At 41.2% G+C, this 107,148-nt stretch overlaps 16 protein-coding genes across 20 annotated transcripts; 6 read left to right on the top strand and 10 right to left on the bottom strand.

Moving 5' to 3' along the window:
- Nucleotides 1-1,779: 1,779 nt before the first annotated feature.
- LOC113155594 (methionine-R-sulfoxide reductase B1-A-like) lies at nt 1,780-3,334 on the bottom strand. The gene is made up of 4 exons (XM_026350326.1): nt 3,107-3,334; nt 2,872-3,014; nt 2,615-2,729; nt 1,780-2,520 (listed from the first exon to the last, which is right to left on the bottom strand). The coding sequence occupies exons 1-4, from the start codon at nt 3,159-3,161 to the stop codon at nt 2,489-2,491; spliced, it is 345 nt and encodes a 114-aa protein (XP_026206111.1). The 5' UTR covers nt 3,162-3,334; the 3' UTR covers nt 1,780-2,488.
- Nucleotides 3,335-3,464: 130 nt separating this feature from the next.
- Nucleotides 3,465-5,373, bottom strand: LOC113155606 (methionine-R-sulfoxide reductase B1-A-like). The gene is made up of 4 exons (XM_026350337.1): nt 5,219-5,373; nt 4,478-4,620; nt 4,209-4,323; nt 3,465-4,106 (listed from the first exon to the last, which is right to left on the bottom strand). The coding sequence occupies exons 1-4, from the start codon at nt 5,271-5,273 to the stop codon at nt 4,087-4,089; spliced, it is 333 nt and encodes a 110-aa protein (XP_026206122.1). The 5' UTR covers nt 5,274-5,373; the 3' UTR covers nt 3,465-4,086.
- Nucleotides 5,374-6,254: 881 nt separating this feature from the next.
- Nucleotides 6,255-8,910, bottom strand: LOC113155530 (zinc finger protein OZF-like). 2 transcript variants are annotated; one of them, XM_026350312.1, is made up of 2 exons: nt 8,703-8,910; nt 6,255-8,140 (listed from the first exon to the last, which is right to left on the bottom strand). In XM_026350312.1, exons 1-2 carry the CDS (start codon nt 8,884-8,886, stop codon nt 6,948-6,950), a joined length of 1,377 nt encoding a protein of 458 aa, XP_026206097.1. In that variant the 5' UTR covers nt 8,887-8,910; the 3' UTR covers nt 6,255-6,947. The 2 variants fall into 2 exon arrangements, with proteins under 2 accessions (XP_026206097.1, XP_026206096.1); XM_026350311.1 differs by having other exon boundaries at nt 6,255-8,142; nt 8,696-8,910.
- Nucleotides 8,911-9,568: 658 nt separating this feature from the next.
- On the top strand, nt 9,569-11,716 carry LOC113155556 (zinc finger protein 260-like). Of its 2 annotated transcripts, none has more exons than XM_026350313.1 (2): nt 9,569-9,957; nt 10,292-11,716. In XM_026350313.1, exons 1-2 carry the CDS (start codon nt 9,765-9,767, stop codon nt 11,470-11,472), a joined length of 1,374 nt encoding a protein of 457 aa, XP_026206098.1. In that variant the 5' UTR covers nt 9,569-9,764; the 3' UTR covers nt 11,473-11,716. The 2 variants fall into 2 exon arrangements, with proteins under 2 accessions (XP_026206098.1, XP_026206099.1); XM_026350314.1 differs by having other exon boundaries at nt 9,569-9,948.
- Nucleotides 11,717-13,062: 1,346 nt separating this feature from the next.
- On the top strand, nt 13,063-23,297 carry LOC113155520 (testis-expressed protein 2-like). Its single transcript, XM_026350305.1, has 12 exons — nt 13,063-13,533; nt 16,467-17,761; nt 18,633-18,833; nt 19,241-19,520; nt 19,598-19,785; nt 20,284-20,484; nt 21,091-21,190; nt 21,651-21,783; nt 21,902-22,039; nt 22,162-22,371; nt 22,469-22,589; nt 22,695-23,297. The coding sequence occupies exons 2-12, from the start codon at nt 16,571-16,573 to the stop codon at nt 22,839-22,841; spliced, it is 2,910 nt and encodes a 969-aa protein (XP_026206090.1). The 5' UTR covers nt 13,063-13,533; nt 16,467-16,570; the 3' UTR covers nt 22,842-23,297.
- A 42-nt stretch (nt 23,298-23,339) lies between these two features.
- Nucleotides 23,340-27,599, bottom strand: LOC113155582 (60S ribosomal protein L3-like). The gene is made up of 10 exons (XM_026350317.1): nt 27,534-27,599; nt 26,713-26,905; nt 25,428-25,596; nt 25,200-25,335; nt 24,524-24,710; nt 24,287-24,447; nt 24,089-24,190; nt 23,812-23,907; nt 23,597-23,716; nt 23,340-23,449 (listed from the first exon to the last, which is right to left on the bottom strand). The coding sequence occupies exons 1-10, from the start codon at nt 27,597-27,599 to the stop codon at nt 23,390-23,392; spliced, it is 1,290 nt and encodes a 429-aa protein (XP_026206102.1). The 3' UTR covers nt 23,340-23,389.
- Nucleotides 27,600-28,759: 1,160 nt separating this feature from the next.
- Nucleotides 28,760-30,416, top strand: ndufb10 (NADH:ubiquinone oxidoreductase subunit B10). Its single transcript, XM_026375382.1, has 4 exons — nt 28,760-28,979; nt 29,301-29,439; nt 29,979-30,118; nt 30,275-30,416. The coding sequence occupies exons 1-4, from the start codon at nt 28,832-28,834 to the stop codon at nt 30,364-30,366; spliced, it is 519 nt and encodes a 172-aa protein (XP_026231167.1). The 5' UTR covers nt 28,760-28,831; the 3' UTR covers nt 30,367-30,416.
- Nucleotides 30,417-30,787: 371 nt separating this feature from the next.
- rps2 (ribosomal protein S2) lies at nt 30,788-32,643 on the bottom strand. Its single transcript, XM_026358980.1, has 7 exons — nt 32,616-32,643; nt 32,184-32,321; nt 31,996-32,085; nt 31,778-31,885; nt 31,345-31,678; nt 30,996-31,087; nt 30,788-30,912 (listed from the first exon to the last, which is right to left on the bottom strand). Exons 2-7 carry the CDS (start codon nt 32,316-32,318, stop codon nt 30,832-30,834), a joined length of 840 nt encoding a protein of 279 aa, XP_026214765.1. The 5' UTR covers nt 32,319-32,321; nt 32,616-32,643; the 3' UTR covers nt 30,788-30,831.
- A 305-nt stretch (nt 32,644-32,948) lies between these two features.
- Nucleotides 32,949-35,657, bottom strand: rnf151 (ring finger protein 151). Its single transcript, XM_026359705.1, has 4 exons — nt 35,562-35,657; nt 34,753-34,922; nt 34,543-34,639; nt 32,949-33,588 (listed from the first exon to the last, which is right to left on the bottom strand). Exons 1-4 carry the CDS (start codon nt 35,562-35,564, stop codon nt 33,118-33,120), a joined length of 741 nt encoding a protein of 246 aa, XP_026215490.1. The 5' UTR covers nt 35,565-35,657; the 3' UTR covers nt 32,949-33,117.
- Nucleotides 35,658-36,099: 442 nt separating this feature from the next.
- Nucleotides 36,100-45,565, top strand: tbl3 (transducin beta like 3). Its single transcript, XM_026359715.1, has 23 exons — nt 36,100-36,282; nt 36,408-36,459; nt 36,743-36,838; nt 37,104-37,151; nt 37,290-37,431; nt 37,523-37,607; nt 37,961-38,131; nt 38,244-38,319; nt 38,440-38,536; nt 38,636-38,856; nt 39,004-39,145; nt 39,559-39,617; nt 39,749-39,855; nt 39,994-40,129; nt 41,064-41,303; nt 41,617-41,687; nt 41,796-41,952; nt 42,256-42,314; nt 42,594-42,697; nt 43,261-43,332; nt 43,648-43,806; nt 43,953-44,046; nt 44,537-45,565. The coding sequence occupies exons 1-23, from the start codon at nt 36,251-36,253 to the stop codon at nt 44,895-44,897; spliced, it is 2,781 nt and encodes a 926-aa protein (XP_026215500.1). The 5' UTR covers nt 36,100-36,250; the 3' UTR covers nt 44,898-45,565.
- A 300-nt stretch (nt 45,566-45,865) lies between these two features.
- noxo1a (NADPH oxidase organizer 1a) lies at nt 45,866-49,041 on the bottom strand. The gene is made up of 8 exons (XM_026369233.2): nt 48,842-49,041; nt 48,669-48,749; nt 48,503-48,575; nt 48,222-48,405; nt 47,761-47,951; nt 47,535-47,654; nt 47,307-47,424; nt 45,866-47,045 (listed from the first exon to the last, which is right to left on the bottom strand). Exons 1-8 carry the CDS (start codon nt 48,905-48,907, stop codon nt 46,295-46,297), a joined length of 1,584 nt encoding a protein of 527 aa, XP_026225018.1. The 5' UTR covers nt 48,908-49,041; the 3' UTR covers nt 45,866-46,294.
- Nucleotides 49,042-50,608: 1,567 nt separating this feature from the next.
- On the bottom strand, nt 50,609-55,048 carry gid4 (GID complex subunit 4 homolog). The gene is made up of 6 exons (XM_026362810.2): nt 54,584-55,048; nt 53,988-54,047; nt 53,303-53,410; nt 52,918-53,019; nt 52,691-52,821; nt 50,609-52,596 (listed from the first exon to the last, which is right to left on the bottom strand). The coding sequence occupies exons 1-6, from the start codon at nt 54,806-54,808 to the stop codon at nt 52,533-52,535; spliced, it is 690 nt and encodes a 229-aa protein (XP_026218595.1). The 5' UTR covers nt 54,809-55,048; the 3' UTR covers nt 50,609-52,532.
- A 324-nt stretch (nt 55,049-55,372) lies between these two features.
- Nucleotides 55,373-58,973, bottom strand: drc3 (dynein regulatory complex subunit 3). Its single transcript, XM_026357950.1, has 13 exons — nt 58,904-58,973; nt 58,421-58,666; nt 58,222-58,338; nt 57,968-58,134; nt 57,684-57,830; nt 57,372-57,491; nt 57,185-57,297; nt 56,903-57,077; nt 56,673-56,804; nt 56,475-56,545; nt 56,108-56,228; nt 55,828-55,959; nt 55,373-55,737 (listed from the first exon to the last, which is right to left on the bottom strand). The coding sequence occupies exons 2-13, from the start codon at nt 58,596-58,598 to the stop codon at nt 55,642-55,644; spliced, it is 1,569 nt and encodes a 522-aa protein (XP_026213735.1). The 5' UTR covers nt 58,599-58,666; nt 58,904-58,973; the 3' UTR covers nt 55,373-55,641.
- Nucleotides 58,974-59,385: 412 nt separating this feature from the next.
- On the top strand, nt 59,386-78,329 carry LOC113162401 (TOM1-like protein 2). 2 transcript variants are annotated; one of them, XM_026360498.1, is made up of 15 exons: nt 59,386-59,478; nt 63,865-63,949; nt 65,197-65,275; nt 65,533-65,682; nt 67,415-67,549; nt 67,633-67,782; nt 67,955-68,071; nt 68,919-69,052; nt 69,451-69,493; nt 70,340-70,511; nt 70,931-71,045; nt 71,785-71,860; nt 74,994-75,053; nt 75,610-75,646; nt 75,769-78,329. In XM_026360498.1, the coding sequence occupies exons 1-15, from the start codon at nt 59,427-59,429 to the stop codon at nt 75,912-75,914; spliced, it is 1,551 nt and encodes a 516-aa protein (XP_026216283.1). In that variant the 5' UTR covers nt 59,386-59,426; the 3' UTR covers nt 75,915-78,329. The 2 variants fall into 2 exon arrangements, with proteins under 2 accessions (XP_026216283.1, XP_026216290.1); XM_026360505.1 differs by lacking the exon at nt 74,994-75,053.
- A 1,313-nt stretch (nt 78,330-79,642) lies between these two features.
- Nucleotides 79,643-93,554, top strand: srebf1 (sterol regulatory element binding transcription factor 1). The gene is made up of 19 exons (XM_026360488.1): nt 79,643-79,973; nt 82,049-82,630; nt 83,971-84,146; nt 84,255-84,392; nt 84,539-84,757; nt 84,941-85,055; nt 85,277-85,434; nt 85,797-86,010; nt 86,196-86,380; nt 86,490-86,751; nt 86,933-87,099; nt 87,360-87,528; nt 87,650-87,758; nt 87,986-88,095; nt 89,133-89,265; nt 89,389-89,554; nt 90,228-90,443; nt 91,033-91,144; nt 91,798-93,554. The coding sequence occupies exons 1-19, from the start codon at nt 79,868-79,870 to the stop codon at nt 92,016-92,018; spliced, it is 3,558 nt and encodes a 1,185-aa protein (XP_026216273.1). The 5' UTR covers nt 79,643-79,867; the 3' UTR covers nt 92,019-93,554.
- A 1,924-nt stretch (nt 93,555-95,478) lies between these two features.
- Nucleotides 95,479-106,060, bottom strand: LOC113170666 (retinoic acid-induced protein 1). 2 transcript variants are annotated; one of them, XM_026372973.1, is made up of 4 exons: nt 99,563-106,060; nt 99,233-99,326; nt 98,139-98,188; nt 95,479-95,601 (listed from the first exon to the last, which is right to left on the bottom strand). In XM_026372973.1, the coding sequence occupies exons 1-4, from the start codon at nt 106,058-106,060 to the stop codon at nt 95,593-95,595; spliced, it is 6,651 nt and encodes a 2,216-aa protein (XP_026228758.1). In that variant the 3' UTR covers nt 95,479-95,592. The 2 variants fall into 2 exon arrangements, with proteins under 2 accessions (XP_026228758.1, XP_026228675.1); XM_026372890.1 differs by lacking the exon at nt 95,479-95,601 and having other exon boundaries at nt 98,127-98,188.
- Between the last annotated feature and the right edge of the window lie 1,088 nt (nt 106,061-107,148).

Raw genomic sequence — 107,148 nt, forward strand, 5'->3', positions numbered from 1 at the left:
GTCAGTGAACTACACATTATTTCATGGCGTGCTTCACTGCGGTGGACAAGCAAGGATATTCTCGTTTTGGTTTTCATTCGTTTTATCTTTTTCAAACAAGTTGTCCTGACAGAATTCCGGCAACGTCCAACCTGTCCGGCCTTGAGTTTGCAGAACCTTCCTTTGATCCAAAGCGGAAATCACATTCCAGCATAAGAGAAGTGTTGTTTATCCTTTCTGTCAATACACAGAGGGAGAACAATGTTTGGCCAACACATGTACTGTGTCTGAAACACATGGATGGCAGCCCCGCTATGTATGGATAAAGACATAATCTATAGTGGTTTAGCTCACAGGCTCCCTGATCAAAGGCGTTTTCTCCATTTCTGCTGCAGTCACGGTCTCAGGAGCAGCACTCCTCACACAAAGTGATCACAGCTTTTGCGGTGTGTAAAGAAGAGTTACTGGATGACAGATGTTTTTAAAGTAATGCTACCTTTGACAATTTTGGATATAATGTCAATGGCGTGTGGACACAGAATGAGACACTTTGTCTTTTTTCTGTGGCTCAAAAACAGAAGCAGGTGCAGTGTCTGTAAACCTCCACATCCAAGCAACAGACTCACATACGTTACAATGAAAACAACGTGTGCTGTGAATGAGTCACTAGCACACATACTGTATGTGTAGCTCGGCCTCGAGGCTCGGCCTCTGGGACTGGGAAATGCTTTGGACTAGTAGTGGTTTAATATAATTAAGGGTGATGTTTGCTTACGAGCAGGATGAGCCCCAGAGGTCAGCGGAAGAAAAGTGTGGTTGCAATCTGAGTCTCTCTCTGTCGTGATTTTATCACAGGATTACCACTTCCTCCTTCCTGTTTGCTTCCTCTTGGCCATACAGCTGTGTTCCGATGCCAGCCAGAAAGAGTGCTCTTCTAGATAGCAAACAGTAATTACAGTCTTGTGTTTTGAGCAATTTCGTTTTCGTCTTTCTCTCTCACATCTGGTTTATCTCTGTATTTTAATCTGTCTGTTTGTTGTTGAGTTTGTCGCTCATCGTTTCACAGACTCCTCTTTTCCTCCTCCAGAGTTCATCCCAGAGGAGCGTTTAGTCTGAGTGATGTTATGACAGAAACTGCATGAGAAAGACATCTAATTAGTCGCAAGGAAGGTACGTCAAGGTCATGAGGTGAGGTCAGGGGCAACATTTACAATTATAGTCAGAGAGCTTTGTCCTGATGAAATAACAGTTTGAAGATTTACAGACTAAACATCACCATAGGACAAACACTGAAAGTTTATAATAAAAAAAACTCTCCCCGTGATTGTTTCTCGCTCTGTAATAATCACTGCACAAAGGCACATTTGCAACAGCTGCTCCCTCTGAAGTGAAGAGTTTTGATTAAAGACAAAACCATCATCACATCAAATGCACTAAATAGTCTGCACTTTGAATTCTTTAGCATTACAATCTGTGAATGTTTGCACTTCCTTTCTAAATCCTATGGCTGACACTGACGCTTTCATCTCACCCTCTCATCTTCTAGCCTTTGAAAGGATCGGCTCCACACCTGCTCATCCCAGACACTTTACCAGCACTAGAGCTATTGAACATACCCCCACATCCTCGCTTTGTTTGGAATTCCAACACTCTACTGGCCGAGAAACAGGTAATTGAGTTATGTAGATGCACAGAACACAGAAAATCCTCGTATCTTTAGCGTGTACTGGTGTAAATATGAGCAGATCTGAGTTCAAAAGTGAAATTTACACAACACAGCTGAAATAAGTCACTTAAGAGTAATGTAGAAATCTCTTTATTGTTGTTTGTTAGTTGTCTTTTATACAGTAAGATGTCTCCTCGTGTGTTCCATTGATGTACAGTACTTTAGATTCAGATCATCATCTAGGACATGATAATGGCCTCAAACATATTACCAGAGTCATAAAGAAATATTCTCAGTAACTCAACAACATAGAGGGAATTACATAAATGGCAATGGGACTGGTTAAATCCATATAACTGTAAAGTTGATTGATGAGTGAATTTTTTTTTTTTTTAAGCATCCTCACTTTACTTTTAACTTTTGCACATCACTGTACCATAACACAAAGAACAAACCACTGTATGTCTAATGTTTTATGGAAGTTAACAGGTTCATCGAAATCCCTTCAGGACCGATAGCCCCATCAACTGATGCAAACATGCAACTGCACTTTTGAAGAAAGATCTGTGTTCAGCAAAGATTCAGAGAAGATTATATTCTTTACTATTAAACATGTTAACTCTACCAGGGAACAACATCTACATTGTATAGTACAAATTATTGTGGCTGAACTTGGTTGAATCTTGTAAATGCATTTCATTGTTCAGGAAGGTTTTTCTGACCAGTTCATTCTTCTTGCTGTCTAGTGAGCCCACTTCTCTATCAGTGCCCATGGATCCATTAGGCTTTGTCCCAGAGCACGTCATCCACTGTGCACACCTTCAACAGCAGAACATTTATTTTTCACAGCTCATGTTTCTGTTCATCAAACTTTCCTGTGGAGAGTGAAGAGGTTGATGGTAACAGGTTTACGCTCCAGTGTCAGCACTGTACTATATGTTTGCAGGACAGAAGGCGCTGATGACCCACCTGTAGGGATGAACATTAGTGAGCTGCTGAATACTCAGAAGCGCGACAGGCCTTGTCTTGGTCCATCATACAAGAACTCATGGCCTAATCCATTGCCACACTTCCCACAACAAACCTAAAATATTAAAATCACACACACATTACATTAAAATCTCTACAAATAGCTAAGATTAACAGGTTCAGTTCTGTACTGCAGCTTGATATATTGTTGTTTACACCAAACATTCAGCAGTGTTATTTTTGTAGAGGATTTCTACCTTTATAGGTCCCCATGCTTCAGGGTGTTTGCAGACACTGTCCTCATGAATCGTCTCTGAGAAAGCTGGCCAAGGAGAAGAGTGCTCAAACTTTGATGCACTGGAAAATAATTCGTGCCCACATTCAGAACAGACATATATACCTAAGAGTGGAATAAAAAGCACCATAGAGTTTTATTTTTACCACAGTCGAACTTGTTGTTTACATGTAGCTTCATGCTCCTTTGCAACTCACCAGGCTCGAAGTGATTTTTGAATTCTTCACCACCAGAAAAGGAGCAATATGACATGATCTCCACGTCGTCTAGTGACGTCTAGTCAAGTTTATTTTACTCAAGTTTAGAAATAGATGTTTAGTTTAGGCTGGAAAAAAACCTGTCTGTCGAGATTGTGTGTCAACAGCTCTGCCCGTCCAGTGTGAGGCAAGATCTTATTCTCATTACTTCCACATGATGGCACCAATTAAACCACTAAACATCAGAGTCAGCGTAGAAGTATAGTACAGAAATTCACATTATTAGATAATAAGAAATACAAAACCAGGGGAGTAGAAGCAGTTTCACCCCTAATTCTAGAGAAATCCTCATTTTTAATTCTTATTTAAGTTGTTTAATATTTCAATTGAAAATATATTTATTACAGTTCTTTGCATAGTATTTAGAATTTTACATGAAACATTTTCAGAGTGGTGTAGCTAGCATGTAAATGTGAAAATATAATCTATATTTAATAATTTCCTTCATCTAGAATATCTTCACATCAAATAAAACTTTGTCAATTACTGAGTTTAAAAAACAGAATCTGTTCTGTAAGCTATTGTTCCCTTATGTATTTGTTTTTTTACTTTGATATTTTGGGAAGCAGTAGGAACTACAGGCAAAACTGTGACAGTAAATAAACAAGTACTAAGAAATAGCTTGCAGAATCATGAAAAGTCCCCATGAGAAACTACAAGTCTCAGTTCATGTAAAACTAACAAAGGAGAGACTGTGTAACCAGTGAGGTGATCCAGGTTGCTGAGTCTGTGATGATTGCATAATCAGGGTGCGATGATCATTCCTTTGTTCTTCCTCTCCGGTGAGGCCACTATTCATCAGAGTCCTGGTGGTCCCAGATTGGGCTTTGTCCCAGAACACTTCATTCACGAACCACACCTTCAGCAGCACAGAGAAAACTTCTACAACGCCAGCAACACTTCATTGTAACAGCTCACGTTTACTGTCCATCAACCTTGTCTGTGGAAAGCAAAGAGAGACAGCGACATGTGAGGGGTGTGCAAGAGATGTTTTCCACCAGTAACGACAGCCAGTCTTGTGTTACAATCTCACAGTTTGTACCTTTAGGGATGAACTTCAGTGAGCTGCTGAATATTCAGAAGCGAGAAAGCCCTTTGGATGGTCCATCATTCACAAACTCGTGGCCCAGTCCATTTCCACATTTTCCACACAACACCTGAAACAACACATCCCTCATCTCACATACTCTACATTCACAAATTCATTTATAAAGAGGAGTAGACAGCTGTCAGCAATCATTATAATTTATATATATGTCCATCATATATATTGTAATGGCTTCAATTAATAAACAGAGCAAGTAACCGTGCCTTATATGCTCCAGGTGTCTCTTTATACTTGGACACGCTGTCGTCACGGAGGGTCTCAGTGAAAGCTGGCCAGGGGGATGAGTGCTCGTACTTGGTGCGGCTGGAGAACAACTGGTGATCACACTTGGAACAAACATAAATCCCTGAGGAATAAAGGTTGGGAGTTCATGATTGGTATGCAACTTGATAAGTAAATTATTTTATAACAGATTTTAAATGACCTTATCTTCAGGTTTTCCACCATGTTAATACTAACTCACTAGTTGTGTTGACGTAGACCAGTGATCATATTTATTCTATTAATTTTATAAGTAAATTTATCATATTTACATTATTAGAATGCACTGTAGACATACAGTTTCTTCATCTGACGTTGCATTTGTACTTGTTTTTTCTGCTTTTTATGACAGGAAGTCTAAATAGTTAGGTAACCTGAACCTCAGCACAGGTTGCAAAACTTGACAACGTTATTAGTTAACAAGATTTTGTCATTAACATTATTCCAGTGCTTGTCATTTTATTTTATAGTGAAGATGTGTACAATAACAACTCATCGGCTTTTATTAGTAGCTACAGGAACATGATTATATAATGAAGTGCGACCTGATGCGACCAAAGTTATTTGGGTCCCATTGAATGGTTAGCTAACACCGACTAGCTAGCTGACATTAACTCCACTTCTGCTAAAAGTGCTAAAGCTAAGTTCACATAAAGTTCAAGAAGTCAAAATCATGTCAGTACCTGGATTAAAATGGTCTTTAAAGACCTCTCCTCTGGAGAATGAACAAAAAGACATTCCTCCGCTTTCACAGCAGCTAATGTGTTTAAGCAGCCTCTTCGCTCGGTGTCACAAACCTGGCAACAGCTAACGTTAGCAACTTGACTTCCGGTTTGGGTTTGACCTTCAAAATAAAACCAGAAGATTACATAGATTAAATAAAAAAAATTTAAATTAACAAATATATTAATGTTATAAATAACTAAAATAATTAAAACACACACTGTTGGAGGTGTTAAACCAATTGTTTACAAAATCTGGTCTCTCCTACAACCAGGTATTTCCCTATAAAAAAAATTACTTTTATAAAGTAGTCAATACAGTTTGATGGCTTGTATGTATTTAAAGCACATTTTGCTCATGCTGTAATGTTTGTCCTCTTGCACTTGAAGACCCAATGCTACAAAAAAAATCAGATCTATTGTAATAAATCACAAGACCACAGATGGATTTATGCAAGAAACAAAATAGCTAAATAAAATGTGAAACATGAAAGTAAATTAATTTGAAATCTTAAAAGCGAAGCTAATGTTAAGTTAGACCTTTTCTGTCTCAGTTTTAAATAAATCTTATTAACAGTCTAAATTAAAACTGGATAGCAAAGTTAGAAATAGTGTTGACAAGCTAAAAATGTATCATGACACTGTAAAATGTCATGCTTTTGTGTGTGTCGTTCTTTTAAGACCCTGATCACCAATATGAGTGTCAGCCTCTCTAAAATGCAGGGTTTAATTAGACTGCAGAAAACTAAAGCAGTGGATATACTGTATGCTGCCAAGAGCTGTTCGAGACACCAAATCCCATAATTCCTATAAAACAACTCAACAGCCTGCTGGTTTTTGATGAAGATGCTGCCAATTTTGTGCATGTTTAGAGCCACAGAAGACATTATATGACTGTATGCACAGTAATCATTCTCTCAAGTTAAGTGTATGAACATGTGGAGAGCAACTTAAAGCCCAAGACACCACCAGTAAAAGTATTGTTTTTTTTAACAGGGTATTCAACTTTATAATCCTCAGTGTGTACATTTGTTTACACCATAAGAAGACATTACACAGAACAATGTACAGAAATATATGAACTGTAAAAACAGAACAGCTTAAGCAACAACATAAGCAGAGATGCTGCTCTACACAAGGATACATTTGTTAGCATACAAAAAAGAATCAAACATGAGCCTAAAAGGATTCATGAGCATATTTAGACTATGGGGATTGTCTGATAACATGTATTTGGACTCTTGCAAGTGTTGAACTGCAGATACATAGGTAGAATACTGGGGCTGCTGGTTCCCCAGTTCCTCTTGTCCACATGCGGAAGTGTCCATGAGAAAGACGCTTCACCACAAACTCAATTACATGGTTACACAGTTTAAATAGCCCCTGTATGATTCTTCTTTGTACAACTATGATACTCCTAAACAGGTGTTTTCACTTACTTTGTCTGGTTGAACTCAGAACTAAGAAAGGAAATGTCTTATCCCAACCATCTAAAATATACGTAGGCTTTCATATTATCACAATGTCAACTGAAGCCAGTTACCACGACATTTACACAACAACATATACTTTCAGACATGACTGAAAGTAATGCAAGTATGTTTATTTAATACAAAGCTCAATGCACGCCGTGCATAAACCTTTCTGAACAAACTCACACAAACAAACCAATAGATTCATTTCAGTGTTTTCACTCAGCAGCTGCCTTTTCGTGACTTTGCAGGTGCACCTTAAGATTAGGTGCAAACCTATATTTCATGCTACAAATATGACAGGCGTAGAACCCCTTTCTTGTATGCGTCCTCCTGTGTCTCGTCATGTGTCCTCTTCTGCGAAAACACTTGCCACAAATATCACACGGGTATGGTTTTTCTCCTGTATGACACCTCATGTGTCTTTTAAGGTCACCGCCTGTATTAAAACGTTTGCCACACAGGTCACAATGATACGGTCTGTCATCCAAATGACTTCTTTTATGGCTTATAAGGTTCTGGCTCTGACTGAAGGCATCTCCACAAATATCACAGTGATACGGTTTCTCACCAGAATGAGTTCTCATGTGCACAACGAGATGCTCTTTGCGGTGAAACGTTTTGCCACATTCTTGACACCCGAACTCTGTAATGTCTGTGTGTGTTTTCTCATGCAACCGGAGACAACGGTTGCTGGCAAAAATCTTGCCACATGTGTCACAAAAATTTGTTTTTTTGTGACAGTTCTGCAAATGAGCTATCAGCCATTTCCTCGACTGGTATGTCATCCCACAAATGGTACAATCAGTTGTACTTTCATGTGTTTTGATGTGCTTCATCAAAGAGCCAATGTACTGAAATCCTTTGCCACACAAATGGCAAAAACTGCGGTCCTTCTGGCTTTTAGCAGAACGATTCTTGTAGGGCAATACTGATTGGTCCTTCTTATTGCCACGGCAACTTTGTCCTTGCAGGATCTTTCCTTTCATTTCCATTTTCATTATGTTTGTCTGTTCTCCTTTACTGTTCACCAACTCCCCATCACTGTAATTATCTTCACTCTGAGCTGCAGAGGAATCGGAAGAAACTGGCTGCATTTCATATAAGACGTGTGTCTCTGGATCATCTTGTTCACTTTTCATCAGTTCAGAAGAAGGAAAAACGATCTCTTGGGTTTGTCTGTCGTCCACATGTTCCTCCTGCTCCTCTTTTATGTTGGACATGTCTAAGTCTGTCTCAGCCAGAGAGTAGTTCAAGATATTATTGTCCATATCTGCCCTGGGTTGAGATGGTCCTTGGACCTCTATGCTCAGACTGATGCTCGGCTCTTCTGGTGTTGAGGGTTTCTGCAGCAGTGTGTGGTTGTGTTTGTCTCCATGGTCCACAGTGCTGTTAGCCTGTGGAAGATCAGCTACAAAGAGGACAGATACAAAAGTTACTCAACAGCGGGGAATTTATAAATAACAAAAACCCAACTGTTGCACTGTATATAAGTATGACACAAACACTTCCACTATTACTCATACAATACTGCTGAGTGGACTGTGTGTATGCCTGTGCATGCATAAAGGAAGAACAACATCCCAAGTTATTTTTTGTTAGTTTCTAATACCTGAGAGTAGTAACATCATGCCATATGACCAGCCAGAGAGTTGTTTCAAGTGACTGATTGTAATACTCCGTTAACAAGTACTAAGTATGATGTCTACAGTCGTTATCTTTACATTATTTAAGTTACACACAGAGTTCGGCCGCTTTAGGTACAATCTATTGCAATTGACCCGTGAAATTTAATTTTAAAGGATCGTAACTGAAAAGCATTATCCAGAGAGGTGTTTCTACTTTCTTAACCAGCCCGTCAAAACAGTAAAACTAAAATACTACTATTTTCATGAACGTTACCCTTTCGTTACAACACTACTGATGTGACCACAACACTTCTCCACAACACAAATCTGAAGCAGCCGTCAAACCTGATTTCTTTCTCAGCAGGCCCAGCTGATGTCGCAGGCTTTCCACCTCTTCTTTAGATCGACTAACTTCAGCCTCGTACAGAGCTAACGTCATGGTTTTCTCCACCTCTCCGAGGATCTCCTCTGCTGCTGCGTACAGCCTCTGATGGACAAACGACCTGAGCTGAAGCATCGTGGTGTCCATGTCTCAGGCACGACGCGAAAACAAGTGTCGAGGCGCGTGTTGATGACGTATGTGGTGACGTTGAAGCCTCGACAGTCGGCCGTACCACGTGATTGGGTCATTAATCATCATTATTATTTATTATTATTATTATTTTTGTTGTTGTTGTTGTTGTTGTTATGATACGTCAAATATATGAGGCGTTTGAACTTTAATATAACCTTTTGTTTTCATTTTTAAAAAATAAAATGAAACCGCATGAGGCCCAGCACTGTCAAAAGGTTTATATTTAATAAAAATTAGTAAAACATCAAAATGACAGAAGCACAGTCCCTTCAAAACCCTCACCCCAATTTCCTAGAAATGGTACCATAAAGACAGACACCTCATTAATAAGTTCTTAAGTTATTTGGCATGATAAACATTCATTTTATTATTTCAAAGCTTCACACACCAAAGCCATGCGGTTATTATTATCACTCTGTCTGTTTTATAGTTATTGTCTACTGTATGGTCCAGCAGAGCAAATTAAACCTTCAGTGCTTCATGAAGCTTCATCTCACCCTCACTACTTAATAGATATTATCACAGCACTGCTAATACTATGTACAATATTTTGCATTATACCGATTTTTATTTCAGTTTCATGTTTCGAGTTATGTTTTGCTGTTTTGTTTCTTGTATAAATCCATCTGTGTCCTTGTGAGTTATTGAGACAGTTGTGACAGGGTTGCTAGTGGGAGCTTTTATTCTGAACGACTCAAACCGGAAGTAGGGTTGTGTCAGCTAGCGGTCCACAAAGTGCAGCATTGACAGGTTTCAGCTTGGTTAGCTGAGTTTATCTTGTTGATAACCACCAGCTGCTGCTGCTGTTGATGTTTTCGCGTCGTGCCTGAGACATGGACACCACGATGCTTCAGCTGAGGTCGTTTGTCCATCAGAGGCTGTACGCAGCAGCAGAGGAGATCCTCGGAGAGGTGGAGAAAACCATGACGTTAGCTCTGTACGAGGCTGAAGTTAGTCGATCTAAAGAAGAGGTGGAAAGCCTGCGACATCAGCTGGGCCTGCTGAGAAAGAAATCAGGTTTGACAGGTGCTTCAGATTTGTGTTGTGGTCACGGTGAGTAGTGTAGTCGTAGCTGAAGAAGAAGAGCGACGTTAGTTCCTAAGACCCGGGAGTAGTGACGCCAAGTCACGTGACCGACCTGCGACTTCTGTGCACAGCGAGTAAAGTCATAAAATAGTAGTATTTTAGTTTTTAGGTGAAATACTAGACTTATACTCACTTCCTCTTTTAGTACGTACAACTGCACAATGAATGCATTCAAATACTGCAGCTCTGCCATGAATTTGTGTTACAGGTGTTATACAGTAGTAGTAGAAGCATTTGTATCATAGTAATATCTTCCTATCTGTCCTCTCTGTAGCTGATATTCCACAGACTAACAGCACTGTGGACCATGGAGACAAACACAACCACACACTGCTGCAGAAACCCTCAGGAGAGTCGAGCTTCAGTCTGAGCACAGAGGTCCCAGGACCATCTCAATCCAGGGCAGATATGGACAATGATATCTGGAACTACTGTCTGGTTGAGACAGACTTCAAGATGTCCAACATAAAAGAGGAGCACGAGGAAATTGTGGATGAGAGACAAACGCAAGAGATCGTTTTTCCTTCTCCTGAACTGATGAAAAGTGAACAAGATGATCCAGAGACACATGTCTTATATGAAATGCAGCCAGTTTCTTCCGATTCCTCTGCAGCTCAGAGTGAAGATAATTACAGTGATGGGGAGTTGGTGAACAGTAAAGGAGAACAGACAAACATGATGAAAATGAAAGGAAAGATCCTGCAAGGAGAAAGTTGCAGTGGCAATAAGAAGGACCAATCAGTATTGCCCTACAAGAATCGTTCTGCTAAAAGCCAGAAGGACCGCAGTTTCTGCCATTTGTGTGGCAAAGGATTTCAATACATTGGCTCTTTGATGAAGCACATCAAAACACACGAAAGTACAACTGATTGTACCATTTGTGGGATGACGTACCAGTCTACAAAACAGCTCATAACTCACTTACAGAATTGTCACAACAAAACACATTTTTGTGACATTTGTGGCAAGATTTTTGCCAGCCACCGTTGTCTCCGGCTGCATGAGAAAACACACACAAGCATACAAGAGTTTGGGTGTCAAGAATGTGGCAAAATGTTTCACCGCAAAGAGCATCTCGTTGTGCACGTGAGAACTCATTCTGGCGAGAAACCGTATCACTGTGATATTTGTGGAAAAGCGTTCAGTCAGAGCCAGAACCTTACAATTCATAAAAGAAGTCATTCGGGGGAGAGACCATATCATTGTGACCTGTGTGGCAAACTTTTTAACACAAGCAGTCACCTCAAAACACACATGCGGTATCATTCAGGGGAAAAACCATACCCGTGTGACATTTGTGGAAAGCGTTTTCGCCAGAGTGGACAGATGACGAGACACAGGACGACGCACACAGGAGAGAGGCCGTACGCCTGTCATATTTGTGGCATGAGATATAGGTTTGCACCTAATCTTAAGGTGCACCTGCAAAGTCACGAAAAGGCAGCTGCTGAGTGAAAACACTGAAATGAATCAGTTTGTTTGTGTGAGTTTGTCAAGAAAGGTTTATGCACGGCGCGTGTTGAGCTTTGTATTAAATAAACATACTTAAATTACTTCCAATCATTTCTGAAAGTATACGTTGTTGGGTTTATGTCATGTGGTTACTGGCCTGAGTTGACACTGTGATAATATGAAAGCCTACGTATATTTTAGATGGTTGGGAAAAGACATTTCCTTTCTTAGTTCTGAGTTCAACCAGACAAAGTAAGTGAAAACACCTGTTTAGGAGTATCATAGTTGTACAAAGAAGAATCATACAGAAGCTATTTAAACTGTGTTATCATAATTCAGTTTGTGGTGAAGCGTCTTTCTCGTGGACACTTCCGCATATGGACGAGGAGTTGTGGAACCAGCAGCCCCAATACTGTTACCTATGTATCTGCAGTTTAACACTTGCAAGAGTCCATTTACATGTTATCAAACAATCCCCACAGTCTAAATATGCTCATGAATCCTTTTTTACCTGTTTTACATTTCATATATTTTTGTATATTGTTCTGTGTTATGTCTTCTTATGGTGTAAACAAATGTACACACTGAGGACAATAAAGTTTGATACCCTGTTTTAAAAAAACTATTTCTGTGGCATTTCTGGTGGTGGTTCATTTACTTTTTCAGATTCTGCAATACAGACTGGAGCATCTAGACCAGCAGGCTATTGAGTCGTATTATGGGAATTGTGGGAACCTAAGACTTGAGAGCAGCAACGTCATTGTCGAACATCTCTTGGCAGCAGACAGTACATCCGCCACTTGAGTTTTCTGCAGTCTCATTAAAGCCTGACTAGTACTGCATTTTAAAGAGGCTTTAAAAAGAATCCATTTTAGCACAGATGTCTCATTAAAGACATTAAAGTAAGAATCATTTTATATTTTACATTTTATCAACAAAAAGCTCCATGCTCTGTATGTCCTAGGCTATAATAATAAGTGTGATTTCTTCTTCCGGGTTCTGACCAACAGATGGTAGATGTCACAGTGTGGTTTTTAAGTTATGAGTTGGACTGATGCTGAGATGAGAACATCACGTGTGTGATCCCACACACACCTTCACACAATCCTGAATCCTCAGTTATGAACATCTCCATAAAAAGGTTCATGTTTGACTAAAGTGCAGTTAAAAGTCAGATTATGCAGAGTCAGTTAGTCCCTCACAGACAGTGTTTAGGCTCCTTTTCTTTTAGTTTCACTGAAATGTGCAGAAGGCCACAATAATATATGGACTTTATTAAAGCAGAAACAGTTTTTGTCCACTCTTTCCTTCTGTTATCTGGTTCGCCACGCAGTCATAGCGTATTTTACCATGTTTAATGAAACCCTAAACCCCGTTTTGTTTGGGTAAAATACTGCGTAAAGATTCATGAAGAATTTAAAACTAATTTATAATCCGTATATTTAATGAAAATGTTCCATTGGGGTTTTAAAATAAGCGGATTTTCATCACTAACTCTCCTATGACTTTTCCAGGTCGTGCAATTACATAAGTCTGCGTCCAGGACTGCGGTGTCGGGGGCGCACGGCGGTGCTCGGTCTGTGTTTTGACGCTGAGCGCAGAGCAGAGAGGAGGAGTCGCTTTGTCAACTGTTGGCCTCTCAAATCTAATCTGGATTAGAGTTCAGTCCAGTCTACAGCCAGGACTCCAGTAATCACATTACTGTGTGTTTGGTTGACGCCTCTTCAGGCGGAAGGAAGCGGCGATGTCAGTCGGTGGCAATATTACTGATGGATTCACCTTACAGATAAACTATTTCTGTGACTGAGATCTGGGGAGGGGTTTGGTAATTCCGTGATGAAGACAGACTACAACTCAAACTGGAAGTTGACTGATGATTTGCTTGCTGTTGGTGGATGATGCGCATTTCTGTGTGCTGCGCACCGAACAATGCAGCATCCACGCCGAGCTCTGCAGCCCACTTGGAGCACATTTCTCAACAAACCGATGCCTTTTTACTACTGACGCTTCCTAATCTATGTCACTGATATCACAGGAGCTGCTGGTCAAACGTGCCAGATTCAAGTGAGTGCTTTTGTTTTTCCTTAATGCAGCAAAATCCTGCGTTTGTAAAGTGCACCAGTTCTTTATATTTAAATACAAACGCGCGTAAAAATAATTTGCAGCCAAGGTCAGAAAGAGCACGATTTATTTATGAATCTGGAATGTCTTGAAATTACACTGCCTCTTAGGGGAAAAAGTTTCAGGTCAGTTCTTCATTAAGAAGTGAGTCAACCTACAGCTTCAATACCGTTTCACATGTGATACCCAGACAAACACACAGCTCAGTGCCAAATGTGACAGTCAATCAGGGTCAAATGGTTGCTTAAGGACATGATTAAGTACAGGAGCTGCCTTGGAAATAAACGTCCTGTGGATAAATTGCGATGCCAGCCAGTGGCATGGACATGGTTTATACATGGTTTCCAACTGGGTTATCATGAGGGAAAAGAAAAACAGTCTCTTTTTTCTATCCAATTGTCAGTGTTAAGCCCAGATAGAGAGGCCAAGAGAAGGACAGAGTGAGAAAGAAAAGATTTTTTGGCAGGATTAAATCCCATGCCGCTCACATAATTTATCCATTTCTATTTAATGCATTTTAGACTCTTGAAGCTTCCTCTCCCAGCATAAGCACACACATTTGTATATGTGTACATATAACATTCCCATATCACCTGCAATTTTAATGACCACCTAAAAGGAAATGAATTGTTTGAAATGAATAATTTTGAGGTATTTAAAAAACAAATACTGTAAGAACACTTTTCTGAATGGCCTTTTATCTGATGTTATCAAAATCTCCATTCACAAGTGGAGGATATGAACTACAAATCAATTCATACAACCATTAAATGAAATCCTGATGTAACCATTCATGACTTTAATACGCCACAATCTGTGGAAAACATCAATACTAAATCTATTTAACTGCATCTGATTGCTCCTCTTTCTTTTTCTTTCACCCAGGTACATTGTCCACAAGGTGTTTATTACAGATCCCAGCACTGGGCATCTCTGGTTTATGTGTATAACAACATTTAACAATCCTTCTTTTGCCAACTATAAAACAGAAACATCTGCTTTACTTTCCAAGATACATATCCCCTGAACTCGTGCATCAGGCCACTGGAGGTTAGACTTTTTTTTCTTCTTACTTCTGCAGAATTACGTACACACTCCTGACTGGAAAGCTGCCAATCCATGCTGCGTCCATATTCCATTAAGCAGGAACGGTTTTCCTCTCTCTGTCAGCATGAACTGATCCAAATCTACTCACAAGCAGAAATCGATTAGGGGACGTAATGCGAGGCTGTCTGGAGCAGGTTAAGCACTGCTGGAGCAGCAATTTTGGTTAAATAGATTTGACAAACAGCCCAGCAGGTTGATGCTAAACTATATATTTTTTCTATGAACAGTGTGCAGAAAAGTGGCAGCATAAGGTGGGGGCTGATGGTAATGTCAAATTGTGCACTACATGGTAACAAATGTGTGATCTTGAAAATTGGTTTCATCCAGGACAGGGCTGCAACAGCAGGTCGATGACCACTCATCATTCAAATATTCTGCTATTGTTACATTTTCTGTGGCTGCTTTTTATGTTAATCTGTGCACCAGGTGCCATTTGAAACACAAATTAGTACAACTAATGACAAAAATACTCACCTTTAATTAGATTCTTCTGTGGCTTTAAACTGCATCTCAAAGTTGAGAATGAACATTCACATTCAACAACATGCTTCTTGAAGATATTTATCAGTTTTTCTATGCAGCATCTTCTCCACAATTACAATTTGTGTTGCTCATAAAACCAGTTTTGGCTAGTGTATCTGAAAAGGTGCTTAAAATTCAATAACACTGATTGCCCATTCATCAGATTTAATTCATGTCCTGAGTGTCTTAAATTCCCGTTGTAAAAGCCTCTTTAAAATGGAGGATTACAGTTAATCCACTCTCTGAATCGTATTGTAGTTGTTGACTATCACTGAATTGGGCTGTGCAGCAAGCCTGCCATGATACGTGTCAGTGGCTGTCACATGTAAACAAGCTGTGAATAGCTTGTTATAGATCCATATGCTCTCAAAGCCCTTATTTCCCCAGGGAGTGTCTAATTGTTGTGCTGTAGAAGGTATAATGGACAGTGCTTAGGATCTGCTTGGAAAAACAAACAGTAGTAGCTCGTTTTTCCAGTTGTATCCCTGAGCTTCAGAGTTCTTTTCCTGAATAGCAGATTATTTGTTATGTACGATGTTGTGTACTTTGTGTACAATAAATTAAGTTTAAATGAAGGTGTGCTCACATAAATACTAATAGTTAAATGCAGTACTTTGAATTTTGTGTTTATTTAAATCTGATTTTCTATATGTGATTAGTATGTTTTCACTTTCATCATCCAGACACAGACATTCTTCTGTATTTCACTTCCATCAAATATCAGGTAGCTGCAACAAGTACTGCTGTGATGTAGACATCATCATCCTCAAAAATGTACTTACAAGAACCAGACAAGCTGCGCTGGACAAGATCCTAAACTGCTGAGATTAGGACCAGTGTGTCAAATTAGCATGAGCAGCCTTATGGTTCATGGCTAATGGATTGGTTCATCTAATATAGGATTAGTTGCGGCTCGCCACAGTATCCTTAGATGATTCCAGAAACAAAGCACTCATCCACTCCTACCTTTTCTTAAACTGTATGTGATTTGACAGCACACGGAGAGTGAAAAGGTTTTCTTGTATGCCTGCAGACAAACAGCAAAAATGACAAAAGAGAGAGCACAGAAGAGAGCAGAAAGAAATATCAAAAGGTGAAGAGGTAGGAGGAAATTACAAAAGTGAGGCAGAGGAGGGAACATGAAGGAAGGAAACAGGGTTAGAGCAAATGTTACACTGTCATTAAAATCAGGTTGCTTTGTTGGATGTGTTTAAATAACCACATTTCTTCTTGTTTTTCATTATCAGCATCCAAAATGATAAGCTACCTACTGAGGATGTTATCAGACTACATGCAGTTACAGACTACAATTAGTCAACCACATTTTCAAAGCTCCTAGTTCAAGGACAACATGGAGGAGAGCAAGCTCATCTTCAGCCTGGACCACCACGATGAGGGTCCCACCGTGGTTTTCTCCAAAGACAAACCACAAGATCTCAATCTGGGGATGGATTTAAGCGTGAGCCAAAGCCACCGCTCTCAGCCAACCCTGCTGCCTCACTCCCCTTCCTCACCAGGTTCTTTATCTGATCTGTCAGGATCATCAGCAGACCTGTTTGTTAAAATCAACCTCGTGAAATCCTCTTCTACAGAACTGGAGTCGAGGGAGAACAGCTCTTTAAGAGGCAAGCCTCTCCTCAGCTTGGTCAAGTCACTGAGCACGGATATCTCCCGCCGTGTTGAGCCAGAGGACAACCTCTCCAAGTCTGACTCCAGGCTCCATTTGCATCCCTGGAAGCACCTTACCCAGCCAAAGATCCCAGAAGCCAGACCTGAAGCAGTAGGACTGAATGAGAGCGACGACTGGGCATCACCTCCCTCCACAGGCAGCATGTCTCCCACTGAACCTCGGGGCAGTTCACTGATAGCAGAGCTGGAAGACACGCGGAGGAAGTTCTCTGAGGCCATGCAGGATCCTCTGAGCATGCTGAGTAAGATCATCGGAGATGAAAGCTCCGGGAGCCCTAAGCAGGGGAGGGCTTCTGGTGCAGGAGACTCACCAGCCTCCCAAGGCAGCTGTGACAGAGAAGGGAGCAGTGATGATATAGAACTTAAGTGCCGGAGGAGGACTGAGGTTGAGCACAGAGGCGTGTGTGACACTCCTCTGAGAAGACAAAACAGTCCTGTAATAAAAACCTCTGGATCCCAAGAACATCATCCCCATGGCAGAGACAGCCAGTTTGAGATCTGCACATATGGAGACATGATTCAGGTGGTGGAGCTCCAGAATGGATCCAGAGGGGCACAACACAAAACGTACACCCAGTATAGACACACAGTCCCGGGCTCATCACTGCCTCTTTATTGGCTCTTCCTTGTGGGCCTTTTAGCGTATGGTTTCTTCGTGCTGCCATTGCCCCCGTATGTGACGAGTTTGTCTGTGGGGGTCGCATGTGGCTTTATATTGGGATTAGTGGTAGTGTTCATGTTCGCCCCACGACGCTCAAATGCCAGAAGCAACAAGGGCTCTCGTTTCAGCAAGTCCAGAATCCAGGGCATGGATGAGCTGGATGGAGAGTTCACAGATGGAGAAATCCTGGAGGTAATAAATGAGTAAAAGAAGTGACAAGTACAGTGTGTCATCTGTACCTAAGCTGTCTTTAATTTAAAAATAATATTTTAATTGGCACTCATTGCAGATAACACTTTAACACTTTGGCACCACTTGATAGTAATAACGTTAAATGTTATACCTGCTAAATCTTTGTACCTAACTATTGAATTCAATTTTATTTGTATAGCGCCAAATCACAACAGAACACACTCACACATCACACAGACAACTACAGCCTCAGAAAGCCACTAGCGTGGGTAAAGCTTTCAGTTGCAACTGATTTGGCTACATGTAAATTATCTTCCAGATCTAATGTCTATTGTGTGGTATGTGGATTCAGAACAACCAACATTTGAGGATAGATAGCACTAAAGATGAATAGTGCCGTCAATGCTGCTTAATGAAAAGAGGTAATTACTATATAAGAAACTGCTCTCTGGCATAGCACAGTCAGCGCTTAAAGAGAGGGTTAATTTGATAATAGCCTTCTTAAAACACTTCTTGACAGCTGTGCTGAGAGAGTGGCTGACTCAATATATGCAAAGTTAGCAGGTTAAAGTAAGATTACGTTTATTAGGACAGAGGAATTGGTAACAGCAGGCTGGGGGCTGTTTGAAAGACATGTCTACACTGTTAAATGAGACAGATGTAGTCTGCAATGGCTCATGTTTCCCCTCCTGCTGAGCTGTATTGTCACAGTTTACACCACTCACTGTGAATTTCATTAGACTGAGTAGATAGATAGATAGATAGATAGATAGATAGATAGATAGATAGATAGATAGATAGATAGATAGATAGATAGATAGATAGATACATAGATGTGAAGTGATTTGTAACTTGCATAATTTTTTTCCAGGGCTGGATGAATGAAACACACAGCTACGACCCTGAGACCTTCCATCCTTCTGTCACACACACTGTCCATGCAACACTGAAGGGCAGCTGGCTGCGTCTGGCATATCCACGTGCCAATATTCCCCGCTGGGCAGCATTTGATGAGGCACAACATGAGGCTGTGTTTTTGCATTCACGCACTTATGAGCTGGCTAACTGTAAGGTCAGTGTGTCTGCAAAAAAAAATAAAAAATCTAATTTCTGGGTCCCAGGAGAGCAGACCTCTCAGACGGGGCTAAAAGAGAAAGGCAAGATGACCTCTCTTGTGAACTCTTCACTTTCATCTCTCTCCACCCACTTTGTCATCTAACACGGAGGTGAAAGACCAGAAGCGTTAGGAATGAAGTGATGATGCTCTGGATAAATTTGACCCCACTACTATACCAGTGGCTTATTGAGGCAGGTCACAGTAGCTTTGAAGAATAACACTATCACACAGTCTAATTAGTGTGGCTAGTGCTTTGGTAATAGTGACCAGCCAACACAATGTCTGCCTGCCAGCTTCTGTTAAAAAATGTAGTTAAAAATTAAACTGTTTGTCTCAGTCTTTACTATTAATTTTCATCCCAGGTGTCTCTGTTACCTCCTGGTTTGGCCCGTAAAAGGATGTGGAACAAGAAGTACCCCATCTGCATTATTCTGGCTGAGGGGGAGGTAGGGGAGGAGAGTCTGATAGAAGGGCAGGAGAAGGAAGAGAGGGTAGAGAGGCACACTGTACTGGACCACCAGCTTCCTGTCACCCTCTACCTGTTTGGGCGCACAGGAAGAGAGAAAGAGGAGTGGTTTCAGCATTTCCTGTTTGCTTCCCGGGCGGGAACCAAAACCAGTGTGAGGGGTGAGGAGGACACAGGTAAGAAGATGTCATGGTTCAGGGCGATTCGGGTCAAATAAGCTGTACGACGTACCTGTCTTTCCTCTGTCACTCAGAAACCCCGTCTGGTGGAGATGCTGTTAAAGAAAACACAGAGGACCTGCAGGACTTGCCAGGAGCTGTGAAAACAAGAACGCTATCGGACTACACTACTTACATGACTCAACTGATTGCGACAGAGAGTTGCAATCCCACCCCCAGCCCCTGCCACAGTGACAAAGGAAGCCCAACAACCCACAGGAAGGTGTTTGAACAGCACACTTTTTTAGTTTTTAGATGTAGCATCCTTTCTAGAAAGTAGTAGCACAGAATTTAAAACGTCCCTATGCGTGTTGTGCTAACTCAGTTAATTTTACCTCCACTGATCAGTGTCAGGCAACATCTGTTCCATTGTTTTGCTATGTGTTCAGATCAGTCTAGGATGTAGGATGCTGACTCAGCCAAACACACCCTTGCTGACTAGACCAAACATCAACGTACAGAAATATCAGATTTCACCTAGCTGGAAGGATATTAATAGGAAAAGAGTGTGGTGCATCTGCAGCATACATGACTTACCTGCCAATTCTATTTTGAGGATTTTGGGGTTTGGTATCATACCAAAGAGACAGAAAGAGAAAGATGCAGAATCTGCACGAGAGTAAAAAATGTACCTTGCATCGCGGTTCTTTTATGTGATTTAATGTTTAAAGATGCTTGTGCTAACATAATATAACATATATTCCTCCAAAATAATCTGCAGAGTCAAAATGAAGAGCAAAGACCTGGAAGTCGGTTAGGAGCTGAGTCCAGTGCAGATTCTGGGCCAGCAGGGTGCACTGTCGAGAGTCACCCCACCTGGGTGAACTCCTTAGTGGGGAGGATCTTCTGGGACTTTCTGCGGGAGAAGTACTGGACTGATCAGGTGGCGCACAAGATCCAGAAGAAACTCGGCAAGATCAAGGTGAGCGTGGATGCAATGAATTTTTCTGAGGACAAAGTGCTGATGGTTGTTGTTCTTTTTATATTCACCATTCATATTTACACCATTATCACAGCATCATCATGACTAAGGACATGGAACCTACGATCATAGTAACTGTGTACTGTGGGTCACGTGATGTGACCTGAACTGTAGTGCTGGTTTGTGCACAAGGTCAAAAGAGGTGACACTGGGCACAGCAGCTCTCCTTTCTCTCTTCTCTGTGTGTGTGTGTGTGTGTGTGTGTGTCTCAGAGTCTGCTGAAATCGCTCTTATTGTCAGGTGGTGGGTGTGAGTGCAGGAGAACTGATGCACTGCAGCATAGCATTATTCATTTTGTGTTCTTCTCTTTAACACACCATCCTTTTTACTCCTTTACTCCTTCACACACACACACACACACACACACACACACACACACACACACATGCTCGCTGGAGGGTAGAATTATTTGGTCATTTGTTTGAGGCAATTTGCTGCCTGTGTGGGTCTCTCTAATTTTCAAAGCCAGAATTAATTCAAAGGTTTCTGTGCATGACAAGAGCACATCATGTTTAGAAATTTAAAGTGCTGTTTGTGTCATTACAGTTGCCATATTTCATGAATGAGCTGACGCTCACTGATCTGGACATGGGTACCTGCTTACCTCAGGTCCTCAGCACCTCCAAACCTACACTGGACCGCAGAGGTACAGTATGTGTATGTATGTCATTATTACCTGTACTCTCTTTGTTCTTATTTATTTTTTCTCTATTGTCTGTATCACTATTCACATGGAGGAGTCACCTAATCAGGTTTACTGAACAATCCCTATTCAGATCATTCTCTCAGTCACATTCCTGCATTCACTTCAGGCCATGATCTCCTTTATTTAATTACAGAGTTTGTGCCCGCTGCCCGTGCTCGCTCTCAAAGCTTTAATTTGTGTCCTGCTGAAGTGATTAACAATCCTCTTAGCCTTGACTAAGTTCAACCAGCAATAACACCCGTGAGCTATCCTCTATTGGTCTAATGTGCCCTCTGCAGTGACACTGTGCCAGGCCAGCTCAAGAAGAGATGTTGGTTCAGAGGCTGAACCAAACTTTAGGTCAAAGTATATCTAAAATTAACACTTTGTGTTTGCTGAAGTACCTCCTTCTGTCTCCAAGGTTTGTGGCTGGAGCTGGAGTTGATGTACACAGGCTGCCTTCAGATGACGCTGGAGACTAAGATGAACCTGTGTAAGCTGGGTAAAGAGGGAGAGGATGAGTCTCACAATGTTCCAGAGACCCAAAAAGTAGGGTGAGGCCCATTTTAGTTTCATATAGAAAAAAACAGCCTGGACGTGGGCATTCTCACGTGTTTGTGGAGAAATGTGTTTTGTACTTGGCATTAAGAGATACCTCTGCTGTGTTTTTAGCTCCAAACCTAGGCTGTGTGTATTGGCTGATAGTGACGAAGAGTCATCCAGTGCAGGCTCATCTGATGAGGAGGAAGTCCCTCCATCTGAGCCACAGGGATCTGTGGGAGACAAGACCACAGTGGTACCTGCTGATGGGTAAATAAAATTTTAAAAAAGTTTACTGGCATTTTCCACCACAGAGATCAAATATAACTCAATAACAACCCACTCCTGGACTTGATGGACTGAATTCCACATTTGTTTTCATTTTTCACCAGACATGCAGGTGGCAGCACAAGTAGGAAAATCCTGAGATTTGTAGACAAGATTGCAAAGTCTAAGTACTTCCAGAAAGCCACAGAGAATGAGTACATCAGAAAGAAGATAGCCGAGGTGTCCAATATGCCTCTAATGCTCAGCGTAGAGGTCCTGGAGCTCTCTGGTACACTGGCCATCAACATCCCACCTCCTCCAACTGACAGGATATGGTACTGATGTTCCTTGTTCTTCTTGACATAGCTTCAAAGTGTAGTGTACTCCTGTCAGATCAGTTATATCTTGGTTATTTCCAATGTTTCCTTTCAGGTACAGTTTCCGGGTGCCACCCAGGTTAGAGCTTCATGTACGTCCCATGCTTGGGGAGAGGGAGGTCACCTTTACTCATGTCACTGAGTGGATAGAGAAAAAACTGCAGTGTGAGTTCCAGGTGAGTTCATTCATGAATCAGTTACAGCAGACAGTTTCTCTAACTTATAATTACTGCCATTGCTAATTATTAAATGTGGTTTTATTCATCTTTGTTGCTAAACAGAAAGTGTTTGTCATGCCTAATATGGATGATCTGTACCTCTCCTTGATGACATCTGGCCTGGAAAACCCACCTGCATCCCACAATTCTTCAGTCCAGTCTACATCCCAACAATCCTCCATGGAGTCGCAGGAGTACATGTCAGAGTAGCACCCCCTGAGGCTCCAAAATGGTAAATTTGCTGCAAACAAGGCAAATATGCAACTGTTGGTCATGAATCTGTGATGGATTCCTGTTTGTTACAACCAGTGCCGGATACAGTAGATGCCTCCAGAAGGCATGCTGAACATGGCAGTGACTGTGAGAATGGTGCTATGGGGCCCCCTACTGTGAAGAAAACGGAACTGTACCTAACACCCTGAGACCAGTGACAGCACAAACATTTTATGTCTGTACTGGATGTAAAAAGTGCATTTGTTCACCACTGTCTTGCAAGAAGGCTGCTTGAACAACCTATCAATCAATTCATTCATTTTCTAATCCAATGATTGTGTTCAGGATCAAACAAACAAATGCATGTAATCTCTGAACAGTGTTCATATGCTTATGTATTGTCAGTGAACAATAAAACCCGTTCACAACTGTGTAAACGCACACAAACACATCGCGTTTATGGATCACACAGATAATTAACACAGACCAACGCAATGCATTTAGAACTCAGCGTTTTTTATATTTTGAGAATATAATTCATTTTTTCAGTCTTCCTCTGGCTGAGGTTGTGGCAGTGTCTTCTGGGCATCCTTCTTCAGTGGGCCCTGCAGGTAAAACAGCAGACGGAGGTTAAAATTGTTTCATTCTGGAGCACAACTGTGCAAATAGTGGCTTTACTCGTCTAATTAAATAAACCATTCTTCTCCTCACTTCGTGATATTCAGCGTGCACCAGATTGCTCTTACACTCACCATAAATGCCCTCTTCTCCTGGGCAGTCTGGAAGCGGCCGTGACCAAATTTAGAAGTGGTATCAATGAATTTGAGCTCAATGGCCTCCTTGGACTTGCGAGAAGTGTGCACGAGCAAAGACTGAGAAGAGAAGGCACAAATTGTACGTGTTGGCCAAGACGATTGGATGAAGTATAATAGATATCTCAAATTGCACTTTTGTGATCACACTTTACCTTTCTGAGGGTGAGAACACGTTTCTTAGCCCCAACCACACAGCCTTTCACCATGACAAAGTCATTATTCACTTCACCATAGCGGGGAAAGCCTCCCTACAAGGGAAACACCAACACAACAGTACATAAGGATAAAGAAAGGGAATAAAAAGGAGGACTGGCACTGAAGCAACATAATCACGTCATAAAGGTGTTAATTAAATTATCAGAATTTACAGAAATTAATTAGTTTTGTTGCATATTATTGTATTATTGTGTCCGACAACTCTAGACATACCATGGGGGTAATAGTCTTCTGGCTGGTGTCATAATTAGTGGAGGCATTGTTTCGGATCACCTTTCCATCCTGGATGTGAACACCTCTTCCAATACGATAGATCTGAAAGCACAAGTGAGTTCACGAAGAAACTCTAACCTAAGATAATATTGCTTATAAGTATTTATGATACTCATAACCGCTTAATTATGATCTGACCTTCTTGTTGACCTCAGTACGGTGGTGGTATCCCTTCTGACCAGCACGTGCAATAGTGAAGCCCACACGGGCTGGATGCCAGGCTCCAATGCAGGCCACCTTCCTCAACCCCTTATGAGTTTTCCGGGGGAGTTTCTTTGCATGCCAGCGACTTGTCACACCTATCAGCCGAAAGAGCAAAAAATGTGTACATTTTCCAAGTTTTTGGATCGGCACAACTAGCAGCGTGTTTTCTACCTTTGAAACCGTGACCCTTGGTGACACCAATGACGTCAATCATCTCATCCTGGTAGAAAACAGCAGAGACGGGCACAGCCTGCTCCAGGTGCTCCTTTGCCCAGTCCACCTTGTCTGAGATGCTACCCCCATTTAGCTGAATCTCCATGATGTGGGCTTTTTTCTGGTTTATGGGCAGCAATCTCATCTGGAAACAGAAAACTAAAATCTGACCTATGGACTGAAAGGTTGCCTGCATTACTAAAAAGACAGAAAAGAAAACTTAGTATGTTATAAAATGTCCTCATCCCTATCTATTTATAATTAGAATTAAATATTCAGCGTGATAACAATACATAGGACTTGCCAGATCCTTGACATTTAAAACAACATTTTGATTATTTCCTGTTCACGAAGCCAAAGCCTGAAAGACTGGTGCTAGCTATGACCTGAAACTTATTTTTAAACTGTTATTTGAAACAGGACTCTTAAGTGCTCCTCATGGACAGAGTGTCGTGACCAGAGTTGTTTGGTTCTTGGCAGCCGAGAGATTTTGGGATGTGGCAGCTTTCTGTTACTTGTGGTCAGGTGGATAAGTCTGACATCTCTGCTCTTTTGCAAGGGACATTTCAAGAGAAGGGGAAGTGGTGAAACGCTGTTGATTAATGCGGATTAGGGAGTGTTGCTTGTGGCCCACCTGGGAGTGAACAATAACCCTGATGACTGAACAGTACTTCTTCATCAGAAGAAACTCTTTGTCCACCTGTTTCTTTCCTGTCTCATCTTGCCACTTCTTACTGTACTTGGTGAAGGCCTTCTTCTTGCTCTTGTACCTAAAACCCCAAAAAGTTGGGTTTAGTTTTTAAAGTTTAAAACCAGAGACAACAGGTATGTTATCAAGCTATGTACAATCACCCACACACACCAGTTTTTATAGAATCTGCGCTTGCACTCGTCACTGAGATGCTCGGCAAAGATGGTTTTAAGGGAACGTAATCCACGGACTGTTTGAATGTATCCCACGACTCCCACCACAATGACAGGGGGAGTTTCAATAATGGTAACTGCCTCCACCTCTTCTCGTTTAGATTGCTCTGTGGGAGAAACATGAAAAACATCCATCTGCTGAAATATTTTAAGCAAAGAAAAATTGATAGAAAATAGAAAATATCAAATTTGAAGCATAGATGTTATGCTGAGGAAGACCTGACCATATAACAAAAATGTCAGTACAGTATATGTTCTAATCCTCCTGTAATAAAAATGTTTTATACCTCACCTGACACTAGCAAGAAAAAGTTTGGAAACACCAAGACATTGTTGGATGTTAACTGTGAAATGTAAAAACAAATAAATGCCAAAACACAGAAAGCATTTTCCTTATTCATCTGTAACTGTGTAATCAGCAGGGAACCAATATAATACTGCAAATATTACTCTTTACAGAACAACTACCCTTCCCGCCCAGTTTGTGTTAAACCTGCAGGCTTCATAACTTGTTTTTCTTTTTTTCATAAGTTCAAATGTGGATTATCTCAAGTTGATCATCAAACAGATGCCTCACTACCCCTGAATTGGCTGCATCATTAAATATAACGAGGTAGACAAAATGCAGAGGAGACTCAGGTCATCTGACCTCATGGTAGAGTTTCCAAGAAAAAAAAACTAGACAATATGGGGATACTAGCATAGGTAGCTCTCCATACTGAAGAGGTGTGCCATTTCCACTGATTGGAGATTTTTTTTTTTGGGGGGGGGACACTTTGCAGCAAGACAATGACCCCAAGCATTCTTCCTGGGTCTGTCAGAATTATTTGGAGAGGAAGGTTGAAATACTCTTAGTTATGGCTTGGGCAGCTCAAACACCAGATCTGAACCCCACCAAGCTAGTGTAGGAAAAGCTGAACTGACAAGTTTAGGAACATCATCCAAACAGCACAGCAGACCTTTGGAAAGTGCTGCAGAAGAGAATTTCACACCTGAATATCACAAACATGCTTATTTGATTTAACCCTTATTCAGTGCTCATGCAAGCTTTAAATTAAATTGTTCAGGTTTGTGTCATCAATTTAAAACCACTTAATTGAATATGAACAGTCTGGAGATGTTTTCAAACTCTTTCTTACCAAGATATTAAGCAAATATAAGAAAATAAATATTTTGTATCAAGCCTTCCAAGCATCCAAACTGCAAAAACTCCTGCTACATACTGAGGCCAACGCGGTGCACTTCCCTGAGGGTGTGGGTCATGCCAGCTTTGTATCCGAGGAAGGCAGTTAGGTGGATAGGTTGGCTGGGATCATCTTTGGGCCATGTACGCACCCTCCCCCTGTGCTTCTTACTGCGCCTGTGGGGCAGGAACCCCATGTGTCCATGTCGGGGTGCATGGAATTTGCGATGAGACTAATAAAGACAAAATTCATATAGCATCAATAGTTAGTAACACAAAACTCTTGTTAATGCAAATGTAACGGGGAATTTAAACATACAGCGTTTTTACAATACTACCCTGGTAATTTTTCTAGTAGATTATACACACATGTCATGACATACTGCACATATACAGGATAGACAGAGTAAGAAAAATTTGGTACAATTGTCGTGTGTTATTCTTCAACAGATTCTTCAAAACATTCAGCTGTTCAAATCATTTGTCATTATTGTATCTAAAAGTATTAATATTATAAGACAGGACATCAAAGGATATCATGAAGTAAAGTCCTATAATCTTCAGCCAGGCCATGTGTTTGTGTTTTATGTGTTGACTTCTGCGTCGCATTTAATGTGGTTCAGAAATCCAGACGAAATAATAAATATGACTCAGTAGTCATCTGACTACGTCTCCTCAGAAGCAGCCATAACAAGATACATTTCTAAAACAATTCATTTCGCCTTATAAAGTAAACCCAGATGACCAATAAACTTGTATTTCACACAAACATGATCGTATGTACAGGACAAAAACAGACAAAACTGCACATTGTTGTATCCTTTATAGCAGAGAAGGACTAAAAGCACAAGGAGCACTGACCATGTCCGCACACTGTCCAGTCGAGGGATAGAAAGAGAGAGAAACCAATCCTGATGCAAGAGTCATACATAAGATGATACACAGTGCAAAGGTGTCTAATTTGGTTTTTGGCCTAGTCCAGTAGTCGTATTCCCTTTCAAACAAGGCAATCTCTGCCAAGCTATGACAGGAGAAGATGAGAGGAGGGAAGAGGGTATAGTCCGGGGTCTTAGTGGTGGGGAAGCCCAGTGGACAGGAACCACATAACCAAGAAAGGAGAGAGAACAGGAGAAGAACGTTTTCATTGTCATGTGGCCAAAGATCACCTGAAGTGTTTCAGGACTGACACATTTTCCTCTTATTTTATGGAGCAGAAATATTATATTGTACCTAGTGTAGAGCTACGTTTGGTTGCTGAATCATTACTCTTTTCCTTTATGATGTGTGTGTGTGTGTGTGTGTGTGTGTGTGTGTGTGTGTGTGTGTGTGTGTGTGTGTGTGTGTGCCATATTTAGTGACTGAGCTGCGTTAGGTGTAATAATAATTAGTATCACTGAGTACTTATGGTGTTTTCCCATAGACGTGGACACAAATAAAAGAATTAAAGGCAAGAAGTATTACATATCATCATGGTTTAAAATATCTACATTTTTAAAGCGTAAATAAAGCAGGTCACATTACAGGGTTTCTTGCATTGGTGTAATAAGTACTGCAGAGTACTGCAGAGGCACATCAGTAAAAATTCAAGATTTGGGTTTGTTGCATTTTTGCTGCACTCTGTGATTAATGTAGTCTGGTTGTTTTGTGTCTCTTTCTGGTCATTTTGTGTCTTTCTGTATATAAGCCCATCATTTTGCACTTTGTTATACTTCTTCTTGTCTCTCTATGTCAACATTTGTGTATATTTATAGTTGGTTGACTGACTCTCCTATAACCTATTTGTCTTAAACCCTAGTCAATCCTAATAACTGGTCAATTCTTCCATAATTAGTTTGAAGAAGTTATTTGTTGGCTGCACCACCACCTGCTGCCTTTTAAAAGTACAACAGTTCCACCTGTGACCTTTACCCTTTGACCTTCATGTTTTTAAACAAGTACTAATTATTGGCTTATGCGAGCATCCCTGTTCAGTATGATGTTTGTATATAATAAGAATTATTAAATAATCCAACATAAAGAATACACGAATGAGATTAAAGTTTGCATTTGATGACCTCTATTTCGCCATTATACTATGTGTTCTGCGCATGCGCTACCTCGAAAGGAGAGCTGTCGAGGTCGAACTGTAGGATTTTTAATCTTGGACAAAATAAAGCAAAATGCCTACAGACTATGAAAAGGACGCCTATCCCGAGCCTCCTCAGAAAACTCCGGTTGTGGACAAACTATCAGCACTGCCAAACCCGACGCTGATCTTGTCCAAACTCTTCTATTATTCCGTGGATCTGCCTGTCACCAAATTTAGAGGTAACTTAAGCTAACGGAGCTAACGCTAACAGGCTAGCACAACAACACCACTAGTAGGAGCAGAGGGTGCTGTATAGACAAACCTATATGCATTTAGGCATTTGAGCAATTAAATACAGGCTGGTAATTAGTAGAATATTACATCTAATCAATTACGGGACTCTGTATTTGACACTATGCATTACAGTTAGCTGTCATCGTAGTTAGCATTGGTAAGTGTGCTAGCTAGCGTCATGCTTAGAGCTATCAAGTCACAGCACAACCAGCATGGCCCTGTTTAGGTTTAATTGTGTTCGGGGTTGTGTTTCTTTCTTCTTCCAGATGCTGTGGACAGTATTCGGTCTAAAAACAGGTTTGTGTACTACCACCAGAAGTTCCGCCGTGTTCCCGACCTGACTGAGTGCCAGCAGGGAGACTATGTCTGCTACTATGAGGCAGAGATGCAGTGGAGGAGAGATTAGTAAGTGTTGCACAGATTGTGGATGACTTTAAAATAGACAGATGGTACACTAAACTATTATAGTGGAGTCTCATAAAGAGGTGGACACACTCAGCAACAATAATCAAGTAGACTGTGGTAAACAAATGATTTTTGGTTGGCCCTAATTGGCTTAAAGTGTGCAAAGAAAATACCCCCCACACAATGACATCTCCAGCCTAAACCATTGATACAAGGCAGGATGGGTTCATGTTTATATTTATGCCAAATTCTAACCTCACGATATGAAGCAGAAATCAATACTTTTTTTTCATTATTCTGTTTTTATGAGATTTATGAGGCAAACATGGGAAAACTAGATTTCCTATTATGAGAATAAAAGTAGATGTCCATCTGCCTGTAAGGTGAGCTACATCACCTTGACTGTGGGTCAAGCCCTCACTTTGAGTATTAGATCTGTCAACTCCAAGCATGTGAGCATTCTCACTGCCCTCTTGTAATAAAGTAAATTTAGTTTTCTGTAAAGAAGAGACTACAGTGTTATTGTCTTCCCTCCTCAGTAAAGTGGACCAGGAGATTGTGAAGGTGGTCCAGGAGCGCATGAGGGCCTGTCATCAGAGGGAGGGACACAGTTATCTGCAGAACTGTGCCAAAGAAATACAACTGTTCAACGAGGTGACCAAGAACTTCCAATCACGCTGTAAGTACTGTGCTGTTTGAAGATACTGAAAAGAAAATGTGAATGTTACGCTGTTGTGCATTTTACTTGTAACTCAGTAATGAAAATATTTGTATAGATAATTAAATACATCATATGTATTTTCACATAATTACTTGGCTGCCATTTGTTTTGCAGATGGAGATCTGGGAGCTTATGCCAGCGGGAGGAAATGTCTAATGAAGCAAAAAGAACGAATGATGGCAGCTCAGGCCCAGGCTGCAGAATAAGTTCTCAATGTCTTGTGTAATAACTGTAAAATAAAAATTGTGATAAATTGCTTTGCCTTTGCATCCTCTTTGTAATCAACTCACATCTGTAGTGCATTTGTTGTGATGTCTAACCATAAGTATATTCAAGAAACTTTCCAAGTTCTGCCAACATCAGTAAAGAGGCTACCCAAAATTGCATCATCGGATTTCCTCTATGTAATGCAACTATTAAATCTTTGTTGCAGGTGGATTTTTCAACTGTTATGCACAATACAAATCAGTGCAGTTATAATTTTTAAATTTATGAATTAAACCTCACATATTTCAGTCATCCTATTGAATTAACATACACATAGATGATGCATTATCCATGTTAGCCGTTTGTTTTTTTCCACAGAGATCCTTTATGAACAAGCAACACAAAACAATAGACATTACATGGTGTTTCAGAACGTTTATTAAACGACTTCTGTACAAAAAGGTTTAGGAGGTAGCTGCCTGAACAGCCTGTCCCCTCTGCACAGACACCCTGGTGTGAGTCTTAGCCAGATGGTCAGTGAACTCCTAAAATAAAGGCAAAAAGAAAGACCATTAATACCTAAAAGTTTACATCATACACATCTGCATAGTCTGTGCTGTATACTGACCTGATAGGGAGACTTTGTGAACACAGTCTCCTTCCATAGGTCAGGGGTCAGGTAGCTGTAGGTCTTGGAGATGGCATCAAAGGTGGCCTTAGCTGAGGAGAATTAAAAATGAAACTTTAATATGCTCATCAAAGCTCAAGCACAAAAGTAAAAAAAGTTATGTTTAATTGTTGAGCATTGAAAAGGGGAACAGAGGAGACCACCACATCAGTCTTTCTGCCGTGCATTACAATACTCGTTCCTTTTTCTCCTGATAACGACAACTACACCACTGCAGAGGTGAAGCTGAGCAGAGCGAGGAGAAAATTCAGCAAACACATGAGGAACCCATTCATCAGAGGAACCTTACCGAAGTTGCCGAGGGTGGCGGTGCAGCCCCTGGCCGATGTGTAGCAGTCATCAATACCAGCCATCATGAGTAGCTTCTTGGGCACAGGGGCAGACACGATGCCGGTACCACGAGGGGCAGGGATGAGACGCACAAGAACAGAGCCACAGCGGCCAGTCACTTTGCAGGGCACGGTGTGGGGCTTGCCAATCTTATTACCCCAATAACCTCTCCTGACAGGGACGATTGACAGCTTTGCAAGGATGATGGCCCCACGGATGGCTGTGGCCACCTCTTTGGAGCACTTTACACCCAGACCCACATGACCGTTGTAGTCACCAATGGCAACAAAGGCCTGTAAACAACAACAGAAGCCCACAGCATAAGATTCAGACTTCACTTTAACTCTAGATCTAGATTAAGACGACGACTACGCAGAGCTAATAAACCTCACCTTGAACCTGGTGCGCTGACCGGCCCTGGTCTGCTTCTGCACAGGCATGATCTTCAGCACCTCATCTTTCAGACCAGAACCCAGGAAGAAGTCGATGATCTCAGACTCCTGCAGAAAAAAAAGAACAGATGGTCAATCTATCAGCGGAGGGTTACATCAGTAAAACAATTCAGAGACCTTCAATGCATGAATGAGTAACATCCTCACTTGGTGCTTACCTTGATGGGCAGAGAGTACAGGTAGATCTCCTCCAGGGACTTGATCTTCATGTCCTTTACCAGACGGCCCAGCTTGGTGACTGGCACCCACTAACAGAAGTAGGCACATGGTGAGTTACTGCTAGCACCACACATAGATAACAGTGTAAAACGCATGATTAAAATAATGTTTTCATTCTGAAACCTACTTCCTTGTCCTCGGACTTGCCACCCCGGGCACCACGGCCCCTACCACGGCCTCTGCCGCGTCCACGGCCCCGACCGCGGCCACCGGCGCCAAAACCTCCGCGAAAACCTCCTCTACCACCGGCGTCGTCCGCCATTTGCTGCAGAAGAAAACAGACAAATTAATATTTCTGTGAACCTGTAACCCACGAGGGTACCGACGTTTTAATGATGCATCTCAAACCCGAGCATCGCCGCCATATTCAAAGCTGAGAAGCTCCACTCAAAATGTATAAATACCACGAATTTCGCTTCACTGTTTCAATCAATACGTGACGTGTTTTAAATAACATCGTCAGATGTTATTATAAAGACAAAATTAATGTATTTGTCGGCGCGATGCGTGAGATAATAAAGGATTTAGATGGGAGGAAAAAAATCCACATTCAACTTACGTGATCGTTATAACAGGAAGAAGAACTAAGACAAGTTCCGCCGAGTTTTATTAGACGTGTTATCGCGATATTTCCTCCGAGAGAAAATACACACTGCCCCCTAGTGGCACATTATTCCAAACATGACCTGTACTCGTTTAAGAATTTGGAGACTAAAGTTTCTTTATCTATTTTATTAAAATGTTTATCTTTATTTATATTTATTTAATTTTTTATTTTATACTTTTTTTTTTGTTGTTGGACAATGCACTGATGTGCTCATCACCATCATGATCAATGTTGTCATCAAAGATTCAGTCATCATTCCAACCCTAAATGAAGATCAGGGTCAGGTTTCATCACAGCATAATGTTAAATGCTTTATTACAAAATGGATGTAAATACAGCAGAAACTCATTTGAATCACGTCTCTACCTACTTATCCAAAAACACGCATCCTCAATGAAAGTAACACATGCAGATATTATACACAGCTAACCAGCAGCAGAAAATTACACGTCCCTCAGCAGTTACTGATGTTGCTACTCGGAGTCCCACTAGAGCTGCCGCTGCTCTCTCCAAGGTCCTCCTCCTCCACCTCATTGAGATCATCCATCACCTCCAGGCTCTCACAGATCAACCCTATCTGCCTCTTCATGTGGGCCATGGTGCTCTGCATCCTCCTCATCTTCCTTTGCAGGGCAGTGGCGATGGCCCTGTGGTTCCTCTGTCTGGCTTCGTACTCCTGCCTCAGCTGCTTGTAGCAGTTGTGTTGAGCCTGGGTGCGGTGGGAGAGTATCGTCCCGCAGCCCATATGGCAGGGCTGGCGCCAGTGTTCACAGTGGCGTGCGTGTGTGTCCAGGTCTCTTCGGAGGAGCTGTGCTCGACAGCCTTGGTATGGACAGGGGATGAGCTCATACAGACAGCTCATACTGTGGCAGTACTGCTCTGAAAGGGGGAAGGTCTCTGTACAACCACGGATCTCATTCTTACACTGTAAGAGAAATAAAGTAGTGCATAGATATGACATGGTTCACATATTCCTGTAGAATGAGAGAAAATCCTTCTCAACTCTAAGAATTGTTTGTTGACTTAAGTGAAGTTAAATTATCAATACTGAAAATACTTACATTAATGTTTAAATAATACAAATCAAGGTCCTGGACTGATAATAACACACAAGCAAGTGTTTTATTAGTACCATTATCATTATTGGAAGCAGAAGAAAATGTATTTAAAGTATCATAAGAAAAGTTCCAAAATGTTCCAAAGTGGCATCTGTCAGTATTAAACTGTGTATTATACGAAGGTCTATTATTGAAATATTGTCACTGTACATTTTATAAGCTGATGACAGAGATTCAATTTTACTGTATGCTTTCTTTTGTAGCCTATGTACTTTATTAATCTATAAACTAGTAAGATAAGCTATAAAATAAATGTTGTGGAGAATTAAAATAATATTGACTATTATCTACTTGAGTAATTTTACAATGTGTTTTCAATATGTGTGAAGTTTGTTCCAGTTTTTCAGTGTTAAAATGTGCTGCTTTATTGTTTTTCACTGATTAACATTATTAATTAGTTGGAAAATAATAGGTATATTAAATGATAAGGAAAATAAAGTTAAAGTTATATCTCTCTACAGATATTTTAAGAACTGTAGTGATATGCTTACACTGAGGATTATAAGATGAATATGCCCTGTGAGTCCTTTCACAAGATCAGATACACACACTGAGCAGAAATCTAGAGTGGGCCCCTTTACAGACCCCCTCCCCAAGCCTTCAAGAATAGATAGTGCCACTTTTTAGGCCATGTTATTATTATTTTGGTTTTGCTCTCCATTTTTCCCCAAACGAAGCTACTCATTTACTACAATGACTGTTACAGTATTTTCCCTGAACTTTCATCCCTGATAACTTTAAATCTCATTTCAATTTCCTACCTTGATCTTCATGCGTCCAATAGATTTGCTCAACTTGAACATGACAAAGATCAAGCTTGTTTTAACAGGGTTTCTGCAGCAGGGACAGGTTTCCTGCCTGTAGAGGATAGAAATAGTTAGTCATGTTCTTCGGTGAGGACTACCAATCATGTGCAGCACAATTTAATAATGTTCTTGTTCAGTGTTATTGATCCATGTTGTGTTTGGTACCTCTTCAGCCATTGCAAGATGCATTTCTTGCAGAAGATGTGGTGGCACGCAGCTCTTACTGGACATCTGAGGACTCCCTGACATATTGTGCAGATCACATCGTAATCTGGAGGGTCCACAAACAGCTCAACATCATAGCCCCCACTCTGTGTTGAGACCTCTGGGTCTGCCTGGATGGGGGAACATAAACATTACTTTATTTTGTGTTATCATTGTGGATGACTATATGTTCTTCAGGGAAATATTATAGGTTAAAGACCTCATAATGTAATGTCAATGTAATAAATAAATTGTAATATTAATACAATTACATTATATTTAAATAATGAGGCAGTTGAGGAAATTATGACCCTTTATGAATTAATATGTGAATATTTTCTCCACAGCTGTTACAGCCTGTCCCCAGTATTTTCAACATAAAGACAACAGACAACAACAAAGAATTGTTCTGGAAAGTCATATGACTGATCACATGATTGCAAACAGGTGCAACATTTCTATTCCCCCAGAAAGATAAAGCATGAAATAAACTACTTATATCATGCGTACAGGGGCCTACATAAGTTTAAAAACATGTTTATAATATATATTACATTTGAGTTAATTCAGATATAATAAAAACTCTGATATCCATACAAGTGGAAGGCAAGTGTTAGAGTTCACGAAAAATATTCTGACAGCAGTGTCGCATTAATTTGTCATCAGTTGTCATATAACGACACAACATCTGTAGTAGAGCTAATAAAGCTAATAAAAGTGAAAAATTAAACACAGAATAAATAAGTAAACATCAGCTGTTGTCTACTCACCATGATAATCTCCAGTCCTCACCGTGTTTCCATCCCTCACCGGCGCTGGTTTACTCCATATCGATTCTGTCTCTCGACACACACAGTGAACACACACCCGCGTTATCAATGCAACACACACATGAACATTCCTGACAAAACATGAAGGAGGGTCCGTATGTTTCTTTGTGTACGCCTATGCGCCGACAAATGAAAACAGTAAATGATATAAACGAAGGGAGACAATGGGGAGTCGTTATGGAGCGCGTCTTTTCCCTGCTGTTCCAGCACCAGAGCGCAGCCTCCACAGGTCAAACAGAGACTTTTGAGCGAGCTGAGTTCATTGTCCTGACTCTTAGATGATATTTAGGGGTTATTAAAACACATTAATGAATCCATAACATTTATAAATTTTACTTGTGAAATATTGAATACCCATAAACTACAAATTTTACGTTTATATGTGGTAATGTATTGATTTCTATCTATTTATGTCAACAACGAAGCGGGTTTTTGACGAGCTTCGTGCTGAAGTCTTCTGACCAATCACAGCTCCGTGCGCTCAGATGACGTCTAATGTCTGCGACTCGGGTATCAACATGCGGGATGGCTGTGTTGACTGTAGCCAGCGTGTGAAGTGAGACATTTACAAGTAATTTACATCGCTGTAGCTATTTAATATTTAAGCTTTGGATTTTCTCGTTGGCAAGATGGCAAATACCAACCTTCAATTCAAAACAAAGTAAGTTTTTTATTATCACATGACACGTCCAGGCTGCAAACATTGCAATGTGGCTAACACAAGCTAAGCTAAGTGTCACATAAACTTGCTGTGGTTTACCGTCATATCTCTGTCATCCTCTGCAGTTATGCTGCTTCCAGCAAGATTGAGCCGTTTTACAAAGGAGGAAAAGTACAGGTGGGTTCACTGCTCTCTGTTTTGTATTTTAAGCGTGCATGATGTTAAAATCAATGAGCATTACGCTGTAAATCCAGTGAATTATTATTGCTCTGCTATAAAGCTGGTGGACGAGAGTGGCTGACTACAGTAAATTGACTGACTTTTGTTTTGTTTCTGATGCTTTTGTCATGTAAGATGTCTCAGAAATTCAATTTGGGCTTTCCCAGCTTTCCCAGGCATAATCCTGATACACAGTAAATCGGTCTGACTTCCCCTTTAACCAGTCTCTCTTGTTTTCCAGATCAGCAAAGATGAGAAATACATCTTTTGCACTTGTGGATCTCGTGTCAATGTTTTGGAGATCAGCACAGGAAAGATCATCCACAGTGTAGAACATGTAAGTCCAGAATGGGTGCTTACTGCTGGATACCAGAGTTGTAAAATTCTAATAACATCCTTATTATCTCAAAGGTGTACATTTCTTACTTGTAAATTTTTGTATACTTAGATGTTTGTGGTTTTAGAGAGGCTGAGGCTGATTAATTAGAATTGTTTGACGTACAGTAGCAAAATGACACGTTAATATCTGCATGTAATTTAACATGTATTTTCTCTTAATGTTAACTAAACAACAACATGTATGTCTGTGTTTTTGCTTGCAGGATGATCAAGAAGACATCACATCATTCGCTCTCAGCTGTGATGATGAAGTAAGTATACACTTTAGATTATATCCCTGAGACTTCAGTCTGTAAACTCAGAGGGAAGATCATCCAATATTTTCTAACATCAGCATACAGGCTATATATCCTATATTTGTTATGTTTCTGGTCTCTTTCTCTTCACAGCTTCTGGTAACAGCCAGCAGGGCTCTGCTGCTGAAACAATGGGACTGGAGGCAAGCTCAGTGCACTCGCTCCTGGAAGGCCATTCACACTGTTCCTGTAGCCAGTATGACCTTCGACTGCACCTCTACGCTCCTAGCCACAGGTTATTTAACATGATCCGTTATTTCTCATGAGGATTCTTTTGCTGGGTGATTGGTGTTACACAGCCAGTTTCTCCTCATCTTGTCCTGCAGGTGGATGCGATGGCACCATTAAACTTTGGGATGTGGTGAAGCAGTACTGCACTCACAACCTGAAAGGGTCGTCTGGTGTTGTACAGTAAGTTAAAATATCTGTGAATTAGAAACAACACAGAGCTTATTTTTAGAATTTATGTCTCCAGAAGCTTATTAACACAATAATAGGCTAATGTAAGCCAGTCATTCTTGAATAGACAACCTTACTGAGGGACAAAGGTGCTAAAATGACATAAACATTAACAAAATAGGTTCATTTTTGATTAGCAATAAAATCTTTATGGAGTTAAATCAAATCAGTTACTAGTAATTGTTTTTAGTAGTAGTGGTATCATAACACAGGAAAAACATGGGAAATTGGAACACTGATTTTACAAGTTACAGATTTCAAGTTTAAGTGGAAGCCACTGATTTTCTAACTACTGCTGTTTGCAGCTTGGTCCAGTTCCATCCAGATATCAACCGCCTGCAGCTCTTCTCCTCCTCTCTGGACTGTGGTATTCGTCTATGGGACCTGCGGTCCAGTCAGTGTGTGTGTGTGCTGCAGAGCCATTACAGCGCTGTCACCTCCCTCAGCTTCAGCTCTGACGGTGACACCATGATCAGGTACTGAAATGTGCACCCAGCCACGCAGCACTTGGTCTGATTTTTACAGTATTTAAGATTTTTCAAGCAGCGTTCTTCTTGCCTGTAATAGTGTGATGATCTTTGTTTATAGTTCTGGCAGAGATAAGATCTGTACAGTGTGGGACCTGAAGAATCGGAAAGCCAAGAGGACTGTACCTGTCTATGAGGTAAGACAATATTCAGATTTTTTTGTCTTTTTTGATTAGCAAATGATAAAATAACATGTTTTTTGCACTATTTGAGTGGGACAAATGCTGCAGCTTTATAATTCTGTGTTGTGTTTCCAGGCTGTGGAAGGTGTTGTGCTGCTACCTGAGAAGAAGGACTTCTCTCAGATTGGAGTGACAAGCAAAGACTTGCATTTTATTACAGCTGGCAGCAAAGGTTTGTAATTTGCACTGCCACCACCTCGACTCCAGAGAGTATCTTTAAAGCTTCACTAAATCCTTCTTCAACTAATTTCTTCTCTCCTTCTTCGTGTAGGTGTACTGAGAGTGTGGGAGGCCAGCACGGCACGTTGTGTGTACACCCAGAACCACAACTCTGCCGTCACCCCTGCGTCTGAGGGGGAGGAAGAGAAGGACGATGACCCTCATGGTATAACATACCTGCTTCACCTGCCCACAGCCTCCAGACTGGCGACAGTAACAGCAGAACACAACATACTGCTCTACCAGCTGCCAGGACTCACTACACAGCAGCAGGTAAGTTCTGTGAACACAAGTATAGTATGTTAAATACTTAGACCCAGTACAGATTTATTACATAATAGTACAACTCAGTTGTTTATTAAGTCATTTACACTATAAATATATGAAATTCTTATGTGCATCCTGTCCACATTCTCGCAGTTTGTGGGTTACAATGACGAGGTGCTTGATGTGAAGTTTCTTGGGAAAGCCGATAGCCACATCGTAGTGGCCACCAACAGCTGCCAGCTGAAGGTGTTTGAGCTGCTTACCAACAGCTGCCAGATCCTGTACGGACATACAGGTGAGTCACCAGCAGATGGCGACATAATGACGTTGATCCATCTACATGCCAAAACACCTAGTAGTACATGTAATTCAGAGGGCATAATGTTGACTGCTGAGTGCTGCCATTTAGTCATCTATGATGTAAACATTTCAACTCAAACAGTCACCATGACCCGGAATAACTTTTAATGAAGGGAAAAGCGTCTATTTTTCGCTACATTTACTGTGGTTTCTAAAAACTGGGGTAAATTTGTTGTTAACAAGAAATAAAAATCTTACTACAGTTATTCATGCACAATCACATCGGTAATGATCAGAAAGCAGAATGTTGTGTATCCGAGGCACACGGCTTTCTCATGGTTGTCAGTGTTGTTACAGTGTTGATGAGCAGCTATTCTGATTCTTATCTACTATTTTTTGTCTCCATAGACACCGTCCTCTCATTGGATGTGTTTAAGAAAGGCGCTGTCTTTGCAAGCTGTGCGAAGGTGAGCACACAGAGGAATAAAGAAAGAAATAAGTCTGGATTTGGCCCAAGCATTGCTTGGCTCATATTTAAGAAGTGGCATCATTTATTTATGGAAAACATAACATTTGTATGTTGTGCGTGTGTTTTTAGGACAAGTCAGTGCGCGTGTGGCACATGGACAGTGACAGTGGTCAGGTGCGATGTGTGGCACAGGGCTCCAGCCACACTAATGCCGTGGGCTCTATCACATGCTCCAGGTAACACTGCACATTCCTGAAGCTTCATGTGTTTTTTAATCACATGTACAAACACAGATAAAGACTTTGTTGGTGGATGTTACATCTTTGTGAATGCGTGTGACCCTGCTGATTCTCTATCTTTGTGTTTGTGTCCAGGATTAAAGCATCTTTCATAGTGTCTGGCAGTCAGGACTGTACTGTGAAGGTGTGGGATCTGCCAGCAGATTTGTCTCCGACAGGGACAGACATACATCAGCTCACCGCCCGCACCACAGAGAAGGCACATGATAAGGTACTCCATAAAATATTCTGTTAAGACCAGGAGGACGCGTGTTGTGAAAATTGTCCTTTGCTAGTTCTCTGAGGAATCATAAAGTCAGTGTGATGAATGGTTTCAGACCTCTAACGACACACATTCACATTCAGCTGTCAATCATCTATCAGTATCTTATCTTTGCTTGTTGCTTCAGGCAGTTTCACACATTCAACCTTGCTGACCCTGCAGCACTAACCCAACAAATTGCTGTTTATCCTGTTGTAGTGGAATGTAAGGTCTGCGTTAAACAACGGCAAATATGAGCTGAAGAGTAATGTAATCGCAAAAGAAACAAAATCTTGTATATATAATGATTTGCATTGTGAAATACATAAGTGAAATAAGTATCTGATCCCCCATCAATCAGCAATACTTCTGGCTCTGGAGTGCTACTAATCTCAGTTCATTACCTGTATAAAAGACACCTGTCCACATAAGCCATTAATCAATCATTATTTTATTTCACTCATTAAAAAACTTCAGAATTCACGCAATCATATCATGGAAAAAGCTGCATGTTTTCCAGCTGCAGACCGCAACAGAAGTTGACAGTGTGTCTAAATAAATATTTATCTGACAGCAATAAGAAAATGACACACACACACACACACATACATGCATGCATGCAGGTGAGTCAGTCTCCATTGATCACTTTGTAAACAGTTTTATGAAAGGACCACTGTTCTCATAAGGAAGTGCAGGAACACTCACCACTGATTCACCTGTGAATCAGTTTAAAATGAAAAGTAAATTTCAATGCAGCACTAAACATAGTTTAAGCTATCAATCACGGCCAGTGAGGCAACAAATTGCTCCCCTTCATTCCCACACATTGTTCCCTTTCTATTTCTTTCTAATGATTGACAGTTATATCACATTTCCTCATCTAACTCTATTGTTATGGCTCCAGGATGTTAACAGTGTTGCAGTGTCACCCAATGACAAATTGCTGGCCTCAGGCTCCCAGGACCGCACAGCCAAGCTCTGGTCACTGGCGGGTGAGGGGAACCTGGGCTTGTTGGGGGTGTTCCGGGGCCACCGTCGCGGCATCTGGGCTGTATGTTTCTCTCCCGTGGACCAGGTGCTGGCCACGTCCTCTGCAGACGGCACGACTAAGCTGTGGAGTCTGCAAGACTTCAGCTGTCTGAAGGTGTGCACACAGTGTTGTTGATGCTTGATGACATTTCATTTTCATTTTCTTATCAGTGTTATATTTTTAACAGACTGTATTACATAGTGATGCCCTTTTTTGGGGTTGTACCAAAGTAATTATGCCAAGATAAGATAGACACTATCAATATATCCTAAAAAAATTTTAGGATTTTGAATTTAGTTGATGTGCTTGAAATGTCACAGCAGTGTTGTTAGTTGTTAGTAATTTTAAGCTTTACATTTTGTTTCAGGTGCTCTTAGTTGTGAGCTTGAAGTGATGTGATCGTTCTGTTTTTTATGACTTTGTTTAGACGTTTGAGGGACATGATGCATCCGTTTTAAAGGTCATCTTTGTGAGCCGAGGCACTCAGCTGCTCACCAGGTAACCTTCTGTCTCTATACCATTTGCACATGCCTTGTTTTATCCAGCTTAGTTATATAAGGTCTCAAAAACCAGTGAGTTGTAATTTTTCTAATGCTCTGCCCACAGTGGCTCAGACGGTTTGGTAAAGCTTTGGACCATAAAGACCAATGAGTGTGTGAAGACACTGGACGCCCACCAGGACAAAGTGTGGGGTCTCCATGCCAGCCGCAAAGATGACAAGATGGTGACTGGGTCAGCAGACTCCAACATCACAGTGTGGGCGGTAAGTGTGGTTTGGAAACTTTGGTAACCTAACAAAGTTAATAATTGTCAGATTTAGAAAGTAAATTAAAAAATTTTTTTGTCTAACTTTTTGTCTCTTGTCCAACAATTCTTTGAATGTTGGTAAGTTTCATTCTGGGAAATAAATCACAGAGTATAGGCGAATATGACAGCAAGAGTAGCTGTAAATGGAATTTACAGTCATTTATTATCTTATTTGAGCATTGAATCTGAATTGGGAAAAGAAAAACTGCAGAGATCCACCGGATTATGACAGGAAATGTTGCCTTCTCTCCATCTCTAGGACGTCACTGAAGTGGAGCTGGCAGAAGAGCAGGCCAAACAGGAGGATCAGATACTAAAGTAAGCTGCACACAGATTTCTCTTTCAGATTGGAGAAATCCATGCTTCCTCCCCCATCTGTGTAAACACAGTCATGTCATCGCCCAGAGGTCCTGGAGGAATCATTCAGTCACAGATCAAACCTGGGCCTTGACTGTGTTTGGACATGTGCAGGAGAGTGCACTTTGGCATTCTGTTAGACGCGATGGCTTTCAGACAGTTTTAAATACGCACTTGATCCATGTCTAAGTATGAACATTTCTGCGTGTGTGTGTGTTTGTGTGTGTGTTGTGTCTGAAGGCAGCAGGAGTTGTCCAACCTGCTCCACGAGAAGAAATATCTGAAGGCTCTTGGCCTTGCCATCTCACTCGATCAGCCTCACACTGTGCTCACTGTTATCAAAGGTAATTTTACCTCAGCTCTGTTCCACTCACTGATCTTAACTGATTATTATAATTACGTGGAATAACTATTTTTGTCCCACATTGTCTCTCTCTTCTAGAGTCTCCTTTATGAATCATTAGGTCCTCGTGTCATCAGTGTGTCTTTGTCCTCCATCTTTTCACCTGTAGTTACCTTGATAAGCTGCTGTCTTGTCAATCTGTCATCTCTTACTTTTGACGGCTACTCTCTCATTTATTCAAGCTTCCACCTAGTTTCCAGTGTCTCACTTCATCATCCTAAAAGCACGCAAACACACAATGGCACTGACATTTCTGAAGTGAATATCTGTTACCCTTCAGTAGAAACACGATTGAAGACTACACACAAGACAAAGAGCTTTCTAGGAAAAAACACAGATTGTTAATAATGATATAATAGTCCTGTTACATACCAGATAAACTACTGTGTACTTGCTTAAAGCAGACGTGTTGTTAAATTATAAATAAACAATAAACTCATCCACTATTAGAACTTGACACTAATCCCCTTTTACTTTGTTCTTTATTCTTTGTTGCTCTTTTAGCGATTCGTCAGGGGGAGGACAGTCATGAGCTGCTAGAGAAGACAATACTGAAACTTCGACTGGATCAGAAAGGTAACAGGTCAACTAAGTCTCTAAACATTTCTAACAATGGAAAACAGAAATAAAAACATCTTCCACAGTGTAAATCATTCACATTAATCTCTTCAAAGGAAAACTGGTTTAAACTGGTCTAATTTCTTCCAAAAAGTTTTTTCTTCCAACATCTGTAGAAAGTCCCCTTTGAATGTAACGTCCCTTAGTATTTTAACAATGAACCAGAAGAGCTGCCGGGCGTCTTAGTAGAGATAATCACTAACTGTTAAACATGGCACCCACCTCGACCGGCGGCACCACATTCAACCCCATTATGACTTCTCTCACATTCAGAGTCGCTCTTACGCTACTGTGTGGTGTGGAACACCAACGCCAGAAACTGCCTGGATGCCCAGGCCGTCCTCCAGGTGCTCCTCACACACCTGCCGCCCGAGGAGTTACTGCAGTATCAGGGTGCCCGAACACACCTGGAGGGACTCATCCCATATACAGGTCAGTCCAGGGTTACTAAAAATATTAAACAACACCCCTTCTGTAACCATATGAGGCATACGAGGAGCAAAGTGTATATGTAAAACTGAAATCATTGTGCAGAAGTCAGATAACTGTACGGTTTATTTCTCATCTCTTTCCCACAGAGAGACACATGCAGAGGATCGGACATTTGTTGCAGGCATCCATGTTCCTCAACTATATGTGGCAGAAGATGAGAGTGACTGGAGCATCATCCAGGTGAGATTCATCTTACGCTGCCCTTACCCTGTTTTTTTTTCCCACTCAGTAACAAGGTAGACTTTGCGATATGTCAAACGTGCCATAATCAATCTTGGTAAAGCGTTAAGCACAACACAAAGAATGTGCATTTGTTTCTGTCAGATGTATTTCCAGTAAGAGGAAACCTTCAACCCAGCATTTTCATATGTCTATTTCCTGATAAAAAGCTTTGACTTTGGAATTTCTGTGTGCAACAGCAGGTGAAACTGATACGATACAAAACTACTCTACATGTTTTTGCCATATATCTGGATGGTAAAGACGTTTTTTTATCCTGCTGTCATTGACCTAAAATTGGGTATTGTGACTCACCACCTTGAATAATCATCGTGCAGGGTGATGGTTAATGATGAGGGAGTTATCCTTTTAAACCCTTTTATATGTGTCTACTTATGTCATAGTTGTTCATTTAATTTTAATTAAATTATTTCGATTATTTCTTGTCTAGCATGGGCCAAGATGAAGAAATGGATACCACTCCTCTTACACAGAACCAACCTTTCTTTATGATTGACAAGGAGAAGGGAAAGGGCAGCGGTGAGGAAAGCCGAGATGACAGGGGTGACGGTGATGATTCAAATTGCTCTGGTGAAGAAGATGAGGATGACGACAGCGAGGTCAGCGTCACTAAGAAAGCATCAACAAATAACGGAAGAGTAGAAAACGGGAAGAGCACCAAAACAAATGGCAACCAGCTCTGTGAAAGCGAGGAGAGTTCAGAGGACGAAGACATGGAAGACGACGTGAAGAAACAGATTAAAACAGTGAAACGTCTCCCAGTTTCTCAGTGTGAGGCTTTAGCCAGCTGACAGGGATCAGCACTGACACAACACAGGTGACTGATTCCTGAAAAAAAGAAGAAATAAAACGGACAATGTGAGGTCCTGTTATATTCAACCTGCAACTGGAATGACACCCAGAATATGTGGCAGTCCAAAAGAAACAGGTGTGGAGTGATAATAATACCTATAACAGGCCTTCCTGTGCATTCCCCTTCTCAGACTCCAGACACTTCACCAGCTTCCTTAAAAAATGGGGAAAGAGTTGCATAAGCAGTCTGGTCTTCAGCTGGGGTTATTATGCTCCACTGCAGATGCTATTTAATTTGTGCAACAGTGGATAGTCCTGATCTACCGGCTCAACCACAACTCAAAAAAGGTTCCTTATATACCCACATTTTTATCTGTCATGAGCTTCTAATGTTTATAAAATAAAATGAAAAGTGATGAAAATGAAATGAGTTAAATGTTGTGCTACGTTATATTTAAATAGCTAAAGCAGCCGTCTTTGAGATCTGATCATCAGTTATTAACCCTAAACCTGGCTTGAAAGAAAAACATAAAAAAAAATATTCCTGGGCGCTGACTCGAGTTTTTAGTTTAGTTTCCTCAGAACTTGATAAGGTTATGAGGAAATGTGAGGCACGCACGTTGTGTTGATCTTGGAATAAATGTTTTCCACGGAATGATGACGATTACAGACATTCTCTTCTTTTTTTATTTGTTCCTCCGTAAAATATAACGAGATCCACCCAGGGGTCATCGTGAGGGTGCAGTATATGTAGTGTTACATTCATAAAGGAATTCAGGCATCTACTTTACAAATGTGGATGAATTTATTGTTACAGGACTCTTTCACGAAAAAAAAACTAACTTAAAATTATGGAACTTCATATTGAGTTGCAGTGTTTAGAGGCTTCTATTTTTGTCTGGGCCGTTTTTTATTTGTTTATTATATATATTCTCTTAAATCTAAAATCAAAAACAAAGAGATTATAAATTCTTAAAATGTTTTTATTATTATTGCATTTGTTAGATTCACCTTTTATTTCAGAGAAAACCGCGTGTTCTATATTTTTCATGAAGGGACAACAACATGTTCATTCACACACTCACACAGTCAAAATGCATATAAGGCACAACACGAGATTTCCAGTATGGAAAATAGTAAAACGGTGAGTTGTGAACATTGTGTATCTTGATTCATTGGTTTGTTTATACATCTGAGTGGTTTAAACTTAGATTTTGTGATTAATAGTTGGTTGAGGCCGGAAAAAGTTTGTACATTGTACATTTTACGCATATTAGTGCCAATCTTTAAAGATTATACAACATGATGAGAAGTAGTCGAGGTTTCATCAATATCTTCGGTCAACTTAGGCTGTTGCATCTTCCTACGATCATCTTAAGGTAAATAAAACTGTTGTTCACCGACTCAGTATCTCAGTGTGTGTCGGGGACAGGTTCCCTCTCGATGCGTTCTTGCGAGTGACCGTGGAGCAGCGAGTGAGGATCTCCTGAGCCCGCGGCCTGGGGGGCACCTTAGGTGCTGTGGGCCCCTTGAAGAGGCTGGGATCAGAGACACTGGGGGTTATTTTCTTCGGACAGCTTGTCGGGCTCAGGTGGTTGCTCACCATGGGTGGAGGCGTGCGACTGAAACGCAGCCGTTCGTCATTGGCGCTGTGGCTCAGGTTGAGGCTGAGGTCATCACCGAAGCTGAGGTCGCTTCTGTCGCTGCTGTCGCTGCTGTAACTCCCCAAGCTTCTCTCACTGCCCGCTGACAGGATCCTGCCATGCCCCTCCTGTCCGTCCATCTCCACCTTGATGGCAGGTAAGGGGACGTGTTTGGCAGAGGTCGGAGTGGTCACAGCGTTGGAAGCAGAGGTGCGCGCTGCAGGCTGAGCAGGAGGTTGTTCGGACAGGGTGGTGAGAGAGTGGGACCTCTGCTTCTTGTCTGCTTGGTGCAGGCTGGGTGAGGGAGCCCTGGCTGACGGGAGCTGCAGCAGGTTCCCCTGTGAGCGGCTGAGCTGCTGGGACTGTTGCAGCCCTGGCGAGGGAAGCTGGGGCTGCAGCTGGGCGGAGGCGCGGCGCTCCTGGAGCTGGGCCGTCATGCGGACATGCGGGTAATTGTAGAGTTGCAGGTACATGGCGGGGACGTAACCTGCTTTACCACCGTGACTGTAGAGAAAAGAACAGATATGAGTGTGTGTGTGTGGCTGTAAACCGGTGCTCGCTCCTTTGTTTCTTATTTTTATCCAGGCGCTGTGACGCCTAATTATTTCTAATTTGACACATGCATCACAGCTGTAAAGAAAGAAAACCTGTCTGCTGAGCTTCAACAACTTGCCTCAGAAAGTAATGTGAGTGTGCAAGTCAGAAACTCTCTCTGATATTTTGCCATCACATTGAATCATGCGTAAACTCCTTAGAATGAAATACCTGACGAGCCACCAGCCGTTGTCAGACGTCTGCAGGACCTCCACCACTGAACCGATGTTTACAGTCAGCTCGTCATCTTTGGAGGCCTTGTAGGTCTTGATTACAGTATACTTCATTCCTGACAGTGGAATAAATGGCTTTAAATACACTGTCATGTAGCATCTTGACTGATATTCACCTGCCATTATAAGAAGGCACAGATGGGATATTTAAAAACGATGCACTCACCTCTGTCAAAAGTCTCGTTTACATCATCTCCATCATCATCTTCATCTTCGTCCAGCTTCTCCAGGTAGGGGGCAGGGAACCAGGCCATTCGTTTGTCTTCCCTCTCCACAAGCCACCAACCTGAACCAAAGCAGATGCACATGAAATATATCCCACATATGTATCAGAACAAAGAAAGGTCTGTCACAGCCAATTACAGGACACAGACACACGTTTGTTTGCTCACCTCCTTTGTCTTTAATAAGAACATCCACTTTTTCATTCACTGCCACTTTAAACGGTTTGTTCTTGGTGTCTTTGGTCTCGTATGGGGCCACACATCTGTATGTCTCCGTGACAAAAGGCTGGGTCACGTTGCCACTGTTACTGTGTCCTGGACTGGTCTTGATTTCGTCATCTGTTGGCATGATCAGGATGCTAAAGACGAGAGATATGGGTTAGTTTGGATGTAAATACACAGCAGAAAACATCCACTACCTGTGTGCTATGTCTGATTGTTTTGTTTTTCATTCACCTTAAGTTTTGTGTCAGAGTAGCCTACAGTCTGGGGTCTGTGCCTGTGCACAAACCTCTTTGTCCATCTATAACCTACTACACGGTGACCTCGTGCCACAGATATGCTGCCACAACTTAGATGTGAACACAAACTCTCTGCACACAGACGTTAAAAACAAATGTTTCACCTACCCGTTCTTGGCAAATTCCGGCTGCAGGTCCTGGTCGCTGGGGTGGAAGAACTGAATGAGGACTGCAGACTGACAGACCCGTGGGTCACAGCCTAAAAGCTCATCACAATATTTTTGCAAGAGCTTCAGGCATAACAGTGATTTCGTGGGGCCCTTCCTCTGGCCTCTCTGCTTCATCTGCTTGTCTAAATGAAACGATACACAAAGACAAAATGTGTAACTGCCTGCTACTGGATTTCGTGACATTAAACAAACTGGAGGTGGAGACGATTCTGTTCTTACCTCGAAATTTGGGGATGACTCTGTCAGATTTGTTCAGCTTGCCTGTTGTTGGGAATGCTTTCTTCATTTGTTTCTGCAGTAACAAATGTAAATGGTAAAAAGTAAACACCTGGTATTAAAAACCAACAACAGCAACACATGATTTTTATTGGTGTTTTATACTCACGTGCATTTTCTTGAAGTCCTTGAAACGTCTGTAGACAATAATGTCGTTCTGATCCGACCACAGCACAGAAGTCATGTACATCTGGAAGAGGAAAATTCAGACCTTATAACACTGCACATTTTGGTGATAAAGCCTAAAAAGACCATAAGAAAAAGAACTCCAGCTGTGCTTACTTTGCTCTTCTCCTTGTGCATCACTCCAATTAAACGAACGCTCACGGGAAACCGCTCAGCCTCCATGATGAAACCACAGACACAAGACAAATTATGCTGAACAGTCCAGTTGTGAGCTGCAAATGGAGCCACTCAACCTCACCCTGCTTGAGAATGAAACGGTGAAGCGCTGGCTGCACTTGAATATATATTTCCTGCAAAGGTGTGGCTGCATTCACCGAGGTGGAAATTTCATGTCACTTGGGAGGTTCAGCATTTTTCCATAATGTTAAGGTTTGACTCTATTGTTGGCATAAAAATAGCTCAGTTAATTATTGTGTATTTTGATCTTTGCCAGAGGGAATTGCCAGAATTCCTTTTCAGTCACTGCACTGTAGAAAATGGGGTTTTAGATTTAGAGTTTGCTCATTTGGTTCCCCATTCTGTGCTTAACATGTTTCTCACTTGAATGTCTTTATATCCTTTATTTGTATGTGCTGTTTCTTTATTTGTGTGTTTTATGCTGTATAAATATATGATGATGACAGGCTGACAGTAAAAGGTTTTGATAACCGTAACCTTAATTTAGTGTGTTGTCCGTTTACTTCTGTTTTAATAATTAATGAGTTAACGTGTTATCGTTCCTATTCTCATTTTAACAGTTTTCAGTGCAAGTTGACATTTTATTGCTATTATTATCTATATCAGTCATTTAGTCTCCTTTTATATATTTGTCAACTTTCTTTGTTCTTTTCTATTTACGTTATTGATCTTTGTTGTGTGGATTATATTATTTTGAATTACCTGTGCAGTCTGATTTATTGAAAATGCATGAACAGTCACATATCAGTTCTTTTGAAAGACGGCATTGTTGAGGTCAGATAAGGGAGCTGCTGTCCAATCATTTTCCATGTGTGTTCTCTAATTTGGTGTGAAGGAAAAAATGTTTTCGTCCTTTCTTCCCTCTTTAGGCTGGCTTGTTTAACCTGCACGTACACCGTACCTGAGTCACACCTGCTCATTTGCTGTTTTTGTTATTATCATGTAAGGCACATTTCATCAGCAGTGTGCTGTTTCTCCTGCAGTCTGAGACCTAAAAAGAACACCTCTGCATAAAATCACAAAGTTAATGTAAGACTAACAGCACAGTGATTATTACCATTCATTTATTATGAAACACAACAAAACAAAACTGTAAGACATCAGTTTTAAACTGTTTTCAAGTCACTCCATGCATTATTCTGTAATTAGTTAACCTAATGTAAATATTAGCCTGCATTGTTAAAACAAAAAACATTCACACTATTTTAAACTGATACTGATCATTTTCAAATAACCAATATGTGTAAAATGATTATTTAGATTAAAAAGAAATATTTTAAAACACCATATTTTATTTTAGCCTGTAACAAAAATCTGATATTTTAAGGTAGATTTTTTCAGGTAATTCTTTTCTGTGACATGTAAATTACTTGTTTATGCTGCTATTTCAATAACTATTATTAATCATTTAAGAAAACAAAAAAATCCAGTGTTAATTTTTCAGAAAAACAAGTTTTTAAATGTTAAATAAGAGCCTTTTTAAGTCTAGATATTTAATACTAAAAGCAGACATAAAAAAGACATCAATAACAAATGCTGCAACTGGTTGAAAGAATTAGGCAGAGTGAGACTTTTACATGGTTCACTACTGACATCTAGTGCTGGTCGCTGTGAACTCTGTGAGCTCTCTCTACAGTATTTGGGTCTTTATTATAAGCCACAATAAACATCAACAACACAAATATCTGTATGATATACTTCTCTTTATTTCTCCTCACACAATACAGATTTATCATCATCTACACCAATCTTTTTAAATCAGTTGTATTCAGAAAAAAAACAAACAAACATATTGACACACTTCCAAATGAACACTTCTTTCTTGTGTTGTGCATTTTGTTGTTTGCGCCGTTATATGATTAATAATTAAAAAAAAAGAAAATCCCCATACTTGGCTTAAGAACTATAGTGCAACCAGTATTCCCACAGCAACCCATATAATCCACTCATCATGCTGCAGGTGACCAAACAAGCCGCGAGTCTATAAGCAACAAAGAGGCAGGTGGAGTATATGCACTCTCTACAAGATGACGTTTACATCCACCCTCTTAAGAAAAGTTTAATACTCGTGCTCATGAAAGAGGTCATTTTTATGCTGTTTCTCTCAAAGTGCACATGATTTCTTTCAAATAAATAATCACAATATGTTTTATATCTTATTAAAAGGGGGGATTCTAGACTTTAAAAACTGTAAGGCAGCAGGGTTTTCATAAAGCATCAATGTTAAGTGTTTCCTACTTAACCCTCCACGAGTCATACAAAGTGCTTCTTATATTGTCCAACAACTGACAGCAACACTGTGGATAAGCATTTTACTTCATGTTCTGGTTGTCATGTCCTACTATTATAACATCTCCAGAAATTACATAAAAATGCAGTGAAATAAAGCAATGCAGCCATGTTGAACCTGTTTCCAAAAAATTGAAATAATGACACAAAATGAAACTTAAGAAAACTGAGATTTTATCTGCGAACTGAATGAACATTAATATTACAATCACTGCATTGCATCATTGTGTTCCTTATTTTCCAGGCACTCAAACTCTATGTACCACGAAAATTTTATCCTTCAGGTCTATAATTTGTCAACACCTTTTCAATTTCATCAAGAAATTCTGAATGAGCTTACATTTCAAAGTAATTATGAGTAAGAATATGCTGTAACAGGTCTGAGCTTCAAATGCTCAAAGTATAATTAATCTTGATGTTTTTTCATAATTCTTAATTTTTGTATGTTTCCCCTTAAATTAAAAAAATAATAATAATTCACTCATAAACAAATTATCTGAAAATTAATTAAGGTAGATGGCATGAGAAATCCTATTAGTGAGCTTTTGTTTGCATAGACAAAACTGATTGTGAAGCAATTTGCACACTTTTTGTTCAGTTGTTGAGATGTGTTTGGAAGAGTTTTTTTTTTGGAAAAGCAGCAGCCTTCAAATGATTAATTATTAAGGACCTGTTATGAGGTCAACATCACTAAACTCCAGTTCAGTTCTTCCCTGATCAACAGACCATAATATTAAGTCTCACAGAACTCATCATTGATCATCATTGGGTCATCAAAGCAATGATGCAAAAGATACTTTATATTAAAAAAACAAAACAAAACAAAACAAAACAGAAGTAACTTAATATTTACTCAATCTATCAACTTTACACTTTTTCCTCTTTTTTGTTGTTTTCTTTTGCAATTTACTGAAAGGCCATTATGTTTAGTGTCTCCAAGTGAAGGAAAATGGGAACTATATGATGTCCCACTACTTAGAGACAACTCCTGTGAGACTGCAAAGAAATCAGTTGCACAAGATTAAAATAAAGACATGCCAAAAAAAAGAAAATCCCAGTTAAAAACAAATTTTCAGGCAAGCATCAGTTCTACAGCAGACGCATGAGAACTTCCCATCCATCACTTTTCTTGCTTTCAATGCTTCTCTCACCATCTTTCTTCCAGTCCACCATCAGAAGAGTGTCTAACCACGTTTATTTACCCGCAGTGAGGAAAACAGGCCACACCCCCGTTCTTGGCATCGCTGTCGTTCCTGTCACATTTATGCACAGGACAATATGAACTGTTCTTTACTTTACACAATATTCCTATGTGTTTGTGTCACCGAAATTCATAAATAGGCATACTGTGCTCTGGAACATGGCTTAGGGTTAGAGACTGGTACCTGCAGATTTGGAAATAAAAAGTAATATCAGCCAAACTAAATTACAGAATTTGGTTTGTAATGCTGGGAGGCTACGGACAACAAAGGTAGTTACCATTCAGAGCTTCTATGGTAATAGTACCCCTCGATAGTGGCTGTGGACTTCTGAAAGCAGATGTAATAGAAGCCTGCAAAGGAGGCACCACTGATGTCTTTGATAGTGTGGTCTGGAACTAGAAACTGCTCCTGAGTGTTCAGAGAAATGAGTGGAGATTAGAATTTAAAGCTAACAAGATAAGAGCAAGAAAGAGATGCGATGTGACAGCAATACAATCTACTAACCTTCCACCTCATAAAGATATAATCACTGTTGTCCAGTGCGTCATAGTCAAAGTCATCCGAGTTGAAGTTTTTTGCATATTTGTAAAAAGGCTGAAACTTGCCCTGGTGAGAGATCATTGAATACATTAGTATAATGACATGCTCACTAAATAAATTGCACATGAAACCTCACAAAAAGATACTGTTTTTCACTTGTGTTCATTATTGTGCATTGCAATAATAAAAAATATATAGAAAAAACATTATGTAAACCAGTTATGTACAAATGTTGCTGCCCATAATTGTAACATATTTATGTTCAAACTAATTTAAACTTATTATCAACACGTACATGCAACAAAGCAAAATAACAGAATAAAGATCAATAGAACACAACAGAACATACCCAGTGCTTTCTGTCCACATCCTCATCTGCATCCCACTTCCTAGTTAAAAAAGGTCTTTTCCGACTAATAATTTCACCAGCAAAGAAAGTTGTGAGAGTGGGATACTCCTGTCATACAGAGACACAAATGTAAGAAGAAAAAGATCACCCAAAACAATCTTTTCACAAGTCCTGAATATACAGTATAAGAGTATAGGACAACATGATATACTTGTACAGCTGCTTCAACTATTACTACTAGTACTTGAACAGTAAAAAGAACTGAAAGCATTCTGCATGTTGGCATGCTGAAAATACTACAGCCTACTACAATAAGAAAACAGGTTTTTAATAGAGAAATGTGTTAAAACGTTTGTTCTCTCAGTAGAGTTTCTTATGAACACACTATCCGTTCAACTATGACAGACATAACTTGGCTACTTAGCTTTCACTCCACTTGGCTGCAGCCAAAATTTACTTTAGGATCCTGCTGACCTTTTCCATTCCTTATGTTGCATAATGTAATAGGTATGCGGTTAACACACTTATGCTGCAGACTAGAGTCTAGATTGTTTTAATTATTGGCACAAGGCAGCCTTCATCAAGCAAGTGAAACCTAGTTTGTTTGCTCAAACAGGTAAAAACTGATTGTGCTTGATGGAATAAAGGCCAGTCCTACTACAGGTAACCTAGTTTTAAGGCATACCTCTGTCAGGCCTTTGATCTTCAGATATCCACACAAATAAGAGTCTTCCACAGTCACATGCTGCCAAGACAAACAGATTTAGGAAACACATCATTATGTGTGGAGTGGCTGAAATCAGACACACATATTATACTGTAAATATTATATATGTAAACATTTTTTCCTTCTTTTGTTGAAAATGAAAATGACAGAAGAGATGTGAACAGAGATAACCCTTACTAAGGGAGGATACATTTTTTAAATTTCATTTTCTTTTACTGTGTCTACTCACAGTGCTGTCAGACTCAAAGCTAATATCACCTGGATAAATTACACACATTTTGCTTGCTAGCTTCATCAAATGCTAACATGTTTGAACCGTATCATTATGTGTACTGCAATTACTTTGATTATTTACTTTGGTGTCAATTCAGCACTTTAAAGTGAAAGCTGTCACTCGGGCTATATTAAAACTGGGGCGGCGTGTGACAACCAAATAAAGCTAAAGCAGCTAACGTATGCTAATTTAGCAGCTTAGCCACTGGAGTTACACATTTAAAGCATACCAAACTAAGTAGTTTATGTTAAAATTACGTCAGATGAGTGCACAAATTTACCTGCAAAACAACCTCGACATCGTAGGCGTTGCCTTTGCTCTTCTGGTATCCACGAAACTGAGAGCCGCTGTACAGCAGCGAGGTGGCCACTCCCGGCTGGTACGTGTTGATCGGGGCAGGAGGAACAAGAGAGGCCGAGGATGCGCAGGCCGAGCCGGCGGTACTGCAGCACTCTGCTCGGACAGGCATGATGAGCGCTAATGTGTCACCGTCAGCAACCGTCATGAACTTTGTGACTGGACACACCACAGCTGGAGAGAGAAACGGTACTGACACAGGAGGGTCTGCCAGCTGTACAAAATCCCGTGGTCCCAAATCTCTCAATGCTGCGAAACATCCATGGACGAGCTACTGGAAAGCGACACGGGAACTGCTTATTTGAGAATCCAGCTTCCCTGAATCTCATTGGCTGGAAACTGGCGCTCGGTTAGAGGAAGGATCTGATTGGATGATGTGCCGAAATGGATTGTTGGAGTTGTATTCACGACGACGTTCCTACGCTACAATTACTGTAGGAAAATGAGTCCTACGTACGTACAGTCACGTACAGTCACGTACAGTGTGCCTCTCAGCCCCAGACTGTGCATGATGTCGGTCAAACTTTCAAAACATCATTTGTATCAAAATTGATTTTATTCCAAAGGTGATAAATAGAAAATGAAAATATGTTCTGTGACAAAAAGACACAGATGAACTAAAGCAAGTTTTTCAAGATGATTGGAACAACCACTTTGCCAGGTAGCTCGAAAAAAAAAAACTATGTAAAGGATGCTTTATTTTATCTGTTTACTGCATAAAGTTATTTGATAAACCAAAAACAGTTTGTTGTATTACTTTTGAATGTTTAAAATGTTTTGCACAACTGTATTTATTTTTATGTAGAAGAAGACACTGAGTACAACAGTATAATAATGATTAAAACATCATTTTTATCTATCAAAACAGCTAGAAATGATAGAACACAAGTATTTTTACTCTCCAAAATGTAATTTGTTATACTTGTCCACTCACATTATGAAAATACATAAATGTTTGGGGGGAATGTTTTTGTTTTATTGCTACTGCAACTCTTCGAGCTGCTCCTTCAAATGGTCCATGTATCTGTGAATGTCTGAGATCCGTATGCGGTTCCACTTAAGTTCTTTGTCTTGAATCTGTAACATCCAATACAGACACAAATCATATGATGCCAGGTTGCCATCAGCCATGTAAAAATATTATTTAGATAATTGCAGTTCTCATACCCCTTTAATGAGGGCCGCTTTCCAGGCATTTATACGTGTAACCAACAGATTTTCTCTGTCATTGATCTTCATCAGGTGGTTATCGTGACCAGTAGCCAGCGCATCCATCACTGTGTCTTTATCTGTAAACAACTGCACAGAAAAAAACACAGGTGTGAAAAGCTGTGTTCAGTGACAATAGAACTGACCCTTGTCCTAACTTTGAGACTGAGAGTAAAATTAAGAGAGAAGCTGTGATCAACATTTACTATAAGTGTGGTCCAAATAGGATAATACTTGCCATTCTAACATCATTTGACATGTCCTCCGTGTCGTCCTTGGCTACTTTCTCCAGAGTTTCAACAGCAACTTTACGCACGTTTTGATGATAATTGTCCTCCAGATCTCGACATTGGGCAAATGTATGATTGTGTCAAAGAAATAATTTATACAGGGCTGGATTACTGACAAGGCTAAATGGGCAACTGAAGGAAATCTCTAGTTCAAAAGAACGGGTGTGCCTATGACAGACATAATGATGGGGTTTGGTAGATTATCTGTCATTACAAGAATTTTTCTCATAAACATATATATACAGTACATTTACATAAATACAGTTCAGTTAAGACTTTAATGAATCAATGTTACTGCTCCATGAAAAAAGATATATCCCTTGAACGATTTCACTGAAGTTGCCAACCATGTCTGAGATGCTGCTGTCCAACTTTTTGATGATGTCCTGAAATGAACAAACAGCTACACTGTGAAATGACAGTTTTTCATCTTACTATGTTTGGACATTAAATAGGTAAAAGGCACAGAATATCTACACAGCAGCACAAACATATTGTACTGTACATGGTTACCTCCACCTGGCTGACAAGCTCGAACTCTAGTGACATGAGGCTTTTACAGAGTTGGTTGATTTCATCATTGCAGTGATTGATCTTGTCCTGCAGTATGTCTAGGTCTGATAACTGTTGCAGCTCTTCTATTCTCTGAAAAGGTGTAAACACATAAAATATTATTTTACCAATAATTAATTTATTGAATTAGTAGGTTCGTCTTTGAGGGGCTTTCTAAAACACAAGCTTACTTTTTTGTGTTGCTGCTCAAAATTTGCCAATATTTGTGATGCTTTCTGTTGATAATCTGTCACAGTCTTGTCCTGACCACTGAAGAAAGAGTTCACCTCTGTCTCTCTTCGTTTATGCTCAGACAAACCTGTTTGAAATAACTGCATACACAGCTCCACCATTTCGTTCTCGAATGTAAATGTGGGGTTAAGGAATTCAAAGAATGACTTCCACTGGTAAAATACAGCCTTCAAACAGTAATTCACTTGCATGGATTACAAAGCCAGTACAACAAAAGATATGCCTGAAGCAGTTGAGCCACTTCGGGCAGACAGTGCAGCGTCTCTGCCTCTGGATCATCTTTGAACATGCTCTTGAACAGAGAGGAACCATTGAGGAACTCCACAAAGGCATCCTGTAGGACAGAACTGAATTTACACACCGCCTGGACTTTGAGAACTACATCACCAAACAAGAACTTTATATTACCATGTGTAATTGGAGTTCAGCTTTCTTGCTTTGCTCAACACTAGCGTCTTGCTGTTGCTGCAGCTCTTCACGTCTCTTTTCCTCAAGGACATAGTTGTATTTGATGGATGCTTCATTTTTCTGCACAATGAGATGCGCGGTTTAGTTATTCCCTTTCAACACAGTAAATTTAAATAAGTATGAGGACTAACAAACATATGCATTGTTATAGTTGAAAATTACCAATTATCCATAAAACGGTCCAAGAGATGACAGTTTTTCTTGCCACTGTATATGTTTACATTAGATTACAACACCACTATTCTTGCTTACCATTTTTTCATTAAGTACTCTGTAGTCTAGACACATCAAATTTGGAAAGTAGGCAGCAATGAACAATTTGTAATCGTCCACTGTGGAGACAGGATTTCCAGATAGGTTGATGGTGAACAGGTTCTTTAACTTCCTGAGATAGAGAACCTTTGACATAAATTAGATTTACATTAAACAATTACTTTAACTCAAAACAAGTGTACAAACCATACACAGTCTATGCAAGTAAAATGCTGCATGTTACATTTAAAAAAGTGAAAATGTATGAAAGAAAATTATGGTACATTGTCCAACTGTTCGATGAGGTTGTTTGCAATGCAGAAGTGAGTGAGTTTCTCAAGTTTATCCATGTTTTCAATGACAGAGATTCTGTTGTTGGACAAATTCAGCACTTCAAGCTTCTGAAGAGACTCCAAACCTTCAATTTTCCCTATTCTGTTGAATGACAAATCTGAAAGACATGTTCACAATGACGATCGTTGTTATTGCTCGGAATGTGGATGATATTTTGAGATGTTTTATACAAGCTTCATCTTACTCAGCCACGTCAGATTAATCAGATGGTCCAGTCCCTCAATCTTCTCTATGAGGTTGTTGTTCAAATAAAGCATGGTCAAGGACGTGAATTCCCATAAGTGGTCAATCATTAGGATGTCTGTTAAAAAAATATATACTCTCACATACCTAAATCCAACACACAGTTGTGTACACGTTATCAATTATAGGATTGTTCTTACTTCTGCATTCCAGACTTAGTCTATTGACTTGATTTAAGTTGATTCCCTGTGCTTTGGAAACACCTGCAGCCTGATCTTTGGGATGCTGCTTCATTGCTGCTTCCCGAAGAATCTCCTCGTCCATCACAGTGGGCTCAGATTTACCAGGATGACTGCTCATGAAGCTGTTAGTGGACATAGAGGCACGCTTGACTTCGCGTTACCCTCTGATTTGGAGGTTCCTCTGTTAAGTTGGAGGTTTTTTCACTTAAAGAAAGAAAAACAAAACAATTGGTGGTGTAGTTAGGGTATTAGCTAGCTAACACATTCATTAGCTTGCTCAGATGAACGAATAGCCTAGCCAAACATTGCCAACCAACTTTATCAAGTTTATAATTTACCAATACACAGAGATTCTGATGAATTGAATATCATTTATTACTTATATATTCCGATGCAAAGTAGCTAATTAAAAAGCCAACAGCACAAGTTTGGGCCTCTTACCTCTGTTGTTTACGCACTGTTACATAGCAACTGGGTGACTTAAAGCTGCGTTCAAGTACGTTCAAACGATTTGGTTAATATACCTTTAAAAACGTGAAATATTTTAGATTTTGTGTGTTATAACACACGAAATAAAATTCTCAAAAAAAAAAAAAAGTCGTTAGCTATGATAAAATTTTTTTTTGATTATATATATTTTTTTAAAGTGCAATGTTGCGCTATTCAGTCTATAAGTATGTATAGTTCTATTTATATTCTATTAATTATATTAACGTTTTTCTGTTCATATAATTTATATGTTTTAGTTCATTATAGTGCGTTCTCGTGTTAAACACACGATTGTTTGTATAAAAATATTTGTTGAACGTAGCTTTAGTCGTTAAATATGACTGACATTAATTCCAGCCACTCATATTAACCGTTGCTCTTTTCCTCCAATTGAATTTCTCTGTGGGCGGGCCTTAGTGGTACCGCCTCTGGGCCTCAGCCTCACTCATTCCCGAGCGGATTGTTTGTTGTCAAAATGGAGTTCCTACTTGGCAATCCGTACAGCACTCCTGTTGGCCAATGTATAGGTACGTTAGCCTTGAAATAACTCATTAGACATGTGAGACTTCCTCCACTACATTTAGTCTAAGCGTGGTTAAACATTTGGTGTTTTCTACCAGGATTTACGGTACCTATAGGTTGCGCCAGTGGAGAAGGCGAGCTAGCAAGCATAATCGCAGCAGACGTCATCTACTTGGAATGAGCTTTTAGCTAATGTTAGCAAGCCGACCTAACTAACTTAGTCTGCTGTAACTAGTTACCAGTCCCTACGCTAAACCACTGTGCATTTTTAAACAGTGCAATGCAGTTTTCAAGTTAATGAGACGAAGGGAGATGTAGTAGCAGCACAGCTTGCCGAGACATAGCCAAGTTGGAGTTGAGTGTTTCTATAGTGCATGAGCAAAAGTTGACCACACCGTTTGGACAGTCTGACATAAGTTGGTTTTGTTCTCATTGTTCTGTGCAGCGATGTTTATTCGTTTTGAAAAGGGAGAAGAAGAGACACCTGTGGCCTACCACATCCCTTTGGTGTGGTCGCACTTTAGTTACAGTGTCTTTGCATCTTGCCTTTTGTTAGCAGAGCTACTTAGAGATAATCAAACTCTGATCTAGTTCAGTAGTCACCAAAGCCTTGGTGTGCCTATATCACCACAAAATACATAACTGATCAGAATTGTTATTCTTAACAATATTTAACAAGTGTTAGTTAGTAAAGAGTAACAGTCAGTGGTAAGGGATTATGTTTTCTTGATTGTCATTTGTTCCACTGCACTGATTTACAACAACCGTTACTGCTCTGTTCCTGTTTCTAGAAAGATCACTATTGTTGGATCTGTGAGATAATTTCCTACACAGGTTTGGCAGTGATACAATATACCCTTTTTATTTGTAAACAGTTTTGATTTGATTTCTAATTCTGGAGTCCAAAAGACTTCATGTAGCATTTCCTGTTTATCTGAGTTTAGTTCAATCCCTGCAGCAGAGGTGGAGCACATTTTTTAAACGCAATAGCTGTCACAGCAGAAATTGTTGATTACCTATTTTTTCCTGACACGCACAGTAGAGCAGGCTGCAATTTTATAAATGGCGCCAGTTTGTGCCAAACTCGCTGATACAAATGGATAGAAACAATTTGTAGAAAGGAACTCTTCTGTCTCTTTTGAGTTTTGTCCACCACTCAGCTGCAGTCTGCTAGGTCAATCAAGACAGCCCTCAGATATCAATTATAAGCATCATCTCTTGAATTGTTTTGCACTGGACTGTATTCAACACATGTTGTTTTTTACCCATGTAGCAGGGATGACTGTATCTGCTTCAGATGAATTGCTGCACAGTCAGCTGATTGTATGATTATTGCAGTGGTACTGTACACCACAGCAGTAGGGCTGCGGAAGCATCAACTTACCTGCCAGAATGAGAGCAGACAGTAGACAGAATGCAGCGGATGAGCATAGCAGTCATTTAATTTAAGTAACTGACATTGGAAATTATGCGTGCAATTGCATGTTGTCTTTTTTGCGCAAGGAAAGGTTCAAACTATGCCCCTCTTTAATGTTTATATTTTCTCATCTTAATTTTAAAGCTTTGTGGTCAATGCACTTTGACGGGTTTTCTCCAGTGTTGTACCTCTATTTCCGAAACATACATGTCATTCAGTGGGTTAAAACAAAATACACTGTAAGGCAGCAGTGATAAAAAAGCAGTGAAAACCACACACTGTTCAATTTATTAAGTACACCTGTACAATGTAATGCAGAAAGGTGATAATTAATAAGATAATTAATAAGTGTCTAATGTTTTGGCATACACCATTAGAAACAACTCTTAATATAATGTACTCCAGTACAACTCCACCACATACTATGAGCTCAGTAGTAAACATCTAATGGAATTATCAGCTTTCTCACAGTTTCAACCGAAACATAAATTAAACCTAAAGTAAAATTCACGAAAGAGCTGCTGTATTGGATTGCATTAGATACAGGTGTACCTAATGAAATGGCCAAAGAGTGTATTATCGTAATCACTAGTGATTTGTAGGTAAGTCTATGAGTCAGTTTGCCATCTCCTCTTTTTATAGGAATCTTTAGGAATTTCTTCCACACTAACATGACAAAGTTCTACTGAATGTCATTTAATTCTCTATGCTAATACATTTCATCCAATTCCATATTTAGCTGACCTACTTCTGGTTAGTGCTACTGTTGTTATTAATATGAGAGGATAAAGTCAACAAATACAATTAAGAGTAATTAAAAGGTCAAGTAGAAAAAATATATAGAGAGAGGAAGAGACTTAAAAAGACAAAAAAACAAAACAGATAGATATTGCCATCTCTGTTCAATAGCGAGAGACGAACATTTGTGGCTTTGTTGGCAGTGCATGGCACAGCCTGCCACTGTTAAAGCCATGTGATCGACTGGCTCCACTGGTGTGGTGTCAATTGCCAGGACTAGATGGATTGACACAACCCCACGAATGAATGCACTCTGCAGGCATTTAACTTCATTAGCAAGGCACAGATTGTTCAGTGCTGTTATAGCTCATTTCACGTGTACACATCTAATTCTTTTTCTTTTTCCCCCTTTTCTCTCTCCTCTGCCACCCTTGCTCTGCTCCGCCTTGACCTGACAATCCACTTGGGGAGCTTAAGTGAGATATTCCAGTGGCAGTAGTTGTTTAATTCTTCCAAAGTCATGTTCTGTGTGCTGTAAAGCCTAACACTGACACACAGCTGCTCAGACATGCTGCTCATGTTGAAATTCTTTGTCTCTCTATTTTTGTAGATAAAAGTGTTCATAGATGGGACTCAGAGTTTGTCCCTACGACGATGCCTGTCTCTCGGTGGTTGCCCAATATGTGACAAGTTGATTAGAGGGGGAGGGGCAGAGCATGAATAAGTCATGGCTGTCAGGCATGTCCAATGTTGAGCTTCCCAAAAGGAAAGCAACACAGCCCAGTGAGAGGCTCTTGGCCTGGGTATGACAGCCTTCTCAGGGCCTCTGGGCTTCAGAGAGACAAGCTCCTCCTGTCCAAGCTCACGAAGAGCCTAATGAGAATCTACTGAGTGTCAGTCACTGGAAGTCATTCATTGCTTGCTTTAGTATAAAAACCTTTCTTTTAGTGTATTCGGTAAATCCCACCCCCAAAATGATTGCAATCCTAAAAGATTTCAGCTTTCACAGACACGATGGATGGATTCAGGGGACATTAGGAGGGAACAGAATGAGAAACACAGTGATGATTGCAGTGCCAGTTTATCACAGATTTAACTGTGTCACAATGCCTCACATTATTTCCTGGCTACAGCCAAAATGCTATTAAGTGATAGGGTGGAGTATAAATGGAGAGCAGGTCTCTGTGGCTTTAGTTTTGCAGCTGTTACGCCACTTATGATTCACTACACAGATGCATCACACCCAAAGTCAGCGTCACTTTCCCCTAAGATTTCCTCTTTGTAGCTCACTAGTTCTTTAAGTTCATTTCCTCAAGTCACAGACATCAGAGCAACAGGTGGTGAACCCTATTTTATAGCACATGAGCGTTTTTTGTGAGACCAGAGCCTTCATCCTAATTTGTATAATATAAATGAGTTTCCAGTCAAGCTTTTAATGGCTCTTGGACACACTGTACATGTAAAAAGTACGTCCGTGTGAGTTTAAAATTGAAACTATAATAAAATTTGTTTGTGTGACATATTATTGAGTTTATTTTAGTTTACTAATTGTTAGTATCATTTCGAGTTGATCTATGCAAAAAAAAAAAAAAAAGGTTTAAAATTAAAACTGACAACTAACATTATATAAAACCACCATTGTGTTTCTGTCCTTTTCTGGTACCGGTACTCTTATATGTTACATAAATAAACATTCATTTAAAGGCAGGTTTTCATTTGCTTTAAAGCCTGTACTCGTCTGTTCAACAGAATCAAATATTATGGTTTTTCAGATTGCATATATCCATAAAATGCATATGTTTGGTTGAATACACGGAGATTGGAAAGACACAGAGCACTGAAGTCTGTCACTCTTTGCTGACTTGCTTATGCAACAGCTTTAGTCTCAGTGTTATGTAAACCATGCATTTCTTTATTTAGGGTGCTATGACTTTAACATAGGCGACGACTGAGCCTGTGCTAAAATGCAGCATTGTGTTTTCCTGTCAGGGAGACAGCTGGTGGGTTGTGAACAGTCAATCACAACTAAAACCTACTGCCACAGTGCCGGTTTGGGTAATGAGTAACCAAGACTTGTTAACCACTCATACTAGAATATGTCCCTACAGAAGTTGTGTTCATTAACCATTGCTTGTTATCTTTGTATTGAAACACAACAGTTAGTCCTAGAATGACATAAGCTGTAATTAATTAGATGAGATGAGTTTAGATAAGATATTTTTTTTTCTCTTTCTAGAGAGGGCGACAGATGGAGGCCTACAGAATGAAGACTGGACACTCAACATGGAAATTTGTGACATCATAAATGAGACAGATGAAGGGTGAGTTGTTGCCTACGTATATTAAAGTGAAAAGTGTCTTCAGCATCCAGTCAGAAACACTCCTGGTTACCGCATTTGTCGTTCTCACAGCCCAGTGAAATCACCAATATTTCATCATACACTGACTGACCGAGTGACTCAAGCAAACTAATTCATGACTACTGTGCTTCACCAAGCGACACCACCCTACAGAAAGTCTTTTGTTTTCTTTAGGTGTCATTGACTGACTGAATGAATGAAATTCTTATATCAGCCTTCGACACTTGAAAATGTTTTTGATTTACTTACCAGATTTTACAAATTTGAGTTTACAACAATCAGAAGTTACACGATTTGCATTTTTTTGTTGCTCCATTGATCAGTACATTAGAAAGTGATTTAAACAAAAAGGCTTTTTTTTATATTGATAAATTAAATCTAGCATTTAGACATGAATACATTAATAAATAATTCAACTTATGTTTGCATCATTTAATATTCAAAATGGCTTTTCCAAATGAGTCCTTTTCTGTTTTCCCCCTCAGCTTTCTCCTTTTTTTTTCTCTTCCTTGCTTTTCACATTCTTAAAGCCTACACACACTCGACATCAGACCCTCTCTGTCATACTCAGCAACACACACACAGTGATGCAGAATGAGAGCGTTTCACAGGACGTCTTGTGTTCAAGATGTTCTGCATGTTAAACAGTGTCTGGTTAACTCCAGCAATACACTAATTTTCAAGATTCTGTAACTGAAAGTGCTTTAAAATGTTCAATTAATAACTTTACAACTGTGTAGTTATTAATAGTTATTAGTATTGGTTATGGTTGTAGTTGTACTGCAACAACAGCTGTCTTGCTAAGCTGTATATCAGACTTTATGCTTGCTTTCCACCCATTCTATCTGTTTCAATTCTGTCACTCAGTAAATGTAGCGTAGCACATGAAGGAGTTCATAAAAGCTTATTACATCCCATCTGCAGTGAAGAGACGGGCAGTTTGAGGCAGAAAGCCAACCTGAACTCCTCATGCATGGACAGCTTTGATCTTGCCTTGGGAGAAACACATAGTCACGCAGAAAGAGAAGAGAGAAGCAGATGGTGTGACGCTTCTTCTCTGTCTTAGTCAAAGAGTTGCACTGACAGGCCGACGAGCATCTGTTATTGTGGCACAGAAAAACATTTATTCCAACAAAGTCAAAGATGTTATGCCTACTCTCAGCTGGGGTTATTTATGCAGATGTTTGTTCTGTTCTGTTTCCCTCTAGGCCAAAAGATGCCATGCGGGCACTGAAGAAGAGACTCAGTGGCAACAAGAACTACAGAGAAGTGATGCTGGCGCTAACGGTGAGAAGACCTCTCGTGATCTTGTGTTTTTAGTCATTTTTTGTTTTTGTCTTTAACAGCTGGGCCTTTTGAATAGTGTTCACATCTAACTACATCCTTCATAAATCTGCTAGTTAAAAGCTTTAGTTAACACCAGAGTGCAAAGTCTCCCTTTTCTCTGCCACTTTTCACACACACACACACACACCTTCCTGCTCTGCAGTTTTTTCTTCATTTGTCAGCCTTCTGTGTCTGTTTAATGTTTTCTGTCTCTGCAGGTACTGGAGACATGTGTGAAGAACTGTGGTCACAGGTTTCATGTCCAGGTGGCCAACAGAGATTTCATAGATGGTGTATTGGTCAAAATCATCTCTCCCAAAGCCAATCCTCCAACTATTGTACAGGACAAAGTACTGTCCCTCATACAGGTATATGATCTCTCTGTTGTAACTTTACGCTTTTGTTTTAATCTCCTGAAAAAACGTTCACAGTTTAGTGCACAGTCAAAGTTTGCTTTCACTAACTGTGTGTCTAAAATATACAATATGATACACTATAAAAAAAATGTTGTTAAATGATTATGTTTAATGTTGAGCTTTGTAACTAACCTTTGTGTGCATGGGAGACTCACTATTAACATGCACAAACTGGAATCTATCTGATAGATATGGGAACCAGTGCTGTTTCTGTACAATGATGTACTCTAAATTCTCACTGGAAGTCTTCATACAGGTTATTCTTGCACACTTGGTCACATAATTGCTTTGAAAGTGCTTTTTTAAGGATTTTAGAGATAAAGGGCAGAATGGATATTGGTCTATAATTGGCTAAAACCCCTGAGTTCAGAGTAGGCTGTTTGATTAGAGGTTTGACTACAGTAACCTTAAAAGCCTGTGGTACTTAGCCCGTTTGTAAAGATAGATTGATCTGATCTAATATGGACGTACTAATCAAAAGTAAACCGTCTTTGAGCAGTCTAGTCGGGTTATGGGGTCTAAGAGACATGTTGATGGTGTAGATAAATTAATTATTGAAATTAACTCAGCATGATCTACTGGAAAAAAGCAGTTTAAGAGGTCTGACAAATGAATCAAGCTGTTGTACATGCAAGACTATCCATGCCGTATGCAGGGAGGATCTGATCAAACTTTTCCCTAATAGTTATGATTTTATCAGTAAAGAAATTCATGAAGTCATTACTACTAAGAGTTAAGGGAATACTAGGCTCGACAGAGCTATGACTCTTTGTCAGCCTGGCTACAGTGCTGAAAAGAAATCTGGGGTTGTTCTTATTTGCCTCTATTAATGAGGAATAATATGTGGTTCTAGCTTTAAGGAGGGCTTATTTTAATATATTATTAAACTATCTTTCCAGGCTAGGAAAGATTCATCTAGATTAGTGGAACACCACCTCCTTTCCAGCTTACGTGATCTCTGCTTTAAGCTACGAATTTGTGAACTGTACCATGGACCTAACTTCTTTTGAATTGCTACCGTCTTTTTCAGAGGGGCACTAGTATTATCAACAAGATAGTCGACTGGTGCTGGAGTAAAGTTAAGTTGACTGCCCTCCCCTGTGTCGGTACATGGCTCTGGAATAAAAGGTGGAATCAGTTCCTTAGTTTTGTCAACAGCGTTTTCAGATAAACATCTACTGTGACATTTTTTCTTGGGTGAAGTAAAGTTCACCTGTTAGAAATGGTCAGATAAAAGAGGGTTTGGGGGAAAAACTATTAATGATCAATTTCAACACCATATGTCCAAATAAGAACACACAGACAGCTCTGGGACTGGCGTTAAAGTAGGTCAGTGATCCTCTCTGGAAAGCCAGGTGGGTGCCATATGCTCCACTTCCCAGGTGTTGTACCACAGACTACAGCCTCCACTGCTTCCCACTTACCTGAGGTTACCTTAGCCAACAGGTGGTGTTTCTTCCTGCTCCCTTGTTAATATTTAGTTGTGTTCAAGGATGTTCCAGGGACACTCCCTTGTTAAATATGATGTTTTTGCTTGCTTTGTGTATTTACACAATTGGAGAGTGTACCGTATGTCTGGGAGAAGGTTCTGCACACAGGGCAGCAACAAAAAATTATAATGTAGTATTGGGTTATTGTTGTTTTGTGCATGTTTAAATGTGTGTCTATGTGTGTGTTCTGGCAGGCCTGGGCTGATGCCTTCAGGAGTAGCCCTGATCTAACTGGGGTGGTCCACATTTATGAGGAACTAAAGAGGAAAGGCATTGAGTTCCCAATGGCAGACCTGGATGCATTGTCTCCAATTCACACACCACAGAGGGTGAGGAGAAAGGAATAAACACTGGATAAACAAGTGCACATTCACAAAACAGTATTCTGAAGGGTTAATTTTTTGTCTTTCAGGGTACACCAGAGGTGGACCCAGCCACGAGCAAGTACCTAGCCCCTTCCTCACCTGCTGCAGGGACTCCTAAACCTGTCGTGACTCCTGCCTGCTCATCTGCCTCACAGGTCTCCCACATGCCTAGCCCCATCACAGCAACCCCTGAACAGGTGAGGGCCAACCTCCAAACTTGCTGCACTTTCTTGTAGCTGGAATTTATTAAGATGTTCTTGATTTGAAACAGATAACAAGATTGTAGACGTCTTGACTCCACTGCCTCCAAGAAAATCTGCTGACCTGCACACCCTTAATAATCACTGATTGTTTTGTCTGTGCTTTCAGATCGCCCGGCTGCGTAGTGAACTGGACATAGTGAGAGGAAACATCAAAGTCATGTCAGAGATGCTAACAGAGATGGTCCCTGGCCAGGAAGACGCATCTGACCTTGAGCTGCTGCAGGTTAGATGAATTCAATGAGGACCATTGTGTTAGATTAGGTGCAGGGGCCAATATATAGATCAAACAAGCACTAAAATAAAACAGTAAAAACAGAATACTGGAATTTCTTCAATAATACAAAGCCATAGTGCTGCTCTATTATACTCTACTGTAACATCATCACTACAGTTCTCGCGTGTGTCAAATGGATATTTATAACATTATTAATATTAATATTTCATACTTTACCTATATGCTTCTGTTTGACACACGATTGAAACAGAGCCCAGTAGTCTGCCTGTTGTATGACTTGTCAGCTTTTGTTGTTGTTGAAGTGTTGTAACTATATGCAGCCACCAGGGGGAGTAGAGTATTTAGTTTTTAGATGGGAAATCCTCAAGGTACTTTAAATTCCTGGAACTGGCAATTAACAAGAGGTATAGAAACTCATGCAGAGTTTAATCTCCCAAGGACAAATCCACTCAGGTATTTGTGTCAGCTGCCAGGAGCAAGGTCTCCTATGGAATGAGGTTGCTGACTTCAGTGGAATACTACCTGCTTACATAAATAAAATATACAAAACAATGGTCCTAAGTTGTAATGTTGATGTGGCACCTGACTTTGTTATTTCCCTGGTGCTAAAGAAAAAGCATTTGCAGAGTTTCTACACAGTTGAGAATGTTTCTGATTTTCTAGTATTGTATTTTCAGATTTAGACAATGCTCTCCACCCATTCTGTCAAAAGTGAGCCATATAACATACTATGTCCTCTTATAGCTCACACTTTCTTTATCTCCATTTATTTTCAGTTTCTATTAATTTATCATTTAAACTAGTTATCTGTCTGTTAATGTGCTAATCTCTCTAGGAGCTGAATAGGACATGCAGGGCTATGCAGCAGAGAGTGGTTGAGTTGATTTCATGTGTCTCCAACGAGGAAGTGACCGAGGAGCTGCTACATGTCAATGATGACCTCAACAACATTTTCCTCCGATATGAGAGGTACAATCAATCAAACCGTCAATCAGAATTTATTTGTTTAGCACAACAAGTCAGACAGAATGTGTTTGTCAGGACATTTGGACGTGACTCAGTCACACCACCTCAGCAAGGGTGGTGTGACTAGAGTTCTAGACACGTTTAAAACAAACCATAATGGTATATTTGTTACCACAAATGTCTTGTTTTAAACACGCTCATCACAGTCACTCCAAACATCACATAGTGAGAGATCAGCTTTGAAGCACTGTGCACAACTCAGCCTGTTTAAAAGATTCTGTGGCTTCAAACTGCTAAAATGTTGCTTTCATGAGGTTTCTGAAGATAAAACATGTGCTAGCATTTGAACCTCACAAAGCTCGTGGTAAAACATTCAAAGGTTTTTTTTGTGTTGCTCACAGGTATGAGAGGTACAGGTCGGGTAGAGCCGCACAGAACAATGGGGTGAGTACCATCAACAGAAGCTCTTCTTGTAAAATGCAGAAATCAAAACGCACAGATTTGTCTCTTTGGATTTTTTTTTTTTTTTTTTTTTTTTCATTTTCAAATTTTGCTTCTAGCAAGTTTTCAAAATATTTTTATAGTTTTATATCTACATTCCCTGTGGAAATGTATCTAACATTAGGAGTACTATGAGACATCTTTGAAAATAAATCAGGCCATGTACCCCTTATTATGTTCTTCATGTTGTAATAGCATACACGTTCCACTGCAAAATTAAAATATTATTCAAATGCATTGCATTTTTAGCTTTGTGAAATTGCACAAGCAAAACACAAAAGTTCTAGTGTGCTTTAGAAAATGTACAGTTTGCCAGTATCAGTGATTCGCCAGAGGACTGGGACATCTCTCGCTACATCCCAGCGAGTTTGAGTTTACTTTCTGTTGATCTCTCTGTGTGCTCTGTCTGTTTGTGTTGTGGCTAGCTGACGGAGGCAAGTATCACACTAGTACCACATTCTACCCGAGCCATTGTGCAGGGAGTGATAAATGTTGACATGTCTGCTATATGGAGCTAATGCTTAGACCCATGTGATGTGCCAACATTAGAATCGCTGTGTGAAACTAGATCCTATTTGTCCTTCTCTCCCTTCCTCCTAGCCTTCTGTCTCTCACACACATTTTATTTAAACCCCATCATTGTTTTGTGCCTCCAGTTCCCAACTTCTAGCAGTATGAATTGCAGAATTCAGTAGCTACAAAGACTATTTTTTGTACGCAAAGAACAAACACAGTAATAGTAGTTAATCAAATAATTTTCTAACTCTTTCCCTCTTTGTTCTTTTTCAGATGTTAAATGAGGCCACAGAGGACAACCTGATCGACCTCGGTCCAGGCTCTCCGTCTGTGGTTACTCCCAGGATCACATCCAGCCCTCCACCCCACTCCACTGCTGGAGCCACTGCCTCTCCAGCCCATGACCCCAGTACAGCCTCGCTTTCCAGTTCACTAGCTGGCCTTGGTAACAACAGAATGATATTAAGTTTGTGCTTTATTATAAAAAAGTATTGTACGAAAATCACACAGGGAAAAAAGCCAGCTGACCTGCACACACAGCACGTCTTGCTTCCAAATTCCAGTTATCACAGAACATAGACTCACGCTCACCACTCTCTGCAGACCTGGCATCAGAGAAGAAGCAGGGTGTAAAAATAAGACTCATAATCTGGCTTCTAGTGGGAAACGAGCCCAGCAACATAACTCATTGCTACCACTGCTGGCTCCCATGATCTAATACTTTGGTTAAAACTTATATGTTATAACTTTATAGAGGTAACCACAGAGTGGCAGGTACTATGTTTTCCCTAATCTGCCCTAATCCTTCCTTTCCTTTCTTTCTCTTGTCCTTTTCTGCTCTCTTCTGTCACCATCTTGCTCCAGATGTAGGTACAGACAGTGTGACCGGCACCCTGTCCTCTCTGTCAGGCCAGAACAAGGATGACTTTGACATGTTTGCCCAGACCAGGAGCAGCTCTCTGGCTGAACAACGCAAAAAGTAGGTGTCGATTTCACTTTGCTTCTGAGGCGGTACGGATCCTTTCCTGTTAATATTCAGGTTGTCATTTATTTAATTTCATTAGCTGGTCATAACAACTTTTTATATTTGAAATAAAATCCACCCTTTTTATGTAGTTTGCTCCATGATGATAATGGCAAACATATTTTTTGTTATAAAAAAAATGTTCAGAGTTTAGTTTTTGATGTGGCCACTGCCCACTACACCTTCATTAGTGAATAATGCAATTCCCAGAATGACTTTTGAATACCACCAAGGTTGCGAATGCTAATCTTGTACTTTATCTGGCAAGAACTTGCTGCCTTCAGCTGTAGTTTGAATATTTAATTAGAGAAAATAAAAAGGAATCAAGTAAAAGCAGTAGAGAAAACTCTCCTATTTGACAAAAATCTATAAAGTGATATTTCATCTTTTTTATTGCTATATTGCATTATTGCCTGCTTTTTGTGATGCTATGTGAACTTCCAATACTATGGATTTATTCCAGCTCAATGAATATTGAGAACTGGTGGCTCAGGGGATTGAACCATGTATTTGTAACTTCACCAGTCTGAATCAAACCCACTGACCTAATATTGAAATTGACCAGTCACAGAAATAAAAATGTTAATAAGAGTTTGTCAGAAAGGAGAGGTACGGACACACTGTTTTACTATTTTTCTTTTTTTCCTGTTCTTCTATTTATCTTCACTATATACATGTTTATATTTTCTTGCAGTGTAAAGTATGAGGACCCACAGGCTCTGGGTGGCCTGGCCTCCGCTTTGGATGTGAGACAACAGAACACAGTAGGGGTAAGTACATCGATAAATGTAGTTTAATACAGATTTGAATATAACTTTTACACAGTGCATGGTGTGTGTGTAAGTGTGTGTGTGGGCGCGTGCTGTGTTATTTAAAAGGCTAATCAGCCTTCCTGTACCAGCCTGTCTTCAGTCCTCGGTCACTCCCTGCATGGGATGCTCTGAAATAATCTGTAATTGTTCTGTGTGGCGTCATACTTAACGTTGACCAAACATGAAAGGTGCAGGTTTGTATGCTATTTATAGGTCTGAATAGTTAAAACAAACATTGTGGTGGCTGTTTAAGTAATGACCACGGATTTGAGTTTAGTTACTAAGTACTGAAAATGGGTGCAAAACTTCCAGATTCTACATCCAAGCCACTGCAACTTTTTCCCATTTGTCCTGGCAAACATTAGTCTCCAGCAGTTCTATCAGTCATTGAAAAACATGAAATTAGGTTTCTCGTTCTTCAAATACCAGGATATCAGTTCTCTCTTAATCCAGTTTCTGTTCACCTTCGCATTTCAGATTGCACAGGGAATCAAGATTTTTTTAGCTATTCTCCCTATCTGAGCACACGCTGCAATATGTTTGCACGGTTATCACTAGGCACACAGCTGGTTCTGAAAGCTGAACTTCCACACACATGCAGACATACAAGCACACACACACAGTAGTGATGGCACACACCATCTAGTTACCTCAGGTGCTCTGTTTCTCCTACAGTACTTTTACTTGAGGGAGTTCAAAGTCTTTTCTCCCTTTTTTATTTTCCTCATTTTCATCTTTATGCAATGAACCTTTCTCCGTTTCCTTTCTTCTCTTTATTTTTTTCTCTTTTAAATGAAAATCGTCTCTTGCATATTTGACTTCTCCTCTGTCTCTCTCTTTCTGCACTGTATGCTTTGCTGTGGTGGGGGCCTGCTACCTTTCTTCTCTTGTGTAAGGTGTTGTTCTGTTGTTGATTCAGCTGAGGGTAAAAGGGGATGATAACCCAGCAGATCAGGAGCTGCCCATTGACAGTTGGCTTATTACGCAAGGAATGGTGAGGACTCTATCCTCAGTGTGTCCTCCTTTACCCATCCCTCATTACCAGCATCACTGTTGCTCTCAACTCCTCCAGCTTCATCTATAATCCTCATAAGATGCATTTCATTTTTAGCCTCATCTCGCTGTCTTGTCACCTCACTGCTTAAACAAGCCCAATACCATCCACATTTTTCCCTTTAAAAACATTCACCTCCATGCCACGTAGAGATGTTGGGCAATATGACAATACCATGAGACGTTAGACATTTTTGAGTCACAACTAATTCAATGATGCTCATCCTGTTGAGATTGCCCCCTCTTCTTAATATGTGTTTTATTGATCATACTAGACAGTTTTATGGCAATTTACTGTATTGTTGCATGATAAAGTGTCAATATGTTAATTTACGATTAATTTAACTTATTGGTCAAGCCCAGTTAAATTAAATGCAATTACAGTTGTTTTATTAGAAAATTAACCATTTGTCATTATGTAGAACATTTATAATGCCGTCAACATACTGTGATGTAGGATTTTAGCCATATTGCTCACCTCTATTGTAGTTAATTGATAAAAGATAAACCCATTTGCTCATTACTGAAAATTTCCACCTTAGTATAACCTCTAACTTGTCCACCAGCAACCACCACCTAGATCCATCTCTTAAAAGTCACACTAACAACGGAGGAGTAAATATACTTCTGCTACACAGCAACAAAGACACATGTTAAAGTGCCCAAGCATAAAAAAATAAGTGAATGAATGGTTTGCTGTGTAGTGGTGAGTATTTATCAGTCATCGTCTAACAAACTTTAGATAATACACTGAATATTATTAATGACAACCTTTCATGTCTTACTCTAACCAGAAATAAATACCAACTAACAGATGAATCACTAGTTGTTAGATATGTAACATATAACAATTAAATTGATGTTATGACTGTGAATGTTTAAATGAATGTCTTCCCTATGAAATAGTGACATTGTTTTATTGCACACTTTTCTACATCATTTTTCTCTTTTTCCACACGAAAAGCATGTTGTTTTTTTTCTCCTGTGAATGACTTTTACTATCCACTACCACTGAGGGTCTTTTGATTTGCTCCTTCATTATATCAGCCATCATCTCACGGGTAAACCCCACCTGTGCTTTTGAAGCTCAGTTTATAACAGGGCCTCAGGAAAAGGGATTTTGTTCTATTCAACTTTTATATCAGGTGGACATTGATTGTGGACTTTGATTCATGACATAAGCGGTGTAAGGATGTGGAAGACTGGACTTTATGTTTTATGAATGAACTCAATGCCTTTGATAACAAATAGCATGAAAATAGCTTTTAAAATTCTCCAGCTGTTTCTTCTCATGGATGGACAGAAAATTCCTTGACACAGTTAAAGCAATAAAAAATTTTTAGTGATATATTTTGCAGCACACTTGCCTAGCAGTCCTAATTCACTCTTACTACTGTACATTCACACAAATGCACACCATCCACTTTGACATGGCTTTCATCATCATAGTGACTGCCTGCCATGCAGTGCTACTCATGCTCTGTGTGCCCTGTGTGGGGTGGGTGTGTGTGTTTGCGCGCACTCTACACATATGTGTATGCTGAGGGATTGCCCTGCCCCTCCGTGGTCCCTGTGCTTTCAGCTTTTCCCATCCAATCAATCTCTTAATCACATTCAAGCTACTGGCTAATTAACTAATGATGTGGAATAATTAACGCTGCTGTGTGACATTAGTCGGCAGCTGTTAAGCCGTGTCAGCGCTACAGAACTAATGAGAACAATACACAACCTGGGAACTCCTGTTTTCATAGAAGACAGCTGAGTAGCAGATTGTTGCACTTCATGGAACAGTAAGAGCACAGAGTCAGGAGGGGTTATGTGTTGGCAGAGTAATTTTTCCTTTTGTTCTCTTTGTGATTTTATTTTTTATCATCTTTTATCACCTTCCTTGAGCCTTTGGTGATTCATTTTCTTGTGATTTTTATGTGTGTGTGTGTGTGTGTCACAATTTTTGTTTCTGTCTGTTGTCGGGGTTGGGTGTTTTCTGTTGTACGGCTTTGGTGCTGCCCCTTGGTTTGTCCATGGCTTTGCTCCATAGATCCCCGTATCGCAGTCCTCTGTCATGGATGACATAGAGGAGTGGCTCTGTGCTGACGTGGTGAGATTTCTTTACCTTGATTTATATTTTCATCTCTTCTCGTTCTTTCTCTTCTATCCTCAGTTTCGTTTTGTTTTTCTTAAATAACACATTTCATCCATCCATCTTACATGACTTGATACATTCAACTTCCGTTTTCTTTAACATGTTCTTTCATTCACTGTATTCTAACTTATTACCACCAGTGACTGATATAAAACAGTTTACTGTGAGGTCTGACTTGTATACGCCAGCATAGTACAGTCAGTGCTATTAATAGTCAAGTTAAAACAGTTCACGTGACCTTACCTAACAAGTGCATGATGAGGTTGTGGAGCTGGGATCCAGAAAGCTCGTTGTTGTATTCACCTGTAAATAGTGTGTGAAGGATGCATGATTGACAGACCCTATGACCATGAATGATGTTGTATGGAATTGTCATATATCAAGTGTATCAGCATTGCTTTTCTATACACAACTGCGTTTATTTCTGTCTTTTGAAGTAACAGCAACTACGTTGACAATAGTTTAAGCTAAAATGCGAATGTTATTGTATGATTTGTTTTCTCCTTAATAGAAAGGAGATGCTGCTGAGGAAGGGGTGACCAGTGAAGGTACAGGCTCTTACAATTAATAGAAAACTACTGCATATGTTCCACTTATGAAAATGTGTATTGTTTTATTAGTTTGCCTCCTCAATTGTACATGACTTTGAGAATAAGTTTGTTTCTTTCAGAATTTGATAAGTTCCTGGAGGAGCGAGCAAAGGCAGCAGAGACTCTGCCGTCCCCCCCAGGAGCTAACCCTGCTCACCCGACCCGTGCCCCTAGTGACTCTCACAAGAAGGCTGAACGAACAGAAGATGCCCTCTTTGCCTTGTAGACTGTTCTCAGAAAACCCCAATGTCTCAGCAGGGCATCTAAAGGTCCTAAATCATTCCCCCAAACAGTCTTTCCAGTCCCATTACATCGCTGACTGGTAGTGGTGTAGTAAGTGATCTCCACCTCTCTGTCGTTCTCATGCCACAGTGTTGTTCTAACATACAGAGGTCCGACACGTTTACTGCGCACTGCTGTGCATTTTACTATATATGGATGTATTAATCTCTTAGTGTGGGATGTATTAGTTGTAGCCCTTCATCTCATTTGTAATGCTCCACCAAAGGAAGACAACATGAATTGTTTGATATGGTTTTAAAATGTGGTATATTACTGCGTGATTGGTGGAAAATTTCAGCAGGTCCATACATTGAGTCAGTATGGAAGCAAACAATTAGTACTATATTGTTATTTTACTACGTTGAGCTAATTGCTAATTTATGCATTTATTGTTTTAATAGTTTGTTCTATAGTATGTACTAGCGCTGTGGTTGTGGTCGATCCATACATTCCTTTTTTGCAGCAAATACTCCAAGCAAAGTTCTATTCAGCCTAAAGCAAAGTTAAGAAAAGGCTCATAGTGTATTAGCAGGCTGTATGCTAACTACAGTATAACTATAATAGCTAAATCATAGCTAATCTTGGTGAGTGTATCCCAGTATTCCTTTAACCAAAGGGAATAAAACAACTAATATATCTAAAAAGCACCAGTTAAGATTCTTATATGTTTCAAATGGCTACTGGGGAGGAACGTGACCCGGAAACAATTTCTGTTTATCTTATCTTCTGAAAAGCTACAAGTTACCTAGAAATTGTGTTCTTGAGCAATTGCAAACACATTTATCCATTCCAAAGACTATTAAGGCTTTAATGACCAACTGGCACTTGATTTTATGTGTCAAAAAATATTGTTCATGTTTTCTAAACATTAAGGGATGATGAACATTTTTTTTCTCCTGCTAGAATTAATGTCTGTGCACTTTGAAGCAAAAAAACAACAACAAAAAAAAAAAAAATCAGCATTTTTTTTTTCTTTGTGTTTACCAGATGGTTACTATTTTTCTAGGGGTTGGGATGGGAAATTGTGTTTAGATTAACTCCATTATGCACGTAACTTTTCTAGCTGTTATACTTGTGACTGCAAAAAATGTAAGGATAAAAGAAAGATGCAAAAGAGATATGGAATTTAAATGATTGACATAAATTAGTGATGGCAAAACGTATAGGTTACAACAGTGCGCTGTGGTAAAGGATGTATATACATCCTATATATGCCTCAGAATACAGGAATTTCAGTTCCAGTGTATCTGGTTATATATCTGGTTGTAACATGTATTGGCTCATATTAGAATCCAGAAGGCAGAGAGGTTTATGTATTATTTCATCCCCTAATTGTATTTTTATCGTTCATGTAAGAAGAAAAACATGTACTCTTCTTCATTTCTTCATTGATCTTATTGTGGTTCAGGCTGAAGCATGCAGCAGACAAATGTAATTGTACTTTCTTTGTTTTGTGCAGTCAAAGAAATATTTTCATTCTTGATGTGTTTTCATTCTGGTATGATTCATCTGCTTGTTGAAGCTGCTGCCAAACATTTGTCACTGACTGATGTGATTTCAGCGAACTAGCTCTGAGTGGAGTTTGTCTTTAGTGTAGTTAAGATCACACATTGAGGCAAAAAGCAATCCTGCCGACATTCCATCTCTTTTGGTGATGCTAAATGAATTTTTATTTTTTTTAGTTCGTCCAAAAAGCCTTGTCAATCAGATGCAGTCCATTTAAAACTCCTCGTAAGTTTGTAAAAGTCTGATCACTCTTCAAACTTTTTGATCTGTCTATTGTCCGTACAGAGAGAAATACTATATTCATTATTTGTTATACATGTTAAGATATATGCAATGGTGATATTGAAAAACTATTTGTGTATGTAATCATTACAATTAATATTTAAATGTATTTTAATTGAGGAATATTAATGAGCTTTAACTTTTTTAATGCTGTGTGGTTATATAGGTTTAATATGGTTGGCAGGCAACTGAGTATTTAAACTAGTATTAAATGTACAATCAACCATTGTGTTAATTTTGAAAACCTTACACCATGCAAGCTGAACAAAGATGACTAAATGGGAACTTAATTTTCTGTGATTGCGTTACCTATCTTTGGATCTGTAACAGAGTGTATTGTGTTAATTGCTTTTATGAAGCTTATGTCCTTTTGCAATGATTACTGAATGTCTTTTAATACTGATGAGAGGGTTCTGGACATGGAAGAGAGGCTTATTTTGTGCTGCGTGGGTGTCACATGTCTGTGTGGCTGTGTTTTCTGCTGCCATTACTAATGGTCATATTTTAGTTTGACCTAATGCACGTATGTAACTGCCCAATAAAACACTAGCAACGTGTGACCTCTACCTCACAACTGTTTGTGATTATTTTCCAATTAAGGATTACTTTATGTGACAATCTCCTGCCACTTCAACATGCGTGTTCTGATGCAACCCAGCCTCAATCTTGCACCGTACTGGCCACTCAGCATCACATGAGCCTCCCACCCCCTCCTGAATGGAGGTTCATGGACGCTTTGCATGTAAAATGTAAACAAACCATGCTCACAGTTTCATAAGTTTCTTTTTTCATAAGTTATTCAGTTTTTCTTACTTTTTTGTGTGTGAGGTATTACTGGTAGGTTTCCAAAATGAAGCAAGCAGGTTAATAAGAGATGCACCTTTTTATTGTTACCATGCCTAATCATCAACAACACCATGCTTTCTAACAGCCACTAGCACTGACAACAGCGTTGCAGTGCTACTCTAGGTCAGTGACCTATTTACCTACTATTGTTTTGTGGGGCTCCCATGTGTATTCATGTGACAGTAATAATTTTCATCTTTATCTGATGCTGATCTGAAAAAGTGTGCATTCTCCATATTTACTTTAATTACTAATAAAGTGTGCAGTTTACTAGAAAAACCCTTGATGCTACATTTAGAGTATAGCTGTATAGAGAAAATTGATTTAGTTTTCTTTAAATTATATTGACAAACAATGACGATCTATTTTTTATTCTTTTCATCCACCTATATCCGCCAGTTTATTTCCATGCTGCTACCATTATTTCAGGAGTAACACATGATGTAATCACTAGACCCAAAGTTGTGACGTCAGATCACCCCACTCGGTTTTCTCGCTCCCTATTGGCTGATTTCGCTGGTTCTACAGGAGGAGCCGCTGTTTCGCGTCAAACAAACTTGGCTTTCTTTTGCCCGCCCCCGTTTGACCGCCATTGGCTGTTTGGGGGCAAGCCCACAATAAACAGATCCACGCTGTTTTTTCCTCATAATATACAGTTTGATTAAGTGTATGCCTGACATTAATATGCCCGCACAGAAGCGGAATGAACAACGTTAATTAAGTTTAAGTATATAACAAATAACATTCGTGCTAATTAGGCGACATTTGATGATCCTTTTTATTCGTATATATGGGTATTCTGAGCCATTACATCTGTCTCATTAGTACACGAATGACCATGTCTCATTTCACATTGTCCTATTAGTAATTATTGTTTATTCTACTCATGTTGTCAACTGTTGATCAAAACTTCCCCTAAAAATAAGGAAGCGGCAGTCTCTTTCAAATGCAGTGATTCGCTGGTTTACCTGTCAATCATCACCGGCTGGGTGGGTTCGTACGGCTCGCACTGTAAGCATGTTAGTGCTGAATGAGCTTCAGTGTTTGGCTTGGTTTGACAAGTTTCCCTGGACGATCATGGGGGTTGGAGTGAGTAGTTAGTTGACACAGCAATAGAAAGTTGTAGCTCACTTTGCGCGTGTTTCAGGTACACTCGGGACCTGGCGCTTTGGCAAATGTAGGGACGTTTCCGATTTTTCATTCTGAGCGATTCCACATCTAACTACTCACGTCTACATTGGAAAGACGAACATAAGAGTGAAGATGAACACCCTGTCTTTTGACGACCCGGCGCTGGATAATCTGGATCCAACGTTGTCGCTTAATGACCCCAGCGATATTGACACGGCCCTCTTAAGCGACATTGATGGTAAGAAACTAAGTTATCTAAGTTGCAACGGTGGCTTTTAGCTAATCCAGTTGCGTGTAACGTTTGCTAAACTAGCTAAACGAAACACACCGCTTGCAACTTGCCTCCTGCACGCCATGTGTGTTTCACTTACAATTTTGTCTTGTTACATCTAACGTTAAGACTAAAGCACTCACATATTCCAATATTTAGTATCAACAGTTACCCACTTTGAGATTTACCTTATTTCTGTATCCCATCCTAATTAGCTAACGTTACTTAGCCACATTAGCTAGGTAACCCCTTTTGCTAGGTTTTGGAGATAAGCTGAGCAGATGCGTGGTCTTATGAATATATTTATTATCCAAACTCACTGCCATAAGTTTAATCCACAACAAAACAAATGTATTATTGGAGCGACTTTTGTAAACTAACAACAAAAGGCGAAGCTAACGTGTTGCTAAACGGCTGTGCGCCCCGCCCCCAGCCCTGTCCATGGATGAAGGTTACTGTCGTTCATTCCTCTCAGCTGGGTTCACTATGCCACAGTTTGCCATAACTGTGTTATTACTGGAAGAATAAAATATAAAATAATAGATTGTCATGACCATGTGCTTTGCTGTTCTTTTTTTCAATTCTTTTAGCTACAAATACATATGGAAGACATGCAGAGTAAAGAAATGAATAGTGTAATATTTTCAGAAAATGCTCACATATAGGTCAATATGCATTTCATGATAATAGATGAGGTGTGTTTGCGACAAGTTGCGCTGCGTAAAAGTAGTCAGCAGCATATATCCTGTTAGCCATCTTCCCTAATGTGACCGGCAGTAACCCTCGGTGATGCTGCTCGGTAGTAACCCCGTGTGAAGCCACAGACAGCGCTCTCTCTCCCTTCGCTGTCTTGGGCTGATCGGAATAGCAAGTCTCTGAGACGCGCTCTGATTGGTCAAGAGCGATCACCTCATACAAAACACTGGTTTACAAACCCAGGCTGCTGCGCTTCACTGCAGACACAACACACACAACACACACTGACAAGTTGTCTGTTTCTTCAGTATATTACCGAGCAGCTTCACCAGCTCCACGTTTTTGTCACTTTATTACTAATGGGGACTCATGAAAGAATAGCTGCAAGCTAGTTTAATGATTTGTTCAAACGGTGGCACTTTTTTAGGTTTATGCCTTTTAGAATTTGTTCTATTTCAATACAAATATTCCCTACAGCATGAGTTTTTCAAATCCTAAAAGTAGATGAAGCGAACCCCATCAGAAAATGGTACAAAAAAAAATTCCCCATTCATTTATTTCAGTTTTTGTGTTTATTAAAATATGAGGATATGTGCCTTTAGTTAGTGGTGTGACCCCTTTATGCTGCAGTAACATCTATTAAACATTTTTGGTAATTGTTTACCAGCACTGCACATTAGTTTGAATGGATTTTAGTCCATTTCTACATATAGGACAGCTTTAACTCAGGCATGTTGACTTGCATACTGCTTCTGGGTCTTCCACAGAAGTTCTATATGATTAATTTCAGGACTATACGTTGGACATGATAAAAGATTCAAATTCCCCTGCTTTATTTGTTCTTTGCAAGAATTATTTGTGTGTAGAGATACTGTCTTAATGTATAATCCACTCTCTGTAGAGATTCAGTTCACAGGTGGCATACTCCCATTTGTCCACAGAACATTCTTACAATAGCCTTTTGGCTTATTCACATGACCTTTTTTTTTTGTTGTTGTTGCTGTTCAATGTTAGACTGAATATTGGTTAATGAACATTCATATTAGCCACTGCAACAGAGGCCTTTAGTTTACTAGTTGTTACCCTGAGGCTATGAGTGCAGGTTTACACACCTTGATCTTGGCATGATCTTTGTTGGGGAGGATAACTGACACTGAATTCTCTCCATTCTCCATTTTCACACAATCTGCCTGACTTGGTGTACTTTGGGGAGCTCTCTCTAATTTGCTATATCAGAAACACTGTACATGTGTGCTGATGTTTTAGCAACTAGCAACATAGATTAAAAGCAGGATGTCACATGGATAAAAACAGCAATGGCGATTCTGATTTGTCTCTGTGTTCAGACATGCTACAGCTCATCAACAACCAGGACATGGAGTTTGGAGGACTCTTTGATAGCTCTCTGTACACCGGGCCTACCCAAACCCAAGAGCTTCCTCGTTTGACCCAGTCTATCACCTCAGGTGCCCCTCCAACCACCTCTACCACACCTCCAGCCTCTTCTTCCTCCTCCATCCTAAGCAGTAGCCCCCACCTGGATGCACTCCTGGGCCCTCCAATCAATCGTCGCTCCTCCACCCCAGACAAGACCTTCCAGCCTCCGACTTTCCAGCAGTCCCCCTTGGCCCAGGTGTCTGGCTCCACACCAATGCAGCAGCCTGCCTCCCCACAAGCTCCGACCCTCACACAGCCACAGGTTGAACAACCTCAACCTATTCTCAGCCCCTCTCCTCCGGCCCAGGTATCTTCACCCCATGGCTCACCAGGACCAAACCCAGCGTTTAGCTCTACACCCCAGGCTCTTTTCACCTCCCCTGCACCGCAGACTCCACCTCAGCCCCAGACACAGCCCCAGACACAACTTCAGGCACCAGCTCAGCCCCAACAGGCCAGGACCACCTACAACAGTCAGAACAGCTACACAGGTGAGCCCCTTTTTGTGGTGATGGGCAAAAGTTTTGTGAGTTATATAGTATAGTGTATCTAAGGGTCTGAAAATCTATTATCATTAATGATCCAAGTTAAAGGCTTTAAGAAGTGTGATGTTTTTACTTGGGGCATTCTAGTAATTATTTAGTTATTAAGTTTCTTGACTTCGTATGCCTGACATTGAATCTATCCAGTATCCATGTGTATTTTCACATACAGTAATTTTTAACCAAGCTCACTCCTCTTAAAGTAGACCAACAAAAAAGACACTCGGTTCTTTTTATGTTGTGTTCTGGTCATTTGGAAGAGGACACTGCTGTCTTTCTGGTTCACTTCAGTGGTTCTGCATGCATTACTGTCATCAACTTTTCAGATGCAAGGTGATAACTCCTCTGTTTAGAGCTGGGCGATATATCAAATTAACTTACTAACTAATTTATTTCTTTGTTTTGTGTCAAATGTTTCCTCTGCTGTCACTCAAATTAAAATTAAGACAGCAGTATAAGTTGTTGCTAGTTCCCTGGAATGCCTGCTTGTGTGAGTTTTCTTTCTTTCTTTAGAAAGAAAATAAACCCAAGTGCTCAGCAAGAGTACTCTTCACGTGTATCACATTTCCTATGCTAGGACACTAGGTCATTTAACCCCCTGATCTAATCTAATAGAATGTGCTCAGCAATGGGAGAGTCTGTGAGCTAAAAGAAAATGCTTTGTCTGGGTAGTTGCCATTGTATATATGTAGTGTACTATATGTATATATAAATAAATAGCAACCACTTAAAACATAAACAGCCAACTGTTGCTTCATTAACAAAAAGGAAATTAGTAAATTTGAAAACACTGCTTCTAAATTTACTTACATTCAATACCTTTTATCACTTGGTGCGAAAATTTCTCAGTGCTCATACTGATTGGTGATCGCAATGACTGCCAAGTTGGAACTGATAACAAACACAGTGTGACTGAAGGTTGCGTTTGCATTTCTAATGAGGGTGCAGTTTAGCTACTGGACTTCCCATATGCAATGGTTTTAAGCCAATTCAATCAGAAATAATAAAAAAAAATTGTAAAAACCTATTTTACATTGCTTTTAAAAATTCCTAATTGCTGATAGCATATAAAACTATACGAATTGTAAATATACTGTATATCAATTGCTTATTACAGTTTAGAACCTTCTTGTTTGCGCGCTGGTGAGTGAGCAAGTTTCCCAAGGTTATAGGCATATTTCAAGAAGTGAAATTATAACTCTCTTCAGTAATTGGGTGATTAGTTTGGCAGTTACTTTGAACTATAGAATTTCCTGTTTAACTTGCTTGTTGAATATCTAATTTGGCAGCTGGCAGTCCCACCTCTGTGAGCCAACAAGCCACCAGCTTGTCATCTGCACCTGCAAGTGTTCAGCCAGTGGCAATTCAGACTCACCTCCAAGGCCTGACTACCACCACGCCTCTGCTGGCCACATCAGCAAGCCCACCTGTTCAAACCATCGCACCACAAATACAGCAAGTACCTGTAAGTGTGTGAGGCTAATAAAATAAATTAGCCTGAATGGGCTTATACATAGAAAATATAGTAACTGCAGTTCTTGTTGTATTGTAAAGTTGTGTTTGTGTTTTTCAGGTATTGTTGCAGCCCCAGTTCATCAAGGCAGAATCCCTGCTGTTGACCACTCTGAAGCATGACCCCTGCATGGTCACTACTGTGGCTTCTCCAACTTCCCTGGCTACCACCACCCCAGTACAAAGCACTTCACTGCAGGTAGGCACCTTAGAGTAAATACTGAGATCATTAACAAACTATTTTTAATAAGGGGATAAAAATAATATTACGCAGCTAATGGTGTCCCTTATTTTCCTTCTCATCCCCTTTTCTCCCTTCTTCTGTGTCGCTGCTAAACTCCCAAGGCCTTTATGGGCGGGGGCACCATCCTGACCACAGTGCCCGTCATGGTGGACACTGAGAAGCTGCCAATCAATCGCATTGCCATCAGTGGTAAACCCACTGGCCAGCCTCACAAGGGGGAGAAGCGCACAGCTCACAATGCCATTGAGAAACGCTATCGCTCCTCCATCAATGACAAAATTGTGGAGCTCAAAGACCTGGTGGCTGGTACTGAAGCCAAGGTAAGAAACAGACTTTTTAAGCCAAAGAACTTTTCCATAATCTGATCTAAATTACTATTATCTGGTGTCGTTTTTTGTCAGGTCATTTATTCTAACTAAAGAAACAAAATACTGTAAGTCTAATACCTAAACGTCAGAATTTCCCCCCATAACCTTTCAATGCTTTTTTTATGTTTTCCTTAGCTCAATAAGTCTGCAGTGCTGAGAAAAGCCATCGACTACATCCGATACCTGCAGCAGTCCAACCAGAAGCTGAAACAGGAGAACATGGCTCTTAAAATGGCAGCCCAGAAAAACAGTATGGACTTAAAACCCCTTTCTCTTCTATGTTTCTTAAAAGCTTCTTTGTTGTTTTTTTCAATTCATTGACAGGAAGTCACTCAATTGCCTTTTGCAGTAGGGTCAATTGATAGAAAAAGAAACTGGTCCTCTGTAGCCTCAAAGTGAGTCCAGTAGGTTTAATACTGAAGATGTCTTTCCTTTGGTGTTGCTAACATATCTCCTTTCCTCTTTCTGCAGAGTCTCTCAAAGACCTGGTTGCCATGGAAGTGGATGGACAGGCTGATGTGAAGAACGAGCTGCCCACGCCGCCAGCATCTGACGTTGGCTCCCCGACTTCCTTCTCACAGTGTGGCAGTGACTCAGAGCCTGACAGCCCAATGGGAGAAGACACTAAGGTATGCAACTGTCTGCTAAGCTGCAGTCTGTGTAGTAAGAGGTTGATATTCAGCATTTCATATTGGTTAAAAAGATTGGTCGATGTTTAATCCCAGCAAACTTTGGTTACCCTGTTAAAAAGTAATTACTGAATCCCTTCCTGTTTGTTCATTAAGAAGTTGCTTAATTACCGAATGCTCTAATCTGATGGGCGTAAAGCTTGATTTAATGCCCTTGCATTAAATTAGCATGGAAGCTCTTCACTTGTGAGTCTTAAAAAAATGAGAGTAGATCTGATCTATACTTTGACACATTGATAATTCTGTATGTTTACATTAGACTGACACTAATTTATCTTTCTGGTTTCTCTTCTGTGTGCCAGCCAAATGTGGGCTTGTTGGACACAGCGGCAGGCGGCAGTGCTGGCGGCATGTTGGACCGTTCCCGCATGGCTCTGTGCACCTTCACTTTCCTCTTCCTCTCCCTCAACCCTCTGGCCTCTCTGCTTTGCTCATCTGGCAGCAGCTCAGCTGGAAGTGCTACAGCCACCACCACCCATCATCTAGGCAGAAGCGTTCTGGGTGTGGATGTTGCAGGTATGGAGGGAATAAATGCTGAGAAGGAAATTAAATTAAGCCACTATCAGTTGGATTTTCACATAATTAGCTGTTTTAGACTAATGTAGGATATAGTTTCATGCAATGCTTTTTAAATGATGACGGTTACATAAAATAGTAACTACAGTTTACTGTTAAATGACAAAAATGTGTGTTGTTAATAGCTGATTCATGGAGCTGGATGGACTGGATGCTGCCAACTATTCTGATATGGCTACTGAATGGAATCCTGGTGTGTGGAGTTCTGATCCGTCTCTTGGTGTATGGAGAACCTGTAACCAGACCACACTCTGGATCCTCTGTTTTGTTCTGGAGGCACCGCAAGCAAGCTGACTTGGACTTAGCTAGAGTATGTTGGGTTTTTTTTGTTTGTTTTTTTATTCTTCTTATCTACATCTTAGTGGTCTCTTCTATATTTCTCCTTTCTCATCGTCACCAATTTCTTACAACCCTTCCAGGGTGATTTTGCCCAGGCCAGTCAGAACCTGTGGACCTGTTTAAAGGCTCTCGGTCGTCCCTTACCCACCTCCCAGTTGGACTTGGCCTGTGCTGCATTGTGGTCCCTGCTAAGGTTCTGCCTCCAGCGCCTATGGGTGGGCCGCTGGCTAGCTGCCAGGGCTGGAGGGCTGCGATATGACCGCCCCCTGCAGGAGGATGCCTGCAAAAGCAGTCGTGACGCCGCCTTGGTTTACCACCGCCTGCACCAGCTTCACATGACAGGTTAGTTTTGTGGGACAGTGTTTCTAGATGAAATCAGTGTGACTTAGTGATCAGTGCTTGGTGGCATACTTTGACAAAATCTCAATGGGGATCAAAGAGACTTCTTTTTTTGCTGTTTTAAGTCGTCATAGTTTGATCCAGTGCTAATTCATTAATTTTTTTCTTCTCTATGTACATAAAGGTAAACTGAATGGCAGCCGTCTGTCAGCGGTGCACATGGCTTTAAGTGCTGTGAACCTGGCGGAGTGTGCTGGCTCCTGTCTTCCTGTTGCCTCTCTGGCTGAGGTGTATGTCTCTGCAGCTCTACGGATCAAAGCCAGCCTGCCAAGGATCCTGCATTTCACCTCGGTAGGTCCCTGTACTACATGTACATGCGCAAGTGATGTGCTCATTCATATTGTACAAATTTAAGTACTATTTTTTTCTACAAGATGCTATCAAAATGCACTTCTTGCACATAATCCTATTGGTGGATAAAAGTTCAAGTTTTAAAGATGTTCAATAAATATAAACTGGTTTGATAAGAACCCAGGGACTTACTGACTTTTTATAAACTGTGCAATTCTGTGAAATTAGTGCAGAAATAAACTTCTTATTTCCCCACACAGCGTGTGTTCCTGAGCAGTGCCCGCCAGGCGTGCCTGTCGTCCAGTGGGAGTGTGCCTCCAGCCATGCAGTGGCTGTGTCACCCTCTAGGTCACCGCTTTTTTGTGGATGGGGATTGGGCTATTCGCAGCACTCCTAAAGAAAGCTTATACAGTCAGGCTGGCAACACAGGTCAGTATATACAAAATGTACACACTCAGGTGTGTGACTATATTGTGTAATGTTTAACCAGTGCCCACACCACTAATATGTTCATGTTTCTTATGTTAATGACGTGTTGGTTCTCTCACAGTGGATCCTCTGGCCCAGGTGACTCAGGCATTCAGAGAGCACCTCTTGGAAAAGGCCCTGTACTGTGTGGCTCAACCTCATGGAGAGAAAAGTCCCAGCCAGGGCGAGGGGTGAGAAAATAATATTATTAGTATTATAGTAATTCTGCTTGCACCATTGCAAACCGTCATAGTTGCTTATCCTTGAAAATAGAACACAAACATACAGATACTCGGATAATACAATGAATATTTAACTGACAATAAAGTGAATTAATTCAAGAATCCCCTTGATAATAAAAGATAGTTGTATGTTGACATGGCAACAAAAAAGACAGTCATTGTGTGTTCATTTCCAGGGAGTATGCTGATGCCCTGGAGTATCTCCAGCTGTTGATTAGTGCATCAGATGCGGCTGGTGCCACATCCCAGTCTTTTGCTATCGGCTCCAACATGGCTACTGTGACAGGTAGGTCGCCATGGAAACTCTCACATCTTTTAACATGTTTGTCTCTTTATTAAATAAAAAGCCACCTCTGCAATGACGTTTTATCTTAACTTTGATAATTTAAAGTAGTTTTTTTAAATTGAGTTTTAAGTGTTGATTATTGGCAGTTTTTGATTTCCAGCCCAAAATCAACTTCAAAATCCTTGCCAATTTACCTTCACCAACTGGAAATTCAAACTACTTCCTGTTTCCTGTGTACATCAACACATTCATTGTCGACTTTACTTCATTACTACTTGTATTTTCTGGGAGGGTTGAGTTTGATTTTCCTGGATATTTCCTTCACATGCCCAGACTTAGATTTATTTAACGTGCTTACAGAATTTGAAGCTGTGAGATGAAGTTAATTTTTATATTATTGAGATTGAGTGGTTTGATTTCCACTGTGCTGACTTCTACCCTCCAACCACTTTTCTTTGTCCTCACTGATCACTGATCTGAGTGAGAGGGGGCTATGTGAAAAGGAGGTCTCTGCTAGATTGCTTCATCTATCTTCAGCACTGTCAAGTTGGTGATCACCTTGAGACGAGGAGAGAGGGAAAGAGAATCTGTACAGGGATTTTAATAGGAGACACTTGGCAGGGCCTCAGGTTGCTCACACACAGTGTTAGAAGTGTGTGTGTGTGTGTGTGTGTGTGTGTGTGTGTGTGTGTGTGTGTGTGTGTGTGTGTGTGTGTGTGTGTGTGTGTGTGTGTGTGTGTGTGTGTGTGTGTGTGTGTGTGTGTGTGTGGCCTAATGTTAAATGGTGTAGTTTTCCTCATGAGGCACTCGTCAAAATGGCTGCTTTCCCTCAGCATGTTGTGACTGTGCCAGAGGGGAGAAACAGATTGATTCAGAGGTCAAAATACAGACAGCTGCTCTATTTGTCTGTGTGTGTGTGTGTGTGTGTGTGGGTGTGTGTGTGTGTGTGTGTGTGTGTGTGTGTGTGTGTGTGTGTGTTCATGCATGTTAAATGTAAATGAGTGTCTTATCTTTGACTGTTTTATCCCAACTTCCAGGGTGTGACCCCCACTCGAAGTGGTGGTCCTCTGTTGCAGTGGTGATCATCAACTGGCTCCAAGGAGATGATGCTGCAGCAGAGAGACTATATCCAACTGTTGAGCACCTGCCCCGGAGTCTGCAGAATGCAGAGTAAGTTGCATATAAACACACTGGAACTTCTCCCAGCCTAAGACTGTGTTGCATAACTCACACATACACACTTCCACTACTTTAACCTGTGTCCTCTGTCTCTTTTCCCCCTTGCTCTGTCAGGAGTCTTCTGCCCAAGGCGTGTCTGAACACATTCAGGGCAGTGCGGGCGCTGCTGTCCAAGCCAGAAAACTGCCAGCTGAGTCTGAGCTACAGCGACAAGGCCAGCGCCCTGCTCCGAGACAGCCTCAACCTAGGACCACACTGCCACAGCTCCAGCTTAGACAAGGTACACACACATTAACACACAGAGATTTGTACCCGTAAAAGTCAAGTTAATGTTTATTATTCCTCTGAGGGGGATTTTGTGAAGGCAAGAGCATTTGCATTAAAAATATGAAAAAATACACACACACAAACGCACAGAGTGACAGATGTGCCCACACACGTGCGTGCATGAAATTGTAAACACATATAATCACTTGAGTATACACACGCACACTCACTTTCACATTACAAAGTTACCACAGACAAGTGAATCCCCCACAGCAGCTCCACTCTGTGATACTGTGGTGTCCTACCCTCTGGCGTTCAGCAGATGGTGATGCTGGTGGATAGGTAGCTCACGGTGTGTGTATGTCTACGGCCAGAGCTGTGGTGCATTGTAGTTGCATTGCATGTGTGTCTCAGCGGAGTGCAATGTACCTGCAGTGCAACACAGAAATGGGCCACTAACAGCAGAACACACACAGTGTGCCTTTGTTGTAGTTGTTGCTGGGTAATATTACTCTGTATAGTATCTTCTAGCATTTCACACATACAGGTGTTGGTTAATATTACTGCAAAACAGGACACAGAATCAGATTTCTCTCAAAAAAAATGTCAACTACTAATTTTCCCCAAGATTTAGGGCAGTAAACTGTATTTTATCCCAGTTCTAATCCTGTTACTGTCTTTTCTAGGTTGTCCAGTTGCTCCTGTGTGATCTGCTGTTGGTGATGAGGACCAATGTGTGGCGTCTACAGCAACAAGGCGCCAGTCCTGTGGGGTCTGGATTGGTGGGTGGCAGTGGCCCTGCGGGGGTCCACCAGGCCTCCCCGCCAGAACTCCAAGGCTTTCAGCAAGATCTCAGCTCCCTACGCAAGCTGGCACACAGCTTTAGACCTGCAATGCGAAGAGTATGTGAAACCATATATACATAGTAGTTTCTCCCATGTATTTTGTGAAACATGTTGTGAATGACTGAGTTTGAGACATTCACTGTCATGCTGATGTACAGTGTAAAACGTAAGTAAACACAAACTTAATACTTGTTAAGTGACATACAGTCTGGAAATTATTGATACAAGATGAGCACATCAGTTCAACTTGTGAGTTTGTACTCACTAGAACGTGCTTTAACTTATTCTTAAACCCACATGTATAAGATCAGAACACAAGCATTAAGACAGAACAGTATGTGCCGCACATACCTGAAGTGGCAAAATGCCACCCATTAAGAGACACCCTAAATGCACACAGGCAGTCCACAGTACAATTCTCTGCGGAAATTAGCAGGGAGGTGTTGCCACATAGACACACACACACACACACACATACACGTACACACCCCAGAGGGAAGTGTTTAGCAGTGTTGTTCACAAGGCTTCAAAGTCTCTCTAAGCTAGAGCTGAACATTCTGTATGAGTCATCAACACTCGCTCTCATGCCTCCTCCTCCTCCTCCTCCTCTTCTTCTCTCATCTCTCTCCCCTCTATCTCTTTCCAGTTGTTCCTCCATGAGGCTACAGCAAGGCTGATGGCAGGGGCCAGTCCCACGCGCACACATCAGCTCCTGGATCGCTCACTGCGACGCAGAGCAACGCCCGGAGCCAAGACAGGTGTGTGTGTGTGTGTGTGTGGGTGTGTGTGTGTGGATGGATTTCTATTAATTTTTATTTTTCATCCACTCGCTACAAGTACTGTAATTCTGCTAAAGCTTATTTTTCTGCACTCGTCTTAATTAGTTTGATATTTATTAGTACTTGTATATTTTTATGCATTGCCTATCAAACCAGTAGGCCAATTGTTTCACAGACAAATTGTCATGAGTTATGCATTTTGTTGTATCTATTTTTCTGTATAGTGATTTTGATTTTGTATTTTTGGCAATATAAGAGGCTCTGATTGTACAATCATAATTCTACATAGTGTTATGAGTTAATATTGTTCTACTGAGCTCTAGTTAAGTGGCATTAAAATAGGTAGCAGATAAATCATCAAAAAATGTCAGGCTTACTGATAGAACTCATTCACAGATGCAGCTTTTTAGACTTACTTTTTTTTTTTTTTCAAGAGACACTGATTGGCTGTAATCAGTGGCTCTAATCAGCTTCTCATCTATTTTGCTCAATTGTTCACTTCACTAAATCCCATCAGTAATTAAACAAGAAGCATCTGAAGTCTGATTGGCTGCTGGTGGCTGATGACATAAAAAAGCTTGCCCGAAATACCACAGTAACAGAGTTTTGTGTGTGTGTGTTGTTGTGTGCAGAGGAGTGCGAGACGCGGCCCGGCCAGCGGGAGCAGGCGGAGGCCGTGATGCTGGCTTGCCGCTACCTTCCTCCCTCCTTTCTGTCGGCTCCCGGCCAAAGGGTGGGCATGCTGGCAGACGCAGCCCGGACCCTGGAGAAGCTGGGAGACAAGAGAACCCTCCACGACTGCCAGCAAATGATCATCAAGTTGGGCAGCGGAACCACTGTCACCAACAGCTAGAGAGACGAGAGAGGGGAAGGAGCTAAGAGACAATGCATGGCCACTGTATATAGAAATCCGACATACAAAAACACACACAGACATAACAGAAACATGCTCTTGCAGACATATAGTCTGGCATTTTGATGTAGAAACATTGAGCAGATTATAGAAATATATAGATTCAGTCAAATTGACAGAATTTGTTGCTCCCACCACCCCAACCCCACATGTGAAAGCTCCTGTAGAGTTTGTACCCACAATACTATGAATTATTTTCATAATATACTGCAGGAAACATTTTTCTCTTACCAACTGAATCCCCCCTGTGAGAGTGAATCGCAGTGCCACAGTTAGTCCACAGAGAGGTGCCATCACGTACTTCTTTTTGGACAATGCTGTGTGAATATTTGCCCTGCATTTAGTCAGTCAAGTCCCTCCCCTAGTCCTTTTGTGATGGATGCTGTTCTACATGCAGCGGTGCTCAGTGGGTTGGAGTGGCGGGCTGCTCTGATTGGCTGCAGACTGACGTGTCTCTTGTTCATGGGAGGAAAACGACCAAACTAGGATTGGTCTGACCATGGGCTTGTTTAGTGGGAAGCCAACCCACAGGTTGTTCAGAGTGCTGAAGTTGATTTGAGTCATGTTTCACCAATAATAATACTCTTGATCTGCGGTGGCCCACTGTACAAGCTCTGTGTCTCTATCTGCACTAGCCCTGCGAGGCTGATTTCAATGATAAGTAATAATATGGCTTTATGACATTATTTTCATTGAGGTTTCTTTTCTTTTTTGGCAGTGTATATATTTTAAAACGTATTTATGATCTGTATGAAATTTGATTAAGCAGTATTTTGCATAAACTGAGTCTAAAGTGCTTATTTTGATCCCTTAATCATGTTTTGTTTGGTAGCTTTTGACCAGGCCCAAATAATGTCATTACTGTACTGTATCGCCATAGCAATGAGAGCCATGGCGATACAGACCGTATCAAGTTATCCAGGTGACAAATGCGTCACGTTGTCTGACTCAATTGACCTTTTGCACTGTTGCACACGTATGCAACTATAATAAAACAAAGTTGGCAGCATCCAGTTTTGGCATCACCAACTGACAAGTGAAACTATAATGTGAACTTTAGGCACTTTTCCAAAAAGTTACGTTAGTCATACAGACGGTCTCAAAATAATTTATAACAGTTGCCAGTTTTTTTTTTGTTTGTTTTGTTTATTTTTTCTTTCCAAAGAGGGCCTGTAGTGAATCTTCTCCTAGGTTTTCCTTAGTAGCTCCAAAGTAAAGAGCAATACTTGCTCTTTCGTCATATTCCATGCTCTACAGTTTGTTAATTCTTAGAGGAGTGTTAAAAGACACTTTGGCACATGTTTTTGTTACAGGACCAGTATGTTTTAATAGTGTGTCACTAATGTGAAATACTGAAAGAAGCCAGATTGAGATGAATGAGACACAACCATGTCAAAAGATATCATTCATGTGTCCTTTAACAGACATTTTTTCATCCTTTTGTGATGTAAATATTAAAACATTTTGTAAAGAAGACTACGGTATTTTGTTTTCTTTATGCTTTCAGTTTCAGCAGCCCAACAGAGTTTGATACCAGATGATTAAAAAAAGTAGTCCATCGACCAACCTCAAAATTATGCAAGTAGGTCAGGGACTTTTTGGGAGAAATAATAATTTGTCCAAAAACCTTCCTGAAAGCAGAGGCTTTATTGGACATATCAAAGCACAAGGTGCTTAAAAAATCTGTGTATTTTTCATATTCAAATGATTTGATCGTTTGAATATTTGACACTACAGTAGATTGTACCGTGTCCAGTATGTTAATGTCGGTGCGTATTCAGTAAAGACAAAAAGAGCAGGCATTGGTCATAGCAGCATTGAAAGGTGCTGGTATATTTAACATTGGCGTTACAAAAAACATTTCAAACAAAGTGATGCTGTGTCATCGATTCCAAACAAAGAGACATGAAAATCAATCAAACGGCATGCTCTAACTTAAAACAAGTGACATTCCCAAAAAAGGTCATTTTTTTCATCAATGGATTCTTTTAATAACATTTTATAAGCAATAACATATTCCATTTTATAGAAAATAAACATCTCTAGGAAATACTATACACAATTATATTAGTACATCACATCTTACATTTAAACAGCATCAAATACTTATATACACCATTAAATAATGAACTTCATAAAAGAGAAAGTTTGGTGTGGCATTTTTGCTCTTTCTTTTATGCTTTAATACTTAAATATGTCTCATTTTGATATGGCCAGTACTTAAACAGACGCCCTGTACAGGGTGTTGTTAAATAGCATGGCAGAGTGAAAGAGGCTACATTTGAGATACACAAACAGACGTGTGTTATGAAATCTGAATTGAATCTTTAAGCACGGCTGTGATAGGTGAAATAATCATACACCATGGCAATGTTTAACAGTAATACTTCTAAACTGTATATAGAGATATGAAGTGCAATGACCTGACTTCCAGTTGGACCCTGGGAGCCCTGATCTGCAACTTGTCAAGTGAAAGTGGCGGCATCTATTGTACATATTGAATGTGCGCACAAGTAATGGACTCTTACACAGAGTTGTCTTTTTTTTTTTATCATTTTCTTTTTTTTTTTCTTATTTCTTTTTTAATTTCTGAAGAACACAAAGCCTGACATATACCAAGGGTGACGCAATGATGTCGTATAGTCGTAATGCACATCAAAATACATCTCCGAAGATAAGAGCGTTATATTAAAATACTGCGTCCATTTTTTTCTCTACTCTTCAATATCAGAATATTTAGAACCTGTAAAGCACATTATCATGTACAGTTTCCTTTTTTGTTTCATTTTGTGTCTTGTTTTAAACACAAACGCACACACTGAGATAGTACATCCGGTGGTTGGCTGCTGTTTTTTCCTTTTTTTCGTTTTGTTTTGTTTTTGGATGTATGACATCTTGAGTTGGAGATGCACTTCTTCTCTCACACAGACACATCGGCACAAACGCACAGAAGATGGGACTGTAGAATGACAATTTGATGATTATCACGCACACATCCACACGCACAGACACATACATACACACTTCTTGGCCCACAGACAAGGTGGCCAGAGGGATGCTCTCGTCCAATCAGTGTCCGCCAGGTGTCTGAATATGATAGCGACACATCCGAAGGCAGAACACACACGTATTCCTCGCTCTGCATTTCAAACAGCCCCTTTGTGCACTGGACCCTAGGCGCACAGTCTCTAAAGCGCAGTCTATCCTTCTGTTAAACAGTTCCGCTACCTTCTGCCTTCCAGTAAGGGGCTCAGTTGAGAAAACACGTTTTCTGGCCAGGGTCAGTGAGCAGCTCTTCTCCGTGGAGGCGTTCTCCAGGGTTCGTATTGCTCCTAGCTCCACCTCAGCGCAGAGTTTTAACCACCCACTGCCCCACTGGCCACCGTGCCTATCCGTCATAGTCATCGTCATGATTTTTAGGTAAAGGCAGCTGTTGGGACAGCGTTTTCCTTTGCCTTTACTGGATAGGTGGTGAGAGGTGGTGTTGGTGGTGGAGGTGATACATTGGTATATGTTACAGGTCCTGTGGAGAAAGTGGAAAGAGACATAAATACAACTCACAAACACTTTCTATGACAACTACATTGGGGTTGATCTCATATTCTATATATAATTTCCTGTGTTCTATACGTTTTCTACATGCATGTAACTATGCAGTATGTTTATTAAGCACAATACCACACACTCATACTTATGTGCTATCCATGATTGTATGAAAGTATTCCTGCGCAGATCTGAAGAGTGCACACATGAAAGTGAGCTGGCTGCGGTGTGCACGAGTGGGGAGATGAATGCAGCTGGCCAGTGAACCAGCTCCACTGTGAAAGACACAGCGGGAACGCCTACTAATTGCGTTGGTGTGGCGGTGTTGGTGGAGTGTTTTCTTTCCCTCTGTCCTCCTCTGCAGCCCCCCAGTATCTCCTCACGCTCTCCATCTTTCTCTCTGAACTGCCAGTTGCCCATCCTTATGCCTGGGACTCAGATCAGCAGCTTTGCTCGCTGTGTTTTTATCACTCTTGCTTTCTCTTTCGATCTTTTCATTTCTTTCTTTCTCTCCCTATTTGAAGTCCTCCTCCTTTACTCCTTCTCTTTCAGTTTGCCCCCCTAGAGTAGCTCTCATTCTTTTGCACCTTTTCCTTACTTCTCCATCACCCAGCGTCTTTTCCTTTGTTTCCTGTCTTGTTGCCCTTCTTTTCTTTTCTACCTGTCTCTTTCATTCTGCCGCTCTCTGATGTAACTGCCCCCATTCGTCTTTTGTTCCCACTCACACGCAGCACAAAACAGTCTGTTTTTCTTCTCCCCATCTCTCTCCGCCACTCATTATGTGCCTATGTGTGCGAGCTTACAGGTAACATGTTAATGAACCAGTGGACACACAGCTTGTGTCCCTTAGCACTCGAGAAGCAACAGCTGAAGACAGCATTTGTTTGCAGTTTCATCGATATATGTGTGTTGTGAATGCAGGCAGGGGAAACATTTCAGAGGGGGCCCATGGGTGGGGTGGTTGCATGCTTGTGTGTGTACATGTGAGTCTGCTCTTCCCTTTGATTAGGCTGCTCAGCGTAAATTGGTACAGCACAGACCCACACACACAGACCTTCAGATCCCTCAACTGATGACAGCTCTGCCTCAGCCTGCTAACAACAATCTCTCTGTCTTGCTCTCCTTTTCTCTCTGTTTCTCACACTCTATTTCTGCTGCTTAGACGTGGGAGTTGAGGTGAAGAGAGGCGGGGAGAGGAGGAGAGAGGAGATGAGAGAGATAGAGGGAGGAAGGGATGAGGAGGGATGAAGGGAGGATTGCTGAAAATGGAAAAGGGAGCTCACAGGAGATGAGAGGTGAACAGAGTGAGAGACGGAGGGAGCTGAAACAGCAGGAGAGCACAGAAGCAAAATAAGGGGAATGGGAAAAAAGGAGGAGGAAAGAGAACTAACGAGAGAAAGAAGTAGCGAGTAAGAGAGAGAAAGGGTGGTGAGAGCATGTGGGGAGAAAAGCAGGCAGCGATGGTGGGTGGGGTGTTTTGATCAGCAGCCAGCTTTTCATCCCTGTCAGTCTGCACAGAGGAGAACAGGAAAGAAAGAGGGAGAGTGAGGGAGAGAGATGCAGAGAGGGGAGGGAGGCCACTGCCATCGCTGCCTCAATGCGCCGCTGCTCCATGCTGAATGTCAGCATTGCTCCCGCTCTACCCTCCACCACCCTCCACATTTGACCTTCCCCTCTGTGCTGAGTACACGTGCCACCAGAAGATGGCGTCTGTTTTTCAGGTAACCTGACCCAGGAGTGGACTATTCATGTCGTCACCAAAAAACACAGCTTTGCAATTGTAGTTGTCTTTTAGTACAAAACTAAATGTTAACATTTTAATTTAGCAACAAAAGCTCTCCTAGTCCAGGAGGAGATCCTTGCCTTTATGGTTTACTCAGCAGACAGGGAACTTGATGCCATGGTACAACAAACACCAACCTGAGCCTTTATATTTGGTTCTTTCTGTGTTTAACAAAGGCTGACAATTGTGATTTCTGTTCTGCACTGTATCATCTATCCAGCCATGGTATTAATGCTTGTGACAGCAATGTGTGAACTCTTTTTTTTTTTTCCTCTGATGAGCAGAAGGATGGAGTGGAGGAGAGTGAGGGGGAAGAGCCAAATAGGATAAAAGAAAGGAGGTGAGTAGAGGTAAAATGGAAATGCAAAGAAGCCATAACCGTTCTGTTGGGTTGTTAAATCTGTCTGTTAAAACCTACATGCACGCATTGGGAAGGGAACAGCTGTACATAAGTTATACATAAATATATCACTATATTGGTTCCACAAATGCTCTGCACCATCCTGTCCCTCCTTTTTGTAAGTTGCCAGTCAGTAGTTGTCTGTTGAAAAGTTTAAATGAGGTCCTTATGCTTTTATCCAAAGCAACTTACAACTGAGGCCTAACACCATGAGCAAAGTAGGGCTCAGTGTCTTTCCCAAGGAAACTGACATAACCCTGAAATCAGTAGATGATCTCTCTACCTCCAGAGCCACAACAGCCCAAAATCACTTTGTAGGCTTTTATTTTCTTACCTCATGTTTAGGACATTTGATGGAGAAGTCATCCTCGTGGAACGTGCAGCCTGCACACGGAGAGAGAGAGAGAGAGAGAAAAAAAAGAGTAAGCTAAAGTGTCGCAGATAGATGATAACATTAAATTGGACGCATAGCATAAGGTGGATACACACAACATCCCTTAAACCCCACCTCAAAAAGCCCAGCTAAATGACAAAGAGGTAGGGTTAAAATGATAAATGGGCAAGAAAGAAGCAGAGAGAGATAGCAACAGAGGAAAGAGGGAGACTGAGTGGATGAGATGCGATGCAGGCAGGCAGTCAGATATGGCTGGTGCACTCAGCAGGATTAAAAAAGGCCTCGCTCTGCTCCCTGTGCTGGCTCGGCAGACGTGGCAGGCCTTCTAATCCTCCCACTGTACTTCCTTGGCATGAGGTAATGTAAGGGGAAGCCATACAAGACATGTGCTGACACACAAACACTCGCTTATATTGACAACCACGACCAGGGACACGCACGCACGCGAGCTCTGAGGCGAACATACACAAGCAACGTGGTTGTAAGGCGAACATGGGGAAGCATTTAGGCAGGCATTCATGCAGCAAGGCATGATGCATGCAAACACACACATGCGCACGCACACTCACACACACACACATTCAGCCACAGACAGCAGAATGGATGGATGGAGCCACAGGGGTTGTGGTCAATAATGCACACATACACATCCTCCTCCCTCGGTGTCGCCTCTCCCTCTCTCTTGCACACTCCAGGGTCCCACTTTCCTCTCATCATCCCCTTTATTCGAAGCTCCCTCCTTCTTTCCCTCCCTCTCTTCCTCTTCTGCTCTCCCCTAGCACTCTCTGACATCTCTTCTTGCACTCAGTAATGTTACTTCTGATGCATTTTTCTGCACTCATTTTACCCACATTCACTTTCCCTCCCCCTCTTTCCTCCTTCACCTTTCATTTTTCAACCTGCCTTATTTGTTCCCCTCCCTATTGCTCTCTCAACCCACGTTCAATTTCCTCTTCCCAGTTTCCCTCCTCGTTTCTCCTCCTTCTCCTTGGCTTTTCTTTCCTTTTCTTCTGTTGTCTCTGTTGGTCTCTTACCTATCTCTTTGGCGCAGACATAGTGGTATTTATGAGAGCAGCCTCTCCAACAGCAGCTGAGGGACGCCCCCACAATCTGGCACTTGTAGCAGCTCTGGGGTTAGTCAGACAGACGGACATATGGACCCAGACCAATAAAGAAACAAACACATTGACCAATAGAAGAACATGGAAATAAAGAAAAAAAGAAGAAGAAAAAAAACGTCGAAAGTTAACAACAATTTCTCAAAGAAGCTGCACAAATTCTGAAAGAGCCTGCACAGAGTTCCTCTCTTTCTTAAGCATGCACACATTTCAGAACAGACCCTTGAGTGGTAATTGTTATCGTACCGTTTTGGCTGAGTTGTTGGCAGCCTCCTTCAGTCCATACAGCCTCCCAGCTACCATAATTATCCCCTTGGTCCAGATAGTGCAGTTTTCATGGGCCCAGTGCTCTTTAGCCTCGGCCTCTTCTTGTAGCCTTTGGAACGTGCTGTCACTGCTCTCAAGGCCACCTGAGGCAGCTGTGCTGGCCTGGAGCTGCTGGATCCTCTTAAACCTCTCTCGGAGAGTTAATCTTCGTGGACAACCCTCTTGACCCATTCTTGCTGTTCTTTCTGCTCGTCTGTAGCGCCAATGGTGGTGCCTGCTGCTACTGCTCTCTTGAGTGGATTCTTCTGTGCCACCCTCCTTCTCGGTGCTGCCCTCGCCCTCATTTTTTGAGCAGTCGCCTGGCTCTTCACTGGTGCTGCTGCTGTCATTGGTCTTCTCTGACTTTTCCCTGAGGGATTCTGTGTGCCCGATCGTCAGAATTTTCCGTGGAACGCCATCCTCTGCGTAGTAGGGTCCACACAAATCACCTAAGTCTCTGTAATTTGCTGGCTTTCTACACAGGCAACATGTTAGACACCTGCCAGTGATACTTTTATTTACCAAGGGTCCCTGTAACATGGCAGCAGTGTGTGGCACTGTTTTTGCAACTGTGAAAGGATTCTTCATTCTGAGAATGCCCTTTTTTCTCCTTCTCTGAAATATTACAGCATCCTCAGGCTTGTTGACTATAGCACACCAAGATGAAAAGTCTCTGGAGTTGATAATCCGCACATAAGGACAGAACGACAGTCTTGAATTTTGATGTATTGGTCTGCGTCTGATTCTTTTCACAGAAATAGTCTCGGTCCGTTTTTCTGATATTGTCACCACAGGACCGACAATACATGTTTTCTGTTGTTGCTCATTTTCCCTCTCTCTTCTTTCCCTTTCTTCTTTTTCTCTCTCTTCTTTTTCAGCCTGCTCACATCCTGCAGCCCTTACCACTGCCTCTATAACTTCCATGGCATCTTTCATCCCAGGCTTTGGTCCAGGCTTTTTGTGGACCTTCACTGGCATGCCAGGAATGTGCTCTGATGATGCTTTGCCTCGTTTCCTCTTGGTTGAATTAAGTGATGGTTTTCTACCTCTCCTAGGTTTCTGCATTAGTTCTGTGATAGTAGCCTGAGGGGCTTCTGTGATTTCATCTGGGTTGATTGGCAGAGGTACTGTGGACTCTGCAGGGGTTGCCTTCTTTTCTACACCCTCCTGTTGTTGTTCTGCTGTCTCAGTGTTTGTCTCCTCGACTGTGTCTTCTTCTAAAAGGACTTGTCCTTTTCTTTTCTTCCTTCTCTGTTTTAGGTGCATCTCATGGTTGTTTTTAATGGCCCTCTGTTTGGCCAGCCTTGGTGTTGTAACTATTAGACTCCCTGCTTCCAAGGCTACTACTGAGGCATCTGTACTCTCCACCATAGCCCATCGCTTCCTTTTAGTTCTGGCGGACTTACTGGCAGCTGTAGCTACACTTTCTGAAGCCTGTTGTGCCCACTCTCCTGGAACCGTGACCTCTACCGGGGCTTCTACTGAATGCCAGTCCTTGCTGGCTCCGACATCTTGCTGCATCTCTAGTTTTATGTTTTCATTTCTTGTCTCCTCTTTATTTACAACCTCGTCTTCCACCTCTCGCCTCACCTCCTCTGTCGTTGACACTGCTTCACTCATCTCATGCTTTTCTCTTTCTTGTGTCATCTCCTCTTTTCTCACTGCCCCTTTGTGTTGTTTCACTCCCTCTTGTCTACACTCTATGCTTTTCACTTCTCCCTCTACCATCTCAGTGCTATTTATGAGCATTGATGTCTCACCTTCCTTTAAGACATGTTGAGACAAAGCCTTTGCTGTCACATCATCAGTGAGATTGCTGTCTGTCTGAGGAACTGGGAGGTGTTTCTTTGAGCTGGGAGATGTAATTTTCTGCACCATGGCCTCATATTTCTGTCCTCTGCCTTTGCGTGGTGGGAGAACTTTTGTTTTAGTCAGGCATTGAGGTGGCACAACAGGCACATCACTAGTAATGTCAGATTCACTGATGTTGGGAAGACTGTCTTTGGTTTGGGGAGTGACCACAGAGACTTTCTTGGGTGGACCTCTCTTTCTTTTGGGGCCGCGAACACACTTTTCTTTAGCTGTTGAGGTCACCTGTTCCAACAGAGGGGCTTGAAGGGGTAAGGGTTTTTGTTTTGGCTTCGGACCCCTCTTTTTCTTTATGGGTGTAGTAGAAATGTCTGGGCTAGGTTTCCGTTTTAATGGATGTGATGTCTTTTGTTCAGATTGTTCAGGAGGGGCTGGTGGAGAAAGTGTTGCAGGTGGATCTGCGGGAGCCTCTGTGTTTTTGACTGCACTCTGAATGTAAGTTATAATTTGCTCCTCTACTACTGGTTCCTCTTCTTCTAGAGAAATATCACAAGACTTAATTTCTGTTTGCGGCTGAGGTAGAACATCTTCCTCTATTTTTTCTTTTGCAAGTTTTTCTTGTGATGGCTTTCTGGATCTCAAGACCATGTTCTTACTCTCCTTCTCTGGGGCTTTTGCCTCATGGTTTGCTTGTTTCTCTTCCTGGTTTACAGATTTTACATCCTGGTTTACTTGTGATATTGTTGCTTTTATGCTCTTCCTGCCCCTGCTTTGCAGTCCTGTCAAAGGTTCAGTGGATTCTTGCTGTACCTGCTTTGCTTTAGAAATTGAACCTTTGGGACGACCCACTGAGGCCTTGATGGGTGCACTGTCAGTGGAAGGCATAACATCTGCTGATTTGGGTCCAGGTTTAGGTCCTGGCTTTGGACCTGGCTTTAAAGCTGGCTTTGGACCAGGTTTTAGTCCAGGTTTTGTCCCAGGTTTTGACCCAGGTTTTGGGCCTGGTTTTCGTTTCACAGGAGTCTCAATTTTCAGTGCCAGCTCTGTTTCATTTGACACAGGCTTTGGTCCTGGTTTTGGTCCTGGTTTAGATCCAGGCTTTGGTCCAGGCTTTAGACCAGGTTTAGGCCCTGGTTTTGGCCCTGGCTTTGCTCCTGGTTTTGGCCCTGGTTTTGGTCCGGGTTTTGGTCCTGGCTTGGTCCCAGGCTTTGACCCAGGCTTTGGGCCTGGTTTTCTCTTCACGTGAGGCTCAACTTTTACAGGCAAGTCTGGTGCATTGAATGAGCGAGTGCACATCCTTGAACGAAAACTATCAGTTACCATTTTTGGCATCTGACTCACAATAGACTCCTGATGAGCTAGGTCCGTTTGATCTGAAAATAGTACAGTTTTGCCCGGAGGCATGCAAGGTTTCTGTGTAGGTGAGGGTGCTCCTTCCTCTTCCTTTTCCCCCTCCCTCTCTAAACTCAGCTGTCTCCTGATTCCCACACCCGAATGCATGATTCTCCTTCTGCCCCTGGCATGCTTACGTCCAAATGTCCTTGGCTGAGCAGATGGGGCCACAGGCTCTGACTTGGCCAAGGGGGTCACTGCACTGGCACAGCTGATCCCTGGCTCCATGTCCTCATCACCCTTTTTTGGAGAAGGTGGAGTGTCTGCCCAGGAGGGGGCTGAGGGAAGTATCGACTTCCCTGGCAGCTGAGGAGAGTCTGGCTCCAGCACTTTAGCATCACTGTGATCAATATGATCCCTGGCCTGAGCTGGAGGTGCTGTCTTGTCATTGCGAGCAGAGAAGACTGGCATAGCAGACTGAGGCTGAGGAGCAATGTCACCAATAGCTGACTCCCTTGCAGAAGCATCTCCTGCTGCCGTTGCTGCTGCTGCATTTGGATGGGCAAGTGGCCCTGCAAACTCATTGTTGGTGTGGAGTTCAGTGCTCTGACTGTCTTTTCTGCTGCAGAGATCTACAGTGGGCTTCTCTAGTACATCTCTATTATTCATGTGCTCCTCAGTCAAAGATTGGCTCACTTTCTCCCCCTCCCCCAGTTGCTCCCTAACCTCTTCAGACAGAGGAGGAGAAAGAGAGTGTTTCTGTTGTTTCTGTATTTCTTCCTTCTCTTTATTGTCCTCTTCCTCTCCTTCCCCCTGCTCTTCGTCCTCCTCATCTCTGCTCTCCCTCTTGTCTGAATTGCTTTCATCCAAGGCTTCAACTTGGGGTGTAGGAGAGGTGTTCTCTGAGCTGTCGTCTTTCTCTGTAGAATATTGATCCTGCTCAAGGTCAGCCCTAGAAATGAAAGGCAATGTTTTCACAGAGCTCTCAGACACAGTTGGAGACTCAGATTTGAATGCCTCTGATTTCATCTCTTGTTCCTTGTGGCTGGAGTCAGAGAGAGCTGCTGGGGACTGTTCAACTGAGGTCTGGACTCCTTGGTACACCATATCCTCATAGGCAAAACTTTTTTCTGTCATCTCTTTGTTTGCTTTGCTGTAAAGGTCTCGACATTTCTCTTCATCTGTCCATTTCTTCAGCTTCTCTGTAGATTTTGTTCTGTCTGAATCTGTCTCACATTCAGTATTTCTTTCTGTTGTCGTCTCGTCTTTGTCAGCTGATTTTTCTGTCCATGCTGATTCTTCAAAGTTCTCTTTCACAGGCTCAGTGATATGCTGTATGGTTGAAGGTGAGTCCCTTTCTTGTTTCATAGGACTGGGAATCATGATACTTGTAGGCGATCTTTCATCACCAATGCTCTTCACTGGAGTACTCATGCCGTCTCCTCCATGCCCCGATGGACATCTAGTAAGGTCAGGGGTAAGGTTGTGCAGACCTGAGTCCCCAGATCTGGTGGACATATCATCTGGCGATGTCATGGAGCATGAAGAGGCTGTGTCGAGGCTGAGTTGTGTGTTGTTTAGGGCCTGTGCTGGACTTCTGCCTTGGCCACAGTAATAATATCCCCGTTCCAGGTGTTCATCACTACTGCTGGAGTAGCCCCCTTCATGGAGTTCCATAGGCATTGGCTGGTGCTGTGGGGTAGAATAAGGGTCCTGCATGGGGCCTCCACCAACACCACCACAACCACCATCTGCATATGGAGGACTTCTGTACTCCTCACCTTTTTTGGAGGATGCTCCATTTCCAGCACTGCTGTTGCTCCCTCCACTGCTGCGCTTACTGCCTTTCTTGTTGGCCACCAGGGCCTCTGAAAGCAGCAGCTGCTGGACGTTATTTGAGATATTCTCTACCTGAGAGGTGAGGGCATTTAGGCTCCACAAGCTGGGGTTTGATAACAATTTTTCTGAGAAACGTTCTTTCATGGTGGGGACCTGTGGTGTGGTAGTGTAGCTGTGGGAGGTTGCGTGGGGCACATTGGGTGAGGGGTGTGAGCGTGGGGGCATCAACATGGTGTTGGTACTGGCTTGCTCCTGCATACCAGCTGAAGAGGAGGAAGAGGAAGAGGCTGCCCCAGGGGTCATGGGAGGTTGGCCATACTGGAATGACTCTGGATTGGTCATTAGTGGTGAAGGGGTGGAACTGTAGGAGGGGGAGCGCCCTACAGAGCGTGCAGGGGAGTGGCTTGAGGAGGGGCTACAAGTCTGATAATACTGTTCTGGTGATCTGACAGACAGTTCTGAGAGACAGTAGTTTTGCTGGGGTTGACTGTAGTGTTGGTATTTGGGGTGAGGCTCCTGGGGGTTGGCCATGGCCTGTAAAGTGGGCTGCTGCTCATAACCTCTGGAAGGGGGCTGCTGGTAGCCGTAGCTGTTCTGAGCGGACCTGTAACCCCCCTGCTTCAGATTGCTGTGGCTGCTCATTTGTCTGCCAAACTGGGAATTTGGAGGCATGTTGTAACCTTTGTAACAGTGAGGCATAGGGCTGCACTTTTCCATGTATGGTGCAGGTGAGGGTGAGTGCTGGGGGTAGTGCAGGTGACTCTGGGGGTACATGAGAGGAGAGGGGGCAGGGTTAGGTGGATGGGACTGGTGGTGTGGACTGGTATAGGCAGGAGTGGAGGGCGGATGGCACTGGGTCTGGGAGTGGCCCAGGATGTTCTGGTCCATGTACTGGGAGGAACCAGGTGCAGGAGTTCCACTAGCCTCCATACGGCCCACCATCTCCTGGTCATACTGTGCTATTTGGGAAGGGTCCTCCCATTTCTGCTGGAGGTGACCCTCACTCATATATTGAGCAGAGTAATTCCCAGGACCCATGTGGTTACCATAGCCCCCAGGACCCTGCAGGTGCTGACTGGGATTTGGTGGAGGAACTTTGTTTCCTCTGAAGGATTTCTTTGCCTGTGAAGGTGCTGAACCTCGATTTCCATTCCCATTCCCTCCACCATTGCCTGGGTAACCACCATAGGCTTGCTGGCTGTAACAGTCCTTGGGTCCTTCTGGTCCTCCAGCTGGAGGCATGCTCGAGGGGTTTGCCAGCGAATGAGCTTCATAACCTGACCTGGCGTGCCCTGGGCCTGGGCCTGGATGTGGACCAGGGCCTGGGTGTGGGTGCTGGGGGTGGGGATGATGCGGGTGTTGCCGGTAGGTCTCCAGGCGGGATAATTCGTGGGGTTCCTGCTGGTAGCAGGGCTGGTTGCTGTGGTAACCACCGCTGCGCTCACGGAAGGACTGCATTACTCTCTCCGTCTGTAGCCAGAGCAGGGAGGGGGAGGTGAGGTGAGGCGGGAAGGGGGGAAGGGGGGTTAGGGGTTCTGAAGATGGGGAGAGAGGAGAAAGCGAGAAAAAAGAGAAAGAAATTGCCGGGTTAGTGCTGTTGAGCCTGGGGTTGATCCATTCTGCAGTTTCTTCCCTTATTTCCAATCTTTAATTCTATTTTGTTCACCTAAAGTCAAAGCAAAATTCTACATTTTTTTCTTGAAGAATCATTGAAGATGATGTTTTTAACACTCACTCACAGACATTAAACTCACAGGTGTGCAAATACCACGTAGATACAGTAGTCAATTCATCAGCATGAGTTGATGTTAAATCAATAACTGTACTTTAGATTGGACATCACTGACAAATGTTTTCTCTTGCTTCTTGTTTCTCTTGTTGAGATTTGAAGAACCTCTGTTTGTGTGTTCTTGTGTATGTATAAAATAACCCCACGATGCTGCAGCCGTCAGGATCTGCGAACATGTGATGCTGTGGTTGACAGGTCTGAGAAAGAAAGGGAGGAATAGAGAGTGGTGTGTAGGAGCTTACTCAGGTACGTTTAATAAATAAATAATCTTAACAATTCAGGGAGCATAACTGAGGCCAAGCATATGTTCAAAGACTGCAGACCACAGAAATAAAATGACATCTGAGGAGCATCAGTGTTTGGTTATAGCACTGGCTCTGAGTCTGAACTACTCGCAGACTGCTCCTATTTAGCTTTTTCTAGTTGGTTTTGTACAATGCATTATTCATAACTGTTTTGGATCAAACATGATCCCCAGACTTAGCCCCTTTTTTCCAACCATTCCAGGACATTACAATTTATTACCTAAACAAACAATATAAAGTGATTTTTTCTGGTTTGTCTTTGATGCTGCGTTTCACGGGGTTCAAATAAACTCTTCTTTTTTTTCTCTTTTCTTCCTGTATTTCCCTGCTCAGATGCAAACTCTGATTTCCTCCAAGGGGAAGTGGGAAGTGGTACAGTGTGTGTTTGCGTGCATACTTTCAGCATACCAATAAGGATGTCATGAAGTGTGTTGTGTTTGTTCCAGTATGCA

Source organism: Anabas testudineus, chromosome 8 (genome assembly GCF_900324465.2).
Source record: "Anabas testudineus chromosome 8, fAnaTes1.2, whole genome shotgun sequence".
NCBI lineage: Eukaryota > Metazoa > Chordata > Actinopteri > Anabantiformes > Anabantidae > Anabas > Anabas testudineus.

Coding starts and splice junctions, on each gene's coding strand:
- LOC113155582 (XM_026350317.1), bottom strand. CDS start 27,599: ATGACTCTTGCATCAGGATTGGTTTCTCTCTCTTTCTATCCCTCGACT. Junction 26,906..27,533: donor CTGGACAGTGTGCGGACATG/GTCAGTGCTCCT, acceptor TGTCTTTATTAG/TCTCATCGCAAATTCCATGC. Junction 24,191..24,286: donor GTACTGAGGTCAACAAGAAG/GTCAGATCATAA, acceptor TTGTGCTTTCAG/ATCTATCGTATTGGAAGAGG.
- noxo1a (XM_026369233.2), bottom strand. CDS start 48,907: ATGGAGGCTGAGCGGTTTCCCGTGAGCGTTCGTTTAATTGGAGTGATG. Junction 47,952..48,221: donor CCGGAATTTGCCAAGAACGG/GTAGGTGAAACA, acceptor TCTCGTCTTTAG/CATCCTGATCATGCCAACAG. Junction 47,425..47,534: donor AAACGAGACTTTTGACAGAG/GTGAGTGCATCG, acceptor TTCCACTGTCAG/GAATGAAGTATACTGTAATC.
- tbl3 (XM_026359715.1), top strand. CDS start 36,251: ATGGCAAATACCAACCTTCAATTCAAAACAAA. Junction 36,839..37,103: donor TCATCCACAGTGTAGAACAT/GTAAGTCCAGAA, acceptor TTTTGCTTGCAG/GATGATCAAGAAGACATCAC. Junction 41,304..41,616: donor AAGACTTCAGCTGTCTGAAG/GTGTGCACACAG, acceptor GACTTTGTTTAG/ACGTTTGAGGGACATGATGC.
- LOC113155556 (XM_026350313.1), top strand. CDS start 9,765: ATGGACACCACGATGCTTCAGCTGAGGTCGTTTGTCCATCAGAGGCTG. Junction 9,958..10,291: donor AAAGAAATCAGGTTTGACAG/GTGCTTCAGATT, acceptor TCCTCTCTGTAG/CTGATATTCCACAGACTAAC.
- rnf151 (XM_026359705.1), bottom strand. Junction 34,640..34,752: donor ATCTTGCAATGGCTGAAGAG/GTACCAAACACA, acceptor TATCCTCTACAG/GCAGGAAACCTGTCCCTGCT. Junction 33,589..34,542: donor TTGGACGCATGAAGATCAAG/GTAGGAAATTGA, acceptor TTTCTCTTACAG/TGTAAGAATGAGATCCGTGG.
- LOC113162401 (XM_026360498.1), top strand. CDS start 59,427: ATGGAGTTCCTACTTGGCAATCCGTACAGCACTCCTGTTGGCCAATGT. Junction 69,053..69,450: donor ATTTTCCTCCGATATGAGAG/GTACAATCAATC, acceptor TGTTGCTCACAG/GTATGAGAGGTACAGGTCGG. Junction 71,861..74,993: donor GACAACAGAACACAGTAGGG/GTAAGTACATCG, acceptor TTTGCTCCATAG/ATCCCCGTATCGCAGTCCTC.
- LOC113155530 (XM_026350311.1), bottom strand. CDS start 8,886: ATGGACACCACGATGCTTCAGCTCAGGTCGTTTGTCCATCAGAGGCTG. Junction 8,143..8,695: donor AGAAAGAAATCAGGTTTGAC/GGCTGCTTCAGA, acceptor TGTCCTCTTTGT/AGCTGATCTTCCACAGGCTA.
- gid4 (XM_026362810.2), bottom strand. CDS start 54,808: ATGACGGTTGCTGACGGTGACACATTAGCGCTCATCATGCCTGTCCGA. Junction 54,048..54,583: donor ATGTCGAGGTTGTTTTGCAG/GTAAATTTGTGC, acceptor TTGTCTTGGCAG/CATGTGACTGTGGAAGACTC. Junction 52,822..52,917: donor ATATCTTTATGAGGTGGAAG/GTTAGTAGATTG, acceptor CTGAACACTCAG/GAGCAGTTTCTAGTTCCAGA.
- LOC113170666 (XM_026372890.1), bottom strand. CDS start 106,060: ATGCAGTCCTTCCGTGAGCGCAGCGGTGGTTACCACAGCAACCAGCCC. Junction 99,327..99,562: donor CCAACAACTCAGCCAAAACG/GTACGATAACAA, acceptor GACTAACCCCAG/AGCTGCTACAAGTGCCAGAT. Junction 98,189..99,232: donor TGTCTGCGCCAAAGAGATAG/GTAAGAGACCAA, acceptor CTCCGTGTGCAG/GCTGCACGTTCCACGAGGAT.
- srebf1 (XM_026360488.1), top strand. CDS start 79,868: ATGAACACCCTGTCTTTTGACGACCCGGCGCTGGATAATCTGGATCCA. Junction 85,435..85,796: donor CAATGGGAGAAGACACTAAG/GTATGCAACTGT, acceptor TCTGTGTGCCAG/CCAAATGTGGGCTTGTTGGA. Junction 86,011..86,195: donor TCTGGGTGTGGATGTTGCAG/GTATGGAGGGAA, acceptor TGTTGTTAATAG/CTGATTCATGGAGCTGGATG.
- ndufb10 (XM_026375382.1), top strand. CDS start 28,832: ATGCCTACAGACTATGAAAAGGACGCCTATCCCGAGCCTCCTCAGAAA. Junction 28,980..29,300: donor GCCTGTCACCAAATTTAGAG/GTAACTTAAGCT, acceptor TTCTTCTTCCAG/ATGCTGTGGACAGTATTCGG. Junction 29,440..29,978: donor ATGCAGTGGAGGAGAGATTA/GTAAGTGTTGCA, acceptor TTCCCTCCTCAG/TAAAGTGGACCAGGAGATTG.
- rps2 (XM_026358980.1), bottom strand. CDS start 32,318: ATGGCGGACGACGCCGGTGGTAGAGGAGGTTTTCGCGGAGGTTTTGGC. Junction 32,086..32,183: donor GCAAGTCCGAGGACAAGGAA/GTAGGTTTCAGA, acceptor TACTTCTGTTAG/TGGGTGCCAGTCACCAAGCT. Junction 31,886..31,995: donor TGTACTCTCTGCCCATCAAG/GTAAGCACCAAG, acceptor TTTTTTCTGCAG/GAGTCTGAGATCATCGACTT.
- LOC113155520 (XM_026350305.1), top strand. CDS start 16,571: ATGGAGGAGAGCAAGCTCATCTTCAGCCTGGACCACCACGATGAGGGT. Junction 21,784..21,901: donor CCAGAGACCCAAAAAGTAGG/GTGAGGCCCATT, acceptor CTGTGTTTTTAG/CTCCAAACCTAGGCTGTGTG. Junction 22,372..22,468: donor CCTCCAACTGACAGGATATG/GTACTGATGTTC, acceptor GTTTCCTTTCAG/GTACAGTTTCCGGGTGCCAC.
- drc3 (XM_026357950.1), bottom strand. CDS start 58,598: ATGTCCACTAACAGCTTCATGAGCAGTCATCCTGGTAAATCTGAGCCC. Junction 57,298..57,371: donor CTGAACTCCAATTACACATG/GTAATATAAAGT, acceptor TCTGTCCTACAG/GATGCCTTTGTGGAGTTCCT. Junction 55,738..55,827: donor AAGCGGCCCTCATTAAAGGG/GTATGAGAACTG, acceptor TGGATGTTACAG/ATTCAAGACAAAGAACTTAA.